Source organism: Phodopus roborovskii, unplaced genomic scaffold, assembly GCF_943737965.1.
Source record: "Phodopus roborovskii unplaced genomic scaffold, PHOROB, whole genome shotgun sequence".
Lineage (NCBI taxonomy): Eukaryota > Metazoa > Chordata > Mammalia > Rodentia > Cricetidae > Phodopus > Phodopus roborovskii.
Genome location: NW_026125052.1, coordinates 10724896 through 10864944, shown reverse-complemented (window position 1 = coordinate 10864944; position 140049 = coordinate 10724896). Strand labels below are relative to the sequence as shown.

General features: G+C 51.3%; 4 protein-coding genes across 6 annotated transcripts in view; 2 read left to right on the top strand and 2 right to left on the bottom strand.

The window, feature by feature from the left end:
• Dlx3 (distal-less homeobox 3) overlaps nucleotides 1-2380 on the bottom strand; it is a 4035-nt gene extending 1655 nt beyond the window's left edge. Inside the window, exons 1-2 of the mRNA XM_051204831.1 lie at nucleotides 1714-2380; nucleotides 496-686 (exon numbers count right to left, since the gene is read on the bottom strand). Coding sequence (XP_051060788.1) covers nucleotides 496-686; nucleotides 1714-2038 — 516 coding nt within the window. The 5' untranslated portion in view covers nucleotides 2039-2380. The remainder of the gene's footprint in view (nucleotides 1-495; nucleotides 687-1713) is intronic.
• Nucleotides 2381-41175: 38795 nt separating this feature from the next.
• On the top strand, nucleotides 41176-71911 carry Itga3 (integrin subunit alpha 3). 2 transcript variants are annotated; one of them, XM_051204701.1, is made up of 26 exons: nucleotides 41180-41920; nucleotides 48776-48903; nucleotides 49327-49406; nucleotides 51352-51601; nucleotides 53546-53632; nucleotides 54011-54218; nucleotides 54673-54869; nucleotides 56315-56403; nucleotides 56501-56637; nucleotides 56804-56890; nucleotides 57723-57790; nucleotides 57902-58038; nucleotides 58614-58763; nucleotides 58852-58949; nucleotides 59188-59335; nucleotides 59560-59628; nucleotides 60121-60200; nucleotides 60281-60358; nucleotides 61587-61689; nucleotides 61840-62022; nucleotides 62203-62325; nucleotides 63004-63117; nucleotides 63956-64054; nucleotides 69309-69434; nucleotides 69780-69921; nucleotides 70620-70767. In XM_051204701.1, the coding sequence occupies exons 1-25, from the start codon at nucleotides 41715-41717 to the stop codon at nucleotides 69888-69890; spliced, it is 3156 nt and encodes a 1051-aa protein (XP_051060658.1). In that variant the 5' UTR covers nucleotides 41180-41714; the 3' UTR covers nucleotides 69891-69921; nucleotides 70620-70767. The 2 variants fall into 2 exon arrangements, with proteins under 2 accessions (XP_051060579.1, XP_051060658.1); XM_051204622.1 differs by lacking the exon at nucleotides 69780-69921 and having other exon boundaries at nucleotides 41176-41920; nucleotides 70620-71911.
• A 3109-nt stretch (nucleotides 71912-75020) lies between these two features.
• Nucleotides 75021-88807, top strand: Pdk2 (pyruvate dehydrogenase kinase 2). Of its 2 annotated transcripts, none has more exons than XM_051204411.1 (11): nucleotides 75021-75290; nucleotides 76868-77009; nucleotides 83683-83754; nucleotides 84175-84359; nucleotides 84978-85067; nucleotides 85247-85324; nucleotides 86221-86297; nucleotides 86395-86493; nucleotides 86594-86701; nucleotides 87119-87232; nucleotides 87726-88807. In XM_051204411.1, exons 1-11 carry the CDS (start codon nucleotides 75173-75175, stop codon nucleotides 87864-87866), a joined length of 1224 nt encoding a protein of 407 aa, XP_051060368.1. In that variant the 5' UTR covers nucleotides 75021-75172; the 3' UTR covers nucleotides 87867-88807. The 2 variants fall into 2 exon arrangements, with proteins under 2 accessions (XP_051060368.1, XP_051060447.1); XM_051204490.1 differs by lacking the exon at nucleotides 75021-75290 and adding an exon at nucleotides 75543-75785.
• A 1332-nt stretch (nucleotides 88808-90139) lies between these two features.
• On the bottom strand, nucleotides 90140-123691 carry LOC127220873 (neurabin-2). Its single transcript, XM_051182741.1, has 22 exons — nucleotides 122146-123691; nucleotides 118475-118607; nucleotides 116957-117077; nucleotides 113642-113746; nucleotides 112556-112691; nucleotides 111920-112072; nucleotides 111783-111836; nucleotides 109161-109390; nucleotides 108808-108904; nucleotides 108555-108605; nucleotides 103553-104003; nucleotides 103150-103323; nucleotides 100394-100495; nucleotides 99758-99802; nucleotides 94763-94929; nucleotides 94099-94387; nucleotides 93187-93274; nucleotides 93017-93091; nucleotides 92779-92938; nucleotides 91443-91562; nucleotides 91207-91362; nucleotides 90140-90475 (listed from the first exon to the last, which is right to left on the bottom strand). The coding sequence occupies exons 1-22, from the start codon at nucleotides 123517-123519 to the stop codon at nucleotides 90320-90322; spliced, it is 4437 nt and encodes a 1478-aa protein (XP_051038698.1). The 5' UTR covers nucleotides 123520-123691; the 3' UTR covers nucleotides 90140-90319.
• Between the last annotated feature and the right edge of the window lie 16358 nt (nucleotides 123692-140049).

The window sequence follows — 140049 nt, the reverse complement described above, 5'->3', positions numbered from 1 at the left end:
AACAAACATTTTTATGTACATGCTAACTGGTGCTCCATCATAGACACTTGCCTTCTGTTTGCAAAATGACCCATAAAGGACTTTCCTTCCACCTTACATGAGTATCCCCTGGCATATCGCCTGAACTCCCTACATGCACATACATAGTCTGGGAGAGAGGCAACATGGACTCCTATATTCTGTAGCATTGGTGAGGGTCTTGGTAGCTGGGTGTTTTGGGGTGCAGGGGAGGGCATCTCTCTGTGACAGACATACACAGTTGCATAAAAAGATGCACACTGCCCCCTTCTACATTCGCTACTGTAAAGCTTTCTACGGAGGCTGAAACTTAAGAGTCACTCAACCCATAGGCAAGAGTTCCAGCAATCGGCGGCGGCTGAGGAGCAGGGGTTGGAGTGTGCTTAAATGTCCAGCCAGGCTCACAGGTACCTAGGGAATGCCCGGTCCCTCGTGCTCCCATCTGCCCGCGGTGACTCTGGAGCATTCAGTACTAACCTGTGTTTGTGTGAGGCCCAGCTGTGCAGCTAGCTCGGCGCGCTCCGGCAAGGCCAGATACTGGGCTTTCTGGAAACGGCGCTGCAGGGCAGCCAGCTGATAGCTGGAGTAGATGGTGCGCGGCTTTCGGACCTTCTTGGGTTTGCCGTTCACCATGCGTACCTCGGCTTCCGGCTCCTCTTTCACCGACACTGTAAGAGGGAATGCACCAGCTTAGCTTCGGCCTGCGATCCTCTCTCCCCGCGCTCTCCAAGATCCCCTCACTATCGAACGCCGCACCCTTCGGCCCACTGATCTCTCCGGGACTTCTTTGGAGGAGCGTTGTGCCGCCCGCGCCCAGGGAGGGAACCGCGGCGACCGAGCCGGACCGGCGGCCGCCCACGACGCGGCGCTCCCAGCTCCGCACCCCGGCCCTGGAGCGCCGTCCCCGGCGCCAGCAACCGCCTAGGCGAGGACCGCGCGGCTTCGCTCACAACGCCTTCCCGGCTCAGCCTCTCGCCTGCGGACTGTCCTCTAGTGACCCACCGAACCCGCGGCGGCGTCTCCCACTCCGTCTAGTCCTCCCATCTCCTTTTAATAAGCTTCCTAGTTCAGATAATGTGTTTCAGAAGAATTGCAAGGATAGTACAGGCATTCTGTCTCTCTTTTTCCTTTCCCTCTGTTTTCTTTTTCTTCCTCCCTCCCCCTCCTTTCTTCCTTTCTCTTGTTTTTCTCTTTCTTCCTTTCCTCTGTTGCTTTCTTCCGTGTTTTTCCTTACTGTCCTCCCCACATTTCTTTCTCGTATCCCCACCTCTGGCTTTCTACATCTCTACTTCTCGGTCTCTCCTTCCTTCATTTCTGTGACTTCTTTGGGTCTTTCTCCACGTGCCCTTCGCTACTTCAGGTCTCCCCCAGATGGCTTCCAGAGAAAGGGCCCCGGAGCCTCCAGTCCTCAGGCCCTCAAGCCATCGCGAGCTGACCCACAGGATCGCAGCACTGAAGGTTCCCCCTGATCACCCAGAACGCGCTCCCTGTGGCCCCGACTGCCCCGGTGTCTCCAGGAGACCGCGGCACACAGAGTCGTCCATCCTCTCTGGAGGTCATCTAACCCCATCTCCTTCAACTCTTCTATGTCTTACTCTAGAGATTTCCCTAGATTTCAGCTCCCATTCCTAGACTTCCTGTCGCTGGGGGACCTTCCAGTGCCTCGCACCCTCCCCATAACCGCGGCGTCCTCACCTGGGTCCTGGGCAGGCAGCGGTTGCTCCCGGTATGCTCCATACTGCCTGTAGGAGCCCCCGTACGTATATTCCGACTTGGGCGAGTAAGCGCCAGTGCCAGCGAGCCCATTGAGATTGAACTGGTGGTGGTAGGTGTAGGGGTTCACCGTCTGGCCGTAGGGCTGGCCCGAGTAGTAGTCATGCTGGGGAGCGCTGTAATAGCCCAGATCAGTGACCGAAGACTCGGGCAGGGTGGGTGAGTCCTTGGAGCCTGCATGGCAGCTAAGCGAGCTGGAGATGTCGGTGAGGATGCTGCTGAGCTTGCGATCGAAGGAGCCGCTCATACTGGCGGGCGCCGCAGCTCCCCAGGCCTCCTCCGAGGAGCGCCGAAGAGGGCGGACAGGAGCGCCGGGTAGGCGGAGGAGCCCAGGTGGGATGTGTGTCCAGAGGGCGAGGACAGGGTCTGGTGGCGTCTGGGGGAGGGGTGGCCGAGGGGCGCTTAGACCATCGCTGGTCGTCGGTCAGTCGCTGCGTGCCTCTCTCCGCGTCCCAAGCCACAGTCAAATGCTGCCAGCTCCGCCCGGCCAGCCGGTTATAGACTCAATGTTGGAGTCGCAGAGGGAGGCTCCTACACGCTGATTGGCTGCAAGTCTTGCCTTCGAGGCAAAACATGCTCGCGCTTTCTCACTGGCTCCCCCAACCCTCTTTGTTGTTACCCCAAATGCACACACACACACACACACACACACACACACACACACACACACACACACACACACACACCACCGCCACGTTCCTCCTATGCTCAAGTCCAGATAAATCCTCCAAAGCAGGGGATGTGTGGAGGGGGCGGCTGAGCGGAGACCCCAGCTTCGTGGGTAGGGGTGGGCTTAGGTGAGATGAGGAAGGAGGGGAATTTGTCCATTGGGTATTTGTGGAAGGAGGTGGTCCTTGGAGATGTACGTGTGTACTATGCAAATGACAGATAAAGTGGCAAAAACCCAGGGTCTGTGAAAAATATTTTGATCGTTTTTCAAATCCGGAAAAAAAATTGAAAAAGAGCTTCTATGTTGAAAAACAAAGTTTGAGTATAGCAATATATTGCCTTTATGACGCTGCAGTCATGAAATGTAATTTTTTTTAAATCATGAAGGAAGAGTCTCGACAGGCAAAAGCATTCTGGGCCTGCAAAAGTCCTAAGTTGAACTGAGAGCACCCTACTGGAACAAGGCTGCATGGATTTAGGGGCTGCTCTAGAGAGTGGAGGTACCCCAAACTGTGTGTGTGCGCGCAGTTTCAGAGATGGACCAGGTTGAACTGAAAGAGTAATGAGGCTTAATGAGGCTGTAGTCCCCATGAGGCTGGCTTTCTGTGGACGTAAGTCGGTCTTGGGGGCAGGTTCCGAACAATATGGGACAGCACTTGGGAGGTCACACTTCATTGGGGGTCAGGGATAGACGAGTTTACATGTTCCACGGAATCCAAAAGGTTTGCTGTGCGTGCAAGAGTGCCTGCGAGAGAGTGTGTGGTGTGTGAGCGTGTCCGTGTGTGAAGTAGTGGGCGTGCAAGATTGTGAACTACCACTGTCAGCTGTGCAATCACGAATGTGCATAGATCTCTTGGACCCATCCATCTTCAATAGTAAAGAGCATGGCACGCCACTCAGCTCCTTCCCTCCATGAAGACCCTCATCAAGAGGCTTCTCACGCTGGAGCAATCTCCAACCCCCTTTCTCCCAGTCCTCTGGCTGTCAAAGCCCTTTCCCAGGTAATAGTTGCTGATTAGGGTGCCCCCCCATTTCTCTATTGCATCCCCACTTCTGCTCCCCAACCTATCCCAGGGAGAAAGAGAGCTTCTCCCAATTTCAATTCCTCCCCCCCCCCCCCGCCCCGCCTTCCTTACTCTTCTGGCACTTTGTTTCTCCTTGCCTTGCTAGCCAGGACGCACCACGTCGAGGACACGCAGTGCCAGCGCGCCACCTCGTGGTTGCTCCTGGGTTTTGCAGTCTGTCTTAAGGCCGCAGTGGAACCAGCCCCTGAGAGAAGAGGGGTCTCGTTCTATGTAGAGTGTGTAGGAGGGCTCAGTGGGTCTCTCCAGTGCCAGACCCTGACACAGGATCCCAGCCTGGAAAAACATGGGCTTGGAGGGGGCAGAGGACCTAGGTCGGGGCGCAGGGACAGGAGTAGTTGACCGCCTGGCCTGGGCCGCCCTGGGAGGCCGCCGCGTGGGAAAGGTGGGGGCGGGGGCGGGGGCGGGCGAGGGGAGCGCTATCTGTCTGTCTATCTGAGCGTCCCCCCAGCTCCTATCGCCCGCCGCTGCGAGCTCGTGGCGGGGCGAGTTGCCACCCGCTCTGGCTGCCCTCTGTTCTTCTGCCAAGAGGGCGCCCAAGGAGCCCGGGGCGTTGGGGGCAGGAAGGGCACTGGGCTGACGGCTCCCCTCCCAGGATGCGAGCGAGGGCGGCGGGCAAGGCCCGCTTTGGAGCCCCCAGCTGCCCACAGGGAAGGGACAGCTTTGGGCGAACCCTGCCTCGTGGGTTCGCTCATTCATTTGGGGTGAGAGGTGATTCAAAGATGCCCCAATCTCTCCTCACCCCACCTAGGCCTGGCACAAGAGCCTTGGGGTTATAGTGAGTTGTTTTAGGGTAATTTCTAAGGTCTGTTGTACTCTAGAAATGGACACGGAAATCACAACATCAGCAGCGTCAAGAGGCATTTAAGGCCGGGCGTGGTGGCACACGCCTTTAATACTAGCAGAGGCAGATGGATCTTTGTGAGTTCGAGGCCAGCCTAGTGTACACAGTGTGTTCCATGACAGCCAGGGTTATGTAGAGAGATCCTGTCCCGGGAGGAGGAAAAGGAAGATGAGGAGGAAGCAGCAGCATTTGTTTGTTTGGCTCTTCGAGACAGGGTTTCTCTGTGTAACAGCTCTGGCTATTCTGGAACTCGTTCTGTAGAGCAGGCTGGCCTCAAATTCACAGAAATCCTCCTGTCTTTGCCTCCAGAGTGCACCACCTTGCCCGGTCAGCACCATTATTTTAAATATGTTTTTTATAATTTATTTTTAATTTTATGTGAATTAGTTTTTTGCCTGCATTTATGTCTGAGTGAGGGTGTGTAAGTGTTTGATCTTCTGGAACTGGAGTTATAGACAGTTGTGAGCTGTCATGTGAGTGCTGGGAATTGAACCCAGGTCCTCTGGAATGAGCAGCCAGTGCTCTTAGCCACTGAACCATCTCTCCAGCCCCGGGAGTAATATAATGCAAATACTTATTTGACGGTGTGTGGTTAGCACCTTGTTGTCTGTTGCACAGTATGCTGGGGTCTGCCTACCCCATTCACCATCATCCTTCAGATACCTAAGATAGTCTTTGGGAAATGTTTGTTGAGTGGCCAAATAAGAGGAGCTGAGTCCCCTGTGTACTGTTTTGTTAGAGGCCAGTGCTAAGCTTGAGGTTTGCTTGATGGAACGCTGAAGCAGGCACAGGACTTATTCTCGAAGGAAATGAGTCCTAAGTTGTCCCTGAGGGGTCCCTCAGGACAGCAGGAAAGGAGCTACCAACAGCTGAGTGATAACTGGGTGGAGAGGTAACCAGAGGATGCAGTAGGACTGGTCTCACCCATTGGACCTCATCTGGTCCAGCAAGATGAGCAAGTGTCAGCTAGCCACAGTCCTGCTTCTGAAGGAGGGGGTGAAGCAAGGCAGCTGGTGACAGGTGACAGACCTCTGGGAGGCTGGCAGGAGTGAGGAGGGGCATTGTTTGGTGTCAAGATCGATTACACACACTGTCTCTGGCGTGGAGAAGAGGTGCCTGCTGATGGCGCTGTTTCCTGGAGACCAGGTATCAGGCCCATTGGGTAGAACCCACACTTCACAGAAAGTCAGGTAGAGGGGTGTGTAGGCAGGCTGGCTTTCTTCCTTGCCTGGGGCCCTGGCGCCATCTAGTGGTCATAGTAAAAATGGTCTTGTCTTGCATTACTCTGTTTTCCAGTGTGTAGAAGGAAATAGTGGGACCAGCTGAAAAAGGCTGCGTAAATGCTCGTGAAGCAGCCTAGAGCATAGTATAGGGTATCAGTGGTGGGGAGGCCCTAAGAGGGGCGCAGGAGCGAAGCCAGGGACTCATAACTCAGTCCTGGAAGTGGATAAAGACCATGTACTTAATTCATAGGCTGCAGGGAACCATTAAGTTTTAGCCAGGACCAGGCATGGTGGTGCACACCTTTAGTCTCAGCACTTAGGGAGGCAGAAGCAGGCCTGGTCTACATAGAGTTCCAGGATAACCAATTGTCTCAGAAAACAAACAACAAGTTTTAACCAGGAGTGGGACAGGATGGGAGTTTCATTCTAGAAGCATCTGGGCTGTTCTGTGAACAGTTATCAAGACTAAAGGCTAGAGGCCACTGTACTCATTCAAGCAAGAAGAAAGGCAGTGGGGTAGAAAGGATTATTTGCAGGACTGTCGGATGCAGGATCTTGGAGATGGACTGGGAGTGAGTGTCAGGGAGAGAGGAATGGAGAGGTAGCCCCCGATCTTCGGTTTGGACAGTTGAGTGGAAGGTGGAGGCATTCTATGAACAAGAGAACTCCAGGAAGAGGGCTGCATGGTGGGGGAAGAGGGTGTGGTTTGCTGGAAGGAAGCAGACATGCATCCTGATCCAAGAAATAGCATAAGTCAGAGTTGTGAGCTCAGCACTCAGACTGAGCACAGGCCAGAAGGCCACACACCCAGCACCCAGTGGTCTTGAGGACAAACACCATCTTGATCAATGTCAACAGAAATCACAAATCAGATTTTTATATTTTTAATATTTATTTCATTTTATGTATGTGAGCATCCTGCTTGAATGTGTACCTGTGCGCTATGTGTGTGCCTAGTACCCAAGGAGGTGGAAAGAGGTCATTGGATCCCCTGGGACTGCGGTTACAGATGGTTATGAGCCGCCATGTGGATGCTGGGAACTGAGCCTAGGTCCTCTGCAAAAGCAACAAGTGTTGTGTTCTTAGCCACTGAGCCATTATCCCAGCTGCTTTTTAACCTTTATGTAAGTGGAAGTGGACAGTATGTACGCTGTCATCTCTGTCTCCTCCTCCTCTCCCTCCTCTCCCTCCTCTCCCTCCTCTCCCTCCTCTCCCTCCTCTCCTTCCTCGTCTTCTCCCTCTTTTCGTCCTTTGCAGCACTGGGGATCGCGTCATGATGCTGAACACATGCTGTATCGCTGAGCTACTGGCTTTTCGAGCTCCTGTTTTGTTTGTTTTGTTTTTGTTGTTGTTGTTTTGTTTTTAACTCAACATTGTATTGTAAGATGTATGCATGTTGTAGGGTATATTGGCACATTCTGTGTGAGCTTCCTGTCACGGACTACATCACCGTGCATTTATCTGCTCTACAGCTGACAGGTCTTTGGGTAGCTTCCAGTCTGGGGTGATCCTAAGTATCGCTGAGAGGACTGTTCTTGCACCTGTCTTTTGGTACACGTGTTTTGTGCCTGAGGGTGGAATTGAGGGCCATGTGGCATGCGTGTGGGTGACTTTAGAAGATGCTACCAAGCAGTTCTCTGGTGGAGTCTGAGCATCAACTGAGACACCCCAGAAAGTCTGTCCAGCAGTGGTTGGTTGGCAACAGGCCACATGGTTCTGAAAAATTGGTCAGCAGCCAGGCGTGGGAACACACACTTTTAGTTCCAGCACTCGGAAGGCAGAGTTCGAGACCAGCCTGGTCTATACTGAGTCCAGTACTACCAGGATTATATGGAGAGACCCTGTTTCAAGAAGAAGGAGGAGGAAGAGGAAAGGGAGAGAGAAAAGGAGGGAGGGAGGAAGGGAAGGAGGGAGGGAGGGAAGAGAAGTCTGGGAAGCAAGGAGACTGCACAGAGCCAAGGAAAGTGGCAGCTGGTAGTCAGAGGTGGGAGGCACTGCAATGGGCCCTGAGTGTGGTGGAGGCTCTGAAGGAGAACTTCCAAGAGGAGGATGTGGCCATCAAGCTCCAAAGGGGCCATGTGGCTTGGCTGGGGCAGCATAGGGATGCCATCTCATGAGGAAGGGTGCCATGTCTCATGGAGTCGGTTGGTGACGTGGGGAGGAGCAGGGGGCTGTTTCCAGCCGATGCTAAGGAGAGAGTGGGAGGGAAGGAAGCTAGGGCAAGTACAGGCAGCTCAGTCCTGTCACTGGAGAGGGGCAGAGAGGGCGGGAGCTGGAGGGTGCCGGCTTGTTGGGAGCAGGGGTGTGAGTGTTTGAAATGGGAACAAGCCTGTTTTGATGTCAGTTGGAGCCAGTGGGTGCCAGCACTGTCCCTGAGGAGGTAGGCGGGAGGGAAGAATCTGGAAGCCCATCAAAGCGGTGATCTCTTGTGTTGAGTCAGGAAGGAAGATGAAATGATAAGAGGCAGCTCTTACTCTGGGCCAGGCAGGCTCTGCTCAACGAACTCGAGTTCATGCACCTTTCCTAATGAACCTTGAGGCAGGCACTCTCATTTCTGCCTTTCGACAGAAGGAGAAACTGAGGCACAGAGAACATAAGTACAAGGTGGAGTCAAGATCTGAGCCCAGACAGTCCTTGTCCTCCCCTTCCGGTTCCTCCTGCTTTGAGACAGGGTCTGACTCTGCACCCCAAACTGCTATAGAACCCACCATCCTCCCGAACACTGGGACTTCTGGAGGCCAGGGAGTCTTGACTTCCTGGAGCTGGGCAGGTCAGCCTTCTGGTTTATTGGTCCAAGGTTATTTGACGAACATGGAAACTGATCATGTGGGTATTTGCTAAGGCAACCCTTGAACTTGCCTGTATGTTTAAAACTTCTTAGGGTAACAAGGGGTGTTCAAGCTGTTTGGGGCTTACCCACCAGTACTTATTTGATGTATGTGTGATGTGTAAGGTTAAGCTATCGGGAGAGCTGGTGGAGCCAAAGACACGCTGATAGCAAACAAAGTGCGTGGGACACAGCATTGATAGAATGACATTTACTGGGGAGAAATCACTGACACCTGAAGCAGATGACCACTGCAGGTTCCTGCTCCAAGGATGCCACCTGATGCTCTCTGCGAACTGACCAGGAAGCAAGAGCTCCAGCTGGGGTCCAGGACCCCTCCTGTGCCCACGCCCCCAGTGGGCGTGGTCAGTGCAACAGTTGCAGCCGGGTGGATATCTCACTACCAAAGTCCAAAGGGAATCTGCTGCCAAGGGGACTAGGAAAGGACTGACAGGGTGACAGGGTACACAGGACATTTCTGGATGTGCCAGTGCACTCTCCCTGGGGTGGAGACGCCATAAGATTGTAGGGGCTCACTCCAGGCAGCATGGTGGGGAGGCTAGGCTCCTAGATGCAGGTCAGTGGGGTTGCTTGAAAGGCAGGCAATGGGTAATGCACGCTTTTAATGCTAGCACTCTGGAAGCAGAGGTAGGCAGATCTCTTGGAGTTCGAGGCCAGCCTGATCTACAGAGCAAGTTCCAGGACAGCCCAGGCTACATAGAGAAGCCCCGTTTAAAACAAACCAAAACAAGAAAGAAAAAAGAAAAGGAAGAAAGGCAGGAGAGTCAGTAGCAGGGGTTGTTCAAGAGTCCATTTGAGTGTGGAGGAAAAGGAAGAGTGAGTGAGCAGCTGATAAAAGAAGGGAAGAGTTCTGGGCTGGAGGGCCTAAGCTCAGGGGATGTCAGAAGAGGGTGCTGGATGAAGGAGTTACTATACACCCAGCAGAACCATCAAACCCCAATACCAGCCCATACCAAACGCTGGAGGAGACCATGGGGCGATCGGAACTCTCATTCACCGATGGAGGGTAGGTAGAGGAATTCAAGATGTGATAGGTGGATTCTCACAAGGGCAAAAATAAGAGGCTAGGATGCAGCTCAGTCGGTGGGTGCTTGCCCAGCACACATGAAACCCTGGGCTCTAACCCCAGCTTAAAGTCAGGCATGGTGGCTCTCACCTCTAATCCCAGCACTCAGGAGGCAGAGGCAGGCAGATCTCTGTGAGTTTGAGGCCAGCCTGGTCTACAAAGTGAGTTCCAGGACAGCCAGGCTACACAGAGAAACCCTGTCTGGGGTAGGATGTGGGGGGTGGTAGGGGGTGGTGGAGTGTACCTGGTGGGTGTTTTTTTTTTTTTTTTATTTCCCAACCCTAGGGAGGTGGAGACAAGTGGATCCCTGGGGCTTACTGACCAGTCAGCCTAACTTACTTGGGGAGCTGCAGGGCTGTGAAAAATCTTGCATTAAAAAAAGAAAGAAAGAAAAAATAAGGGGAGGGGAGAAAAAAACATCAGTAGTGGAGCCCATTCTATGTGGAGAGATACCTTGCCCAGCCTACAGGTGTGTGGGGTGGAGAGGTGCCTTGTTCCTGCCTCAACAAGATGATGGACAGACCTAGTATACTGACTTCCTAAAGGATGCCTTGTCCTCTCTGAGGGGCAGATGGGAGGAAAGGGGAGGAGATAAGGGAGGGGGAACTGGGATTGGAATGTAAAAAATAAATTAATAAAAAATTGAAAAAAAAAAGTCAGACAGTGGCAGCTGAGGTCTTTAATCCCAGCACTCAGGAGGCAGAGGCAGATCTCTGAGTTTGAGGCCAAACTGGTCAACAGAGCTAGTTCCAGGATAGCCAGGGCTGCACATAGAAACTGTCCCCAAAAACCAATATCAAAACCAAACAAACAAACAAAAAGGGATCCGAGGAATGACACTGGAGGTTGTTTTCTGAACACACACACACACACACCAGACATAGCCATTCCATCACCCATACAATGGCACTCCAGGTTTTTACCAAATTAAATGGAAACTTATTTGTTTGTTTGTTTGTTTGTTTGTTTGTTTTCCAGACAGGGTTTCTCTGTATTGCTTTGGAGCCTGTCCTGGAACTCACTTTGTAGACCAGGCTAGCCTTGAACTCACAGAGATCTTCCTGCCTCTGCCTCTCGAGTTCTGGGATTAAAGGTGTGTGCTACCAATGCCCAGCTTTATTTTTGGCTTTTTGAGACAGGGTTTTTCTGTGTAGCCTGAACTATCCTGGAACTTGTTGTGTAGACCAGACTGGACTTGAACTCACAGAGCTCTGCCTGCCTCTGCCTCCTGAGTGCTGAGGTTAAACGTGTGACCTCCACCACCAGGCTGAAATGGAAACTTACATCCACACAGCAACTTGCACACGGATGTCATAGCAGCTTTGTTCACAGTGTCCATGAACTCAAAGCAACCAAAATGTCCCAGTGAGTAGGTGGAGAAAGGAACTATGGTGTGTGCAGATCAAAAAGTAAACTGAGGGAGCTGGAGAGATGGCTCAGCAGTTAAGAGCACCGGCTGCTCTTCCAGAGGACCCAGGTTCAATTCCCAGCACCCACATGGCAGCTCACAACTGTCTATAATTCCAGGTCCAGAAGTCCCAACACCCATGGGTAAACACCAATATAAATAAAACAAAATGAATCACCAAGGTATATAAGAATGGGGAGCTTAACCTTTCCTTCCCTCCTCCCTCCCTTCCTTTCTTTTTTAATTCCCCAGCTCACCTGCAGTCACCTGGTATGTGGTGTGTTGCCCTCCCTTCCCAGCCTCCACCCCCACTTCCCAAGCCTGTTCCAAGGCCCCTTCCACATTGGAGCTTAACCTTTCTGGAATTCATGATCCTCCTGCCTCAACCTCTAAAGGACTAGGACTATAAGGATGTGTCATCATGCCCAGCTTTTGTTTACAGTTAGTAAGAATCTCAAAGCTGCTAAGAGAACAGACCAAGTGTTTTTGCTACTTGTCTCTATTCCTGTAAATACAGTGGGGGAAATCAGTCCTAGAGATTCTGGGGCGGGGTGGTATAAGTAGGTGGGAGCTGGGGTGAAGTTATTCTGTACACACTGTAATGTTAGATTCTTGGGATTAGTCATTTGTCAAAACTCAAAGAATGGTACAACATGATGAGTGAACACCTTGTAAATAGCGTGGCTTTTAGTTCAATACAAAATACCAACACTGGGAAATACATGGCAGTAAAAGTGTCACAGTAATGCAGATGGAAGCCATAGAGAAACTCAAAGGGGGCGGGAGACAGCTGTGGGGGGTGCTCACTGTGTCACTGTGCAAGCCTGCTGACGCGTGTGAGCCCAGATCTAATGCTATGAAGACGGAAGGGGAAAACTAACTCCACAGACTTCTCCTGTGGTCTCCACACTCACTTCCTAGCGCCGATGGCCACACAGCCTCACGCTGTGCACACACACTCACAACAATAATAATACATTTAAAAGGGGGAAGATGGAAAAGTCTTTATAGCACCTGCTTGGCTTATCTGAAAAAATAATCTAACTTCAGGAAAATGAGACAGATTTTTTTTTTTTTAAAGCAAAAACCACAGAGCTCATTCATTCACTGACTGTGACTTAGCAGGAAGACCCACAGCTAGCATTTGGTCCCCAGCCTGCCTACATCCATCAGTAACCCGTGGAACACCTGTCCTGGGATGGCCTTCCAGTAAGTTCCTTCTATCCTTCCTTCCCTTTTGGTTTTTTGAGTTCAGGTTTCTCTCTGTAGACCAGGCTGCCCTCAAACTCTCAGAAATCTGCTTGCCTTTGCCTCCCAGAGTGCTGGGATTAAAGACATGCGCTACCACCACTGATTTAGCCTTTATTTTCAAAGAGCAAAATGCTTATGTGCTGACACTTTGCAATCCTCCTGTCTCATCCCTCTGGGTGCTGGCATTACTGGTGTGCCTCACGATGCCTGACTTTGAAAAAAGTCTTTTGTTTGTCTGGTTTTACTTAGGCTAGCACTGTCTACTGAGTTCCCCCTGCCTGCCTGCCTGCCTTCTTCCCTTCCTTCTTGTAACTTTCATTTTTAAGCATTTATTCATTTATCGGGAGGTGGGGACATATAGATGTCATGGTACGCTCACTTGTGAAGGTCAGAGGACAACTTTCAGGACTTGGTTCCCTCCTTCCAAGTGTCCCAGGGATAAGACTCAGGCCATCAGGCTTGGTGGCAGTCACCTTTACACACCGAGCCATTTGCCTGCTGCTGTTTTGGGTAGGGGGGTGTGCAAGTGTTCCCTGTGCAGCCCTGTAGCTCTGTGACTAGCCTCATAGCTCAGGCTGGTTTTAAATGCTGGGATTAAAGGCATGTGTGCTGTCACGCCCAGCTTCGTAATTTTTGTCTGGGATGATTATGTCACAACTGGGTCTCTAAAATTCTGGTCATACACATAAAATAAATAACCTTAAAAGAAGAGTTGGTTGCCTGAGGTTGAGGCAACTGGTTACGTTCTGCAAGCCAGGGCCAGTGGCTACCTTGAAGAGTCCGGTGTCTCCAGGACTAAGGTGCTGTTTGCTGCCCATGGGTTCCTTCTCTTAATTGGACTGCATTTCCATCTCCTAGGAAAAATACTCCCCCTGACATGGACCTGTGATTGAGTCTCCTTGGATACTACTGGGTCACCAGACAGCACTCAGGAGGCACACGCAGGCAGATCTCTGAGTTCGAGGCCAGCTTGGTCTACAGAGTGAGTTCCAGGACAGCCAAGGCTGCACAAAGAAACCCTGTTTCCAAAAACCAAAAACCAAAAAAACACCAAAAGCAAAAGCAAAAACCACTGGGTCACACAACTATCCCCAAACCAGTTAATGTCTCCTAGGGAAGGACTAGTCTGGGTTCTTGGCTTATTCTCTTGGTGTGAAAACACAGCCCTCCCCATCCAGGGGGTGTGAGGGCCCTTCCCAGAAGAGGGGCTGGATGCATCAAGGCAGAAGCATCAAGGCTGGCCATTACCCCCTTGGCAGGGAGCCAAAGTGCTTTCCGCTAAATCATTTTGGGCTAGCTCCCTAGAGCCAAACAAACACATATCCATTTTATCACTTACCGTATTACGTTGAAATGACCTATTGATGTTTCTCTCACTGGGCAGCAAGCTCTCAAGGGCAGGGATCACATTTGCTTCCTACCCTGTCTTCTTCCCTCTTCGCCTTGCACTCAGCCAGGCATATACCACAGTCACAAGTTTGACTCTGGGACCCTGTGCTTTGCTCTGAGCTGTAGTGTCAAGTTCAGATCACCCTGGGCTATAGGAAACCCTGTTTCCAAAAAAAAAAGGTTTTTTTTTGCTTCCTTCTCTTCCTGGATTCCTTTAGCCCAGTCACCTGAACATGATGATGAGCCCTGTGACAGCCAGGCACTTCCCAGTTTGGAAGCTACTCTGACTCATGTGTTCCTCCTCTCCTTTCAGCCTGCCTCACTAGCCACTTGCTGGATCCCCTGAGCTTATTCCCCTTAAGGCTCAACCCTGATGGTCCCCACCCTGGCTGATGCACAGGTACTGGCAACCTCCGTTCTTAAGGAGATGGCTGTGTGGAAGGGGTTAGGCTCTGTGAATTACTAATTTAATGTGCAGCTTGTCTGTGCTGTGGAGTCCCCAGACAGATCCTGGGACGGGTCAGTCTCTGCAGTTGGGTAAGGGTCACACAAACTCTGTCTCCTTAAAGATGGGTACAGGTGACTCCCCAGAATGCCTGGGTGGAGCAAATAGAAAACAAAACAAAACAAAAACCAGGATTTTATCTTAAGACTGGAATGGATACAAAATGGATACAAAGAAACTGACAGCCATTATATCTGCCTAGCCCTTCTAGCTTGGTAGGGACTCCCAGTACTTAGACAAGTGTGTGAGACAGTCCAGTGTCCCCCATCCTGCTTGAGCTGAACACTGCTCTACGGCACAAAGAAGTAGGTTTGAAACATTGAGAGAGAAGTCCCCCAGGGTGGGCGCTGGCCTCTTTGGGGCACCATGGGCAGAGCACCCCACGCAGGACTAGGGCAAGGAGAAGGAGTCGCTGGGATACTCCCACCTGCTGCTGTCAAACAGGCAGTGTTCTTCCAAGGCTTCCTCCTCTGAGGGCCTATGAGACTTTATTTGCCCCAGTTAAATTGGGATCCAATGCCTAACAAGGGTATCAGAATAAATATCAGTGATTTCATCACATCTGGGCACATCCTCAGAAGGAACAGAGGGTAAATATACAGTTGAGTGAGTGTGTTCTGCTGCTGAGGCTGAGAAGCAGGATGAAGGGTGAGAGAGAGGGTGGAGGATGCTGAAGAGGTTATCTAATACAGGCAGATGAAGCCACGACATATTAAAGACACAGTTTCACCAATGGAGAAAAGGAAGCTCAGAGAGGGAGGGAGACCTGGCCAAAGTCACACAGCGACTCCTTCCATCTCCAGGGCGGAGGCATTTCCTTCCTTTGCAGCCTCTGAGCTTGCATCTGACCCCGGTGGTTCTCATCACCGCCATGGCGACCAGGAAGTGTGGCTCTGTGCTGGCTGAACCTGCCCTCTGTCTGGTGAGAGGAGTCAGACAGTTTCTTCACTTGAGTTCTGAGGCATCAACTGACTTCACAGATTCAGAAGTAGGGAAAGAGACAGATGGCAACAGCCATAGTTCCTTAGACCTTTCCGTTGTGGTGTGGGGAGGGTAGGGAGCCCTACTCACCTGTCTCTGCCTGGGGAACAAGAGAGAGGACAAAAAGAGATCAAATTGCAGGTGGATCTTTCCCAAGCATCAGGAATCTCTTTCCTCAGAAGGAAATTAAGAGACTCGTGGCACACACCCCTGCAAGCCTACTGTTTCGGTGATTAGGAGGACAAGATGGGAAGCTAGCCTGAGGAAGAGTCAAATTCCAGCATCCTACCCTGTGTGGAAAATGCTTATCGTGGCTGCAGTTACCCTATTCACCACCAGGTGGCAGGCCCGCCCACTTCCTAGGAACTAGCAGTTGGGAACTAGGATAACTTGGTTGGGTGATAGATTTGCTTATTCATCCTTCGTTCATTTATTCAATTATCACTCATTCTTGGTCTTTTATTTGATTCCTCGCATGTTTTGGGTGTGGCCAGGACAGGGTGAATGCTCTAGGTACTTCACCATCCTCTTTGCTCAGCAGCGGGTGTAGGCTGCCCCTCGCCAGGCCTACAATAGCAGCAGGTGTCTGTGAGCCAGGTCTGAAGCCGCATGGCCTACTGCCTGGGTTGCTTCCCGCTGCAGCCACTTGGGATGGTGCCCCTATTCCTTCATTCTGTAGCAGAGCCAGCGGGCAGAGGGCCCTGAACAAAATTTGGATCGCTTCCCCATATCAGGTCACCCGCAGTGGGTCTCAGGTGTGGCCACATAGTAGTCCCTGGGGCTGAGGTTTTCTCCATCTCTCTTCTTCCTCTAAACAGGCTCAACCTCAAACCACCAATCCCAGCTCCCTCTCCGGCTGCTTCCTTCTGCTGTCTCCAGCAATTTGTCCTAGAAATATTTGTCCAGGGAGCTGAGGGTTGATAATTGAGAGGCTTGGGCCTGGGGTGCCTGGGAACCCATCTGCTTTCTTCAGCGATAACCCCCCACCCCTGCCCTCTCCTCCCAGTATTCATTTCTAAGTCACTAGTTTCCTGTGGGTTGGAAGCATCCATTCTGTGGCTATTGACAGATCCCTCCTAAGTACATCCTGTAGAGACCAGAGGCTTGGGGGTGTACACTGTCCAGGCCTCAGTTCCTTGCACGCACCCTGCCTGTGCGTCCAGGTGTAGGTGGTCTGCATTACTCAATGAGGTCATTGCACACAGCTGTTAAGGAAGGCCACGGGGGTACCAGGGCAGGGTGATGTGAGGGAGGGAGGTGACACTGAGGAGCTCACCCAGTGCACGGCACCCTTTACCATTTACCCAAGGGGCGACCCTGATTTGAAGTAGAGGTTACTGCTTGCCACCCTTATGGACCACAGGGCCTCAGTTTACTGTCTAAGGGCCCCGAGCCCAGATGGGTGGGAAACATCTCGGAAACCATTCTTTGAACAGGTCCCTGCCTCCAGAAGAGATCTGCCACTTCTGCTCCAGCTTCCTCCTTCCTCATTCAGGGTCCTGGGCCTGGTGACTCACAGAATAGCTCAGCTGGGAGGCATCTGGCTGTGCCCATAGCTCTGGCTGCTGGCCTCACATTCAAGGCACTCACTCTACTGAGCTGGTCCTAGCAGCAGCTCCCCTCCTCTTTAGAGAAGTGTTCACCAATAGCCCACCCCCACCCCCAAGTACATCCCATCTAAGAGGCTCGGGAAGCGAGCTCCTGTGCCAGGTGGAGTGGGAGTTCCGCTCTTATCAGCTCATCACATTCCACGAATTCCCACCCTGCTGAGTGGGGGAGATCAGCCTGCCGGAAGAATGCTGGGGGCCTTAAAGTCCAGGGTCTGGGTCCGCCCTCTGTGCCCCCTGCTCGCTCCCCTCCATTTTCCCCACCCCCTTCCTCAGCCTTCTTCCCTCTGCCATCCCAGAATGCTGCTGCAATGAGAACCAGGTGAGTCGGGTTCTGCTCAGGCCCTCTCCGCTCTGGGCCACCTTCTCTGTGCTTTGGGTCTTTCCCTCTCTGGGCATGGGTTCCTTCCACCCTTGGGAACACTATTCTGGGTTTCCAGTCTCATTCTCTAGCCCCTACCTCCACACCACCCCCAATACTCTCTCTCTCTCTCTCTCTCTCTCTCTCTCTCTCTCTCTCACTCACTGAAATCCGGCTCTCTCTATATCCTGGAGACATTTCTTTCCAAGGCTTCCTTCCAGTTTTTACAGGGCTCAAGTAAAGGCCAGCCTTCCTGCCTCCCACCTACACCCAGGCCCCTTCCTCTCCAGCTGCAGGAGCTATGCCTGTCAATCTTCCCACAGCATCTGGGTATTGATTGGGTCAGGACTCCAATAAAGTCCTAAACCTAAAATTGGATATGCTAGCCAAATGTTCTACCAATGCACTACACCCCCAGTTATCCCGAGCATGTTTTGCTAGAAACATACATGTTTATGTCTTTCCTCAGTGTCAGAATTTACAGAATAACCAACACAACCACAATCTGCGTTGGTTTGGTTGGCTGCAGTTTGCCAGGAGGTCCTGACTTTCCCTGTGGTTGTCAACACAGTTACTTTTATGCTAGCCTTAACTATTAATATTAACTCTCAGATCACACATTAATACTTCATGCAATTGGGAGAGAGGGTAGTGAGTGGCTTATGCGTTTAATCCCAGCACTCAGGAGGCAGAGGCAGGCAGATCTCTGTAAGTTCTAAACTAGCCTGGTTCCAGGACAGCCAGAGCTACACAAAAGAAATCATGTCTCAAAACAAACAAACAAAACCCCACAACACTTCATACAATAATACACAGATGCACAGGTTACCGGATGGCTAAGCATGAGGCTGTGGAGCTCACAGAGGTTGTCAAGCAGTGGGAAGCAGGGCTGACTTGAGGTTTGAGGAAGTCTGTGGAGGACCAGATAAGGAGTCTTACTACAGGAAGGAAATCAGATAAGAAATTTTATGAACTGCAGGCCCAGAGCTACTAAGACACACAGCTGTCAAACGCAAGTCCAGGTGACAGGCAGTTTGAGGGTCAGTTTGAAACGTGCTCAATGTTATGGGCAGGAGCTGAAGTCGGAGCATGGAGACAGAAGCAGGAGTCCTATGATGGGATGATTTTCCTGGCCAGAGTTTGTGACAAGTGACCAGATGGCTAGTCAGTGTGCCCACCATCTCTTGGTCTTGGGTGCCAGGTAGAGAGGGTCCCCGTGGGGGAGGTGATTGATAAACTCTGATGTTCATTGAGAAGAAAAAAAGCCACCATTAAGTAAATGGTGGGACTGGAGATGCAGCGGCTAATGTAGCATGAGGCCCAGTGTCTGTCTTAAGTACTTAGAGAAAGAGATAGAGTGATGATAGAAGAAGGAGAAGAAGAAGAGGAAGAAGAAAAAGAGGAAGAAGAAGAAGGAGAAGAAGAAGAAGGACAAAGCAGGTACCTTTCAGTGGGCTGTACCATGGTATGCCACTAAGCAAACACACTACACAACAGAGTCAGTGCAAGAGGCTTGAGGGGGGGTAGGGACACAAAAAGCCCTGTCAGAGTGGGGACATGAGAGAGGCAGGTAGACAGACAGACAGACAAGGGGAGCAAGAGACAAGAGGCAAGAGAGGGAGCTCGGCCTGGCGGGCACTTTTAAGAGGTGCATAGCTGACCGTGGGAAGGCACCTGGCCACAGGTAACAGTGGCCACTGTTTGGCGGCAGAGGCAGGCTGCTGTCGCCATGGAAACTAACAGATGGGGTGGGAGGTGAGGGAAGTGTAGCTCTACAGTGAGCAAAACTGTAAAGGCCCCACAGGGAAGTGAACCAAATTCTTGTGGCTACTGGTGGAGTCTGTACACCACTTTGGCATCAACTAGAACTGAACATTTTGCAGCCCCCTGTGGCCCAGACACTCCCTTTCTGGGCACATCCAACAGAGAAGCACCCACAGTATCCTGAAAGACACATGTAAGAATCCATCAGAGTACCATTGTTAACAGTGTCGTATTTCTATGATGGCATGCTGCACAGAAGGGCAAAAGAAGAAACATCCATAAGAAGCAACCTGGGCCGATCTCATACGTATAATGTTGAAAAAATAAATAAATAAAAAACAACCTACAAACATCACCCCAGTGGCAAAGGATTAAGAACACAGGCTGATCTCTGAGAGGAGAGGACCCCTGTTTAATTCTTTACACCCACACAGTGGTTCAAAACCCGTCTGAAACTCTAGTTCTGGATTTAAGGCCCTCTTTTAGCCTCTGTGGGCAGTAGGCATGTATATGGTTCTTAGACATACATTGAGGCAAAATATCCGTACACATAAGACAAAATAAAATAAAAGTACAGACACAAAGGGCACTTTTGGTTATGCTGATAGAAAGTTCAAAACAGGCATAACTAATCTATGATACAGAATAAAGAGGCCAGTGACATGCAAGGACGGAGAGGGAGAGGTGGGCAGGTAGCATAGGAAAGTTCCAGAAATGCTGGGACTATCCTATTTCAAGACCTGAGTTCTGCTACTCACCTGTGATCTCTTTGGGAAAATGCATGCAATTTTCTGTCTTGATTTACATCTCAATAAAGCATTTCTGTTGAGGGACAGGGGAGGAGCTGGCTGAGGGTACAGTGTTTGTCCTATAAGCATGAGGACTTGAGTTCGGATCCACAGGACCCTTGTAAACGTGGACACAGTAGCATATACCTATAATCCTGACTCTCCTAGACAGGAGAATGAACCCTGGTACCTCTTAGGTCAGCAAGCCCAGCCCACCGGAAGCTAACAACATAAAAGAAACTATGTCTCAACATGGAATGTGAAGACTGACACCTGAAGTTGCCCTCTGACCTCCATGAATCTGAGGTATGCACTACCTACATTCACTCACCTCCCCACCCCCACTAAGTAGGAAACATTTCCATTAAAAAAAAAAAAAAGTGACCCAAAGAGATTTATTCATCTGTCCGGAGCCATACAGCTCTGAGATGGGAAGTTCATTTTTATTTTGTCCCCACTCTGGATGACTTTGGACATGTTGCTTCCCCTTTATATAAAGCAAAAAGGAAAAAAAAAAAAAAAAAAAAAAAAAAAAGACAAAAAGCACAGGCACTGGCTATAGTAAAGGATTCCTGAGAGGAAGACGGCTCTGTTGGGCCTTCCAGAAGAGAGGCTGTCGAGCCAGCCTGTAAGCCAGGAGAAATGGAGCTTCTGTACAACACGTGCTGTGGTGAGAAAAAGCTGAGGAAAGGGACAGACAGAAGAATGAAAATCTAAGGTAACAAGCAGGGACATCCAGAACACCCAGAAACATGACTGCCAGCATCCACGCTGGGTAAAAGCTCAGAGCACATGGCTGCCAGGATCTCTACTGCCTCCAGCCCTGTCCGGGAATGTGGCAGGCCCCAGGCCTGGGGTGAGATAGCCCAGGGATTTGGGAAGGATGAAAAGGGCAAGGGCCTGATTGCGTTCCACACCTGGCCTGGCCGTTCAAAGCCACTGAGAGGTGGAGGGAGTGGAGGATGCTGAAGGGCAGGCCAGCCAGAAAGGAGGTTCACTTCCAGTTTTCCAGCCCTAGGAAGGCAGGAAAGCCTAGAAGTTTGAAGATTCCAGGGCCCTGGTCACAGGCCCTTGGGTTAAACAAAGAAACAGCAGGTAAATTAGACGTGGTTCTGTACCCACACAGGTCAGGGAATTTCTCCATGTTCCTTCCTGCACTACTGAGGGCTGTGGGTGAGCCCTTCTGGATAGTTAGGAGCACATGCACGCATACACACACACACACACACACACACACACACACACACACACAGACAGACACACACACACTGGAGACCCATCTGCCTGGCATAGCATCCAGAGGCTCAAGGACCCCAAACAGACCCAAGTGTCCTCAAAGCAAGGGATCAATGTGGGTTGCAGAGCACCAGGAGAGTCAGCTGGCCCTGAGCTGTAAGGAAAAAGGTTCTAGCTGCTTGCAGCAACTCAAGGTGGCTCATAGAAGGTGAAGCTAAAACCGGGAGGAGAGGGAAGGAGCTGCACCCACCATGCAAGTCTGTCCCCATGGGGGAGCGCACTGGCCCGTTTTTTTGTGTCAACTTGACATACACTAGACTAATCAGAGAGGAAATGCTTCCAGGAGATACAGCTGTAAGGCATTTTCTCAATTAGTGATCAGTGAGCCGGCTCAGCCCATGTGGGTGGTACCACATTAGGGCTGGTGGTCCTGGGTTCGTAAGAAAGCCGGCTGGGCAACCATGAGAAGCAAGCCAGTAAACAGCACTCCTCTATGGCTTCAGCATGCAGGATCATGCCCTGTTTAAGTTTCTGTCCTGTACGCTGAATTAACCCTTACCTCCCCAACTTGTTTTTATGGTCACTGTGTTTTCTGGCAGCAATAGAAATCCTGGCTAAGATGGGGAGGGAGGGGGAGTTGCCAGGATTTTGATACCTTTGAATACGATGCTTTCCAGGGTTCTCAGTTCTCACAGAATGATCACCGGCATGGCCCAGGCTATCAGTACAAAAAGCATAAGGGACCATGTCTTACAGTCTCTGTTGCATGGTATATCCTGGTGCAACTGTGGAGTAGCTGAGGCCCAGGCAGGAGGACCACACTGTTGGGATGGAGGCAGACACTACACAGGCGAGTAACAACCGGGAGAGGGCTCTGTTTGCTGTGGTCAAAGAGGCTCCCAGTTGGTATGAGCTGAGGAACTACAGCTCATGTATGGGGGATGGGCATGTATGGGGAACAGAGGAAGCCCTAAGTGCATGTGCCTTGTGGACATGGGCACAGCCATGTCAAAGACTCAATGCCCTGGATTCATGGGAATGGCGAAGCCTCCCCACCTCTCCCTCTGAGGTGTGGCAAGCTCTCTTCTTGTCTGAGTGTGAGTGTTGACAAGGCATCCAAATACTCTACCAGTGTGTACAAAAACTAGCAATTGCAGCTCGGACCTCCTGGATGACTGAAGCCTAAGGCTGTTCCTCTACACAGACATAGCTAGCCCCTCCCCTGTGCTGGGTGTAATGAACACCCTGAGGTCCGGGCTGTGGCATAGTGGGTGTGCTCCCTCAGAGCTAGCCCACCTCTTCCCTGCCACCTCATCCCTGCTTTCCGTATGTGTGTCTGCCCTCACTACCCCAGTCAGGTTTCCCAGGGTGTAGCAGGCATGGCCTCTAGAGTGACGGGGGTCTGGGGTGATCTGATCCTTCTCTTCAAGACTCATGTCCAAATGTCCTCATCAGAGAGGCTGTCTAACCCTCATCTCATAGCCCAGGCACTCGGGACACTGACATGCCTCATTTTGTGCTGCCTCTTCATGGATGACTCTCGTGAACGGGGAAAAGGGCTTTGAATCATCACGCCAGCCGGGCATTGTTGGCACACGCCTTTAATCCCAGCATTCAGCAGAGGACAGGTGGATCTCTGTGAGCTTGAGGCCAGTCTGGTCTACAGAGCTAGTTCCAGGACAGGTTCTGAAACAATGCAGAGAAACCCTGTCTCGAAAAACAAAAAGAAAAACAAACAAACAAAAAGCTTTCATTGCAAAAGGGCTGCAGTGAACCTGGGGTGTCCTGCATCCTAGACAGTCACATACCCCCCCAGGGGAGCTCCAGCCCCTCCAGGACTCCTCCCTTCCCCCCCCCCCACCCTCTTCATCTATTCCCTTTCTTTCTCTGGCAGGGTCTTATGTAGCCCAGGCTAGCCCCAAATTGGATCTATCGCTGAACATGACCTTGGACTTCTGGTGTTCCTGCCGCCTGCCTTGAGGAAACATGCATGGTTTCTGCAATGCAGGGGGTAGAATACAGGGCTTCCTGCTTGCTGGTCAAGCAAGCTACTTCTGAGCTATGCCTCCAACTCTTCCAGGACTTTCTAAGTCATCCAGAGGGGAGTTGGCTCTGAAGGAGTGGGGTTGGCAGAGAGGATAGTCATAAAGCAGGAATGTTCCAGAAGCCGGGGAAGCAGAAGGAACGTGTATGGCTATAGCAGGGGACTCAAGATCTCCTGTGACTGCCCCATTTACCACTCTGATCTCCTGTGACTGCCCCCATTTACCACTCTGATCTCAGGGTGGGCCTGCCCTTGCTGCACTGTCTCAGGACCCCCAAAAGGTATAGAAAATGTAACCACTGCCCCTAGCCCAGCTGAGTTCAGCACTTCTCCAGATCCACCCTTGCCTGTAGCCAGTCCTAGCCAGTCTGAGGGAACAGAGGCCGGAAAGGAGCCCAGGTCCTATCCTATACGGAGCCCTGGACCCAAGGGGCTGGTTCTCCTGGACTGTGCTGGAAGGGAGCCCAGCCTTCTTTGAGTTTTTGCTCCAAACCCGGAACTGGATGCTGAGGGAGAAGGAAAGGACATTGAGGTATTGATCCTATGCTCTCAGGACTCTGAGTCAGAAAGGATAGAGTCGAGCCAAGGATGACACTCTTAGGGAACCACGAAGTACTCAGTAAAAGGTGTCAGTGCAGGCACCCTCGAAGAACACAGCAGCATTTTAAAGGCTTCTTCAGGCCAGTGGGATAATCCAGTGGGTAAAGACCCCTGATGTCATTGTAGTGGAAGGGGAAAAACCAACTCTGGCAAATGATCCTCTGACTGCCACATGCACACTGTGTGGCATTGTGTGTGTGTGTGTGTGTGTGTGTGTGTGTGTGTGTGTGTGTGTGGTGCTGATATTTGACAAATGAGGGAGACTTACTAGGCAGCAGATGGGGCTGGTCCCCCATGGTTCTCTGTGGGGGGATATGATCATCTGTCTTGTCTAGAGAGGCTTTCTTGAATCCAAGTCTAGCTGCATGAAACCACACCTAAGAGGAAAAGTGTTCCTGTCTCTGTTCAAAGCCCCCACCCCCACCCCAGAAAGCAGTGCAGGGAGCTGAAAGGGACTGTGGTACCTAAGGACATGGCCCTTCACACTCCCAACAAAACCCATGGCCACTTCTGCCCCACCTTCCCCTCTTCCTACCAAGCCTCTTTTGGGTGGGTGGCACCCAGCCTGTCTGCAGGCATGAGAGTTTGGGAGAGACAGGGACTAAGGGGGAGGGAGACAGGAAAAGGGGGCATGGAAGCATATCATAGGGGCAGAGAACTGGTGGGAGAGAAGAATCCAGAGGGGACCAGAGTGAGAGGCACTCACTAGAAGGTAGTCCTGGGTGCCAAAGGGCTGTCACCTATGGTGCCCCGAGGAGTAACTCCCACTTTTAGGGTTGGTTGGCTGCTGTGCATAGAACAGCTAGACCAGCACCTCGGCTCCTGTCAAGATTCTTGATTATTTGTTCCTGTTGCTTTACCTCCAGGGCCTGCCGCCTGCCCAGGATGTGAGGCAGGCAGAGGCTTGTCTGACCCCACCTGGCCCTGGGGGAGTCCCTTCTTGGGAGCTGGGTAAGGCAAGGTTGGCAGTTTAGCGAGACCGCTTGCTGCTCCCACCCCTAGCATAGGAGGCCCCTCCCTGCCCCAACTCCCCCACCTCTCCAGAGAGCAGGCCTGAGCCTTGGGATGAAGCCAGAATGCAGCCAGATTCCTTCAAGGCGGGTGGGCCACAGAAGCTACAATTCCTTAAATCCTCCCACCCCCCCAGGGCAACTCCCTTAGTCCCCTCCCCGTGCCTAGGGCTGCTTAAGTGAGACAAGAGTAATGGACAAAATGCAGGGCCTGACCCCAGGTCCTTGGCTGCAGGCCCAGCACTAGGAACGCTGTCAGTAAATATTTGGGGAGTGAATAATGCCCACCCCTCCCCCCCACAGCCAACTCCTTCCCACAACCAGAAACTCTTTGAGAGAAGGTCTTGCTGGCCATTCCTTTACCTTTTCTCTGAAAGACCACCAAGGATCTGGGTGCTGGGATCGTCAGGGTGACGGGTTTGGCCATAGAAAAAGAGCCCTAGGGGTAGGCAGCTCCATCTCAGTCATCCCCTTGCCTCTTTGCTGGTGTAGAAAAATGGCTCAGCAGTTAAGAGCACTGGCTATTCTTCCAGAGGACCTGGGTTCAATTCCCAGCACCCACATGGCAGCTCACAACCATCTGTAACTCCAGTTCCAGGGGATCTGACACCCTCACACAGACATGAATTCAGGAAAAACACCAATGCACACTAAAAATATTAAATTAAAAAATATGTTAATCCAGGTGGTGGTGGTGCATGCCTTTGATCCCACCACTTGGGAGGCAGAGGAAGGTGGATCTCTAAAGGCCAACCTGCTTTACAGAGTGAGTTCCAGGATTACAGAGAAACCCTATCTCAAGACCCCCAAAAAAGTATGTGTATGAATATATACATATATGTGTGTGTGTGTGTGTGTGTGTGTGTGTATATATATATGGAAAAGTGACTAAGACTAAGACAGCTGATCTGCATTTCCCCCAGCCTGGAGGCCCCAGACCATCGCAGACTTCCTTGGAATGGGTGTTCTTTCTGAATTCTAACTTTTGCCCTCTTGGAGAGAAATGAACTCCAACTGCTCTTTGTTTCCTCCCTTCTGGAGTACCGTGTCCATTACCACCCTACTAGAAGGCCTTGAGCCTGAGTACTTGCCGGTAAGTTGTGTGTGTGTGTGTGTGTGTGTGTGTGTGTGTGTGTGTGTGTGTGTGCTGCTGCTGCTGCTGCTGCTGCTGCTGCTGCTGGTCTATCAGGAGCTGGGAGCAATACAGTTCCCATCTTTGGCCTCTTTTTTTTCTGCCTGAGATCAAGGCGACAAGGACAAGGACATCTTCAAAGGAAGTCGTTAACACTTTGCCCAGCAGGTAGCTGCCAGTATAAGGGACCTCTAGCTACCAGCTGTCCTGAAGAGTCTTAGTGTGTTTCCTGGCAGGACCATTAGGGGATTTAAAGGAGCTATGTATGAGGGCATTGCCTGGGGCAAATAGGGCACATGGATGCTAAAGACTACAACAGTGTATGTCTCTTCAGGTTTGCTCCCTTATGTGCAAAGCCACCCCTAACCCAAATGGCAGGGGACATTCTTATTATGTAATATTGGGCAAATCTGACTCAGGCACAGTGGCAAAATGCCTGAAGTCCATAACCCAGAGGCAGAAGCAAGAGGTTAGTAAGTTTGAGGCTAGCCTGGGGCTACATAGTGAAATCCTATCTCATTATGTAGATATGGTAAACTAAGGCTCAGTTTCCTAATGTGTAAAATGGAAATCATAGCCCCAGGTGTGCCTGAAACCCTAGCACTTGGAAGGCAGAGGCAGGTGGCTTGAGTTTGAGACCAGTGAAGGCAACATAGTGAGATTCCCCACCTAAAATACAAAATAAAACCCTGGACCTTTCGAAGCCACCACCCTCTTCTGCTGTCACGTTTCCACTGTCAACCCTAGAGGGCTACTAGTCTAGTTTCTGCTTTGTATTACCTTGTCCATACGATCCCTATAAAGGGATCATAGTGTAAGTAGCCTCTGGTGTCCGGCTGCTTGCATTCAGTGTATGTGGCGGTCTGAGTGAGAACGGCTCTCATAGGCTCATGTATTTGGATGCTTAGTCATCAGGGAATGGAGCTGTTTGAAAGGCCTTGTTGGAGGAAGTGTGTAACTAGGGGTGGCTTTGAGGTTTCAAATGCTCATGCCACGCCCACTCTCTGTCTCTCTGTCTCCCCCTCCCTGCAGATCAGGATGTAGGTCTCAACTACTTCTCCAGCACCGTGCCCATCATGCTTGCCGCCATGATGAAAATGAACCTGTAGGTCCCCCCAATTAAATTCTTTCTTTGGTTAGAGTTCCCATGGTCATGATGTCTTTTCACAGTCCTAGAACTGTGACTAAGACATGGTGTTTTCAAGGTTTCCCCTTATATTTCCTTGTATCAAATTTCATGTCCTATTGCCAAAGAAAATTTCATGTGGGTGTACCATATTTTGTTTATCCATTCATCAATGGATACTTCAATTGTTTCTATATTTTGGCTATTATGAATATTCATGTCTGCCTAACCCTTTGAAGAAATGCTAGGCTTTTTATTTATTTTATTTTTAAAAATATTCTTAGTATTAGAGTTTGAGGTCCTGATTTCTTTCCCTTTTGCTTTCTTTTGTTTTTTGTTTGTTTGTTTGTTTTGTTTTGTTTTTTGTTTTTTGTTTTTTTTAAGACAGGGTCCCCTGTATCTCAGGCTAGCCTCACACTCACAAGCATTTCTGATCTTCTTGTCTTATTTTCCAAGTGCTGGGACTGCAGGCACCCACTGCCACACACATTTTATATGGTGCTGAGGATCATGCTAGGCTTCCAACTGAGCTACACTCTAGCTCTCTCCATATAGGTCAACTCTAGCTACCTCTTCAGTATACCTATGTTCAAGAGTAGGGAGCGGTGTCTAATTGTTGCTGTTGATGGTGGTGTGTGTGTGAGGGGGGGGGAGAGAGGTGGGTACAGGCTCATGAGTTCTGCAGAGCATGAGTGGAGTTAAGAAAACAGTTCTGTGGAGCTGGAGCTGGTTCTCCACTTCCACATTGACATGGGATTCTGGGGCCAAACTCAGGTCACCAGGCTCACTCACACCACAGCGTTTGCCTTGGAGCATCTCACCAGCTGCCATTTTAAAGAGGATTTATCTGTCTTATTTAATGTACATGAGTGTTTTTCCTGCTTGTATGTATGTGTACCATGTGCATGCCTGGTGCCTGAATATCTGGTGCCCCTGGAGGTCAGAAGAGGACATCAGATCCCTGGAACTATGGATGGTTGTGAGCCACTGTGTGGGTGCTGGGAACTAAACCCAGGTCCTCCTTAAGAACAATTACTCTTAACCACTCCAGCTCCCAGTCTTCTTGATTTTAAGCTAGGCTGTTAGTATTTATTTATTTATTTTGGATTGGGCTTTTTTTTTTTTTTTTACATATTTTAAATACAAATCCCTATACTATCCTTAACTATTCATATTCCTCTTATTTCTCTTTCTTTTTTGAAGATTTATTTATTGCATACAGTGTTCTGGCTGCACATGTGACTGCAGGCCAGAAGAGGGCCCCAGATCTCATTACAGATGGTTGTGAGCCACTATGTGGTTGCTGGGAATTGAACTCAGGACCTCAAAGCAGGCACTGCTCTTAACTGTTGAGCCATCTCTCCAGACCCCTTTCTTTTTTCAAGATAGATTTCTCTGAGTAGCCCTGGATGTCCTGTCTGAGTAGACCAGCCTGGCCTTGAACTTACAAAGATTTACCTGCCTCTGTCTCCCCAGTGCTGGGATTAAAGGTGTGTGCTACCACCACCTGGCTCACAAAAAACTAAATTTTAACTTTTTCTTTTTAACAGTCACAGTCTTTCTATATACCCATGCTGGCCTTGAGATGGAGACCTTCCTGCCTTAGCATCCTGAATGCTGACATTAGTTGTATATGCCACCAAGCCTGGAAAAATGTTCTGTGTGGATCTTATTTTTAATTTATATTTATTCTTTTTTGTTTGTTTTTGTTTGTCAAGACAGGATTTCTCAGGGTAGCCTTGACTGTCCTAGAACTTTCTCTGTAGACCAGGTTGGCCTCAAACTCTCAGAGATGCACCTGCCTCTGCCTCCTGAGTGCTGGGATTAAAGGCATATGCCACCACTGCCCAGCCAATTTATTCATTTTGAGACCAGGTCTCACTAGGTAGCTCTGGCTGCCCAAAGCTCACAGAAATCTGCTTGCCTCTGCCTCCCCAGTGCCAGAAGCAAAATTATGGGCCATCACACCTGTTTTAAAAAATTGTGTCTGTGGGTGTATGTATGTGTGTGTGTGTGTGTCTGTGTGTGTATAAGCCTTCATGAGTTTCTGTGGACATGCAGGAGCCTGTAGAGGCCAGAAGAAGGTGTCAAATCCTTTGGGACCAGAATTACAGGAAGCTTTGAGCTACCATGTGGGTGCTGGGGACTGCACCTTGATCCTCTACAAGAACAGTAAGTGCTCTTAACTGCTGAGTGGCTCTCCAGCCCCAGAGCCTAGTTTTATCCTCTACCACAGCACTACACGTCCATCTTAAAATTTAATGATGTTCAGTTGAGTTTTTTTGTTATTGTTGCTTATACTTTTGGTGTTATAGCTAAGAACTATTACCAAATCCAAGATCATGACGATTCATTCACTCCCGTGTTTTTAAGTTTTATGGATTTAGACCTCCTATTTATGTCTCTGATCAATGTTGTTGAGTTGACTTTTATGCAAGGGTTGAGGTAGGGGTTAGCTGCATTCTTTCACATGTGGTCATTCAACTCTCCCTTGGTATGTTTACAAAACTCAGGGACTCTAATGCCCCAGGAAATACCAGCTGGGAAGTGCCACCCTACAAGATCTCAGGCCATGTGACCTGAGAGGGTTGCTGTTAGAACACAATGCTGCTCTCCCATCCATTCTGCTTATCTGCCATGACTCTGCCTCACCTCGTTTGTACCAAAATATATTTACTGAGCGACGCCGTGTATGTCGCTGAAATAACAAGTTAGGGAGTGTGTAAAAGAATGGGACAATTTTGTCAGAGCTGGAAGGGGCCCAAGTGGTGGGGTGTGTTCCAAGACAGCAGCCTGCTTTGAAGGACAGAAGCCTCCAAGACTCACCCTGGGTCACCAGGTGGCTCAGGGCCATGTGGTCTAATTATCCCCTACCCAACACTTTTGACCCCATGCTGGCTTCACCCTTAGGCAATACCTATTCATTGAGTAACCCCCCCCCCCCATGTCCGGCCCAGTACAGGCCCTTCTGAAGCCAAAGGGACAAGATCCCTGGAACCTTGCCCGATGTCTCTCCTCTAGGGACCTAGGGCGGGAGCTAAGCCTGGCAGAGCTATCTTGGGTTTCTAGAACCTCCCTTTCCCGAGCGCCCCTTCCATGTAGGGTCATCCCTTGGCCCCAGCTCAGCCTTCTCTACTCCCTTAGCTGGAGCACTGGGAATGTGAGGCAGGCGGCAGGCGGCCAGGGGCACAGGGCGGGCCCAGAGGAAAGGCCAGGGTCCGGGTCATTTCCTGGCACCCTTGTTTGCCGCGTGCCCCTGACTTCTGGTGGCTGTTTCCGCCCCGCCCACAGCCTCCCTGTCTGAGTGGCAGCTGGCCTGGAACTGGAATCCTTCCATCCTCAGATCTCTTCAACGCCCTGTAGCCCCTAGACCAGGTGAGAATGGTCCTCCTCATCTTGGGCATGCCATTGACCCAGTCGGGAAAGGGGCCAACACTGATTATCTCCCAAGCTTTTTGTAAAGAATAAAGGATACATCAACGGCGAAAGGGCTGACACAATGAGCCATCCACCAAAAACTGCCATCCCTCTTTCTCAGTCAGCGTCTTTCTCTGGTCTTCCTTCACAGAGTCTCTCAGAATGCCCCCTTTCCGGACTCCGTGTCACCACGGTCTTAATCTGAGCCTGGGCTTAGCTTCGTGGGCTCCTCTGTGACAGGGGCACTGCTGGCTGCAGCCTTGAGTGTATACTTCTTTGAGCCATGTCCCACAGAGATGGGATCTGTGGTGGCCTGCAGGGAGTGTAGTTTTTACTGGAGTGGAGAAGATTCAGTCATGCTCCAGTCCAGGCCGAGCACTGTGGCCAAAGCTCTAGGCAGGCACACGGGGAGAGGGTCTGAGTTTGCTTCATGGAGATCCTGCCTCTTAGAAGCCATTCTACCATAGCCTCCTCACTCTCAATGTTGCCATTGTCATCTCAAATAAAAACACTGTTTGTCCAGTGATGTCTTAGTGCCAGGCACCGGACAATTTTAACTCACCGCAGTCAATCTACAACTAGGGTGCAATTATTTATTTACATTAAATCCACTTTACAGGTAGGAAAAGCAAGGCGCAGAGAACATAAAATATGCCCAAAGCTAATAGGTGACCAAATAAGGCAAATGTTTCTTGGGGGAGAATCCAAGGGGTGCGGAAGAAGCCTGGGAGATGGTGGCTTCCTTCCTTCCTTCCTTCCTTTCTTTCTTTCTTTCTTTCTTTCTTTCTTTCTTTCTTTCTTTCTTTCTGAGATAGGGTTTCTCTGTTTAACAACCCAGGCTGTTCTGGAACTTACTCTGTAGATCAGGCTGGCCTCAAATTCACAGAGATCTGCCTGCCTCTGCCTCTGCCTCTGCCTCTGCCTCTGCCTCTGCCTCTGCCTCTGCCTCCCCAGTGCTGGGATTAAAGGTGTATGCCACCACCACCCAGCAGGGTTGGTGGGTTGGTAGGTTTCTACTGGCAGTGAAAGGCAGGAGAGGGCTGGGGCCTCACAGGCAGAGAGTAGCCAAGCTAGGGGTCTTGAGAAAGCAAGGAGCAGGTATGAGCATCAAGAGCCACCTGACTGTCTGGGCTGTGTGGGGGACAATGGTGAAGGCAGGTGGGGTGGCCCATGGAGGAATGCGTGCTATCAGGGAAGGGCTTGCTCTGTGTGTCATCCAGGTTGGGGTTGGGGGAAACAGACTGATCTCCCAGAGTTCAGGTGAAAAGAAGTCTTGAAGAGAAGAGAAATGGAGGCCTTGGGCCAGATGCCAGGGGCTTCCCTAGTCCAACCCGTTTGTCCTCTGGAGTCCTAAAGTCTAATGTGCACTGGGCTAGTGTGTGTGTGTGTGTGTGTGTGTGTGTGTGTGTGTGTCTGGCCCTCCCCCCACCCCTGCTCCCTAGGGATGGGTCAGGGCCTTGGCCCTCTTTACACACTGGTAGGTCAGGTGGATACCATTTGCAGACAGGAAAACAAGATTATCATAAACGAATAAAGAGAGACATTGGAGCTGCAGCCAGGCCACCCAGAGAGCTACCCAGGACTGACAGGGATTCAGGCAGCACTGAAAGGCCTACAGGAATTGGCATCCAGGGGCACTATGTTGGCTGAGCTTCCTGTGGAAGCCAGGCCAGTACAGCCTGCTCAGCATCACGGGGAAAAGGCTTTTTTGTTGGTGTGTTGGTCTAAACTGGCATAGGTCCCCTATGGGCTCTGGACTTCTGTCTCCATTCCCATCCTGGACCTTAGACTTCTGTCTAGGAGACCCTCGTGGTCCCACAGACTCACTACCCAGTCTTTTTTCTGTTTTAGTCACGCTTTGTCTCCTCCTCCCACTAGGTACCAGCTCCAGTCACACATCCTCACCCAATCATCTACATCTCTACAAACCCTACACTTTATTACCTTCATCCACCCACACACGGTCTCCTCGATGCCCTGAGTAATCTCCAGGTTGTCAGCTTGTTGCCTGGAGTAAAACCTGCTAAAGTTCCTTTTGAAACCCTGCTCTTGAGTAGGGCCTAGGTCTTCCTGAACACGGTCCCCAGGATATCTGTGCTTGGCATTTCCACTGTACACCCCTGCTCTTATTGTCCCTCACCTTTTCTGCCACATGTCCCTTTCCCTGCAATGGTGGTGAGCTGTGCTTGGCATCTACACTGTACCCCAAGGATGTAACCTAGAGCAGTTCTGCCATTGACAGAGTAGCCTCGATGACCTCCGAACCTCATCTCTCCCCTCCATTCAGGAGAGTGGGCAGGGTGGGGGATGGGCAAGAGGGAAAGGACTAGAAAGTAAAACCTTCCTCTGCTCCCCACGGAGCTCCGGCCCTGCCCCCCACTGGCCCCACTAAATCTTTCCTCGCCCCGCCCTTTCCCAGGCTCTGGCCCTTCCTCTCGCCCCCTCCTCGGTGGTCTGACTCATCTGTGCCCTGAGCCCTCTCATCTCTGGCAATGCTGTCACATCCTGCCCCCTCCCTGCCTGGGAGGAGGAGGGCTACCCTTGCCAGGTGGGGTGCCTAGCACCCTAAAGCCCTCCAAAGGCCAGGCCTTCACCTATCCCAGAGGCTCCTAATGGTGAGCTTTTCTGTGATTCTAATGGGAGAGCCAGAATGAGAGGGGTAAACTGTGCCTGGTGGCTCTAAACCTGCGTGGGGGTCACGCTGCCTTGCCCACCAGTTTCAGGATTCCAGGAACACAGTTTGTTTCTTATTCACTCTGCCCTAGGAGGGTTGCTTCTTCAGTTCTGTACCAGCTTGAACTAGTCTTCAAGTCAGTGACCGATATGTCCACTGCCTTCCTGCAGGTGACCCCAGGAAGGGATGGGGGGTGTGTGTCCACCTGAGTTACTTAGGCCCTAGGTTATGCAGAGGAGGCCCAGAGGAGGAAGTGACTCAACGGGCATAGCAATCCATGCCTCAAAATTCTGACTTTCCTTTTCAACTCACTGAGCCAAAACGTTTGTCCCAACAGGATCTTGGCGTGGGGGAGGGGCCGGCAACCATGGATGTTAAAGAGACAGAGCCTCTGGATCCATTCTACTGAATTCCTTTTTGTTTGTGGGTGGAGAGCCATAGGCGCTTGTGGCTCACTGAGGCCAGGCAGACATGCAGGAAGTTGAAGACCTACTGAGTGTCAAAGACTGTCACAGGGCTGAGGATTGTGGGTATGGAAGATGACAGCTGCCACTAGGGTGTTAATGACTGGGCTCCAGTTTCCCTGCTTCAAGAAACCTGTGAGTTTGGTATCTTTGTGCCCAACATATAGATAAGGAAATCGAGGCTCAGGATAAAGAGACTTGTTTAAGGTTAGAATTCCACCATCAAAAACTACATTGTCATCTCTGGCTCAAAGTCAGTGCAAGGCCTGGAAGTTTCCAGTGACTGTGTGTCTGTGTTGGTCCGTGCACATGTTGGACCTGAGGGATAGAGTCACTGGGAGTGGAAACTCACAAAAGAATTCAAAGAACAAACAAGTGGATATTTTCCAAGTGGCGCAGTAGGCAGAGGGCACTCCACTCCCTCGGGAGTGGAGTGAGACCCAAAGACAGGTTGGGACAGTAAGGGGACAGGAGGAGCAGGCTGTAAGAAGCTGGGGCCTGGGGGAACTCTGCAGGTGTAGGGGTCATGTGGAGGATGGGGAGGGTGACCTGCACTGGAGGGGTGATGGGAGGAGACAGTGAGAGCCCGGGAAGGGGGAGGGGACTTGAATGAAACACAGAGGACCAGATCCCTAGGTTATGGCTACCATCCTAAAGAGGCCAGGGCCAAGGAGTAACGCTTACACTGCCACAGCCTCTGTCTCTCCGAGAAAGAGGACAAGAGGATCCTTCCAAGAGATGGAGGGACTGAATGCAGGCTGGGGTGGTGGGAGATGGCCATGATTACCCCAGGGCAGGTCCCAGAGCCAGAACAGAGTAGCCGGGTGACTCAAAGGCTGTGACTTAAAAGCTTGAAAAAGCATAAGGTAGCAGAGAGGACTGGGGACTGAGAGCAGAGGGGGACAGCGGGAAGCTGGAGGTTCCCTGGAGACCTGGGAGGGAGGGGACTCCTGGGAGTAGAAGTGAAAGTGTAAGGAACACACAGTGGCCATCACAGGCCAAGGAGCAGGGTCCAGGCTTCCAGCTCCAAGACCTGTGAAGCCAGAGAACCAGGAGATGCCTGGGGCCGTTGAGATCTCCAGCTTTACACGAAGCAACTACAACTACAGGGCTGGAGCTTGGGGGTGAGGTGCCGGTTCAGGACTCAGTTAATAAGAGCCAATGAGATCCAGGTATGGTGGCACATGACTACAATTGCATTGCTTGGGGCCCCCCCAAGGTAAAGAGGATTGTGTGTTCAAGGACAGCATGGGTAACCTAGGGAGACTCTGCCTCAAAAGTGAGCCAGAGAAGGGGTCAGCAAGAGGCCAGCAGGTTAAGAACTTGCTTCTAAGCCTGATGACTGTGTTTGGTCACCAGGACTTACATGGAATATGTATGCTCACATGCATAACACATACATACATACATACATGGAAAATGAAGAGCCAGTGGGACAACTTTGACCTGGTTGCCAAGGAGACAAAATGGTTGGGTGTAGTGGCCCACACCTCTAATCCCAGCACTCAAGAGGCAGAGGCAGGTAGATTTCTGTGAGTATGAGGCCAGCCTGGCCTACATAATGAGTTCCAGGATAGCTAGGGCTATGTAGAGAGACCCTGTCTCAAAAACTAAACAAAATATAAAAGGAGACACAATGGAGATAGCTTTTCCCACACTGATGGCATTTGTTGATTTTTGTCATGCTAGGGACAAACGTCTAGGCCATAAGCATACTAGGCATACTACAATCTACCTAGAGTGCATGAGTGAGCACACACACACACACACACACACACACCGCCTTTTTGTTGTTGTTGAGACTAGGTCTTGCTGAGTAGAACAGGCTGGCTTCAAACTCAATTTTCCTTCCTTCACCTCCCAAGTACAGAGGGTACAGATGAACCTTATTGTGTCCAGTGGTGTTATAATCTTTATCTCTGCCTGAGCACATAATTATATTTCTTTATTGCATGCATGTGGTCATTTTTTGTTCTGTGACAAATGTCTGAGAGGAACAGTTTAAAGAAGGGTTTGTCTGTTCACACTCCGAAGGGTCTGACCCATGGTGACTTGACTCCTTTGCTGTTGGGCTATGGGGAGGCAGAACATCATAGTGGTCATGTATGACAGAGCTAGGTAGCTTACCTCATCACAGACAGGAAGCAGAGAGGCAGGAAAGGGCTAGGGCTGGATATAGCCCCAAGATGACAAGATGACGCACTCAGTGACCTACTTCCTTGAGCTAGGTCCACCTCCTAAAGTTTGCATCACTTTCCAGAAAGTCATCCCAAGCTGGGGACTAGCTCTTAAAACAGCCAGAGGAGACACTTTTTAGTCAGGCTGTAGCAGTAAAACACAGAGATTTTCACAAAGATAACAAATCAAGTCTTTGGTAAGACACAAGGACTTTTGCCTCTAGTAGGGCCCCCTACCTGTGGGCCCACCCCCTCTCCTTCTCAAGGGTCCAACTTGCTTTTCATAAACAATGTTGCAGAGCCCATTAGAGTCAGGAGGCAGACAAGAAAGGAGGGGACATTGGGGTCAAGCCAGTGTGGACACTGACTATGCCTTAGGCAGTAGGAGGGAACCCCACTGGAAGAGGCTGGAAGAATGAGAGGCAGTCAGCTATCAGAGAAGCTTCCATTGTTTGGGGTAACTCACTATGGCCCCATAAGGGGCTTAATGCTCAGAGCCCCCTTGCTCTTTAGCTCTCCTACATCAGGACCCTCGCCACCTCTGCCTGAAATCCAATCGGTCACTCATGCTCTTCTCCCCCTCCCCTCCCCTCCCCCCCTCTCCTCCCCTCCTCTCCTTCCCTGCCCTTGCTCCTGTTCAGCCAGTTTTACACCTTTCCCTCATTATTTTCTTCTTCTCAAGACAGGGTCTCCTCTATGTACCTCAGGCTGGTCTGAATCTTACCAGTGCCAGCTTCAAGCTCTCAGCCTTCCCAGAGCTGGGAGTACAGGTGTGCACCATTGTACCTGTCTTTCATTGTCTCCGCTCTTACAAGCTGACCCCTCAGAGAGTGCTGGTAGCAGCTTTCCAGCTTCCTCCCTCCCTGCCTCCCTCCCTTCCTTCCTTCCTTCCTCCCTCCCTTCCTTCCTCCCTCCCTCCCTCCCTTCCTCCCTCCCTTCCTTCCTCCCTCCCTTCCTTCCTTCCTCCCTCTCTCCCTTCCTTCCTTCCTCCCTCTCTTTCCTTTTCTCTTCTTTCTTTCTTTCTTTCTTTTTCTTTTTCGGTTTTTCCAGACAAGGTTTCTTTGTAGCTCAGGAGCCTGTCCTGGAACTCACTCTGTAGACCAGGCTGGCTTCGAAGACATAGAGATCCTCCTGCCTCTGCCTCCTGAATGCTGGGACTAAAGGCGTGCGCCACCACTACCTGGCATCTTTTCTTTTTCTTTGTTCTTTCATACAATAAGCAAGCTGTTTCTAATAGCACCTCATGCCTCACACACATCAACTGTATAGCACAAGACACTGGCAGTTTAGGCTGTTTAATAATGAGTTTCCAGAATGCTTTCTGCAGGCTGAGGAGAAGGCTCAGCTGTTAAACTCTAGGCTCAAAACCAAAAGGGCAGAGGAGGGGGCCAGATGAAGCCCTGGCTTTCTAGCCGAAATCTCCACCTTTGTTTGTCTTAGTGGGGGACTCAGGTCTGAGCTGAGGCACTGGAGGGATTTTTTTGCCTTGAGGCTTGAGGTAAGGAAGGCCAAATCTGGGTCAGTGGAAAAGGAAGTCTGATAAGCATATTCATGCTTAGCCATCCCCCTCCAAGTAATTTGTATCTTCTATCACCAGAGAGTGACCTGAGTTTAGGTTCAGCAGCAGAGTCAGTCCATTTATTGCTATGGATCTGAGGAACCTTGAGCTACACTGGACACTGAATGCTGATGGGGAATAATAACAAGACATTTTCTCCAGCCTTCTTGCTTACTAGATGGGGCTCCAAGGCTTGGGGTAGGAAGTCACCTTTTGCTAGGGTGAGAAGACAGGCTAGCCAGTGCTCAATCCTAGCAGCAGGACTGTCCTTGTTATTTCTGTAGCAGCTGACTGGAGCTGCAGTCACACTGGTGCGAACAAAGAAGAACGGAAGCCGCCTTCTGAGAATATTGACGTTGTCACTGTTCCAGCTGGGAGAACTTTACCCCAAGTTAGGCCAACTTTTGTATTTCTTCTCTCGAGGTCTCCGGCTCTAAGACTAGCTCTCGTTTGACCTCCTCTTCTTTCTCCCAGAAGCCTCCCTGTCTCCTACATAGACCACGCAGCTTGCCTGTTGCAGTCACCTGCAAAGACCAACGGACCTCATCAAAGGCGTTTGTTTCATTCGAATGTCAAGATGGATAGCACTGTTCATGAACGAAGAGAGCATGAAAAGGTTTGTGGTTTACGTAGTGGCAGTTTCTCAGGACAGCAGGTCCCGAATGGCTTGAGAGCCAGGGAGGAGGATAACCTGGATTTTCCCTGTGGTTGGGGGGGGGGGTGAGTGTTCACCCAGGGAGGGGCTCTGGGACTCTCCTTCCCTCAGACAATGAAGGGAGGCCCCATCCATTTCTGAGGGCTTGTCCAGGTGTGAGCCATTAGGGATGAGAACTGGGAGAGGCCTAAAGGCTGTCACATCGAAAGCTGAGCTGGAGCCCATCATTTCACAGGCAGCCTGTGTTTCTAGGCGGGTCCATTCTGCGGAGGAAGAGCTAACCGTGTAAAGTCAACTGGAGGGATGAGATGAGGCCGTCAAGATAAAGTCCTTCGGAACAAAGAGTTTCAGCCCTGAGGCATGGAACTGGAAGTTCCCTCTCCAGATCTCCAGCTCAGGCTCAGACAGTCCACGGATCCCTCCATTCCAGTCCACCCCCCATAGGTCTGTCTGACACTTCCTACATTCCTCAGTTGGGTCTGTCTCTCTTCTACCAGTCTTCCCAGCTCCTGCTCCCACGTTCTCTCTGGACACTCCTTTAGACTGGAAATGCCATCCCTCATCCCTTTCCTGCTACTGGTCCCCAGATCGGACATGCTGGTCCTTCCTGTTTGGGATAGTTTACGAGATAAGGTCTGACATGGAGTCCATCTGTCATCATCACATGACTCAAAGCTATTTTGGGCAGGACCCCTGTCTATACCAAGTGTCCACCCTGGCCCTCCTGGCCCTGGCTATTGACACTCCCCCCAGGAATAAGGCCAAGAACCAAAGGAGTTATCCAGAAGGGCAAATGCAATGGCTCAACTTTCATCTAGCTTCCTGTTGCTTGACCCCAGATGTCTCTTAAACCTTTGGTAGCTTTAGCCCTCAAGTCAAACCATGAGAGGCTGAGTAGCTCTGGAAGTCACAGCTCAAATTAATATCATTCTAAGGGCAGCCAGGGACAAGTGTCCCCTTTCAAATATCATAGAGAAAACTGTTATCACAGCTGCTCTTGTTTAGGTATGTCTGACTGTCTGAACAACATCTGCCTGAAGTTTCTCTTAAAGACACAGCTGTGGCCAGTGGCTTCCAGTCCCAAGCTCTGCCTTACTCCCTTGCCATAATCTGTAAAGCTTTGGACATCCAAGTACACACCTGAAGCTTTGTTCACTCACGAGACAAACAAAGACAATCCCAACTTTCACAGGGAGCCTGGAAAGATGAAGTGAGCCTGCCCTTGAGATGACTGGTAAGCTGTGAAGTCAGGCTGGATTACCTCCCAGGCTCTGAGTCTAAAGTTGCACTCCTAACTGTGCCTGGCTAAGGATGCTTGCTGCTCAAAAACCAATCTTCAGGGTGTTAGCCTGAGCTACAAGGTAGACATCATACCAGGCTGGCAAGATGCCTCAGCATGTAAAGCACTTGCCATGAAAGCGATGACCTGAGTTTGACCTCAGAACTCATCTGAAAAATAGAAGGAAAGAAACAGCAATCCCATGAGGTTGTCCTGACCTCCATCTGCCTGCTGCTTTGTTTTGTTTTTGTTTTTCGAGACAGAGTTTCCCAGTCTCTGGAGCTCTGTCCTGGAGGCTGTCCTGGAACTAGCTCTTGTAGACCAGGCTGGTCTTGAACTCACAGAGATTCTCCCAAGTGCTGGGATCAAAGGCATGCACCACAGCCCCATCCCACCCCCATCTCACAGCAAGTTCTATATGCTGTATGGGTCTTTGCTGCTGGTGGCTTACATCTCTGGGGTTTTTGGTGTGTTTGCTTCATTTTTTCCCCTTTGGCCAGAACACCGCAATCAACTTTATCTCCTGGGACTAGTTTCTATATGTTCCTAAAACAGACTACAGGCTACTTATCAGGAGCTAAACAGCAAAGAAGTGAATATGCATTCATTTGTAGGGAAAAGACAGGGAGCAATGTTACAAAGGTCATCGGACCTTCTGCTATCTGCAAAGCCGAAGGAAGATTGATTAGCAGTTACCATTTTAACCATTTAGGCGGGGCTTCTAGTTAGAATTTACTGTGCCAGGCAAAAGGGAGGGAAGTAGCAAGTAATGGCCGAGGACACTCCCAAAGGAGAGACCCTGTCACTCCAAATCTCACCAAAATCTGATTTGTCCCTAATGTGTTAATCATTAGTATAATTGTTCAGAAGGGTTCTGGGGTTAGATATGTGCTATTAGAATCCCAGCTGTGTGGCTTCAGTCGAATCTCTCAAGTTCTCTGAGCATTGGGTGTCCCCCATCTTAAAGCAGAGAATACCTTGATGGCAGGTGTGAAGATTTAAGCGTTGTAGGGCATGTCTGCCAGCAGCTCACCTCTACTCTCGCTTAACTCCAGAGTCATCTGGGCTGCTCCTGCACCAATGCAGGCGCTTGGGACTGCAAGGAATTCAAACTTAGTTTCTGCAAGAAGACCTGCTCCCCCCACCTGACCTCCAGGGCTGTGTCTACAAAGGAGCACCCCACAAACACAGCTTCTGTGCTGTGCCTGATGTAGGGACAGCCCTGCTCCCACATTTAAGTAGAGCGACAGGTACAGACCAGGGTTTACTATTTGTCATTAGTGAAAGGCAGCATTGTCTGTAAGGACTGAGCCTTTGGGTTCGAGAGATAAGATCATCTATGTGGAAATGAGCCTCTTCTATGGTCACACTACGGAGACAGCGAACTGGACCCAGAATGCACTGGCTTTTCACATACCCAAGCAGAATTCCAATCGATTTCCTGCATTCCTGCATGTGACAGGTGATAAAATTGACTTGAAAAATTAGTATTTATAAAACAGCATAGTTCCTCTACATATGGTGTTTTCTTCTTATTATAAGAACATATAGAAAATGATGCTCAGGGGAAATGAGTCTTTGTTCTGCAATAGGGGAAATCTGAGTTAGACTTAAAAAAAAGTCCATAATAACCTCTTGGAGTTCTCTTTCGGTTTGATTCTTTCCCGGATAAATGAGATCTTTGAGCCTAACCCACCTGTCTTCACCAGCCACCAAGTAGTACATAACTATGGGACATCAGGTTCCATTCACTGCCCTTAGAGACAAATGCTGCCATTTGCTAATTACAATTACTGATAGGTTATCATCACCACCGCTAAATATCTGTCTGGCTTATTAGGAGGAGTCGGTTCGGCTGCTATCAGGACGAGAAGAGGTGGGTGGGCAGGACATAACATCCAAGGCGCTGTGTATGAAGAAGAAGGTCCGGAGACCCGCAGTCACCTCTTACGGACTCGACTCGCAGAGAAGCTGAGGTCCGCATTCTGGGCAGCCGGGTACCGACCACAGAGCCAACTCCTGGCCTGTGCAGTCCGGACCGTGGTGGTGGCTTTGCCAGTCGTGGCCGCAGCGAAGCGCTAAACAAATCCCACCTCCGGCCCCGCCCGTCCAATCCGTCTTTCCCCGCCGGCGTTGCTTCTAGGGAAAAGCAAGCTGCTGGGAGGGGAAATCCGGGCTTTAAGAGCTCCCGACAGGTGTCTGAGAGAGAGGGCGGAGTCAGGATAGGAATGATGGAGAGGGAGGGGCGGCGCTGCCCCTTTAAGAGGCGGCGGCCGAGCGGGGACCTTTTCTCTTTCCCCGGAAGGAAAGCGGAGCCCGGGCTGGGCGCAAGGTGGGGAGGTGCAGGGCTGGGCAGTGGGGAGGCGGGGCACACGCTGGAGAGAATCCCCCTCCTTCCTGCCCTCCTGGCGGTCGAGGGTTTGCCTTTTCGGATCCTTCACCTAGCTGGGATCCAAAGAGCTAACACCGCCAAGGGGGCGCGGCTAGAACCATCTAGGGTACGGGGTGCCGGGAGTCGGCACGGTGACCTGTCCACCCGACCAGCGGGAGAATAGGTCCACGGACCTGGAAAGAGGATTGGAGAAGCGTCACCCCAGAGCAGACGTGAAGCTGACCCGGACTAGGGCAAGAAATTGCCTAGGACTCCGGGCGCAGCGGCGCTGCGGGCTCGGGTGTCCTCTGGCGGCGCCTGGAGCAGGTGAACCATTCACCACCCCCAGTGCTGAGCCCTCTTGTGTTTTCGCCCAGCCCGGGTGCTCGCAGCCATGGGTCCCGGCCTCCGCTGGGCGCCCCGCGATCCTGGCTGGATGCTCGGAGTCCTGGTTTTGATGGTAGCGGCTGGCAGCCGGGTCGCCTTCGCCTTCAACCTGGACACCCGATTCCTGGTGGTGAAGGAGGCGGTGAACCGGGGTAGCCTTTTCGGCTACTCGGTCGCCCTCCATCGGCAAACCGAGCGACAGCAGCGATACCTGTAAGTCAGCCTGGGGGCGGTAGGTGGGATGCGAGAGGGGGTATGCGCGCTGATGCCTGATCTAAGGGAGTTGGAGCCCTGGGCCCACTGACTTCCAGGCCTGCTGCTGCTGGCCTTTCCTTGTGAGCCAGGATTAAGGAGGTGGGTACGCTCGCAGCCCTCCGGTTGTGGGGCTTGGCGGGAAGTGGAGGATGGGGGCAGTAATCATAGCAAGTGCTGACCTGGCCAGAACCTGTCTAGACGCAGCCGCTCCAAGCTTCAGACCTCTTCAGAGAGCAGAAATAGGGTCTCTGTTGCCCAGCACCCTGAGAATCCAGTACCTAACATTAGTTTCTTCCCTGGGCTGGGAGAACACTGTAAAATAAACACATACCACATCCTTCTTTCCCTCCGCCTGGGAAGAACCCGAAACATATGCGTTTAAGCCCCCATTACACCTCTCATTTCGTCAGTGGCCACAGCAGCCACGCCCTCTGCAGAGCCAGGCTGGACGGCTTCTCAAGGGCTTGGCATTGCAGAGTGATGTGATGAAGAGGCTGGGCATTTGGAGCTGTCCAGAGGCTCCGTCTGACCCCTGGAGGAACGGACAGTAGAAGACAGAGGAGGCGCTGTCTTAAGCCTCACAGGCCAGAGCCCACCCGGAAGCAGTGGGGTACTCCCACCAGACATCTCCCTGCATTCCACAGATTCATGTTGAATCAGCAGCCCTGAGTATGTTTGTTTTGGTTTGAAGAGGGAAATGGTGTTTTCTCTTTCTTCTGCTCTCCTTTGCAACAGCTGCAAGGAGCGGGAAGAGTTGAGCAGAGTGGAGGAGGGGAGGCTATTGCATCCAGCCACCTGCCGCTCCCCATGTACACTCATGCCACACAGGTCACAGGTCCAGGTGTCTGAGGTTTCTCTGCATGGGCTCTGTGTGCTGAAGTGACTAGTTGTGGGACAGGGGTGTCTGGAGGAGGTGAGGCTGCCCAGGGAAAGACAGTGATGATCACACAGACCTCTTTGAGCCGGGTGGCCTGCCAGGCATTTACTCCTACCCAGCCTCTGACAGTTACTAAATTAAAAGACACAGTCAAGGTTAGAGTGTTGAAACCACTCTCTGCTCTGGCTGGGGCCTGTAGAAACTTGAGGAAGTTTGGAATGTTCAAAGTCCAACTCACTAAAGTCTTTGCCTCTGCCCTGCTGGCCCAGCCCCTGTCTGTACTGCCCACCTGGACTTAGCCTCTACCCTACCTGGCCCCTGCAGAAGGTAGGGCCACCACACCCTTCTCGCCCTGGCCAGGCAGATTTAACCTTCTACCTTTCTAGGCTCTTTGACAATAGATTGTGGCTACAGCAGTGCCTTTTCCTCCCCTGTCCTAGCCCAGAACATTGTTTTCCTATATTCCGATGCTGAATCTTCATGGCCTGAGCCAAGACAGTGGAAGAGATGTGCAAAGAGAAAAACACAATTCTGCAGTGTCCCATCCCGTCCCCCTTAGTTCTGTGACCTAAGAAAGATATTTTCCTCCCAGGGACCATTTCCCCCAGGATGAGGTTGTACCTGGATCTCTGCTGGCCTGTGAGAGGGACATTGTAAAGGGAGCCTAGTGTCCCTGCTCCTGTTGTCTTGGCTCTGTCTCAACACCTGAGCCTTCATTTCCTCGGCTGGCAGAGAGTGCACCTTCTCAGTGTTAGCAATGCTTTAATGAGACCGTGTCTAGAATGGTCCTGGTGTGTCCAGCGGACACCAGAAGGCTCTGGGGCTGAGACTAGGGTGGAGGTGAGCCTCTCCCACCTATGGGTCCTACCCAGGCCGATGGCGAGAATGCTGAAACTGATGGGCCCCTGAGGGCAGATGATTCTGGCCAGATGGGTCTTCTCCATCTTGCCCACAGCTGCTTCTGTACCTTAGCACGGTCCTCATCTAACTGAGTTCAGCTCTCCAGCCCTTTGGGAGAAGCAGCTGGGATTCACTGCAGCCAGCTGTGTATCCAGATGTGAGCAGCTGCCCCAGTGTTTTAGGGATAAGACAAACTGCAGCCTCAGGTTCTGTCAGCATCAAAATCCCTTTGGAAGAGCAGGGTGGTTCATGGTCCTTCCTTTGGGCTCTGCCAGCTGTTCGGGGGCTCCTGGGAGTATATGCACAATCATGGGTTTTCACATTGTCCCTGAGGGATTGGGAAGGGGAAAGCGTAGCTTCTGTGTAAAAATCCAACATAGACTCTGTTTGCTGCTACGACCGACCTTTATCTCTATTCTGGGTTCCCTACCCACAACCCATGCTTGCAGCACTCGCCATCTGAGAGGGCAGACTGCTTACTTTGGGCTTACTTATTTATTTGAGACACCACCTCTCTTAGGTGGCTCTGGCTGTCCTAGAACTCGCTTTGTAGACCAGGCTGGCCCTGAACTCACAGAGATCCACCCTCCTCTGGCTCCCAATATGTTATTAAAGGCTTGTGCCACCACGTCCGGCTCACTTTGAGCTTTTTGACGCCACATAAGGCCCCGTGGAGGGAGAAGAGCAGCTCATTTGGGAGGTGTTCGCTGCCCCTCCCTGCCCCTGCTCTGTTGTTCCCTCTTATTCTGGCCTGACTTCACTGACAGATTCCTCTGGGTCCCCTCTCCCTTTAGCTGTGGAGAATGAGGGTGTCCGGGAAACCTGGGAGGGAGTGGCTCCTGGAAATGAGGTCATGCCTGAGGTAGGCAGGGGCTTGGCTTACCTGCTGTACTCTCTTGAAACATACTCCCCAGGCAGGGCAGGTTCCAGGCAGCCTTCGTGGCTCGTGCCAGCAGAATGGCACAGCGTCTGTGGCTGTGGGAACGAGGCCTGGTGTGGTTTCTCCTTCTCCACTGGATTTCTCCAGTGGCCATTCTAGACCAGAAGGCTATGAAACAGGCAGGAGGTGCCGGAGGGCTGATCTTGCAGAGAAGGAAGGGGGGGGGGGTGGCATCCACCTGTCATGACAGGACTCAGAGAGGAAGGTAGGAGGATGAGGATGTTGGCAGTTTGCTGGATGTCCAGGGTACATAGTAAGACCCTGTCTCAAAAGAAGGGAAGAAAGGAACTGTCCATTGCTATAAGGGGGACTAAGGTTAGACAACTCACACAATGCCTCAAAGGGTCAAACATGGGAAACCCACTGAAAAGCCAGGGAAAGGAGAAAACCAGCCTTGTTCTTTTTTACTGAGGGCCCTGCCAAGGTCTCTTTCTTCCATCTTTCTCAGTCTATCTTCCCTTCAGCTTGCTGCTCTGGTTCTAGGGCTGAGTCACCAGGGGAGAGGGGGCTGGGTAGGCAGCAGCGTGAGGAGGGGTAGGGGAGGGTAGCGAGGGCTGCAGTTTCAGCCGCCATGGGAGAACCTCTGGGGAGGTGGCTAAATCAGGCAGCAGGGCATAGAGCTGGCATCCAAGAACTGGCCTCCCCCTTACTCAGGCTAAAGCAGTTCTCGCCTTCCTCCTGCCTCCATGCCTGGCATAGGGGAGCAGCGATGAAGACCCCAAGGAAGGCCCTGGGGGTTCCCCAAAATCTTCCCATAGGAGCCACCACACACATCCCTAAATGAAGTTGATAGATTTTCTTTGAGCATCACTCCACCCCCAGAGTCCTAAGGGCCTCTTCTTCTTTGGGGTGAGCCAGCCTGGTGCCCTGAACTCTCTTGGGTCCCATTCCCCAGCCTTCTCAGATCCTGCCATTTTCCCGTTCAGTTATTCTATTAGCTTTGAACTGCTTGGGAAAGATGGAGGTGTGGAGGGTTGGTCAGGGTGAAGAGTCTCATTCCCTGCACTTGGAGCTGAGGGGCTCGCCAGAGGCCAGGAGGGGCTTTCTAGCTGGAGCCAAATGAAAGGATGAGGATGCAGGCTGTTGAGAGCCCTTGCCTTCCGTTTCATCCATATGTCTGCTCCCCCCCCCCCCAATCAGCTTGACTCCAGGAGAGGAGGTCCTATCTCTTGAGAGCTTTATTTTGCCTTTGCCCCTTCTGTCTGTGACTGGGGGGGAGGGGTGTGTGTGGATTCAGTGATGGTCTGGGAGAGGTCAGCTTTTTTAGATTTAAAAAAAAAAAAAAAAAACAAAAAAAAACCTGGACCTGCTATTCTATTCATTTCAGTTTGCATACTAGTAAGGTCTATTCCAGTTTTGGGATTTACTAACCCGCCTTTACATATATCTGGCTGTGGTAGGAGGAAGGTGAACCCTACCTACCCTCTGAACCTTCTTCTTCCATCCATGTGCAGGCCTCTGGCTGTAGACCACTGCATCCTGGGCTGGGAGCCAGAGGGCCTTAAAGGGCCTCTGAACAGGCCAAGTAAGAGCTAAAAATACTCCAAGGGATGTGGGGGAGCTCCCTGTGGAATCTCTCAGGAGGGAGGAGCCTAGGGATTAGGGATTTGGCCCCTTCCCAGTCCCCCATCAGTGGGCACAAGGCTGGTACCAGACAAGGACAGGAATTCGAAGACTTCGCGGAGTCTTATTCTAATCCAGCCACAATTTGTGTTTGGCTCTGCCTGTTCCATACTTCAGGCAGCTAAGAAGAGGGGTCCCTTGATCCCTCCTAGTGGAGACAGACTTGGGAAGCTCTTCAGATGTCTCCTGCTAGATGAGTTAGGCAGGATTGTAGCAGCCATAGAGTATTGCATCCATTACATCGTATGCTCCCCAGATCCCCGTTCACCCACTAAAGCCTTCAGCTCTCCAAGCTTGTTGTAGCACACCCCACAGCCAACTCTGAGCTTCTTTTCTAGATGAGCAGACACCAGCCTCTTCCTCCCTTCCCCCAGTGGCTGCCTGCTATCCCCGGGATGTGAAAGTCCTACTTTTGTTCACCCCTTCTAAACAATGAAGTAGTCTGTCCTTTCTCTCTGTTTCAGGTTCCCTAACCTGCAGTATTGGAATTCCTGAGTCCCCAGAGAGAGTCTGGAGTCAAGTTAGGGCCAGTCCTGGTACCATAGAACATCAGAGCAACAGTGCTCACACCAACCACGCCTCCTCAGTCAGAGAGCCCGTTTTCCCCAAGCCCTGGAGTAGGGGGTTGCAGCTGGATTCCCGGTTTACAGATAAGACACTCAAGACTCACAGGGAAAAGAAATCCTTAGCTCCCAGGTTGTGATGTCTCCACAGGCCTTAGCTTCCTTCTCTCATTTGTCAAGCATGCCAGGGGATGGGTGTGTACCTGTGTTGAGCCAGGGTGGTCAGGCAGGTACCCTCCCTAGCCTGAACAGAAGTTGGCTAACGGCCTGACTGTTATATCTGTTGTCTTACCCCTCCCTAGGGTGTTCACAACACTACTATGGGGAAGTTTTGTCTCTGCCCTGAGGAACAGCCACAGAGTCTGAGCTGCAGATGTGAGGTGCAGGCAAAGGTCCACCCCTTTCCTAGTACCTCCAGGCAATGCATTCCTGACTCCCAATAGGCGGAGGCACCCCAGGCCCCAGCATGCCCAGACCCTGCCCTACCTACTCCCTGCCGCCCTTGCTCCTAGGTCCTTAGCAAGGCTGTAAGCACAGCCATTGCTCAGCACTTCCAGACTGGCAAGAGGCCTGAAACCTGGGAGCCTCAGGGCCACGGTGCTAAACAGAGGGGCACCTGGGAAGTTCTGCCGCCCAGGAGGCTGAGTTGGCAGGAAGGCGGCAGAGGGCATGTGCTAATCAGAATATTGAAAGGCTAAAGGACAAGATATAAGGACTCAGTTCTGAAGCTAGACTGCATAGCCTGTGGTCGATGGAGATCTTCTACAAATACACAAGGGTAGTCTGAGATGGGATGGATGTCAGGGCCCATCCTGTCTGCTCTGCTTGAGTGACCCCTTCTGTGTGGGATAGGGTTCCAGGGTCCTAGCTCCCTTGTGGGAATTTCTTGTTGTTCCTAAAGATGGGTTCTGGGGACAAGGTGATAGCTCTTTTCCACTCCCAGCCACTGGAACTCTGCTCTTGGACCACACCAGTATCCAGCCCCATCCCAAGGTGGGGGCGGGGGTGGGGGTGGGGGCAGATGGAGGTATCATTCTGCTCACATAGAAGCCTGTGCCTCCTAGAGCTGTGTGCTCGGTATTCCAAGAGAGATCTGGGCTTCCAACAGCTCACCCATCCTTACGCAGACTCTCTCTTCTACCTCCCTGCTGCCCCCAGGACTCGAACCCAGAACCACCATCCCTTCACATCATCTACCTTTACCCATTCGGAGACCAAAGGGTCCCTTCAAAAACCCAGATCTGGGTCTGGGAGTGTCCTTCGGCTGATAGAGCGCTTACCCAGTATTCTGGAAGCCTTGGCACTTCCTAGCACTATATCAAACTGAGCGTGGTGGTACACACCTGAAAATCCCAGCATTTGGAAGGTGGAAATAGGGGACTCAGTAGTTCAAGGTCATCTAGCCTTGGCTCCGCGAGACCCTGTCTCAAAAAGAGAATGAAATAAAGAACAAAACCAGAGCTGATCTTGTCACTGCTTTGCTGGGGTTCCTCTGTGATTCCTCTAAAGCCTTTCTCATGGCTCATATGCCTCCCGCCATGTTCTTCCTGGGTTCTGGTTGTACAGAGGGCTGGTGTCTGAATCACCAGCTTGCTCATGCTTCCTGGCCTTTGAACATATTGTACCCTTGCCTTGGCTGCCCTTCTTCCCTTCTTCTTGGGTGACCCTGGGCCATTGTCCTCACACTCAGGCCATGGGACCTCATGTACAGACCTCTATGCTTTCCTTGTAAGATACTTACCTAGTGTGTGTTTCCTGACCTGCCTTCCCCTGTGATGGGGCTGAGGTTTATTAATGTCACATCCCCAGGACATGGTATGGGTATTTAAGTCCATGCTTAGTGAGTGTTGATTTGCAAGCTGGCTGGAAGGAGGCTTGGAAAATCTGGCTCACCTGCCTCCCTTCCTTAGGCTTCTGGCTGGTGCTCCCCGGGACCTCGCTGTGGCTGATGGCTACACCAACCGGACTGGTGCTGTGTACCTGTGCCCCCTCACTGCCCTCAAGAATGATTGTGAACGGATGGACATCTCCGAGAAAAGTGAGAAGAGCTTGGGAGCTGAGCTAAGTCAGGAGCCTGGCAGAGGGAGCCTAAAGAGGAGATAGAAGGCTAGCCTGTTAGCAAGGCAGGGTGGCTCATGCCTATTATTCTAACACTTGTCCTAACAAGGCAGGACAGCAAGAACAAAGCTAGCCTGGACTACATGGTGAGTTTCAGAATAGCCTAAGATATATAGGGACTCTGACTCAAAAAACAAACAAAAACAAAACAAAGCAAAAACAAAGCATAACTGGCATACTTCTTGTCTGCCTGGGAAGAGGGGCAGAAAAAAGGGACAGTCATAAGATCGTGTGAGCTCAGAGCAATGACAGGCAGGACACAGGAGGAGGGAGGCTGTCTTTGGGAGGCATTGGGCATTGAAATATGAGGGACCCTAGTTCATGAGTCTTCCTATTCCTGCAGGTGACCCCGACCATCACATTATTGAGGACATGTGGCTTGGGGTGACTGTGGCCAGCCAGGGCCCTGCAGGTAGAGTCCTGGTAAGTGAGCACTTAGCATCATCTTTCCAGAACCAAAGAGGACAGCAGAGGGTGGTAGGCGACCCTCTGTTCATGGCTGTGGCCTTGCAAAGTCTATTTTTGTATTCTTGTGTCTTCATAGGCCTGTGTGTGCCCTGATCCCTGTGCTCTGGGAGAGGGCTGTCTGGCACTCTCCCAAGGCTGGGCATGGTGTGGGTCCTGTGTGACCTGCATGGGTGCTCACCGTTTGTGGGAAAGAGCAGAGAGAACTTAGAGGGGGAAAGGGCAGAGAGTGCCCGGGGCAGCTGGGCGCTGGCAGGCACTCCTTCCTGGGAGGCTGGCTGCCGGAAGAAACACAGCCCTGGTAACCCTGGCTCATCCTGGCACTCCCTGCTGTCAGTTGTCACCGTCTACTGCCGACAATTCTTCAATGTCAGCCCTTGGAGAATCTCAACTTCTGTATCCCACACTGACATTATTTTGATTTATATAAACTTTACATATAGTGTACGGGGCAGATATTAACTTTTTACGAGCTTTGACCAACGATAAGCCTATCTCAGCATGAAACAGAGAGGATTTGCATCACTCCAGAAGGTTCTCTGGGCTGCCTGTGAGCAGTCACCACCCCTGTGGCCATCACTGCTATGATTTGTGCCCTTTGAACACCATCATAAGCTACAGGTTGGCAGACAGTTCCCCAGACCACCTTTTTTTTTTTTTTTAATCCCCTGTTGTTTGTGGGTGTGAGTCTAGAAGTTTGTTTAAGTGATTGTAGACTCTAGGATTAGCTACTTACCCACCTTCACTCAGTCAACAAATATTTGGTCAGCACCTACTGTGAGGACCAGAAATTTAGCAGCGCCTAAGGAGAAGTTCCTGTGAAATGCTAGTGGCGCTCACAGCTGTGATGGGACAGAAAAAGCAAATAAGCTAGAGTGTCACCTGTTTCTAGATAGTGTATAGCCCAAAGGCTAATTCAGAACACTTTTCACCCCCTGGAAGCTGGCTTTCACTATTAGATGTGGCTGCCCAGAACTCACTCTGTAGACCAGGCTGGTTTCAAACTCAGAGATCCACCTGTGTTTGCCCCTCTAGTGTTGGGTTTTCAGTGGGTGCCACCATGACTGGCCAGAGTCCTTTTAAAATTTATAGTTTGCTTTTTTTTTTTTTTTTTTTTAATGTCCCTTTTGGCTTTGTTGGGGATCAAACCCAGGGCCTTGAAAACACTAAGCCATGGTCAGCCCTAAAGTAACTGTACCGTTCCAGCGATTTTCCCAGTATGTATATATGATGTGGGACTGGAGAGATGGCTCAGCAGTCTCCAGTGCTGGCTGCTCTTCTAGAGGACTAGGGTTCAATTCCCAGCAACCCACGTGGCAGCTCACAACAGTGTGTTAACTCCAGGTCTGGGGGATCTGATGTCCTCTTCTGGCTTCTGCAGGCACCAAACATGTACTTGGTGCCCAGACATACATGCAGACAAAACACCTATACACACAAAAATAAGACAAAAATAAATTTAAAAGTTACTATATGAGAAGAGCTTGGACTTCTGCTTGGCCTATAGTAAGTGTTCAATAAGTGTTCACTGCTATTACTGATGCTATTATTGCTATTATTTTAAATGATCCTTTCATTAAACAACAGGGCCATTTGGGGATGAGAGAAGCAAGTCCATAATCTCTGAGTAAACAGCTCCTTGTAGACCCAGGAGCCTAAGCCCCACATTCCCTCATTCTCCAATTCCTTTCACCAAGGTCTGTAAGCTGCTCCTGGCCTCCCCAGATCTGTCTTGACCCTAGATTTCTAAATAATGGAAAGGGGCTATGAGTTCCAGTATCCCCACAGGAAGAAAAAGAAGCCAGAGTTCCTCTTTGGCCAGCAGTGTCCAGGCTGAGAGGTAGAGCTTGCCATGAGCTCCCTGATCCTGACTAAGGCTGTGTGTGTGTTTGTGGGTTCCTAGGTCTGTGCCCATCGTTATACCCAAGTGCTATGGTCTGGGCTAGAGGACCAGCGTCGTATGGTGGGCAAGTGCTATGTGCGAGGCAATGACTTACAGCTGGACCCTGGCGATGAGTGGCAGACCTACCACAATGAGATGTGCAACAGCAACACTGACTACTTGCAGACGGGCATGTGCCAGCTGGGCACCAGCGGTGGCTTCACCCAGAACACGGTGTACTTCGGTGCCCCTGGTGCCTACAACTGGAAAGGTGGGGAACTGGGAGAAGGAGGGGCAACAGCAACCACCTATCCCCAGTAAGCCACTGGGACAAGTCTTTAATCCTAGCTCTCAGGAGACAGAGACAGTGCTTCCAGGGTGAAAACCGTGAGTTCGAGACCAGCCTGGTCTTCAGGAGTTCCAAGACAGGCAGAGCTATATAGTGAGACCCTGTCTTGGAAACAAACAAACAAATAAAAACAAAGTATAGCCAGTCTGTGGTGGTGCATGCCTTTAATCCCAGCACTCAGAAGGTAGAGGCAGGAGATCTCTGTGAGTTCGAGGCCAGCCTGGTCTAGAGGGTGAGTTCCAGGACAGGCTCCAAAGCTGCTCCAAAACTACACAGAGAAACCCTGTCTTAAAAAAACAAAACAATAACAGCAACAACCCCAAACAAACAAATTTAAAAAAAAACCTTCACCAAAATATAAATAAATAGTTAAATAAATAATAAGGAAACAGATTGGCCTGTCTGACATCAGGTCAACCTTTGGAAACTTTTATAAACATGCTTCTGATACAAACACTAAAATCTCAGCTTAGGACTTGTTAGAATTAAGAGCAAAAATTGTCAGCAAAAAAAGTGGCCAACATTATCCTATGATCCCAGCTACTCAAAGACTGAGGCAGGAGGATACCATAATCCTGCCTGGGATATTGAGTTCAGGCCCAGCATGGGTAACTCAGCAAGACCCTGCTTCAAGATAAAATAAAAAAGCGAGGACAGCACAGAGTTCAATGGCAGAGAACTTAGCTTGTGTGAGTTTCTAAGTTCAATCTTCAGTACCACAAATTAAGAAAGGGAAAAAATAACAAATGCCCCTCCTCTCCCCCAACCTTCCTCCTCCCATTTCCCAGGGTTCACAGTGTCTTAGGACTCCTTCCACACTTAGTTTAGTATTTTTTAAAAGGTTTATTTATTCATGTATTTTACGTATATGAGTGATCTGCCAGTGTGATCCCATTATAGATGGTTGTGAGCCACAGTGTGGTTGCTGGGAATTGAACTTGGGACCTCTGGAAGAGCAGCCATGTTCTTAACCACTGAGCCATCTCTTCAGCCCTCTATAGATATCTCCTTAAAGACAAACAGGATCAAACTCAATGTTCTGGTCTTCCACTTTTCTCTTCTCATTCATCAAAAGTTAAAAGCTGTGTCTCAGGTCAATTCTCACAGGACTATCCTTTTGAACTTATAGAAGATTTCACTGTCTCAAGATTCTTGCTTAAAGGGCTGCAGAGATGGCTCAGCACCCACAAGGTGGCTAACAACAGTCTGTAATTCCGGTTCCAAGAGACCCAATACCCTCTTCCGGCCTCTGCAGTCACTGTATGCCAGTGGTATACAGATAGACATGCATGTAGGCAAAATACCCATACCTATAATCACGTAAACCAGGTGTAATGTACATGCCAACAATTAGGACCCTCAGGCCTGAGGATCATGAGCTCAAGGCCTGCCTGATCCCCTGTACCTGGAGTTACAGACCATTATGGGCCACCATCTGGGTAGTGGGAATTGAACCTAGGTCTTCTAGAAGAGCAACCCAGTGTCCTTGTTCACTGAGTCATCTCTCAGTCAGCCCCCGCCCCGCCGCCTCAACCCCCCCCCCCCCCGCCTCCATCACACAATTCTTAAAGAGGAAGTGATTTATCAGCGGGGCAATAGTGGCACATGCCTTTAACCCCAGCAGAGACAGGTGGATCTCTTGAGTTTGAGGCTAGCATGGTCTACAGAATGAGTTCCAGGACAGCCAGAGCTATATATAGAAAAACTCCGTCTCAAAAAACAAACAACAACAACAACAAAAAGGCAGTGACTTAAAAGTGGCAGTGCTCATACATAAGTGGTTATTGTTGTTTTGGGAGGTGGCTACGGCAGAGGAAAAAGATAGTGACCCATACTTCCTGCTCCCCTTCCCCAATGCTTCTGCAGGAAACAGCTACATGATTCAGCGGAAGGACTGGGATTTATCTGAATATAGCTACAAGGGTTCAGAGGACCAAGGAAACCTCTATATTGGTAAGCCCCCATGCTGGTGGCGCATGGGAGGATGGGGGAGGCCAGCTTCATTCCTAAGGCACTGGCCCTTTTACCTCTGGTGCTGTGGGGTGAGATTGCAGAGCAGTGGCATTTAGTTCAGTTAGTACACTCTGACAGAGCACCACCACCAGCGTGTGATGAGGCTCTGGTCCAAAGCTTCCAGATGCAAAGTTGTGTCGTCAAGCTCCAAACCCAGGGTGCAAGAGAGGCTACGAGTGTATCTGTAGTCCACTTTTTTGCTCAACTGGCATAGAGGAATAGGAGATTATAGGAGGATGGACAACTAGGGGGATAGGTCCAGTACGGAAGGGGACAAATTTCCTAGGTCCTTAATTGAACACTTTCCCCTCCTCCCAGGGTACACGGTACAGGTAGGCAGTGACATCCTCCATCCCACGGACATCACTGTTGTGGCGGGTGCCCCACGGCACCAACATATAGGCGCTGTCTTCTTACTGAGCCAAGAGTCAGGTGGAGACCTGCAGAGGAGGCAGGTGCTGGAGGGCACGCAGGTGGGCGCTTATTTTGGCAGCGCCATTGCTCTGGCAGACCTGAACAATGATGGGTGAGAATCTACGGACATGGGATATCCTCTGGAGTCAGGGAGAAAGGTGGGGTGGGGTGGGGTGGCAGGCTGGCTCAAGCTAGGTCAGGGAAGTAGTAGCTTGGCATTCACACATGCACTGTCTTTAGGGTCTTGCAATCACACTTTCTGGGAGTCTGGACATTTGCATGTCATTCGCATGACACCCGTGCTTGCTTGTCTGTACCTGTCATTCATGCCTATCATTCATAAGGTGCCAGTAGGGTAGGAGGAGCTTTTTCCGGGTGTGATCTCTGCCTGCATGATTTCTCCATGACATGCGTTTTCTATTTGGTGGGTCCTGTTGGCTTCTCGTGGCCTGTGGTCAGGTGTGTCATTTGCTCAGTTGCATGCATGGCTCTGGCAAAGTCATGCTCATTAAGTGACAGTTATGTAGTGTATCAGGGGCCAACCTCACACTCCCACTCCTGTGCAGGTGGCAGGACCTCCTGGTGGGTGCGCCCTACTACTTTGATCGGAAGGAGGAGGTAGGGGGTGCTGTCTATGTCTTCATGAACCAGGCGGGCACGTCCTTCCCAGATCAACCTTCCCTCCTGCTTCATGGCCCCAGTCGCTCTGGCTTTGGCGTCTCTATAGCCAGCATTGGTGACATCAACCAGGATGGATTCCAGGGTATGAGCCTGTGCCCCTCCTTCAGCACCCTCACTGACTGAGCGCCAGTTGCATCCCAGGTTTAACAGGACTCACAGCTCAAAGGGATGCTAGGACAGGATGTGCAGAGGATGCTACAGAGGCTGCCCTAGAGTGGGTGATAAGTGGTTGGGCTGAGAGTGCACAGAAGAGGGGCACAAATGGCATGCAGCACGAGTATAGGAACTTGCAATGTAATATACACTACTGAAGTGTACACTGGGGACAAGCTGGTAAATGCTCTGAAAGCTGGGCAGGGTAAGTGGGGCTTTTCTATCTGGGTCATAGAGAGAGTAGGGTGGGGAGGTATCCACAGAAATTGTTGGAGCACGGATGATATATATATATATATATGTATATATATATATATATATGAATGACTTGGTACTTTGGAGGGTGATTCTGGAGGGGGGTGGGATGGAAACCTGGGGAGATAGAATCAGGGATGTACCATATCAGGTGATGAGAAAGGATGGAACAAGGAGGGACCCTCAGTGGCATTGCCTTGCAGGTTCTCTGCAGGCCCTGGGGAGAAGTCACAGGGAGGGCACATTAGGGCGTGAGCTGGTTTACTGAGGGAGCACTTAGCCTACCAAACATCAGTTCTCTGACAACCTCAGTCTCCCAGAACACAGCTGAGAACCAAAGGGAAGGCAAAGGCTCCTAAGAGGCAGAAATGGATGCCAGAAAGGTCAGCCAATGGGCCAAAGCACTTCCCACAGAAGCTCAGTGTTTTCCGGTTAGGGTCCACTAACTCTCCCTGACTTCCTTTAGTTACCCAGGCCTTCTCAGATCAATTGTAGCAGATGAGTCCAGCAAAGATTGAGATCACCAAATGTGTTGAGCTTGAGGAAACATCGCTTAGACTATTAAAAATCTTGACACTTGAAGGTCCACTATACTGAGCAAAGTGCAATGTAGTATTGTAGTTATAATCCAGTTTCCTGGCTGTGTGACCTTAGGATTTGAGCCTGCTCATCTATAAAGGGGATAAATAAGAGTAGATATCCCCACAACATCCTTTAAAGCTTAAGTGAAATGGATGCTGTGACTACTAGCAGTGATCAAGGGAGAGTTGCTTCTATTCTGGTCTTGATAGAAAATGTCATTAGAAGAACTAAAGTGTCTGGAAAAGTATTGACGGGGGGTGGGTGGGATGGGGAAAGTGGGAAACTGAGTTATGCTGGGGGAATATGGGACATAGTTCTGTCTGAGGCACTGATCTGCTTTCTGACTTTGAGGAAGTTTCTTCTCCTTTCCCCAACCTCCATCCCCACCACAGCTCTGAAGCTATGAAGTTCCTTGTTGTTCTGCATACTTCTGCCAGGGTGAGGTCAGTGCCACGCTGGGCTCAGTGGCCTAAGGCAGAGAGTGAAAGAACTCCGGGGCCCGGAATGCCTGGTGACCGCTCTATCTTTCCTCCCCAGACATCGCTGTGGGAGCTCCATTTGAGGGCTTGGGCAAAGTGTACATCTACCACAGCAGCTCCGGGGGACTCCTCAGGCAACCCCAGCAGGTATGAATGCATGGTGATGAGCCTGATACCCATGCCCCCCAGGGCCTCCTCCAAGCATGTCTCAGAGCCTGTCCCCACCACTTCCTCTTGGCTTCAGATAGTCCATGGAGACAAACTAGGACTGCCTGGCTTGTCCACCTTTGGCTACTCTCTGAGTGGGAAGATGGATGTAGATGACAACTTCTATCCAGACCTGCTAGTAGGGAGCCTGTCGGACCACATTGTGCTGCTGCGGTGAGCTAGGAGACTGTGTGCAGGGGCATGTCCTTCCTTCTGTCCTCATCTTCACAGAGCCTCTGCCCTGCCCACCTTCTGCAGTGATCCACAAAAACCTGGATCCCAGCCCTGGCCTGGGGTAGGCCGGAAATACTAACATCTGCCTGTTTTCTTGTTGCTACAGGGCCCGACCTGTCATCAATATTCTCCAAAGAACCTTGGTGGCCAGGCCAGCTGTGTTAGACCCCTTGCTTTGTACACCTACCTCCTGGTGAGACTGTCAGCCCAGTTCTTCCCACCCACTCTTTATGTCTAGGCAGGCCAGCAAGGCCTCAGGCCCTAAGCCCTTCCCCTGGACACTCCTGATGTCCCACCATCAGCAGTTGGAGTCTAGGGCCAGCAATAACTTCCCTCTCCGATGTCTTTTAAAGTCAAAGTTCCTTGCAGGAGCTAATGTGTGAGCAGGTTAGGAACAGGAGCTCCAGACCATCTGGCTCAAAGCCGAACTGACCATTGCTGGGGAAGAGCAGGGAAGACTCTGAGGAGTGAGGGATGGAAGGAAGGGGGAAAGAATGCTCTTAGATGGATGGGTGCTGGGAAGGAGACTCACCCTGGGCAAATAATTAGCCTGAGTCTCAGATAACATATAAAAGGTAATAACCAATTCACAGAGTCCTTGAGATAATTAAATGAGATAATATACAAAGAAAGCCCTGAGCACAATACTCTGTACCTAAGTGTTCAAAAACAGTGGCGAAGAAAGTGATAAAGATTGTAGTGACCCTGAGGGCTGATAGCAAAGGGGTCTATTGAGCTGAAAAGCAGGGACAGGTGACAAAAGATCTGAAGATCCCAAGACCCTGGGCTGGGCCTTCAGTTGCCAGATAACATCAGACGAGTCCTGCTCCCTGGGCCTCGGCTTCCCCACTAGTGACTTCTAGAAACCAGACTTCCAGAGCGAGAAGTCACCACAGCTTTGCAGACTCCCCAGTTTTGCTCCCAACTTAGCCCCCCAAGGCTCCTGAGTTCCCTTTGCCTAGCACAAGAGTGAGAAGTCCCTCCCACTGTGACCACGCCCTGCTATGCATCCCCCCCCCCAACAGTGTTCAGGTGGAGCTGTGCTTCGCCTACAACCAGAGTGCTGGGGACCCCAACTACAGGCGGAACATCAGTGAGTGCTGAGTGGGGGTGGGGAGGGTGGGGGCGAGGGGGGTGCTCAGGTGGGAGGGATGGTGGGGAGGAGGCTCACCTGGATCGTGCTGACTGCCGGGTCTATCTGCAGCCCTGGCTTACACACTGGAGGCTGACAGGGACCGCCGCCCACCCAGGCTCCGATTTGCCCGCAGCCAGTCAGCTGTCTTCCATGGTTTCTTCTCCATGCCAGAGACGCATTGCCAGACACTGGAATTACTGCTGATGGTAAGAGAGGAGCTGTGGGGACAAGATGGGGGCTCTGAGATTTCTGGGAGAGGTGGCCAGTGTCCCTCAAAGTCAAAGCTGAGGGACAGGGGTATCCCCAAAGTCAGAGGTTGGAGAAGTCTGGGGGACAGGGATTGGTAGCGTAGCACACAGCATGTGGCACTCACGGTAGGAGGGGGATAAGCCAGGGGATGGGGGTGGAGATGGGGCCAAGGGCTTATTTCCTTGGAAAAGAGGTGTTGGCTCTGACCCAGTCTGGAAAGAATGGGTCCCTGCCTCAGAACAAATTCAGTGCCTCTTTGGAGCATCGTGGTATAGGAGGAAGTGAACCGGGAGATCCATGAAGTAAAGAGAAGCACCCATCTCTGGGTACAAAAAGCGCTCTATCCCGGGGAGGCCAGGCAGTACAAGATGGTAGGACTCAACTTCACGATTGGATTAGTGGGGATTTAGCTTAATTTGGGGGTTCAGGGCAAAGAGAACCCTAGTATCCCCTTAGGGCTTAGTCGGACTAGGGTTTAGAGAGCTAGGAGGATTCAACTTGGGGGCTGGGTTCACCTCATTGTCTTCCTCAGGACAATGTCCGTGACAAACTCCGTCCCATCGTTATTGCCATGAACTACTCCTTACCTTCGCGCATGCCCGATCGCCTCAAGCTGGGAATGCGGTCTCTGGATGCCTACCCAGTTCTCAACCAGGCACAGGCTATGGAGAACCACACTGAAGTGAGAGGGGCCTACCCTGGGCCAGGAGGAATGTGGTATCAGAGGGAGATATGGGGTGCAGTCCTCTCAAGCCTCCCACTGTCCCCAGGTCCACTTCCAGAAGGAGTGCGGACCAGACAACAAGTGTGATAGCAACCTGCAGATGCGAGCAGCCTTCGTGTCTGAGCAGCTGCAGCCTCTGAGCAGGTGGTATCTGGGTGATGCTGATTGGTCAAAGGCTAGGCGTGGCCTCATTGGCTGACAGAATTGGGGCGAGGCCACACTGGCCAGGGCGGATGTGGGCAGAGGGGCTTTAATGAGCCCTGTTAAGACCGTTTAGTAAGACCTGTTTGGCCCAGCAGTGGCTTTCCTAGCCCTGGAGGCCCGAGGGGCGGAGCCTAGTGGAGGTGGGGCTTGTGGCTTAGTCCAGGGCTCCTCTCTTCAGGCTCCAGTACAGCAGAGACACTAAGAAACTGTTCTTGAGCATCAATGTGACTAACACGCCGAGCCGCGAGCGTGCTGGGGAAGATGCCCATGAGGCGCTGCTCACCTTGGAGGTGCCACCTGCTCTGCTTCTGTCCTCAGTGCGCCCAGTGAGTGCCCGCCGCCCAGGCTCAGCCCAAACCGGGCTTCCTGTCTATTTGCACCCCAAAGTATATGACATCTACTTGAATTATCCTTTGCTGTGGTATGCTCACCTCCTCCGGGACTGGGCTCCCTCTGCTACTTGGGAGACAAGCCTTTAGGCGTTCTAACCGTGCTCCACAGTAGTCGGAAGACAAGCATAACCCTGACCTTATTTGCTTTCTTTTCTCAGTCCGGGACCTGCCAAGCTAATGAGACCATCCTGTGTGAGCTAGGAAACCCCTTCAAACGGAACCAGAGGGTGAGACCTGGCAACAGCCTCCACTCCTGGAGGGTCCTGGGGCGAGCCCCTAGCCCTCTTGAAGCAAAGAACTAAAGTGGAGGTGGGAAGGCCCAGCAGGGGGTAAGAAGAGGCCAAGAGACTAAGAAATGGTGCCACTAGGGAGCTATCTATGCATGATAGGGTAGGTGCAAGCAAGGATACCACTTTGGCTGAGCCCTGATGGGGTGCTCACCGCTACACCTGATATCACCTTTTCGATGTAATATTTCAATTTTCCCTAACAGAAAGCTATTTCACGGTATGGGAAACAGGCTTAGAAAATTTCAGTAGCCTGCTTAAGCTTGTGCAAAAGTAGCTGAGATCCCCAAAGTGGCAATGAGGTCACCTAAAGAGACAGGGAACCAGGGATGGATAAGGAGGAGGGATGGCAGTCCCTTGCCTAGATCTCCCCCATTCCATCATCCCCTGCTGTGTTTCAATGTCTCTCTGTTACCCTGACCCTTGTGCTAGATGGAGCTGCTCATTGCCTTTGAGGTCATTGGAGTGACTCTGCACACAAGGGACCTTAAGGCACAGCTGCAGCTATCCACGTGAGTGACCCTGTAAAGCTTGTCTGGTCAGGGCTGAGCTCATGTCCTAGCTCTCCTTACCACCTGCATTTTCTCCTCAGGTCAAGTCACCAGGACAACTTGCAGCCCATGACCCTGACTCTGCAGGTGGACTACACACTCCAGGCCTCACTCAGCTTGTGGGTACCGTTCTGTCCCCCAGTTCTGTGCCTGAGCCAGGTCCTCCCTACCCTCAAGGTGCTCCTAAGCTCCTCTGACACTTCTTGGTCTGCTGTCCTCCTAGGTCATCTTTTCCTAATAAAAATGGCCACCATGACAGTTGCATTATTATTTCCCTGTAACACAGTAGGAGGCACAGAATTAACACTTGAGGCTAAGGTGGTGGTCTCTACCCTTCATTTAAATTTTTCCACTTTATTTTCTTGATCTGTATCTCTGGGTATGTACATATATGTATGATGTGTATTTGCATGTCCACATGTGAGAATGCAGATATGTGCATGCTGTGGAACACATGTAGAAGTCAGAGGATCATACGAGGTGTTAGTATGACCTGTTTGGCCCAGCAGTGGCTTTCCTAGCCCTGGAGGCCCGAGGGGCGGAGCCTAGTGCAGGTGGGGCTTGTGGCTTAGTCCAGGGCTCCTCTCTTCAGGCTCCTGCTCGCATCTGCAGGTCTCACTTACACCTTGTTTGAGGCAGGGGTCTCTTTGCTGTTGGCCATTGCATACACCAGAGGAAATGGCCTGTGCATTTCCCACCTCACATTAGGAGCACTTGGATTACAGATATGAGCTACCATACTCAGCTTTTGAGTGGGCTCTAGGGGGATTTGAACTCAGGGCCACACACTAGCATAGCAAGTGCTTTACCCCACTGAGCCACCTCCCCAACCTTCCCTTTCTTCTAAGATTTATTTCATTGTATGTGTATGAGTGTTTTGTCTGTGTGTATGTATGTATCATGTGCATACCTGGAGCCCTTGCAGGTCAGAAGAGGGAGTCAGATCCCCTGAAACTGGAGTTAAAGATGGTTGCTAGCTGCCGTGTAGGTGCTGGGAACTGGGCCCCAGTGCTCTGGAAGAGCAATAGGTGCCCTGAGCCATCTCTTCAGCCTTTCCACCGCCTTTGTGAGAGCCCACTGTGCAAAGATGTCAAAGACCTCTTATTGACTTTGCACCATTGCCTTGCATTGTGCCAGCCATTACTAACTCTGCCTTGTAGGCAAGGAAGCTGATGCTCAGATAGGATCGTTAGTTTGTGTGAGGACACACAGCTGGTGTATGGTAGAATGGGGGCTTATACTTATGCATTATGGGGGACTGTAGTCAACCAGCCTTGGCACTGCAGTCCCCTCTGGCAGGGCTCTGGCCTCCTGTCCCCTTTGACTCCAGTGTCTTTCTTACCCTAGGATGACACATCGGCTACAGAGCTTCTTTGGTGGGACAGTGATGGGCGAGGCTGGCATGAAAACTGTAGAGGATGTGGGAAGTCCCCTGAAATATGAATTCCAGGTAAGAGCACCTCTGGGGTCCTGGCTAGAGACTCTTAGGAAAAGCAATGGGTCTGGGGTTCAAAAGTGGGAGGGTTGAGGGCTGTTGAGTTGGAGGGAGTTTCCCAAAAGATGATAACCATAACAACATGCAGGTCATGTGTGCCCACAGGTGAGCCCAGTGGGAGATGGGCTGGCAGCCTTGGGCACACTGGTCCTAGGTCTGGAGTGGCCCTATGAAGTTACCAATGGCAAGTGGCTGCTGTACCCCACGGAGATCACCATCCACAGCAATGGGTCCTGGCCCTGCCAACCACCCGGAAACCTTGTCAACACTCTCAACCTTACTCTCTCTGTGAGTTCATCAGCAGGGATGTGCCGTGTACACCTCATTTGCGTGCTGGAGGGCAGGAAGCCAGTGTCTCCCCTTGACACTTCAGTTCTCTTTGGGAGCCTGAGTCCCCTCTGTACCTTCCCCGTCTCCCATCAGCTGGTCTATCTCTCTGTCTTCCCAACAAATCTCTGCCCTCTTCAGGACCCCGGAGACAAGCCACATTCTCCACAGCGCAAGCGGAGACAACTGGATACCCGGGGAGACCAGGGTTCCCCACCTGTCACACTAGCTGCTGCCAAAAAAGCCAAATCCCAGACTGTGTTGGTGAGTGGCCAGGGCAGAGGTGGGGAGACTACACAGCCTGTCACAAGGCACATGGGCATCAGAGACCCATGAAGCGAGGGAGACAGAGAGCACTCACACAGAGACATCAGTCTTAAGAGGTGCTGTGGACCTGGGCCTCAAGACAGACTTACCTCCTACCCTAAGGGAGAATCCAACATAATGGACCCAAAGAGAAGCTTCTGGCTGGGCTCCAAGGCCTTATACTCTGTTGGGAGCCATTTTGTTTAGGCATTTGGGCTGGGGCAGGGCAGGAGGAAGTGTAGAACAGAGTGCTCCATGTAGGAAGAGGTTGAGAAGCAAATATGGGGATCCAGGGGAGGCCCAACTGGCTAGAGAAGTTGAAGGGACATCCTGAGCCAAGAGACAACACCCAGAGTACTTGGCTTGGGAAGGATTTCTGAGGCTGGGACTTAGCGGTCTGAGCAGGAGCTATGCTTCATGTTTGTGTTCACTGAATCAGGTGAGTTGGGCTCAAGAATGCGTCTTGAACATACGTTTGAGAAGTAGAGGGAAGTGCATGAGCAAAATGATGAACAGGCCGCTTTGTCACTCAGGGGTAGGATGAAGTCCAGAAGGGTAGAAGGTGAGCAGAGCCAGCACCACGTCTGGAGAGCCAGGCTGTCTCATGTCTGTCTGTCTATCTCCTATCCACCTCAGACCTGTGCCAATGGCCATGCCCGCTGTGTGTGGCTGGAGTGTCCCATTCCCGATACCTCCAACATCACCAATGTGACCGTGAAGGCACGGGTGTGGAACAGCACCTTCATTGAGGTTAGTGCTGGGTTCGGAGGCCTCCACTGTCGTCCCCCTGGGTGAGGAGAGTGGCAGGGAGAGATCGAAGCCAGCGTGTGTGTGTGTGTGTGTGTGTGTGTGTGTGTGTGTGTGTGGTGTGAAACAGTGTCATGTTCTGTACAGTTGTGTGTCTAATCATTGTGGACCACGTTGGTGTAATGGTTGTGTGTCTGTGTGTGAGTGTATAATGCTTCCAAAATGGCCTCGCATGTGTCCATTCTGTCTCTGTGCCTTTGCCGCTGGTCCTCCCCGCTGGAATGCCAGCTTGTTTTTCCGTCTCTCTGTGTGAATTCCCTGTTCAGCCATAAGGTCTCCATCAGCCTGCACTTTCATCACTGAGATCCTACCTGACTTCAGCTCTGGAGTCCATGCTTCGGAACTGCACACAACTTTCTCAGAAGTTGTATGGGTCCTCTGTCCTGCCTGGATAGGTTATGGTTACTCTCACACTAGCCTTCTCTTGCTACCTAGTCTCACCCCTTTTTTAGGCCTAGACTCACTTGCTGTTGTTTCTACTCAGTTTCCAACACAGGATCACAAAAGTCACTTTGGGCAAATGAAGGGGTGTGGCCATGTGCCAGAACAGGTACTAGGGTAGAATTAGTCCCTGAGCCTGACCTAGACAGTGACCTTCCCTGTCTCTGCTGTCCCAGCATCAGCACAGGACCCAGTGCACAGATGAGTGGATGGCATGCATCTGTGTATATGGAGAGGCTGGATGCCAGGTCCTTTGAGGATGCTGAAGCAGGTAGATTATAGAGTCAGGAGGGATGCTGGGAGAGATTTCAGCTGCTAGACCCCTCTTTCTTCCTTGTAGGACTACAGAGACTTTGACAGAGTCAGGGTAGATGGTTGGGCCACTTTGTTCCTGCGAACCAGCATCCCTTCCATCAACATGGAGAACAAGACCACGTGGGTGAGTAGATGTGCTAACAAGGGCAGCAGTCTCAGCAGGCCACACAAGGCAGGGCATCTCTAAGAGGATGCTGATGCTGGGCCTGATGGTACAGGCCTGCCATTCTGGTTTCTTGGAGACAGAACAGAAGAGTCTCAAGTCTACCTGGGCTACAGAGTGAATTCAAGGCCAACCTGGACAACTTACTGATATTCTGTCTCAAAACTAAAAGTAGTGAGGGGTTGGAACATGGCCCAGTGGGCAAACACTCTGGTCTATAAGCGTGAAAACTTCAATTTGGATCCTCAGCACCCAAGCACCTAGTTAAAAGCTGGGCAAGTTGGCACATGCCTGTAACTTCAGGCTGAAGACCAGTTAAGGCAGGTCGATGCTGGGGGCTTGCTGGCCAGCCAATTTAGACAAAACAGCTACTGGTTCAGTGAGAGACCCTACCTAAAACAAACAAACAAACAAACAAGAAAAACATAGAGAATGATAGAGGAAGATATACAACATTGATCTCACAGGGGGACCCACACATGTATATGTACACACACACACACACACACACACACACACACACACACACACACACGATCTTAAAAGAGAGAAAGGCTGGAGTAGTGATGCATGCCTTTAATCCCAGCACTTGAGAGGTTGACACAAGCAGATCTCTGTGAGTTCAGGCAAGCCTGGTCTACAGAGTGAGTCCCAGGGCAGCCAGGATTACATAGAGAGACCCTGTCTCAACACCCACCTCATAAGAATAATGAAATATAACAAATAAGTAAATTTTAAAGGGCTAGCTGTGGTGTAATATGCTAGAGGCTGATACGGTAGATTGACCCAAGTTTGAGGCTAGCCTGGGCAACTTAGTGAGCTCAAGGGCAGCTTGGGCTACTTTGTCTCACAAAAATCAAACCAATCAAACAAATCCTGAGCAATAACATTTGTATGTATGGCTGAAAAGGCATAGAGCCTTGTGGAATGACACATATCACTAAGCATACAACAACAACAACAACAAATTAAATTATGGATAGCAGAAAAAAGTCAATATTCTCTCCTGGTCACATCTTTTCAAATTATTCCTGTCCAAGTAAGATTCAGGAAATTCCAAAGGGGGAAAAAAAGTGTTTTAAGTTACAGCTGGAAGAAGTATGACGGGTTATTAATTATTTGTTGTGAAAAAAAGGATGTAAGTGGAAACAGGAGACATACAGGGCGGGGTAAATGGGAGTTTGGTGAAATACTCTATGATACATTTCCTAAAGTAAACCAACGGAATGAAGAAGAGTGGAGAGAGAGGACAATAGCCGGGAAATATCGTCTAGGTTACAAACTGTCTCCTCCTCCTCGAGACAGGGTCTCATGATGCATCCCTGGCTGGCCTAGAACTTTGTAGACCAGGCTGACCTTGAACTCACAGAGATCCACCCGCCTCTGCCTCCTGAGTGCTGGGATTAAAGGTGTGCACCACCACGCCTGGTCTTTTTTCTTAAAAATGAAATTAAGTTTTATGGCGATGTGTGGGTGTGAGTTCAGGCACACATGCTGGGGTCCGTGTGGAGGTCATCCATCTGGCCTTCCAGGAAACACTTTTCCACTCTTACGGACTCTGAACTGCATTCTCAATGAGTGTAGAAGAAAGCTCATGGCAGCACATGTCTGTAATCCCAGGACTCAATATGAGGCAGGAGGAGCGACAGTTCAAGACATTAGAAGAGTAAGAAGAGCATGTTTGAGAAAGACAAGCTACCTCATACTGCCAACAGCATGCCTTAAGGTTAAATGAGATACTTAAATTTAGGAATTAAATGTGTGCCAAAATAAAAGACAGGATAATTTTAGAGTAACCCTTAATCATGGGGAGAGTGAATTATGTATTTTGTTTTTAATTAAAAATTTATTTTTATGTGTATGAGTATTTTGCTTGCATTTGAGTGTATCACGGGTATGCAGTGCCTTCAGAGACCAGGAGAAGGCATGATCCCTGGAGCTAATAGTTGTGAGTCACCACGTGGGTGAAGGAAATCAATCCTAGATCATCCATAAGAGCAGCAAGTGTTCTTAGCCGCTGAACTGTCTCTCCAACCCCCATTTTTGTTTTGTCTTGTTTTTGTTTTTGTTTTTCTAGACCCAGTTTTTCTGTGTATCCCTAGCTGTCCTGGAATTCGCTCTGAAGACCAGGCTGGCTTTGGACTCACAGAGATCCACCTGCCTCTGCCTCCCTTGTGCTGGGATTAAAGGCATGCACCACTGACACCAGCTCCATCTTTTTTTTAACTTAAAATTGTATTATCTCTTTTCTGGAGATGGAGTGTGTGTACCACAGTGTACATACAGAAGCAGAAGCTAAAGAACAACTTGTAGGAGCTGGTTCCCATCTTCCACCATGGGTGCCCGAGCACTCAGACTCAGGCTTAGCTATGAGAGTTTCTGACGTGCTGAGCCATCTCACTGGCACTACCATTTGTTTGGGGGACATAAGATGTCACCATGTAGCCCAGGCTAGCCATAAACTTTGAGAGAGGTCCTCTCATCTCTGTCTTCCAAGTGCTAGTATCAGAGGTGTGAGCCACCAGGAGTGTTTTTACTTCATTCAATCCCAAAGTTGCAAAGGATGGACCTGAAAAATCAGCCTATATGAAATTGTAAATCCATATACAACAAAAGATGATAAGCCAAAAGGTCAAGTTCCAAAGGAAGGTGGTGAAGTGTGGATATATCTTAACATTTCAATATAAAAGCTAATGTAAAAAGGCAGTGTATGTGAGATGAAATCCAAGTATGTAACTTACTCATAAAGAAATTAAAAAAAGCAGTGCAGAGATGGCTCTTTAGTTAAGAGTGAGCAATGTTCTGCTGAGTGATAGTGGTACACTCCTTTAATCCCAGCACTCTGAAGGCTGAGGCAGAAGGATCTCTGGTCTACAGAGTGAGTTCTAGAACAGGCTCCAAAGCTACACAGAGAAACTCAGCCCCCCCCCAAAAAAAAACAAAACAAAACAAAAGAGTGCCCACTGTTCTAGAGAAACTTTGAGTTCGGTTCCCAGCACACATGTCAGGCAGCTCACAACCGCCTGTAACTCTGCCTCCAACTGATCAGACAACCTCTTCTGAGTTCCATGGGAGCCTGCACTCACATGCACATACCCACACACAATACACATGATTCAATGTAAAACACATGCATCTGCATAATTTAATATAAAAATAACCTTTTTTAGCTGGGCATGCTTATGCACACCTTTAATCCCAGCACTCTGAAGGCTGAGGCAGGAGGATCTCTGTGAGTTCAAGGCACTGTAGTCTACATGGCAAGTTCCAGGACAGCTATGGCTACAATAATGACACCCTGTCTCAAAAAACAAAGAAACCAATAAAACTCTAAAAGTAAATAAATAACAAACAAGAGTTGTTTGCCTATCTGATTGGAAAATACTGAAAAGAGATACGCTGCCTGGTAATGGTAGGTGGTGGGAAATGCCACTGACTGGAGTATAAATTGGTGGCTTCTTTGTGGAGATGCATTTGTCAATATTCATTAAAATTTAAAGCACCCTTTCCCTTTCATCATGCTCATATATTTCAAGGAGCTCACCAGACAAGCATGCCAAGATGAATATATAGGGATATTTTAGAGTATTGTTAATAGGAGCAGGGAATTGGAAATGATCTGAATGTCAGTAGGAGATTGGCTCAATACGATGTGGTCCATTTCTACGATGACTGTGCGGCCCTCAGAAGAGATCATGTTGGCCTTTATCAATTGAGAGGGAAAGATGATGGTATTAATAAAAAAAAAATGGGGAAGACGAATCTTGCAGAAATGTGTATGTAGTGTGATCCCATCAACGTGGGGCAAATGTATTAAATATGTGGAGATAGCTGGAGAGGGCATATGGGTGCATGCCTATAATCTCAGCACTTAGGAGTTGAGACAGGATTAAAAGTCTGAGGCCAGCCAGGGCTAATAGAACAAGATCCTCTCTCAAAAAAAGAAAAGTTCCGTACAGAGATTTACTATGCATTTTTGTTATTCATTCGTTCATTCGTTTGCGTGTTCATGCATTCCTGTATGAGACAGTGTCACTCTATGTAGTTCTGGCTGTTTTGGACCTCACTGAGTAAACCAGGCCGGCTTCAAACTCTGTCTCTGAGTGCTGGGTTCAAAGGTGTGGGCCTCCATGCTTTTGTTTGTTTTTTGGAGATTAGGCCCCCTGTAGCCCAGGCTGGTCTTGATCCTCTTACCTCCTGCTGGGATCACAGCATGCACTAACCACTATTCACTATGGAAACAGTCCCTGCCCCCTCACCACCACCCCCCAGCATCAAGTTACTGGAAAACTTTAAATTTTAATTTTCTCTGTTATCTGTTTCTTTTTAATCAAAGTCAATTTTTTTTATTTTACGTATTGATCCCAGTTCCCTCTCCCTCCCTCCCTCAAAATATTTTTTAAAAGAAATGGAAATCATAGTCATCTAGAGAAGTTCTACTCCAAAAACTGGAAATGCAAACACTCCAAAATCTGAACCATGTCTGGTTGCAAGCATCTCTGGTAAGGGCTGTTTAACCCATATAGACACATGCACCCATGGACACACCCATGCCATTGTTGAGGGAAAAGTCATGCTGCTTGCTACACAGTGTTTGTACTTTGTATTTTATAAGTTTGCCATGCAACAGGTGTCGCTCTGTGCAGTCGATTCATACTAACCATGTTTAAACTTGCCCAACAGCCTATGAGGTAGGGGATTATAATTCCAGTTTACAGATGAATAACAGAGAGGTTGAGTAATTTGTTCAAGGCCATACAGTCAGTGGATAGCAAAGCTGGACTTGAGCTCAGCTAGCCTGGCTTCCGAATGCATGCTTTTGGCTATGCTACTATTGTAAAGTAGCCATTAATGATCTCTTCACCAGAGCAATTCAAAGATCAGATGAAATTACTAGTACAAGGTCACACGGTTTATCAGGATATGATATGTAAGTCCAGATGTGTGGGTAGGAATCTCAGATTCATTCTGCCTACCAGATCTGAGGCTGCCCCTCTGGCCAAACCTGTGCCTGAGAAACTGGACCTACTCTCATCAATGAGTCTTGTTTTTGTTTTTTGGTTTTTTTTTTTTTTTTTTTTTCTCTTCCTAGTCCGTGACCGCCCCCTACTGGCTATAGATCAAATAACAGGAGGTTGGGCTCCGCCGGGACAGAAAAAGGAACAAGGGTCTCAGCAGGATGGCCCGGGCTGAGTCTCATCTCTCTCCTCTGCAGTTCTCAGTGGACATCGACTCGGAGCTGGTGGAGGAGCTGCCTGCTGAGATTGAGCTGTGGTTGGTGCTTGTGGCTGTGAGTGCTGGGCTGCTGCTGTTGGGGCTCATCATCATCCTGCTGTGGAAGGTAGAGACTCCCAGTTTCCAGTCGCACTTCAGAACCCCTGCCAGCGCCAGCATGGCTCACCCACCCTCCCTCCATCCCATGGCTCTGCGTCCCATTCCTCATTTCCATCTCAGCTGCCCTTTCCCAATCCTCCCCCACACGTCCCCTCAGCTCCCGGTGCCGCCCGCCCATGTCTGGGGAACTGCAGGCCGCAAAGGGGAACACAGGAGCTCTGGGCCCCCCACGCTGGGCCCAGGACTTAGCCTTCCTGGTTCCTCAACTCTAAGCCCCGGCTCCCTGAGTGCTGATGGCCAGGTCTACCAGCACCCCTGACCCTGACTGGCCATCCCCACCTCCTCCCTCCAGTGCGGCTTCTTCAAGCGAGCCCGCACTCGTGCCCTGTATGAAGCTAAGAGGCAGAAGGCTGAGATGAAGAGCCAGCCGTCAGAGACAGAAAGGCTGACCGACGACTACTGAGGGGGGCACCCCCCTGCCCCGGCCCACCCGGGTAACATGGCCTATGGGCCTCCTCTCCACAATCCCAGCTGGCTGGGGCCTCCGATTCTGTCTGCTCTTCTTGCCTTAGGGCCTGCTTGGATCTCACTTGTCTACCGCCTCAAAGCACAGGCCACCCTGATTTCCCCCTGTACCTCGCCTCTACCTGGCTCTCAGGAGCCTAAAATCCCAAGAGCATGCCGGGAAATCTTTCCAATGAGCATGTTGCTTTCTGGGGACTGGAAAAGAGAAACAGGGCTAGGCCCGCCTCTGTCTGAGCACCAGGCATGTCCACAGTGACTCGAAGCCCTATCTCCTCCCACAAGGGAGGAGCAAACCAAGAAAGACCAACTCTTTTTGTCTCCGAGTCCTACCGTCTCCCTAGGACAACCATCTTACCAACCCCTAGCACTGGCCTTTGAGACCACCCTGTCTTCCTGGCCCACAATCTCTGCATCTGCTTGGTCTCCTCCTGCCTCTGTCCTCCTCAGTTGCCTTCCTCAGCTCCTCCTTCCTCTGGGACTGGGGTGGGGTTGTTCATTCTCATACTGAGGTTGGGATGTTTGGGTTGAGGTCCACTGTAAGGACCATAGGAGTGTGTGTGCTTGGGGGGGATGGGGGGGGCTGGTGGTGAGGGGGTGGGGACCGTGGGCATCTTCTGCCATTTGAATGCTGGATACTGATACAACTTCTCTTCTGCCTAAACTCCAGTGTGACTTCTTTAAGCCGACCCGCTACTACCGGATCATGCCCAAGTACCATGCAGTGCGTATCCCGGAGGAGGAACGCTACCCGCCTCCAGGAAGCACGCTACCCACCAAGAAGCACTGGGTAACCAGCTGGCAGATTCGGGACCGATACTACTGATGCCCTCCTGACATCCCTCTCAGTGCTCCCTTCCTTCCTATTTATCATAAATTATGACTCTGATAGTCCAGAAGGGACCACACATTTGGCTGGCACCAGCAGGCTCAGGCATATATCCCTCTTCAGTGCAGGCATGTTTTCCGGAGCCCTAGACTCTCCTTCAAGACCTTACAATGTGGAGCACAGCACAGCCCTGCACACTGGACACACACACACACACACACACACACACACACACACACACACACACAGGGCCTGTGCAGATGCCATGGAGGGTGACATGTCCAAGCCTCTATCTGTGCCAAAACCAAGCCAAAGCGCTTCTACTGGGAGCCAGGAGGAAAAGGTCCCTGATGTGGTGACATCTCTCTTCCACACTGGATCCCCCATGAGCCATTGTCCCTGGACTGACTTTATTGTCCAGAACAAAACTACTGATGACACGGAGACAATCGGGCCCAGCTGTAAGTCCTGGCTCCCACTGGAGAGTAGGGCCACACCAAAGGGGATGTTCTTGTGACCTGTATGCTCAGACCCAAGAGCAAGAACTAAAAAGCAAGTCCCCAGAATGGGCTTTATGAATGGATCTCCAAAACCTTGGCTACAGATGGAGTTGGCAAGAAACTCAACCCAAAGGAACAAAGCAAAACCATGGACAGCCTGGACAGCCTGTGCTGGGGCTGACCTGGAGCATGGTGGCATCCTTCAGAGAGCAGGGTATCAATACTGGCCCGGAAGATATTGGTAGGATGCAGAGGAGATCCTTCCGACCCGTCCTGTCCACCTCAGCCTGGGCAAGGCCTGGAGACCCCACAAGAACATGTGGGGTGTGATACTTGAATGTAGGGCAGGGGAGAGCCCAACCCCTGCCCCAGCTGGCCAGACTTAACTCTGCTCTTTGACCCCAGAGATGGTATTCTGAGCTGCCTGTGGATTTCCGAGAAACCATGACTCCCCTGCTCCCCTAGGAACTGCATCCCCATTCTAGCAGTGGAGGCTGATTCCCAGGTCCTCTCCCCGATCCCTGCCCACTGGTGGCCCCGCTCCCCAGCTCTGCCCCTTCACGGTACTATAGCAGCTTTCCTACCCTGTGCCTTCTTTGTATATGGGCTCCTCAGTAAAATAAATAAACCGTTTGTACTGCTGTGTCTGCACCCATCCCAACCCCAGTCCTGACTGAGCTCATTCAGTCTAGCGGGGTGGTGACACCCCCCCCCCCCCGCCAGCTGATCTCTTGATAATGGACTTAGCAACCTGCAACAAGCCCTGCATGGAGAAATGTGATTCAAGCAGAGTTCACTTCTTGGAAGTCCAGTTCTAGGGGTAGTGCGTGGGGGGGGGGTGCTTTCTTTATGGGCCAAGAGTTGTGGCCTGTTTGGGTTGTGTTCATGTGGACACCCATTGCTTCCATTGATTGCTAGGCTCTGGCTTGGATTTGGTCATGGGGAGGGAGAGGAGTTGAAATTGGTCCTCCTGGTCATATGTAGCCCAGGCTGATCTCAAACTATGTAGCTGAGGATGGCTTTGAACTCATCCTATCACACATGCTGGGATATCAGGTTTGTACACAAACTGGCTTTGGAGAGGAGAGAGACAGAGAGTTAGAGTCATCGCATACATTCTGCATGGCCCTCGAAAATGCACTCACCTGTGTTGCCCACCATTTCCTAATTGTTAGGCTGGTAGATGTCTAGGGATCCCAGCTCACAGCCCTGGGGCCTCTCTGCCTATCTCATGTTCCTTTTCACTCTGTCTCCTCTACTACATGCCAGGCACTGTGCCCAGTGCTGTAGATAAAGCAATGACTAGGTCAGACAACCTGTGCCCTCCCTAAGCTAAAGTCCAGTGGAAAGACCTATGAATCAGCAGTTAACCCTCAGTGTGTGAGCAGCTCTCATGTTGTCCAAGATCAGGAGTCCTAAGGAGGCATGTAGGGAGCCCAGCACTCAGCCCAGGAGCTCAGCAAAGTCTTCCTGGAGGAGGAGATGACCAAGCAGCTGAGACCTGAAGAATAGGTACAGGAAGCTAAGAAGAATGAATCAGAAACACCTACCTCCCAAAAGATATGCCTGACAATCGATTGGAGATTAGAGGCTGGGTCAAGGCAGCAGGTAGATTATGTTGGGAGTTGAGCAGGGGAATGTGGGCCAAAGCAGCCACTGGAACAACTTGGAAGGCTCCAGAAAGAAGTGGAAAGGCAGAACTGGAGAGATGGCTCAGCAGTTAGGAGTGTTTACCACTCTTGCCAAGGACCTGAGCTGAGTTCCCAGCATCCACATCAGGTGACTCATAACCACCTGTAACTCCAATTCCTGGTAGTTGGCTGGCTTCCACAGGCACCTGTATGCTCGTGATATACTCAGGCACACATGCATATAGATTATCGATTCTTTTTTAAATTTGGTTTTTCAAGACAGGGGTTCTCTGGGTAATCCTGGCTGTCCTGGAACTCTCTTTGTAGACCAGGCTGGCCTTGAACTCAGAGATCCACCTGCCTCTGCCTCCCAAGTGATGGGATAAAAGACATGTGTCACCATGACCACTGCTTTTGTTGTGTGTGAGTGTGTGTGTGTGTGTGAAAAGACTGTAAGTAGAGATTTGTAGTTGAGAATGCTTGCCAACTCTGTTTTCCTAGCTATAGAATGGGTGTAATAATAATATAATAGAGCTTTTTGAGAATAAAATCAGAAGCCAGATGGTGGTGTCGGAAGCAGGTATATCTCTGTGAGTTTGAGGCCAGTGTGGTTTACAGAGTTCCAGGATAGCTAAGGCTACACAGAGAAACTCTGTCTCAAAAAATAAAAAAATAAAAAAATAAAGGAGCTCATCCAGGCAAACAGTGCCTGGCACATAACATTACACTTTCCATAATGAAGACTTGTTTTGTCTCGGCTACAGTTATTTATATAATGCAATAGTTTACAGTGTGTATGTGTGTGTGGGGGGGGTCGGGTCAAATCAGCCTTGCACATTCTGGAAAACACTCCACCAATGAATTACAACTGCCTCAGGTCCTCTCACTTTTGAGATCTCATTAAATTATCCAGGCTGTCCTTGAACTCACTCTACCTCATGTGGGCCTTGAACTGAAATTCTCCTGCCTCAAGCCTCCAAGAGTAACACTAGGCACTACTAAAAGCCAAGCCTTGATCCTGCCTGTGTGGAACAAAGCTCATCCCTTAGCAGGGGTGTGGTAAAGGTGGGTCAATGAGCAAAAGAACCTAGAACCCTTGTAGGCCTAGAGAGTAGGAAACATACCACCGGTTACCAAAAGGGGGCGCATGGCGTTTTGCAGGGAAGCGGCCCTGGCTGCTAGGAGTATTGGGCCAAACTCCCTAGCTTCTAAGACACTTGTAATGAGGAAGACAGCGGCACAGATGGTTGCCTTCTCAGGATAGGTGCACAGAAGGTTGCCTTCTTAGATGGTTGTGCAAGACGTTCAAGGTTTTATGTTCAGTCAAACGAGCTAGGTAATAATAAAACGAAGCTTCCTAAAATTAGCACTGACAGTAGATCCTGCTTCTGGCTCTGCTAGTCCTGAGGGGTTTGGCTCAGGCTGTTTTTGTTGTTGCTTTCCAAGTGCCAGAGATCAATATAGGGCTTCATGCATGCTCAGCAAGTGCCATACTCTCTGTGAGCTACACTCCCACCCCAATTTTGGATGCTTTTCACGTGAAAAAAGGAAAAACGCCACCTTTTCCTGGGCCACTTGGATATTTATGGAAGTCAGCGGGTTTCATGCATATAGGATAGAATAGTATAGGCTTGCATCCTGGTTCCAAATTTCGCAAGTGTTCATTCTGGGTCCATCGTGGGCATGGGAAACTACCAAGAGCTCCTATTCCTATGGTAGAACAGGTGAACATCAAGATGGGTGAAACAAGTGCCTTTAGGAAAGGGGCAAGGCGGGGAAGAAAGGGTTAAAGGAGAGGGAGAGTGAAAGGAGGCTGGGGGAAGGAGTCTAGGAAAGGCAAGAAAGAGTAGGCGGCCAACCGAAGGGTTAGCGGGACTCTGGCACACAAGGGGTTAACGCAGGTCTCGCCCCTTAGAAGTCTAGGGGAGTTAGCGGCTGGAGGCGGGACTTGAGCACAGCAGCGGAAAACAACAGGCCACCTCCAGCACCTACACGGTTAAGAGGGTGGGCACCAAGAAGAGCCACGTGTCGAAGCGCAAGGCTATTGGTTCTCCCGGAGTTGTTTGTGCGCGGCCATTGGCGACGTCAGGGCGCAGGGACAAACCGATTGGCTAGGCGTTGGAGGTACAGCCAGGGCAGGGATAGGGAGGAGGTGGCCGAAGCACGTCTCCGGTCTGAGCTGGGCTAAACTGAGGGCCGGTGCCAGCACCTCCAGCCCCGGGACGGCAGTGGGAGCCGAGCCGAAGCCGCGGGCGCCGTCGCGATGCGCTGGATCCGGGCACTGCTGAAGAATGCGTCCCTAGCAGGGGCGCCCAAGTACATCGAGCACTTCAGCAAGTTCTCCCCGTCCCCGCTGTCCATGAAGCAGTTTCTAGACTTTGGTACGGAGTCAACGTAGGTGGGCACCAGGGGCGGTAGGCGCGGAGGAGGAGACCCTGGCTATGGCAGGTTAACGTTCGAGGAAGAGGTTCTGAGTGGCAGGAGGGTTGGCTTGAAAGAGTATGGACAGGAATGGGTAAACAGCGAGGCAAGCCTGGCTGCCCAGAAAGAGTTAAAGGGTGCCCCCTTCACACTTACTAAGAATGGGAGCTGGGAAAGCGTTGGGAGGGGTCTTGGAGAGTTAGAGGTAGCGATGGTATTAGGGCCCCATCCAGACATGATAAAGCTAATGGGGGATCCTGGCTACAGACAGTGGGGGACCAGGAGTAAATAGAGGACATGCTGTTTGGCGTGCCAGGGAGATCCAGTCATCTACAGGACCTGTGCTGTGCCCGAAGGGTGGGGTACTTCTGGGCTGGGTGAGAGAGAAATCCGGGGGCAGCTGGGAAGGGGGCCCTCTGAGGAGGAGGTGCTGACTGGAGGAGCTCCCCTAACTGGTAAGCCTCCACCCACTGCAGCTGCCCACTGGGCAAGGACACTTGAAGATCAAATCCATTCTGGCCCGACAGCCCAGCCGTTCCTAGCTGGGCAGAGCCCAAGTTACCATGAGGTAGTCAGGTGGCGTACACTCTCCCGTGGCTATCCCCGGTTTCTGAAGATCACCCACTACCAGTGTTCTGGGGGGGTAGAAGTGGCTTTGGGACAGGAGAAAGCTGTGCCAATTGTATCCCTGTCTACACGGCATTCCCATGTGCCAGCTGGTGATCAGGAGTGGGTCCAGGTCTTCCAAGAGTTGGCTTAGGTTACAGCTGCGTCACAGACAGGAAGACAGGGAGGTGACAGACAAGATTGGGGCACCTGTTTTCCAGGCTGTGCCTTTCGTTTCTCCTTGTTCTGTTGGAGTGTTGAGCTTTGTGTGCGTGGGAAATCCTTCAGGGCCCGTTCTAAAGCCCCAGCAAAGTGTCACAGCAGGAAGGACTTGCAGCCCACGTGTATGGGGAAAACAGCCCTCAGAAGGATGGTCACATACCCTTGGTGACAGAAGTAAGGCATAGTCTTGATCTTAGGTCTCCTGTCTTTAGATGAACACCATCATTCCTGCAGTGCCTGTTCCTCTGGACCCTGGACCAAGGTCCCCATTTGCTTCACAGATGGTCATTAAGCGTGGCCGATTCTACATTGGCCTCCATCTGTCTCATCATCCTGGCTGAGATGGGCTGCCTGGGGGTTAATGCTGAGTTCCTGTAGTCCTGGGAATCTAGGCACAGCACCCCGGGGAGGAATGCATGCCTACCTAGAGGCATGGAAAGAAAAGTGAGGTGACTTAGGCCAAAACAGTTCAGAATGAGCCCCAGGCACATCTTGTCTCCCTGGTTAAAGACAGGGTCAGTCGCAGATGATACTGCTCCTGAAGTGTCAAACTGGGTGGCAGGGGTCCTGGAGAAGGTTCAAGCACTGCAGTGTTAGGAGGATTGCCTTACTGGGTGCCATGGATAGGTCATTTGGTCATTTCAACCTACCCAGTGTGTGGCAGTTTCCATGGTTTGCAGCTGTTGATTGGCCCCTCTCTTACCCTCAGGATCCAGCAATGCCTGCGAGAAAACTTCCTTCACCTTCCTCCGGCAGGAGCTGCCCGTGCGCTTGGCCAACATCATGAAGGAGATTAATCTGCTCCCCGACAGAGTGCTGGGCACCCCCTCGGTGCAGCTGGTGCAGAGCTGGTGAGGCCCCTCACGTTCCATCACCCTGTTCCTTGCTTCTTGGGTCAGAGGCTAAGACAGGCAAGGCACAGGGGCTCCAAGAGACTGGGCAGTTGTCCAGGATCATGTGGAAATCCTCAGCTTGAGGAGGGACAAAGTTCAAGCTTAGCCTGTGTCTCACCATCCTGTTCTCTCTGGGAAACTAGGGTCCATCTAAGAAAGTGCAGCTTTCACACTCAAGAACAAAAGTCATGCTAATGTCAGCAATAACCCTTGGCCTGCTCCTGGAGCCCAAGCTCCTGTTTGCCCAGGTAGCTTGGGAAAACAGGAACCAAGATGATGATACAGCTATCCAAGTGGCAAGACAGTTATCTAACTGTCTTGAATATTGGGGAAGCACTCAAGTTAAACACGGACAATATAGTGCCTTTTCCAAAGAGTTCCAAGGGCAAGGGCCAAAAGTTTATTACAGGTAGCCATAGGTAACTGGAGGCCACTAGCCAATAACCTCACATGAAGCACAAACAAAGGCGTATCTGTCCCTGGCTGACCATCATAGACTTTTCTTGCAACTGGACAGAAGTCTAGTCTTCCGGAGTTACAACGTGGGATGACAGAGGTTTCGCTGGGGCTTGGGTGCTTGTGTCATACCTATGGACCCAACACTGTCCTGTGTCTATGCAAATGGCAGCAGCTGACTGTGTAGCTCAGTGATAAAACATGACTGCCTAGCATGCCACACTTGTTCCCTGGCAGCTGAGAAATAGTTTAGGCAGCAGTAGTGGTGCAGGGCCCATAATCCCAGCCGGGGGGCTGAAGTAGGGCAGTCATGGTTTTGAGGTCAGCCTGAGGAATTTAGTGAGAACTCATCTCAAAGTAGACAAAGGGCTGGGGCTACAGGTCAGTGGTAAACCAGTTGGCTGCTGTAGATGAGGCCCTATGTTCAGTGTCAGTGTCACACACACAAACACGAAACACAGCAGCAGTTTCCCATAAGGAGCCCACGGTGTTCCTGGGAAATGAAATCCTGCCAAGACAGGGCAAACAAAGTGCAGTGCAAACATTTGGAGTAGTCATGGGCAGGGAAGGTTAGGGCTTGTTTGTTGGTTGGTTTGTTTCTGTGATTACACTGATTATGACCTCTCCGGTTGCAGAAGTGTAACGTGTCCATTTTGACACTTGTAAAACACAAACGTGTCAATAGTACATGTCCACCATTCCCCTCTTTCCCACCAGTCCCTGCACCCTGGCACCCACAGTTCTCTGGTGCCCTTCCAGCATTGAGCCTGTGCATGGGTATGCATCTCCCTGACTTATTCTAGAGAGGCTGGCCCCAGTAACGGACAGGGTTGTTTGTACACACAAGGCCAGGTGTACAGTGCATGCTGACTGAAGTCATGGGGAAAACAGAGCAGGGTGGAGGCAGTACCTGTTTTCCTAGTGGTTGGGAGGTTGAAGATAATGAGTTCAGGAGTTCAAGACCAGCCTAGGCAACATAGTGAAACATGTTCTTAAAAACAAAGTAAATGGAAAAATTGAAATGGATACATGGAAGGACTTGGATACTCCAGAGCTAGTAAGAAAGGCGGGGCTGTGAAGGTAACTGAGAAGGTGAGTGGGTGGGTGCAGGGCAGGGTTTGATTTTTCAGGTGGCTCAACTAGGTCACCCATCTGAGCCCTGTACCAGGAGGTCCAGGACCCCTGAGCCAATCTGCATGCCTTACCACAGGGTGGCAGAGCTGTGGAGAGGAAACAAAAGGTACCATCTGTTCTCCCAGCCCTCCTCCAGCCTGTCCGGCTGACTGGCTTGGCTGACTCACCAGCTGGCCCCTGACTTCATGGCAGGCCTTCTCAGACCCTTCCCAAGACACCGTTCTGAGGCAGTCAGGGAGGGTGACATGTGGAGGGCAGGAGGAGGGTGGGGGTTGCTGGACTGCCTGTGACTCCCCTTCCTAAGAGTCTGTGAGACATTTTGGGGCTTAGCCTGACTTACTCTTCTCTCAGCGCTTGGAAGGAATGCCAGGACACAGCAGGGAGAGGCAAAGTCAGAGAAAACACTTCCCCCGTGGATGGTTCAGCATTCAGGAGCATGGCAAGGGGTGGCCAGTCATCTTGATACACCACAGAGAGATGCTGAGGGCATTTGCAGAGCCAGTGGGCCTCAGCCACAGCAAGAGGAGCTTACGTGAGAGAGTAGGAAGGATTTGTTCATGGAGCTGGGTTTTGGTTTTTTGTTTTAAAATAAAACAGTGTCATCTTCTGCCTCTAGAATAAACTTTAGGTGGCTGGTGGCGGGGTGGCTTGACTTCACAGGTAGCTGGGAAAGAGGGCCACTAGCCTGAGTCTGATGAGTATAGAGCAGAACCTCCCATGGGGACAGGAGGAAGGGGGCTGTTGGCAGCATAACTATGATACATGGTCATAGTTAATGGAGCACAGACTTGAAATGATGAATCCCCAGTTCAAAACAAACCTCGTCAACTCTTTTAGCTGCTCAGACGTGGAGTAATGAGGCCATATTTTGGTGGTTACTGGAAGGTGGGGCTACTCCCTAGGCTTGGCAACAGCATTATGACACTTGTGACTTAGAGTCTTCATAGATACATGGCAGTGTGGTCTTTCTTGGCTCAGCTTCCTGGCCTGTATAGTGGAGTCTCAGGGTCCCATATTACTGAGAATGACTTTGTTAGGATTACCACTGCTATGATGAAACACCATGACCAAAAGCAACTTGGGAAAGAAGGGGTTCATTTGGTAAACACTTCCACATCATAGTCCACCACTGAAGGAAGTCAGGGCTAGCTTGCACCTTCATGGCTTACTAAGCCTGCTTTCTTATAGAACCCAGGGCCGCCAGCCTGAGGGTGGCTCCACCCATACTGGGCATCAACCACTAATTTAAAAAAGTCCCTTCAGTCTAATGTTATGGAAGCATTTTCTCAGTTGATGCTTCCTCCCCTCCAATGACCCTAGTTTGTGTCAAGTTGACATAAAACTAGCCAGCACACACATCTAGAATTTGGATAGTACCAGCCATGGCCCCGTGATTTTGAGCAGCCACATCTGTAGGTCAAAAGTGATATAATTATGTCAGAAGTTCCAGAGGCGACGCAACAATGAGGGCAAGGGGTATGCCAAAGGAACAATGTACCTGACGGCTTTGTAGCATCAGGGGCCATTCTATATGCTGGCCCAGATGGCCTGTAATCTTCATGACTTCCCCTAGCGAGTGAGTCTCCTCACCATCTCCAGATGAGAGATGGAAGCTCAGGAAGTGGGGGGCCTTGGCTAAGGTCAGTTAGGGAGTAGTGGTGGACCTGGGATTCGAACCCAGGTCATGGGTTCTGGAGGCTGCATTTGGGAAAGACCAAGAGAAAGGCTTTGTGTGGGTTATGTCACAGATTTCCACATTCCCATGTAAGCCTGTGGGAAAGTAGAGTTCACCTAAAGGAATTATAGGTCTCCTGGTGCTACCAGGGTCCCTGAGAAAGACTGCCTGAAGAGGCTTGGATAGGTGAAGAGGTGCCTCTAGGAAACACAGCCAGTGAGTCACCCCGTCACTGAGTTTTGTGGAGTTGGAAGAAGTGTGTGGAGGGGGTGATTTGGTGGGAGGGGATGTGTGTGTGTGTGGATGGACATCACCCTCTCACCCACCTCCCTGGCTTGAACTCCCAGGCCTTGCCTACGAAGATCCCCATCCCACCCTATAGAAGCCAGCTAGCCCTTGTCCTGAGCAGAATAAGGGGCAGAAGGCCCACCAGCAGGAGCCTGTAGGAAGCCAGTCTGTCCCTCCTGGCCCATGCTTGGCAGCTGTAGTCAGTCCCACGGGGAGTGATCCCCAAAGCATTTTTTAAAAAAAAAGGCTAAGTCCTACCCCACCCGAGCCTCCTGCTGCGACCCCCATTCTGTAGTTGGGCTAGTGCATCCCAGTGGCCTTCAGGAACAGCCACTTCAAACCCCGCTGCCCATTCACAGAGCTACTCCAGGTTGAGATATGTCTACTCTCTCCCTTCATGCCAATAGCCATCCTCCTGATGTGGCCGTGGCCTGATTCACACACATCCCTATCCCCAGCAGCTATGGGTGCTGGTCCACACCCACAGATACTCACTCTTCACATTTACACACTTACTCTCTTGGCTCAGCCATCCCTCCACTCCCACACACTGCTTGCAGGTGGCTGCATGCCTTCCTCCCTCTATTGCCAGCCTCTCCCCTCAGGCCTGCATTCCACTCCCTGGGGGATATTGTCTAGGGGGTGGGGGTGTCTCTGTGTATATCTCTGTATGAGAAATACTAGATTTTACCAAGGAGGGCATGGGCCTTCTCCTCCAGACTGGGATGCACACTCTGTCTTTAGCCTGCCTCTGTCTTTCCCTGACTGGAGAGGGGCTACCCAAGGGCCAACATAACACTACCTCAGTGTCTCTCTCTGAAGGATACAGCTCTATCCCAGGTAATGTGGAAGGCTGGGCCCATGGTACCTCAGAGTTAAGCCAAGGGCCCCGAACAGGAGCCTCCTGTGCTCTCCCATGGGTCATAGGACCACACCTAGCATTATTTCCCTGTGGAAATGGCTCTTTGAGGGCAGACAGGGATGTGAGTCTCCAGGGTCCCCACAGCAACTCCAGCAGTACCACCTTTGTCAATATGCCCAGGTGCCCTTTGTCCCATGTCAATGGGCATGTAACCAGCTCTACCTCTTCCTTTGGAAGTTCACTGACGGCCCTGCCTGGGCTTGGAAAGTGGGGCCCTGCCCATTTCTACTTCGGGGAGTGCACAGAGCCTCCTGCCTCTGGCCCTTCTGTCCCCACCTTGAGTAGAGGTCACGAAGTCCCACTTTCTAACTGTTCCCTCCCCTTCCCTCTTACACACACACACACACACACACACACACACACACACACACACTTGTAGCTTCTCTCCCAAGTTCCCTCTCCCTCAAAGCGCCTTCTTCTTTTAGTGATTAGAGCATGGTCTCTGAGCCCAGGTAGGCAGCAGTGGCCAGGTCATAGCAGGACCTCAGTGAATGGCAGCTGTCATGACTCTCTAAGGAGACCAAGGTCCTCCCGATGTAGACATCTGCTGTGCGGAGGGGTGAAGGGGCAATCTGCCAGAAAGCTGGCCTCTTCATCCATCCTATTCTTACTAGTGAGCAAGAGGAATAGCTCCCACTGGCCTCATGCTAGGTTCTCGTTGGGAAGGACAGGAAGGAGCCCCAGACAGAGCCTGTCTCTGCTAGCAGTGCAGGGTAGCCTAAAGTGTGGCATGACTCATAGCCTGAGGCATAAGCAGTAGAGGAGCTGAGTGGCTGTGCTTAGCTGGTGACAGGTTTGAAGCTGCCAGCATTCAGAGTGCTCACTGTGCAGTGGGAAGTAAGAATAAGAACTTCCAAGCAGGCACACTCATGGCTCATGCCTTTGATCCCAGCACTTTGGGAGGCCGATCTCTGTGAGTTCGAGGCCAGCCTGGTCTAGAACAGGCTCCAAAGCTACATAGAGAAACCTTGTCTCGAGAAACCAAAACCAAACCAACCAAACAAGAAGAACTTCCACCTTCCTGGGCCACCCTAGAGCACAGCAGACCCAGCTCTTCTTTGACATCAGTTGTGGGAAACAGAGCAGAGGGCTTTCTCCACAGAGGAGAGAAGGAATAGAGCAACCCTGTATGTGACAGGAGTCCTGGGGACCCAGGAGGCTTTGCTGTATTCCTACCCAGCTGGGATGGTATGCCAGGACTCGTTCCTGCCTCTCTTCTTAGAGTTCTGAGTGCTTTGGAATAGGTCCCAACCTACCATCTCACCTAGAGACACTGCTGGACCTCAGGAGCTTTCCCTGATGGGACTCCCAAGCAGGCCTGCCTGTCCCCAGGCCAGAAGTGTTTTTGCCATAGTGAGCAGAGGGAGGCTGGTACTTCCACCTTTCCAGAACAGGATACAGGCTGGGCATATGCTCAGTGGGGCAAGGGGTCAGTGGTACCACATTGCCACCACCTACTGCCATGGGCAGACCCACTTTACATGTAGAAGCTCAATACACTGTGTCTGCTTCCTTTACTAACCTTCCCTAGTTGGAGAGGAGACCTGCCCCTTCGGCCAATCCTATAGGTAGAACAGACAGCAGGGCCCACCCACACCCACCCTGCTCATTGCAGGCCAGAGTGAGCCTTCCTGATCCTGCCTAAGGACAGAGCTAGCCACACCCACTGACCTTTATAAACTGGGCTTCCCTAGGCAGGTTCCAGATCACTGTGGGAGAAGCCCCGTGCCAGCTAGCCTGCTGGCTGCACTTATAGTCCACCAGATGCTTTAGCCCCCCCCCCTCCCCCATGGGAGGTGTCTGTGACCAGTGCTCAGCAAGGCAGGTAGATGTCTGAGCCCTCTGTTACTGAGGGCTTTGGTATACTTGGGCCTCAATCCCCCGTTCTATGCAGCCTGTAGGAGGGGGTGATTTCTGGTCCTTCCTAAGGTTGCTCTTATAGGATCCTAAAGCAAAGAAATGTGCTGTAAAGGAGCTAGCAGATTCGGGGTTTCCTTGTACAACTTACTAGGTTGTCAGGGAGACCTAGAGCTGGTAAAATGGGGTGTTGATTGTCAATGGGTTCAGCTCTCTGCTACTTACCATGGCGTCTGAGGGGATGGGAGGGAGCATTATGTAGTCTCAGCTGAGCTCGTGGCCCTTCTACTATCACACAGGTATGTCCAGAGTCTGCTGGACATCATGGAATTTCTGGACAAGGACCCAGAGGACCACCGGACACTAAGCCAGTGAGTGAGCGCCCTCTTCAGGGAAAAGAAGGAAGGTGCATGCAAGGACATTTCAGTCAGGGCCCAAAGGATGGAATGCCAGCTGGGTGCAGCGGAAGGCCCCTGCCTTCAGGGATAAAGGGGGAGACAGACTACTTCTGGGGAACCCTGATTGGCTGGGAGAGACACAGAGTTCAATTATCAGTATTCCAAGAGGATGTGGGGAAACCCTGCCCTCAGCAACAGACCTTCAGAGGACTGGGAGCTTTAGCTGAAGCAGGAAGATGGATGGGCAGCTGGAGAATAAAGGTAGGCTTACGGTGGGCTGAGAAGAATAGAGAAAATGAGGGCACTGAAAGGAAGTTGGGACTGAAGAGAGCCAGGGGAGGGGTAACCCCAAGTCTGAGACTGGGTAGGGGCAAATGAGTGTGTTCTCTGAAGGTTCACCGATGCCCTGGTCACCATCCGGAACCGGCACAATGACGTAGTGCCCACCATGGCACAGGGAGTGCTGGAGTACAAGGACACCTACGGCGATGACCCAGTCTCCAACCAGAACATCCAGTACTTCTTGGACCGTTTCTACCTCAGCCGTATCTCCATCCGCATGCTCATCAACCAGCACAGTGAGCTTTGGCTGCCTTGGAGACAGAGGGCAAGGAATCGTGGCAGGGCATGCCAGGAAGGGCACCGCCCCCGACAGGGAAGCCACTGTGTTCAGAGGCCTAAGTGCCATTCAGGAACTGAAGAGTTAGTTACTGGCTTAAGTCAGGTGTGAAATCACCTGGGTCGCTGAGACAGGAGGATCATATGTTTGAGGCCAAGCTTAGCTATATTAGTGAGACTTTGTCAGAAATATTTTATAATAAAATAAAAATAAACCAGATAGTGGTGGCCCATGTCTTCAATCCCCAGCACCGGGGAGGCAGAGGCAGGCAGATCTCTGAGTTTGAAGCCAGCCTGCTCTATACAGTGAGTTCCATGACAGCCAAGGCTACACAATGAAAGCCTGTCTCAAAAAAAAAAAAAAAAAAAAAAAAAAGGTGCATTTAGCAGGGTGTGATGCAGGAGATGCTATGGAGGATTGCTGTGGGGTGCAGAGGCTTGTGGAGGACTGAACTGGGGGAAGACAGGACTTGAGGGGCATGATTAGGTTTACAGATGAGGTAAAGGGCAGGACGTTTAGGAAGACAGAGGGCTAGGTCCTGTGAACTCGTCATCAGTGCCCTTCCCTCTGCCCACAGCCCTCATCTTTGATGGGAGTACCAACCCAGCTCACCCCAAACACATTGGCAGCATTGACCCTAACTGCAGCGTGTCTGATGTGGTGAAAGGTGAGGCCCATAACGGAGCTCCAGGGACCCCTTCCTCCCAGATGACCTGGCCAGAGGATGACCCATTCCCAGTGGGTGGGGTAGGGGGAATGTCCCCACGAGTTTCATGTTGGTGATGCCCAATGTCAGTACATGCTGGGTTAGCCACCCATAACCTAAGTAGTTCCCTCTCCTCTCAGATGCCTATGACATGGCCAAGCTTCTGTGTGACAAATATTACATGGCTTCACCTGACCTAGAGATCCAGGAAGTTAATGGTAAGCAGATGAGGCTGTGTTTGTGTGTGTGTGTGTGTGCGCGCGCATGCGCGCACACGCGCATGTGTGTGAGAGAGTGTGTGTGTATGGGTGTGTGTGTGTGTGTGTGCGCGCGCATGTGTGTGAGAGAGTGTGTGTGTATGGGGGTGTGTGTGTGTGCGCGCATGTGTGTGTGAGAGTGTGTATGGGTGTGTGTGTGCGTGCGCATGTGTAAGTGTGCCTCTGTGTGTGTTTCAGAGCACTGGGGACGGACCAGAGTAGGGGAGCTGGAGGACCAGGCTCCCCTCTAGGGGAGCTGTTCTGTATTAATTTGTTGAATTACTGCTTATTATTTAGCACATGTATCATGTGAAGAAGATAGGCATGCTCTTGCCCTCACAGAGCTAACGTTCTTGGTGCTGGGGAGGTTTGGGACCTGTGACAGTTAACCACTGAACATGTCATCTCAGCAAATTTCAGAGCCTTGTAGGCAACAGGCTGATGTCATTGTCCTTGTAAGCGAAGGACATGATGTGAGGTCAGAGGACAAAGGCCTGGGAGAGTGATGTGTGATGGGACACCTCCCCAGAGAGCAGTGGCTCAGTTAAGAAATGCTTCTGGGTGGCCAGCCCCAGGTGGAGTGGTCAGAACCAGTACTTGCTCCCAGGAAGCTAAGAAAAGCAGACTGAACTAGTGGTTTGCCGTTCAAGGGTTACTATGGCAGCTTGGAAGGCGCACAGCCTCATGCTGGGGGAAGAGGGAGGGGAAGGGGGAAGAGGGAGGAGGGGGAGGGGAGGGGGAAGGAAGGGAGGGAGGGAGGTCGGCCCTGAAGGAACAAGGGCTGCAGGGCCCCACTGTAGATAAGATTGTGGAAGGTTACCTTGCTGCGCTCTTGCCCTTGGTCTTCACTCCCACAGCCACCAAAGCCAACCAGCCCATTCACATGGTCTATGTCCCCTCCCACCTCTACCACATGCTCTTCGAACTCTTCAAGGTAAGAAGGCCGCCCTTGTCAGGAGGCTGGGAGGGCCAGCCCTCAGCCCTCAGCTTTAGCTGCCCTTCCCTTACTGCGTCCGTCATTCCCTCCCCAGAATGCCATGCGGGCCACTGTGGAAAGCCACGAGTCCAGCCTCACTCTCCCCCCTATCAAGATTATGGTAGCCTTGGGTGAAGAAGATCTGTCCATCAAAGTATGTGGCCCTTGACTTGACCGCGGGAGGTCACGGGGATTAGAGTGAGGAGCAAAGAATATAACCCTGGAAGGCATCTCTTATGTCCCTTGTCTCTCAGATGAGTGACCGAGGAGGGGGTGTCCCCTTGAGGAAGATTGAGAGACTCTTCAGCTACATGTACTCCACGGCCCCCACACCCCAGCCTGGCACTGGGGGTACCCCACTGGTGAGATGGCTTTTTCCAGTTCTCCCGCCCCCCACCCCCACCCTCCTGATTTCTTAGCTCCCAAGCATATGCCACCTCCCACCCCCACCCCCGTGTGGTGAAAGTCTCCTGCTCTCTCTCTCTCTTTCCTTAGTGCTCTCTCTCTCTGCTGCGTTGTTCATTTGCTAGCTAGCACCTTTGTGCCACCTCCTGCGGACTAGGCAGCCCTGTGCTCTCCTGCCCAGCTTTCCTCCCAGCTTCCTCTGCAGTCCCCTTGCCTACCACCTACTCCCATCGCTCCAGAAATGTCCCTTCCCTACCCCTGTTCCTGCACTCCTGTCTGTCCCTCGGCGGACATTCCTGGCTCACTTCATGACGTGTGTGTGTGTGTGTGTGTGTGTGTGTGTGTGTGTGTGTGTGTGTGTGGCTTATCTGCAGGCTGGCTTTGGGTATGGACTTCCCATTTCCCGTCTCTACGCCAAGTACTTCCAAGGGGACTTGCAGCTCTTCTCTATGGAGGGCTTTGGGACAGATGCTGTCATCTATCTCAAGGTGAGACCCACCGGGGGTAAGTTTGCTGCTAGCAGGCTTCTACCCATCCCTCGTCCTGGCTCCAGATTCATTGCTGAGCCTTTAACTGCTGTAACTTTAAACTTATGTGGTAGGGAACTTTGGGAGGTCTAGGGCCTGTGCATAGGGCCCCTTTTCTAAGGACTCAGATTGGAAGGAAGGGGGCCTTACAGATCTTGGCCTTCCATTGAGAGGGAATGCTTTGATTATGGATAGAGGCTACCCTGCCCAACCTCCTCCCTCTCTCCTTCTCACCTCCCTGACCTTTGAGGGAACAGCTTTCTAGAATGGACCAGAGCAAGATACAGAAGCTTCAAACCCTTTCAGGGATTTTTTTCTGGGTCTTGGGTAGCATCTCAGCTAGCGTCTGGTTATGGGGCTGACTTGGACATGGGTTGTAATGCCAGGGGTGGAGATCATCAGGGCCGGGGTGGGGGAAGGTAGTGCGCTGAGGACTGATAGCAGTGCTCCCTAGGCACTGTCCACGGACTCAGTGGAGCGCCTGCCTGTCTACAACAAGTCTGCCTGGCGCCACTACCAGACCATCCAGGAGGCCGGTGACTGGTGTGTGCCCAGCACGGAGCCCAAGAACACATCCACGTATCGGGTCAGCTAGGGGCCTTCTTTCCCTGGCACCTGGGAGGATGCTGCCACCTCTGAATCCACAGCCACCACAGGGACCTTCCCTATCCCCTGGGGTACAGAGGGTGAAGCTGGGTCTCCCTAATGGCCAGGTCCGTCTTTGTAGAAATCTCAGTGACCCATCTGTGGTGGTCCCTAAGTGCCAATCTGTCTCTATGGAGAAACCTAGGGGGTTTCCCTGGAGCCTGGTCTCCATGGTGATGCTCGAGGGTTGGGGATGGCTGTACCTGATGGGGTGCCCCAGAGACACTTCTCCATGGCAGTTCTCCCAAGAACAGAGCTGCCAGTTTTCTATCAGAGACCCTGGGTCCCCGTCACTGCCTGCATAATCCTGGCCTTCCAAGTGGCTGCCCCGCTTGCCTTATTCCCTCACCCTGTACAGGTATACCGGGCTTAAGAAGGGTGGCATGCCCTCGGGTCTGGGGAGAAGATGGAGAGAAGGGTGCACCCTTTCCTGCAGCCTCTCTCTCTGTCGATACCCTGGACATTCAGGTTGCACCTGGGAACTTGAGAGTAGGTAGTCATTCTTACCCAAGGGCCACTTCTAAAGTAGAGGCACCTGGGAAGACCCAGAGGTTACCCGCGCTACCGGGACTCCAAGACGATCGATCGATCGATCTTGGCAGTGTTTGTGCCATTTCCTAAACCCTGGCTCAGCATGTCCTCACATGCACACCTCCCCTGCCCAGTGTACGCCCACCTTATCCCGCCTGAGCTTTAGACCCTAACCCCAAGCCCCCACCCCTGTGCTCACCACCTGTGCACAGGTGGCTCATCCCTAGGACATCCTATGTACATAGCCAGTTTTGTAATCTCAATGCCTCACCCTTCCCCTCAGCACACAGGGGTTAAAGCCGTGTGCCCCTCCCAGTGGCTGGGATGGTGACAGTGACATCCACAATAAATAGATGAAATGAGACCGGTGAGTGGCTGCCTTGCTGGCGGAGGGTGAGTCCACACACGAGCACTTGTGAAGACTGGTCCTCTAGGACTAACTGTACCCAGGACCTGGCCTAGCTAGCACCCTGAGTACATCACAAGGCAGGGCCATCTACTCAGAGTGCCCGGCAGTCCATTGCCCAGTGATGTGCAAGGCATAGCGCAGTCCCTCGTCCCAGGCAGAAAGAGCATTGGTGTATGGTAAATATTTATTGAAAGAAGTTGAGAACCATCTTCCCCCTTCACATGCAGGTGGGGCACACTTGGCTCCTGACAGCTTTAGGGACAGTAGGGGCTCCACCCTCCCCACCCGGTCTAAATAGTGCCAATGCCCCTATACCTTAGTTTCCCTCTGAGGCCCCTCTCCCAGTACAGATGGCTGAGCTCAAGCACAGGGTCCTGGCCTTCAGCCACTTCCTCGGGCAGGAAAGAAGGAGTTAGCATGCAGGTCCTGTCCACCCCTCCGGGAAGCTGGGAGAGGTGGGGGTTTCTTCTTAGAAACCTCCCAGGGCCCAGTAGTCACTGACCAGCATCTGAGAAGCTGGGTCAGCATGGCATCTGGACCCTCTTATCTCTGAAAGTATCCTACAAAGGACATATGCCAGACCAACCCAGGGCTGGCCCAGTCCTCCCTGTGGCCTCGCAAACCTGAGCTTCAGGCTCACTGAGGCCTTGACACCCCCAGGGGACCTGGGGAGCTGATGGACCCTTCCGATCCAGCAGCTTCCAGGCCACCCTCAGATTGAGTCACCAGTTCAGTGCCAGGCACGGGTGAGGGGTGTCCTATGTCCCCAACAGCTCCCATTCATCCTGACCCCAAAGGCGGCTCAAGCACTCTCTGTGAAAGGGCCAGAGGCCCACCCAGTCCTGACTCTGAGGGAGAGGAGGAGCAGTGTAGTATCATCCTGCCCGCTGGGACAAGGGGAGAAAAGTCCCCTTCTCCCCCCTCTGCAATCCTTACAGAGGCCAGCTCATCCCCCACAGCTCGCTCTTCTCCTTTGAGGAGGTGTCTGGGAATCTACCCTGAGTGCTGTGACTGCAGTGCCCACCGGCCTCTCTGGGGAGAACCCGCTCTCCCACCACACAGCTCTGTCTCCTGTCGGGATGCCCAGGCCGGCTCTCTAAGCCTAGGAATCCTGGTCATGGAGGGCCTCCCTTGCTGGCTCACTTTCTCTTCAGTAACACTCTAGCCAGAGGGGAGAGGTTCAGCCTGGACCAGGCTCCTCTGGGCTCCAGATTTGCTGCATTCCTGGCCTCTGCCCTCTTCGTCTGCCACCTGCTTCCCCCTGGAAATCTGTGCCAAACAAGTCCTCAAAATCGGGTTTATTACTGGGCCCTCTCCGAGGGATATCCCTCCAGAGGATTCGGTCCAGACAGGGTGAGAGGGAGTCATGTGCCCCAACAAGCTGGTGCCTAGACCCTACTTCTCTGGTGAGGCCCGCGAAGGTGGCTGCAAGTGCTCCGGGGTGCCCGCCCCGCCAGCCATCCCTAGCTCTTCTTAGCCTCATGCTCTCGGCGCCGGAGCTTCTCCTGCTGCCTTGCAGTCTTCTCCTGTGCCTTCCGTTCCTTCTCAGCAGCAGCTGCCAGCTCCTTCAACTTCCGCTTCACCAGTGCCCGGTCATGCGAGTTGCTAAGCCCCAGGCTCTGGGAATAAACCCAGAGTGAAGGAAAGAGGCCCAGAACACTCCTCCTATGTACTCCCTGCACACCCCTAGAGCCTGCTCTGAAGTATGTGCCTAGGGATTGGGCCTCAAGGGAAGAGGAACGGATTGCAAGTGGTCATAGAGATGGCAATTGGCACTAAGCCATTTGTGCCCCATCCTTGGCTACAGATCCTCAGCCTAGGTGCCACGACCCTGCCCAACCTCCTCAGGTCCTCAAGATGGAGAGGGATTTGTTCAAGGTCACACGGCTAGGTGGCAAGATCTCTCCCCACTTCAAGATTTCCTATGGGATTGTCCTTCAAACCTGGGAACCTACAGATGTTGGAAGCCATCTCTCTACACTGTCCCCTTAGCACACCCCGATCATCAGGCTCCGAGACTAAATATGGCATGGAGTTGGCCAGAAAAGAGACCTGGCTTCCCAACATCGGATGGTAGTCCCAAGGGGAAGTTCAACCTGAACATCCAGGCTGGAGCTAGAAGGTCAAATGGAGATGATGGGCTTAAATTTCAAGTCATACTAGGGAGTCAAACTACATTGCAAAGATTAGACCAGACCCTTGCATAGAGGTCAGAAGTCAGGTCAGCAGCTAGATAGGGAAAGGAAACCCCAGGTCAGTCCAGGAAACAAGTCAGAGCCAAAAGTTGGGACAAAGGGGATCCTTGTCCTTGCACGCTACTCGGTCTGGCTCATCTTGCTCTCTGACCTACCTTCAGTTTGCTTCCATCCAGCTGCAGGAGCTGCGGCCCATCCACCTGTCGGGCAGCAAACTCGGCAGCATATTGTTCCAGGTTGAGGCTGCACAGCCACTGGCCCACCTGCTGGCTGGTCCAGTGTTGTATGGTAGGAAGAGACTCATCCAGGAACTGTGGTAGAGATGGGGAGAGTAAAGGAAGCCCAGCCTGTGGCCAGGTCCCCAGCAGGCACAAAGACTAGCTTGGCTCACCTCATCCGAAGACTGGGACAATGTGTGGTAGGGATAGGAGCACTTGGTCTCCTGTCGAGGACCACTGGGGATCTTGGGGCTGCTGCTGGGAGGGGTGGAGTCATCACTCAGGGTGGATTCCTGGACAGAAAGGGATGTGTGCTGAGGAGCAAGTTTATCCCCCAGCCCTGAGCTCATCCCCTTGGCCAGATGGAGCTGAAATACTGGACTAGACACCAGCAGTTGTCCCACACTCCTGATCCTGAACCCAGAACTTAAGTAACACATCAGAATCTGAGCCCTCTAGGAGGGAGTTGGCTACCTAGAGGCTTAGCATTAAGGGGGAGAAAATTAACAGGAGTGGAGGGTACCAGGCAGCCCACATGGATTCCCCCAAGACTGTGTCCCTGTTTCATGGAATCCCTCTCCTAGGCCTCGTATATACTGGCTGGAGGATACCCTCATTGGCCTTGGATCTCTGTGAGGACTTGGGCTGTTGTCTCACAGAGTGGTGTCCCCCTCGGGAACAGCACAAAGGGAAGAAGGGAGGAGCTGAGGGAGAATGTAGGATGGTTAAGACCAAAGGTGTACATCAGAAGGGGTTCTCCCCTGAACCCCAGGATTTCTGATTCTCCTAAGCCCAGGGACCATACACATCTGTGCACATCTGTGAGCAAGTCCCTTTTCTCTGGACCTCATTTGCTCTTCCATTCAGTGCAGATGATAATACCTGCCTTGCCTACATCACAGCTAAAGCCATACATGAATCCTGGGCTTTGTAAAATACAGCAGTCTGTAAGGAGACTTTAGTATTGGTGTGTTGATGTAAAGCTTCCAGAGCACCAGGTAGCAGTTCTGCTTATCTCTCTATCTCTAGAACTTCCCACCATGCAGGTGGTCAGCTCTTGATGGGGAGGTCCAGACCTGACTCAGGCAGAAAAGTAAGAAACAAGTGGTGGGGGGCTCAATGTCCCCACATGATGCTGTGTGGGAGAAGCAATATAAACGCACAAAAGCAATGTGAATGGGTATGAATGCATGAGCCAATGAATGGATGAAAAACAGAGAGTAGATGGAAGTCATGAGTCACTAGGCGGCTCTGTGGAGGAACATGATGGGTCCCAGAAAAACCTGGGTCCCTGTTCAAGCCCAGATGAAGTATATTCTTGTCATGAGCCTGGAAGCCAGGGTGGGGCAAGAAAGTTTTGGGGTTACACTGGCAGGAAGGTACAACCTTGCAATCCCAGGCCAGCCTGGGGTACAGAGTAAAACTGCCTGGGGGGGCACAAAGAAATATGAAAAGGAAGGCTGGATGATAAGAGGGGAAGAGAAGAAGGAATAAAAGACCCAGGCTTACCTGGGAAGCTGACTTCTTGGGGCTGAAGCTCTCGTGTTTGGGTGAACAGGTCGGGGAGGTGGTGCTCCCTGAGGAAGCAGAGCCTTTGCCGCTGTCTGTGAACCAGGAAAAGGGCAGGAACGGGGAGCTCCCAGTCCTTCCAGAACCTTCTACGGACTCCCTGTGGAGAAAACATCCAGCATGGTGCGGGTGTCCAGGAGAGGATGGGAGTCATGGGTGGGTGCCATGGGTAACTCACCTGCTGCCCATGGACAGGCGGTTGCTACCCTTCTCCTTCCGGCTCTTGCCAGTGGACGCTCGGCGGAGAGTGACCCTGTAAGGAGGCAGGGTGAATGGAGCATACCTGCCCACTGTGATGCTCTGACCCCAACAGCTCCCAGGACCCATGTAAAACCGTCCCCCACTCACCCTAGGTCCAGGAATTTTCTGCGGGTCTTCTTATCCAAGCCGATGGTGGGGCTGGCAGGCTCAGGGGGGCTGGCATCCCGGCTGTCATCTTTAGAAGAGAGGGAGGAAAAGCTAAAGCCGTGGTTTGTGTGCCTCCTGCTGCTGCCCATGTGGGGTGGTAGACATTTCTTGACTTAGAATTAGACCATCTGGCTCTGGGTTCTTCATTAGCTATGTGACCCAGGAGATGACATTCTCTCGTTTTTGAGTTCTTCATTTCAAACATAGAGCCATGACCATTTTACAGTATCTAATGGGAGCCTAGGCCTTTACTTTTTGCAAACTGTAAAAGCACTTTACAAATGAGAAGGTAGGACGACTAATGTTTGTTAGTTCCCTGGTTCAATTATTTTTGAGACAGGTCTCAGTGAAACCCACACTGGCCTGGAACTCCTTATATGGCCTTGGTCACCTGATTTCCTGCCTTTGCCTCCCGACTACTAGAATTACCAGGGTGCACCACCCTATCTGGTATGCCATGACCAAGTTCTCCTACATGCTGGGCATACTACTGACTTTATCTTGGCATCTTTGAAGCAGCCTTTTAATCGTGGCTGAAATATCATCTCAGGGAAGCCTTTCAGGTCAGGCAAAACTCTTCAACTATGCATGTTTCTTTCTATTACAGTTTGTAACTATACGTTAATTACGAGGTGCTTTGGTTGTTTCTTTCCTAAGTCACACTTTCTCAGAGGCCAAGGACTGTATCAATGCTCTGTTTGGTCCCAGCGATATCTATCGCGCAGTAAGAGTCTGTAAATGAAGAATGGAACCTGTTGGCCATCCTTCCACCTCACCTGTAGTCACCTTATTGCCTAGCCAAGCTGCGGTTCCCGTGATCGCCGGCAGGGGCGTGGCGCCGGCCGGACTCACCTTCGCTGTGAAGCTCTACTCCGGGGTAGCGGCGCACGAAGCTGGGCGAGCTGTCCGAGGAGGGTGCGGAGCGCGTAGGCGAGCCAGAGGTGGCGGCCAGGCCCTCGTGCGAGGCGGCGTTGTGCAGGGGCCGGTAGCGGGCAAGGGGCGAGGGCGGGGGCTCGTCCTCATCCAGACTGCGCCGCAAGCCGGGGGGCTCCAGGCAGAAAGAGCCACCGGCGGGGGAACCTGGGCCCGAGTGCAGAGGCGAGCGTAGCCGGTGCAGCGGGCTACCGCAGCCATCGGTCACCTGGAAGAAGGGCGGCTGCTCATCCAGCCACTCCTCCTCACGCCCTGGAGTGAGCACCAGGGGAGCTCCGCTTCCTCTGGCCAGGGGATGAGGAGTATCTGAGCAGTCACTGGTGAAATGGGTGGTCACATGAAGTGAGGACATCCTGCTTCATTTGCCAACTGTGGGACTTCCAGAACCCTCTGCTCTCCGCTTCTTCATCTGTAAAACGGGCTAACACCTTTTCTACAGAGGTACAGGAACCAGAAGTGAACAGCTAACTGACATCCCTTTGGGTGGATGAATCAGATCTTTGGGGGCACATTTCCCTGGAGGGGCGGGAGTGGGATGGGAGCTGTAATCCAGGGGAAAGATGTGAGTGTGTGTTACCCCAACCTTGCCTCCGGGCCCATCAGAGCCTTCACCATCCTCAGCAGAGCTGGCACTGTCACGTAGCCTGGAGCGCGAAGGCCGGTGTCTCCGGCCCTTGGCCAGTAGCTGGGCCCGGGCTTTATGTAAGCTACTGTCCAGTCTGGTGGTCTCTGGTACAGCCAAGTCCAGGTCTGCAAACAGAGGCCAGAGCCACCTCAGGTGGCCACCCTGACTCATACAGTATTCACTGGGCTGGTGCTTGAGAGTGCAGCCCACCATAACGCTAGGTGAAGTTCGAGCCTCCCACAGGTTAGTCTCCCAACCCCATCTACTAGCACCTGCACACGGCCACATGGCACAACATGCCTGACCCTCCTGTGGGCATGGTTGGCCTATGTGCAGACACTCACACAAGGGGGGGTTGTGTGAGAGGAGGCACACCCACTGGGATCCTAAAGTCTGAGTGAGAGTTGGCAAGCACTGAAATGGGTGGGAAGTAGGGAGTAGAGATGGCACTTGTCTCTGTGGGGACAAGAACTGGGAGAAAAGCCACGGAGACCAGGGGAATGAGTCTGCATGCACCCAGTGTGATGTACATATCACTAGCCTCCTCAGGGACACATTTAGAGCTGAGCCAACTTGTACCAAAGAAAGCAAGTCAAGATTGGAGCCACTGGCGAGTAACAGTCTGGGGTTTGGGGTGTGGATCCAGAAACACACCCTCCTGGGGACACTATCTTACTGTGCCACACTCGGGGCTGTATTTAAGGAAAACAGGGTTATGCATGCGAAAAGCCCTCGGTTGAAATGTTGAAAGGAGGAAGCAGGACACCTGGACACAAGTGTGTCTCAGGAGCAAAGTTCACACAGGCTCTTGAAGTTTGTCCCTTGGGTCCTGGGCCCTATAGCCCAGTGCTAGGTCCTGCTAGAAGCTGGAGGACAAGTAGACACACTTGTTGGGAGTGTGCAGAGAAAGCACTCCATGGCCACAGTTTCACTTTCTGGTCAGCTGCGTTAAGAAGCATCACTCTGGCTCGGGCCCTGGCCTTGGTCCTGGGGTCTTCCTGGGCCTCAGGAAGAGTCAGCATATCCCTGTGCACCCCTCTCTTAGTATCTCCGGGGCCCCTGCTCCATCCTTCACACTCACTCTTCTTGCCTGCCTCTCTCTCATCTGTAGGCATCCCCTACTACTTCATGATCACTTTGTCTATTCCTAACCCTGACATTCCCACTAAATACCAAACCTAAGCACAGAATCACCTGCAGGGAACCCCCTGACCCCCAGTGCCTCATCTAAACACAACCCACAAAAGAACATCCATCAGAGCCCTTCTGCCTCTAATCCCAGCACTCACGAGGTAGAGGCAGATGGATCTCTGAGTTCAAGTCCAGCCTGGTCTACAAAGGGAGTTCCAGGACAGCCAAGGCTACACAGAGAAACCCTGTCTAACACACACACACACACACACACACACATTCATTGGCTTGTCTTGATCGGACTTGTTGCCTCCTAGACCAATCAATGGTCTACCCAAGTCACCCAAGTTGGATAGCTTTGAGCTCCCCTTCTCCCCTCAGCCCTCCTAGACCTTATTCCCACATTGTGCTTGTCTCCTTGTTTCCCCTGCTGGATATTCAGCAGTGTGTTCTATTCACAGCCCCCACCCCCCAATCCCCATGGCTCTCCTCCGCGTTGGTCTCCTTGTCTTGGTAAACAGTGGTTCCATCCTTCCTGCTACTCAAGCGTGCTCCCAGCTGGCTCCCTTTCCTACAAATTAGTTTAGCTGTGTTCCCGCTGGCCCTGCTCTCAAAGTAATTCATCCCGTTGAAATACAGAGGTGAGGCCTGAGGCTGTGTTCCATGAGATTCAAAACGACCCGGGGCACTGGATGTGAAGAATGGGAAGACTGGGGCAAGTCTGGCCAGGAGGTGACCATGGTGGCCATGGAGTGACCAGAAGTTGAGCACATGGCAGGGTGCATTGTGTTCTTTACTTTGGAGGATGTCTGAGGTTTTACTTTTTTTTTTTTTTTTTTTTAACTATTATTTATCTGTGTGTGGGGGGGTATGCATTTGATGCACTTGAATGCATATACCCTCAGAGTTCAGAAGAAGGTGTTGGCTCCCCTGGACCTGGAGTTACAGGCTGTTGTGAGCTGCCTGACTCTGGGTGCCAAGAACTGAACTCAGGTCCTCTACAAGAGCAGTACTTACTCTAAACTGCCCACTCTACAGCCCAGCCTCTTAGGTTTTGTCAACAACATACTGTTTATGGTTTAGAGGAGTGGGAGAGAAGAAGAGGGAGGGGCGGAGAGAGGAGCACCAGCTCTAGGTCCCTATCATCTCCGCCTCTGGTATTACAAATGGCCTCCTGTTCCCTTTTCCCACTTAGTGTTTTCCAGCACAGCAGCCAGAGTGATCCTAATGCGATGTGTCAGCCCTGTCTGCCCCCTGCTCAACCATCTCATGCAGTCAGAGCCAGAGTTCTCCCAGCAGCGCTCTAGATTCAGTCTGGGATCCACTTACCTTTCAGCTTCTGCCTCCATCCCCTCCCCCCACCCTTCCTCTTATAGACCCACCTGCACTCCAAAGCTTTGAATGTGTAAACACTCTCTTTTATATACTTCAAAGCACCATTCCTGTCTTTTCCTATATCACACACCATGCTCTGGCATCCCGAATACCTTTCCTATTTAAGCTTATTGCCTCTTTCCACCTATTAGACTGTCAGCTCCAAAAGGACAGAGTTTTCGGACTATGACTGTGCCACGGACACCAAACAGCTACCATCAGTCCTGACAAAAAACATCCTGGTGCTGCTGGAACCAGCCAGGAGCCAGTAATATCTCACACTGCTCTAAATGCTTCACAATTACTGGTCACTGAAACCTCCGACATTCTTGGAGGAAGGGACTCAGGGTCCCCAGGGCAGACTTAATTTGCCCAAGAGCATAGAGCTGGCAAGAGCTAGCTAGGGTCAAAGGCAGGCCCACTTGTTTGGAAGTACCAGACACATCAGCTGTACACTCTCTGAAAAGAGAAGGAGGCAACATTGTGTCTAAGCCCTCATTTTATGGGTGGAGAAACTGAACTCTGTAAAGGGAGGTTTGATCAGTGCATGGAGGGAGTAAAAGTGGAATCTAGGTCTCCTGGCCCCTGGTCAGCTCTCTAACCTCCTCCCCACTGGCAGCACCTAGCTGGTACCCAGCCACCTGCATCAGGGTGATAGGTCCTTGCTTCACAGGCAACATGGGTATCACCCACTGTCTGGAGAGCAAAGGGTCTCCTGAGGGCTTGGGGGTACAAAGCAAGGTGGTGCCAGTCTCACCAGAGTCCCCCAGAACCTCCTTTTATCTGCTTCCTTCCCTGCCTCCCCTTCTGTGCGCTGGGCAGTGGGATGATGAATATTTAATTGTCTTCATGTGAAGAAGCACTCCAGGCAGTGCCCTGCCCAGCTACCTCAGCAGGAAGAAAATAAAGGATTGGCAAGAAGCATGGGGTAGGAGGTGGGGAGAAAGGAGACAGAAAAGTCTCTTCCCACTAAGGGAAGCTCAGCTTTATGGACCTGCCAAGATTAGGATGGACATGTGCAGAGCCAGCCTCAGAGATAGGGAAGTTCTGGGGGGGTGTTTTAAGGGGGTTGTGTACCCAGAAGCATTGAGGCAACAATATCAGCATGACCAGGGCCAGTGGCGATGGCAAGAAAAGAAGAGGGAAAGGCAGAGATGGGTGGAAACAGGGGAAGCGAGAGCCCTGTGACATCCCCACATTTAGGAGCCCCTTAAGAGTTACACACAGGAAGTCACCCACTTAAATTCAGCTAGGGGACAGCTTTCCCACATCACAGCCACAGAGCCTGCTGACAGCTCTGCCTCTAGAAATGGTAGTGTGTACATGGACACCAGTGGATGCTGGAGGCACAGGCAGACGGAGGCATGGAGGCTCTGTGTGTGTGTGTGTGTGTATGTGTGTGTGTGTAGGGTAAGATCTCAGGCACATATATGTGACTTGGAGAAAATGTATGGTGTCTGAGCTGGAGCTAGAGTAGACAGAGGTTTTTAGCCCAGTGACTAAGGGCAGGGAGCCAGACACTCTAGGGTTCTTAGTCCAATTCTGCCACTAACTTGTAATGTGATGTGTTCATTCGTTCATTCATTCATTCATTCATTCTCTGTGTGCATATGTGGGTGAGTGCATATGTACATACACATAGAAGCCAGAGGTTGATGGCCTCAATTCCTCTCCCCCTGAGTTTTTGAGGCAGGGTCTCTCACTGAACCTAGAGCCAACTCCTTTGGCTAGACTGGCTGGTCAGCAAGCCCCGAGGGTCCTGCTTTTGTATCCCCAGCACTGCTGTGTCTGTTGTTGATGGGTCTTTGGTTAGTTTGTTTTGAGATAAGATCTCTTCTATATAGGCCTGGCTGTCCTCGAACTCTCTATGTAGACCAGGCTGGCCTCAAACTCAGAGATCCACCTGCCTCTGTTTCCCAAGTACAGGGATTAAAGGCGAGTGTCGCCATGCCCAGCTTGTTCCCAGTTTTTATGTGGGTGTTTGGGACTGAACTCAAGTCTTCATGCTTTCGTGCTATTTTTGAAATTTGTAATTATTGTGTGTGTGTGTGTGTGTGTTGCATGATGTGTGAATGTGGGTATATATACATGTCATAGTGCACACATGGAGGTCAGAGGATAACTTGTGGAGCTGATTCTCTCCTTCATCCTTTATGTGGGCTATGGGAATCAAACTCAGGTTGCACATCTAGACTTTCTATCTGTTGAGCTAGCTCACTGGCCTCCATGTGATCTTTAAAGAATGTCATACTGGCACTCCGCATCCTACACCTCTTGTCTGTACAACTAACAGTATTGAGGATCAAATGATACACTGTATGTGAGATCAGGTGCCCACCAAGTCCTGAAGTGTCCTATCTGGCCTTACCCCATGCCATGCCCGGAAGACTTGAAGGAAGGGCTCCATGACTAGGCCTGTTGCTAGACATAAAGTCACACAGAACTTACCAAAAACTTCATCCACAGGTTCTCGGAGCTTCGAGGAAGCCATGACTGGAGAGGACAAAAAGGAGAGAGCAAGAGAAACCCTGCATAAGAGGTTCAAGTTGGTTGTGGCTGTAAAGAAGTACATAGCTTCTTGCTTCTCACCAACCCACTGCTTTTCTTTCCTTAGAACTCTTCCTTTGCTCCTTGGAAGAGAAGCCTGTGGGTGCTGAGGCAGGAGACATAAGCAGGAAATCCACAGCAAAGCCAACCCAGGGCACAGATTAAGTCAGCTTCTCTGAGCTGGGCCTGACTACTGGTCGTTGACTTCACATAGGTCTCTGCGTTGCCTTAGGCCCTCTGATCACTAGCATCCCCCAGAGCCTCCATTATCATCAACATAAAATCTGGAAGCCATGGAGATTATTAAATCCAGATCTCTCATTTTACACAGAAACAGAAGAGGAAACATGTGGCCCAAGATCTTGCAGCTGTTATTGGCAAGTACCAATTTAAAATCCAGGTTCTATCTGTACATCTATCTGCTTGCCCTGCCTTCCTCCTCCCATCTCTCCCATCCAGTATGTACTCTATCTATCCAACATCTATTATATCCATGCATCTACCTATCTTTGCATCCATCAGCTCTCCATCTCCCACCCATCATCCCATCCAGCTCTTCTTCCTCCATCACTGGGGCCCTCATCACTTGCTTTTCTGAATTGTGCAGCAGGAAGCTGGCATCACCAGCAAGACCACTCACTGTTTCAGACAGAATCCCAGTTCTCACAATTCCTGACAGACTCACAGATGCAGCAGGGCAATAAGTTTTCACAGCTGAACAAATCTGAAGCATTCAGAATGTTCTGGGGAGGGGTGTGGATGGACAGGGTTGTACTGTTGTTTTGGTTTCAATGTTTGTTTCTTTGTGGGAAGCAAGAAGAGAAGGCAAGTAAGGAAGGGAAGCAGGAGAGATGCATCAGAAACACCTTGGGCAGGCTTCCTGATAGGTGTAGGGGACACAGATAAGAAGAGATGGGGACTAGAGATATGGCTCAGCAGTTAAGATCACTGGTGTCTCTTCCAGAGTTCCTGAGTTCAATTCCCAGCAACTGCATGGTGGCTCACAACCATCTAGAGTGGGGTCTGATGCCCTCTTCTGGCACAATAACATACATGTAGATAGAGCACTCAAATGCAATATAAATAAATCTTAGAAGAGAAGTGGGAAGGACAGAGCTCAGGGCAGGGAGACACTGAATGGCTGAGACACGATCTCCAGTTACTTCTAATGCTCTGGTCTCTGGGAGAAAGGCAGGACACTAGACTGGACCACATGTCCTCTAGCTCTCCTGTTATTTCACAGACATCATGTCTCCATGAGCTACTGGGTTTGGCTTGACATCTTAGTATCTCTACTTTGCAGGTGTGAACCTTAATATGCAATAGCTAAGAAGCAGCCATCAACCCAGTCTCTGGCTTCTCAACCCTATCCTAGAGGCATGATCTGAAGTTGTGGTGATGCTCAGGGGAGGGCTGGGGTAGAGGGAGGGGAGCTGGTCCGCACTGGCTGGGATTAAGGCAAGCACTAAAGCCACATCCACTAGGCATCAGGGATGCCTGGAGCTGAGCCAAAACATGCCATATGGGAGAGGTCAGCAATGGCTCAGCAAGGACCCCTTTGCCGTTCTTGAACTTTGAGGACTAGTAGCCAAGATCTATGATATTCCTTCCTGGCCTGAGAGGCCAGATGGGAAGATAGATTGACCCTCAACACAAACTATATCTCTTCATCGGCTCACACAGCCTTCTCTGACTAGGATCCAGCTCTCCCTTCTCCACATTGCTGTCCTGGGTTGCCCCACCCCCACCCCCTATTTGTCTGTACTGTTTTGAAAGCCAGTTCTCCAATTCCTGAGGAATGGAGACCTTTTCATACTTTACTGGCTTCCTACTTGGGTCTTATCTCTCCTTGTCAGATAGGTCACGTGCTGTCCCTTCAGATGGTCACTCGGGGTAGTAGCTGCTTATCCCGCCAGAATGGCTGCTGTCTACACACAGTAGTGACATCTCTCTTAAACACAGAGAAGGCCACAGTCCAAGGGGGAGGTCCCAGTGTGCACTGAGGTCTGTTTTAGCCGCTTTGGGTGGGCTGGGGTTTCCAGCTCAGACCCTCAGCCCATCCTGATTCAGCACAAACTACTTCTTTATGTCTGTCTATGCAGCCAGCTCCCATAACTGTGGGGGAGCCTCTCTGCACTATTTCATGGAAACCCCATGGAAATGTAATATCCCGGAGGTCACCTGCCCCTACCATCCAGCTACCTTCTCCCAGAACCCAGCCTCACCCATCCTGCCACTCCCACACTCACTCTCACTCACAGGTGTTCAGCTACACCAGGGTGGAAAGGAACCTGTTCCCTAGGGCGACCTTTGGGTTCCCTTGTTAGCAGACCGCTCCCTTCCCCAACAGCTACCAATTCCTAGAGGACCATTAGTGACCTCTGACCTTTCTCTGGGAAAAAGGAAAGGCAGATGATTTCCAAGCTACCCAGAGCCCAAGGGAGGGGGAAAGCAAAACAAAAGGTATACAACCTGGGAATGGAAGAGAAGGAGCAACTAGCAGACCCAGAGGTAGACACCGACAGTGTCCACAGGGAGCCGAGGAGAAGAAAGATCAAGAAAGAGCAGACCCAGGAGGTTCCGGAAAAGCAGCTGGGCAGCCCTGAGGCCCCACCATGGCATGAGAGAAAAGAACACCTGCCCCACAAGCCAGAGGGGAGAAGGGGACCTGAGTAGAAGAGAGAGGAGAGAGGAAGGGAGACAGAGGGAGAGACGCAGCTGACAAGTCGCAGAAGGGGTCCGAGGGAAGGCTGGCATGGGGGAAGCGGTTGGTTGTAGAAGCCAAGGAGGCCATGCCCCTCCCATGTCACCAGTCTTCAGCCAGCCCCAGGCTTGGAGCAGTCCACTGGAGTTTGACAGCCCATCAAAGCGCCGCAGAAGATGGGGTTGGTGGACCGGGCACCTACTCCTATAATTGAGTCCCCTCTCCCTAATCACAGAGCGGTTTCTCCTACCCACCGGCCCAACTGCCTGGATAGGAAGGAGTTAAGGTCTCTCCCCCTGCCCCCACACCAGTTTTTCTTTCTTCTTCTCTTCTTCCTTTCTTTTCTTTTTAAAAATTAATTTCCCCAGGCAGGAGGAAAGGGATTAGGAACGTAAATCCTATTTCTGTTCCCTCCCGACAGCCCAGCTCCCCGGTCCAGTGAGGTCTCCCTAGGGATAGAGGAAGAAAGGCCCTTGTGGCTTAGATTCATCTAGCCCCACTTGTGTGTTTGTGAGGGGGGTGTCTCACCTTGAGCCCAATAGTTTCTGGCCCCGCTTCCCCTTCCACCCTGGAGGTCCGGGCCCCTCACCTCCAGCATCCGTCATTTCCAGCGTCCAGCGCCCCAGGAACCCCTCAGGCCCATGTTGCTCGGAGTATGGGGCGGGAGAGGGGCGGAGGACTTTCACCCTGGCCGCGGGGGGCTCCGGGCTGGCTCCAGTCGCTCCATCCCAGAGTGTTGTTGGGGGATTGGAGGGGAGGGTCCCTGAGCCGGAAAGAATGGAGAGGCGAGGTGTGTAAGGATGCAGGGAGACTGTCTGCGGGAAGCAGGAGACGCGGGCGGGGCTGGACCGGGAAACCTGACGGGAGGATGTTCCGTGTGTGCGTGCGTGTACGTGTGTGTGTGTGTGTGTGTGTGTGTGTGTGTGTGAGAGAGAGAGAGAGAGAGAGAGAGAGAGAGAGAGAGAGAGAGAGAGAGAGCGCCAGCGAGCCACCTCCTGCCCCGCCCCCGCCGATATCTTGGACCCTCGCGCCACCGGCCGATTTGTGCAGCGTCGCGGAGGCTAGGTCCGTGGGGTCGTCCGGGATAAGGCAATATGGGGGGCGCTTGTGGGGATGCCGGTCGCCCGGGAGACAAAGAGCGGGAGGGGAGGAGGAGGCGGGCGAGTGGGGCGGAGGCCACAAGGACCGAGGGGAGGAGGCGGCGGGTGCCCGCGCCGGGGCCGGGGATCCCAATTGCGCCGCTACTTCTCGGACCGCCAGAGACGCGGCGCTAGGGAGTCTGCGCGCTGGGAGCCGGCGAGTGTCAGGGAACCGACCAGGGGGGCGGTCCCGCTTGGGGACGCACGGGGCTTTCCGCCCCCTTTGCAGGGTCTGTAGGGCTCCTAATTCTCTCGATCTTTTATTCAACAAGCATCCGCGGAGCAGCCAACCTGGGTGCTGAAGCTGGAGGAGACCACTGTTGAACAGAACAGATATGATCCAGTATTTTCAGGGTTCAGCTAAGGATTTCCTAAGACTGAGAGCTGTGGGTCCCAGAACAAAAAAAGACTTCAAGTTCTGGAGGGGGCGTGCGCCCGAGACACTTGAGTAGGGCCCAGGGAGGATTCCTAGCGGTGTGTAGCTGTTGCAGGCCAGACTACGGGAGACTTGCTCATGGGCATTGCCGGGTGGATGGACCAGCGGGGGGAAAAATGAGCTGAGATTGGAGGGTTGATTTATTCCGCTACGCTTCCTGCCCCCCACCCCAAAAAGAGGTTAACCGAGGAGGGAGGAGCTTCAACAAGCATTTTTAGGAGAATTCGTTGGGCACACCAGTGAAGAATGGACTGTAGGGGGCAGCCGGAAGTCTGGTGCCGGCCTCAAGGGATTGCTGAAAGATGACAGAAGTGGGCATGAAGATTAAAGATCGAGCTGAGAGCAATTCTGGCTATAGAACTGAAGATGCAAACAGGATTTGGAGCCGGCTGGACAAAGAATTGAGAGAAGGAGGAGTCTAGGATGTCAGTGGAGTCTTGGCTGGGGGCCTGGCAGTTCTGGAGCTAGGGGGGTGGGGTGGATGAGCTCAGACTTGGACCTGGTGAACGAGAGAGATGGTGGCAGGTCAGTGGTAGTGGTGGCGGTGGGTGTGATCACCAGCTAGCTACCATGCAGCAAGACTTAGAGCGTGCCAAGTACTTTTCAGATTCTTTAACATCACCTTCCCAATAAACCTGTAAAGTCGGGGGTTTCTCCTGTCCTCTAAGATACACATGCCAGATACTCAAAAACAAGTTTGTTCAGGAGTAAGTGATGACCTTGGAGAAAGCACTTAGTGAGAGTTGTAGGGTCTGGAGAGTTAAAAGAAGTCCTGGCGGCTCATGGAAATGGGAGACTGCCAAGGGCCTGTGGGTAGCAGCAGGATGTTGAGCCAAGAATTCCCTAGAACTGTGTGGGTATGGCATCAATGGGGACTCAGAGCATCTCAGAGCTGGAGATCCTCTGGGTATCTTCAAAATCTGCTGAAAGTCTGTAGGTTTATGTGGAGGAAATGATGTCTCTGATGACTACCTGTGCAGACTCTAGAACAGTGGTTCTCAACCTTCCTATTGTTTCAACCCTTTCATACAGTCGCTCAAGTTTTGGTGACCCACAACCATAAAATTGTTCTCATTACTCTACTTCATAATTGTAATTTTGCTATTTTGTGAATTGTAATGTAAATGTTTTCTGATGGTCTTAGGTGACACTGTGAAAGGGTTGTTTGAACCCCCAAAGGGGTTTTGACCCACAGGTTGACAATGGCTGCTCTAGGGTCTTTGTAGGTGTATGCTTTATTGCTGGAATGGACTTTCTCCTATTCAGGCCTAAGGTGCTGGGATCTGGGGGGAATCCATTTGATACATCTCCTCTGCAGCAAATGTTGAGGTTGCAGCATATCTGCTCAAGTCCCCACGACTCAGTAGATGATGATAATGGATGAGTTGGGGGAGTTAGGATGACAAACATCACAGTTTGCCACACTATTTGACAGCCCCTAAAATGGACACATTGCATGGGTAAGTCACAGTTCAGGTCTGAGAAACTCCCAGAAAAGCCATACATACATAAGGTCCCAAGACATACAACTCACTCATACTTAAACATGAAGTACTACTTAACCATTCCTTTGGACATTTGAGAGAGGTCCCCTCCTCACATAGTACCCAGGGTAGCTATGGGACACAGGTCTTCCGCTTTAGACACTTGCTTGTCAGACTCAAAACTCCTACCACAAACCCAGGTGTCTCACCACCCAAGAAGTGCCAGCTGCTTCGTTTCCTGGTAAAAATTTCCTAAGCAGGGGCTTAGTAGGTTTGTGGTTCAGGGATTTATAACCTAGGCACCACAACCTGAAACTTTTTTTAGGGAATCTGTTACGGAATTCAGCCCCACATGGATCTACCTGCAGCATCCCCAGAGCTCCCAATGTTCCAAGGTTGACCTGATGAGAGGAAATGCCCCAAGAGGCCACTACCATTGCTAGTTTCCTAATGACTGTTAAGGTAGGTGTCAGAGCTGGTCAGGACTTTTGTGGCCCTGAGGTACAGAGCCAGTTTTGAAGGTAGTTAACATGACTGTGGCAGAATTACCTGCTAAGGAATGGCTGCCTCAGGGGTCATTAATAGAGTTTTTTGAGACAGGGTTTCTCTGTGGCTTTGGAAGCTGTCCTGGAACTAACTCTTGTAGATCAGGCTGGTCTTGAACTTACGGAGATCCACCTGCTTCTGCCTCCCCAGTGCTGGGACTAAAGGTGTGCACCACCACCGCCCAGCGTTAATGGTGCTCTTGCAGAGACCACTCATCTCTGGTGTTGTCAGGAGCTAACCAAAATGGCCTAAGAGCCTGGAAATTGGGATTTTTGTTTCTTACTGGGAGAATCCCCCTCCCCCATCCAAGCTACTACCGCACAAGACTTGCCTCCTAGCACCTGTACAGGAAAAGGCCATGCTGTATACTGTAAGTCTCAATGCATTCACTTCTGGGACTCACCAAAACGTGCACCTGGAACTGGGAGCTAGCTAATGGGGCAGCTAGGACTATACGAGGCCTATCAAGCCAGCACAAGGGGGCCAAAAAACATTTTCTGTGACCTTGGAGACAACAATGCTCCTATAATTTTTATCTCCTAGGTCATTCCAAGAAATCCTTGGTCCTCCTGGCACTTCACAGGAGACTTTTGGGGGTCTTGCAGCATGCTCAGTTCTCGGGGACGGGAGTTGCTTTTCAGCCCATCCTCTGGCTTGCTCTAAAGACCTTGTGGGAGACCCGAAGACTGTCTAGAGACTCCACGAAAAATAGGTAATGGTAGCAATAGTTTGCTGAGACTGGGTTTGAAGATCTGAGCTAGCATTAAGATATTCTCTAGGTCCTAGGCAAAACTAGGAAAGGAAAGGGACCTTCTGGTATCCCTCCTCTTTCCCCATCCAACGCATCAAGAAACTAGGCAGCAAGGCTCTGGGGGCTGCTTTTATGGGGAAGACCTGACAGAGGGTATGGTCCGTACAAAACCAGGAACAATACATACATATATATATTATATACAGAGACGGGGTCCTCCAAGGGCGGGACAAGAGCACTGCCGGTCAACACCGGAAGTACATCGAGGAACCACCCACCCGGCTCCGCCCCCTCCATCTGCCTAGGTGAAGTGCAGAGGCCGGGCACTGTGATAGCCAGCTTTTTCTGGGGAGAAGGGGAACCTCTAGGGCAGAAAGAGAGGGGCAAGAAATACTGATTGATGGTATGGTCTATTTACAGGGGCCTAGGAGAAGCCAAAAAGGATAGAACAGGGTTGTTTAAAAAAAAAAAAAAAAAAAAAACGAACAGAAACCTAGGCTTGGGACAGGGGTGTGAACGTGGCAAAATGAGATGGATTTGAAAGGGGAGGGTACCTGAGGGGATCTCACCTCCCTTGGTCCAAGCCCCAATTTGGGGTTAAAGTGGGGAAACTGAGTCAATTTCACTTAGAAAGCAGGCTGACAGCAAGCAGCCCTGGTCTCCAAAAAGATTAGTAAAATTCTTCCCTCCAGTGAAAACATTGGAAAACAGTGGGGGAGGGGAGGCTGAATCTGATGGTAATACAAGGCTTCCAGGTGTGGCCCTGGGCAGGGCCCAGCTCCCCAGGGAGACCTCTACAGGCACCACCTAAGCTGACCTCCCTCCCTCCTGGCAATCCTAGGCTAGACCAAGGAAACCTGAACCCCAAAGTGGCCTCAGGGCAGTTCCAGGAGGAGGCTGTTTGGCACCTGGGAGAAGGGAGGCCGCTGCCCTTCCTAGGAAAGAGGTGGGGGGACTGGATTCCAGGTGCTCTGAACTCATCCTTTTCCCTACTCGCTCCCCCCCCCCACAGCCCCGCCCCAAGGATACATGAGAAATCAGTGCAGGACCAGGCCCAGCCTCTGGCTCGAGGGTGGGCTCTATCCCTCCTGGGATGGGGAGCAGGAGTGGGAGATGTTGAGGCAATCCCTCCAAGCAGGAGGCCAGAATGCAACAGACAGCACAATGATAGGGAAGAGAAAAAAGCCAAGAAAGTAGAATCTCAAGTCAAGAGGCCCAGGGGCCACATGGACCCTGTGGGCAGGGAGCAGCCTCCAAGTGGTGAGACGCCAGGAGAGCCCCGGCTCCACTCCGGTCCAAGAGACGCAGGCTGGAGGTTGTAAAGTCTGGCAGTTTGGTCTGCAGGCCCTTGTGTCCATCCACCACCCAGGTCAGCTCTCTGCTTCTCTTAGCCTCTGTACCTCAGCCCCATATAGAACAAGGAGGCCACTCTTCCAGCCACCATTGTCTGCCCTGGCCACCCTAAAGGGGCCTGTAATATGGGCCCACTGGTCCCTGAAGCTGGGGGAGGTGGGGTGGAGGAGTGGGGGAAGTCGGGGCACCTGTCCCCAGGCTGGTAGGGGCGGGGTGGGGATTGAGGACAGGGGTGAGGATAATGGAAGGGAATTATTATTGTCCAGTCAAGCGGCGATCCTGTTAAGTAGAATTGGAATTCCTCAGGGTCTGCAGGTTTCCTTCCAGTTCTGAGATCTAGAGAACAGAGAGGGGGTGTCAGGCTTGGCCACTGAGCAAAGATCCTGTGTCTCCCCCCCCCCAAACCCCCAACTCTGATCCCAAGTTCTTGGCCAGCAATACAATCCTTCCCAAACATCAACAGAGTGGTGTTCTTTGATTCTGGCTTCTATACTGCTCCCCCTGGAGGCTGCCCAGGGCTCCAGGACTCAGGCTCTACCTTGTCCAGAAGCTTGTCCATTTCCTCCTTCCTAGCTAGCTCTGACTCTTCCAGTACCCGACGCTGTGCAGTCTCTTTTTTCAGGAACTCGATCTCCCTGGAGACAGGCAAGAAACAGATGGTGGGTTAGGGTTTATGGTGTAGCTTTGGTCCAGGGAGATGCAAAATTTCCCCAAGGTCTCTAGGGCCTGGGTCTGGTATTGAGCCATTCCAGGTCAGGTACCCCACCATGGTGCCCTCTAACTTCTGTTCTCCCTGTCTCCCTACTCAGCTGGAGGAAGGCTGGGGTGGGGACTACCACTGAAGGCCTCTCCATCCTGCTGGGGCCCAGATGCAAAGCTCCTCACACATACTTTTGCTGGTAGTCCTTGATGAGACGTTTGGCCTTGCTGTACTTGCGTTCCAGGGCCTGATACTGGGCCTGGGTCTCCCGCAGGTGTTCATCCACAGCCTGGCACAGGCTCTGGGCTTCACCCCAGTAGCCCTCCAGCTTCTCCATTCGTTCCTTATTCTCCTCCACACTCTGCTCCAGCTGGGCCTTCTCCGCCCGCCAGCGCCCTTTCTCCTGCTCCAGACTCTGCAACTACAAGGAAAGAGCGGCCCTGGGTTAGAGAGGACCAGAGTGAACCATAGAGCCAACAGTCTCTAGGAATTCCTGCACCTGTGGAGCCTGCTGGCCCCCAACTACTAATTCTCTGAGGCTGACCTTAGAGTTCTCCCAGAGGGTAGTAGGCACCTATGAATCACTGATTAGCAGCAACTTCTGCCTTATCCAGAAGATGGGAGTGACTTACCTAAGGACTAGTGAGATGGTAGATATGAAACAGTCTCCACCTGCTCGTACCCTGTGCAGCCCTGGTTTGCAGACCAGCGCCTATCCCTGGAGATTCTTAAACAATCTAGCTCCTCTCCAGCTCTCCTGTATTCCCAAGAGCTCAGTCTGCACTCTTCTCTCCTTACCATTGCTCAGGCAAGTCCCCACCTCCCACACCACTGCTATGCATAGCACAGAGCCCCAAGTCCCTAGTGCCTGGCAGATCTTGCACCTAACTTCCAGCCCCACCTCCCAGCTTTTCACAGGTATCATGCCCCAAATGGGACCTACCCACCTGAAACCAGCTTTCCTGGCTTGCTTGCCTGGTAGAAGGTCCCACTGTCTTACAGCAGTCCCGGTACTCAGTTCCCAGTTCTTGGTAGTCCTTCTATCTTATCAGCTGTAAACACCTCGTGCTTTCTAAGCTTAGATAACGCAAGCCTTCCTGCAGATCCCCAGACTTGCCACAGGGCCTTTGCAGGTACTGTTCCTGTTCCTTCTGCTAGGAATAACCCATCTACCCTTCCTCAATACATTTGCTGTGTATCATTTTCCCAGAATAGCCTGCTGGGACTTCAGTGGGACAGCATGATCCCCCCCGCCCCATGGCATTCTTCCTGATCTAGGGGCTCAGTAACCCTTCTCCTACAGGACCTATCAGGAAGTAACAATAGGCAATGGTGTGCAGACTCTAAGACACACAGGGATAAGAATCAACTCTGCTTTTGCTCCTAACTGTGCCTGAAGTGGCATTAGCTGTCTACAAGTTACCCTAGCTGTCAGTCAATTGAACGCCTCTTTGCTTTCTGAGTGAGAAGCCACCTGTGACCCACCCTCTGCTTCATGCCCTGAAAACACCCTCAAAAATGCAGTCTTACTTGCTCTTTCTTCCCACCCTTGACCTATACTCTGACTCACCCTAGGCTCTGCCTAGGCCTCAAGCAGTTCCATATCTAAGCCCTTCTTACTCTTGAGCCCAACCCCCATTTCCATTTCCTAGATGGTGAGAACATTCTAGGGGACACAGTTCCATGCCTGTAGAACCAAGGCTACAGTTCTGGGGGGGGGGGGGGAGTCCTATACCCTGCCATTTCCAAGCACCCAGCTACCTCTCACTTCTCCCCACAGGAACAGCTACCGTATCCCAGCAGGTCTCCTCTCAAAGTCAGCTACAATCTCTCTCCTAGAAACCATCTGCCCCATACACCCATTCCCTGCCCTCCTCCATCCAAGTGGGAGAGAACACACACATCCTTGTTGCACTGCATCTTCATGGCCCCTGGGAATCGGTTTCTCCTACTACTCCGGAAACCTCGTGGGAGTTGGGACTCCTTCAACATAGAGTCTGTGTGTCTACGACGCCTGGGAGTGTGTAGGTACCCAATGTGCTTGCAAGCATCTGGTGTGCATGTACAGTAGCCATGTGTGTCACCAGCTGGCGCTGTTAGCACTAGCATGTGTGCTGCTGGCCCAGGTGACAATGTGCTTGTCCTCTGATACTCTTCCTAGGCCAGGCAGCCCGAATGGTAATTGTGTTCATGTGTTTCTGTGACCTCAAGGGCAGAGTGAATCTACCTATTCAAGCCAATGCTCCTGGCAGAATCAATCACAGGTATCTAAAAATAATGTCTGTGCACATAGAAGTGTGTAGGTATCTGGATGAATGGGTCTGTGGATACAAGTTGGCATGGGTCACTATGTGCACCTCTGTGTACTTTAGGTAGGCAAAAAATCTCTCTCATCCCTGGGCCTGTGCAAAGAGTGGATGTGTGTTGAGCAGTAAAAATGGATACCAAGAGTGAATGTTGGTTTATCTTCATGGAATCATTCACACTCTGACTTCTGACTGAGCACTGACCCTGTACCAGGCTGCAGACTTCCTGTATCTGTTGCAGATGTCCATGTAACATCTCATTGGTTTCTCACCTATATAGATCTATGATGTTGGCAGTGCTTGTATACCTCAGCTTACGTATGAGGGGATGGAGACCCAATGAATGACTAGGGGAGTAGATAGGCCAGAGCTTGGGATCTTAATCCTGATACCCCTGGCCTCACAGTGGCCCACGATGGAATGTTGGGTGTTGGGGGTGGGGGTGTGAAGGCAGGGCTCCTTCCCCAGCCCTCCGCCTCTAACATGCACACACATGCACACCCTCACCTTCCGTTTCAGCTGCTGGATTTCCGCTTCAGTGACAGCATGCTTGATCTGGAGCTGCAAACATAGGGTGGCACACTCAGCTCCTAGGGCCAGCTACCCACCTGCCTTCACCCACCACCTGGGACCCCTCCTCCAACCTCCTTGAACTTGTGCACCAGCTTCTCTGGCTCCATCTCCACGGGGGACAGTGCATCTTCATTCTCTGCTAGTTCGAACACTTCGATGGCCATCTCGCCCCCTGGGAACGTGGGGCTCAGTTCTTCATCCTCATCGGTGGCATACTCTCCTGTCTGTGGAGAGATGCACGTGATATAGACCTAACGATTCCACCACCCTCAGCAACCCTGCTGCTGGGCCCGACACCAGCAGCAGCATGCTCAAGTCAGACTGGGGGTCAGCCAGGGAGCTAGGAAAGGCAAACTGCAAGACTCTGAAGAAACTTCCTGTACTGACTGTTTCCCCCACACATAGCTTCCTTGAGGAACCATCCCTCTCCCGCTATCAGGTTCCCTCGATCAGGGGCTTTACCCTGCTCCCAGAATAAGGATTCAGAGGGGACTGTGCTTCCCTTCTAGTTACAGGGAGACCTTCTGAAGATAGAGAGTGGGACTCCTCCATTTTACCAGAGGTCCTCTGAGGGGAGAGTCTACTTCTCTTTCATACCATAAGCTCCCTTGGGGTTTGAGTTTCAACAGGACTGGAAAAAAGTAGTTGAGGCAAGTGACTGCACTGCTTCATCTTGCCACCAGAGGGCAATCATGCAGAGTTCCTACCTCCTCATCATCCTCTCCATACTGGGCGTATCTCTGCTCCATCATCTCCCGCTGCCATCTCTCCTGCTCCAAGGTCTGCTGAATTAGCTGGGCCACTTCACTCTGTTCTCCAGGCCGCTCCCGACCAATCATGAACCTGCAGGGACACCAGAGTCATCTGTCATCCTGGTGACATCCCAGCCTATCTGCAGCTGGGAATGCCACTGCCCTCCTTGTATTGTTCCCTCCCTCCAAACCAAGGCCCTCCCAGGGGAGGTGAAGTGAGAGCCTGAGTCCAGAAGCTGTGGAATTAATAATGAATGGGGAAGCTGGGGCGCTCACAGGGTTGTCTACCAGGAGAGGCAGGAGGACCTGCTAGCCTTCCTGGGCAGCTTTGGGAAGGGCCTGTCAGTCAAACTTTGAGCTAGAGAACATGAGCTCAGGAGCTCTCAACTAAGGAGCTTTTTCCACTGAAGAGAGAAACAAAACAAAACAAAGCAAGGGACTGGCCAAAATGAGCCATCCTAGGGGATGGGGAATAGACCATAGAGGTGTGTCTTGGGTGTGCTCCAAGCCCCTGGTCAGGAAGGGGCAGGGTGATGGCCGTTGCAGATTAACATGGAGAGGAAACAGCGGACTTCCAGGCACCAGCTCCTCCCCCAGCCACCCACATCCTGTTACTCTCTAGTACCCTTTCCTGGAGGGGCAGCACCGCTCTCGAAGGGGGATAGGGAGCTATCCCCAGGTGTCCCGCCAGAGGTGCGCACAAACATCTATGCAACCCAGTGCAGCAGCCTTACCAACGGGACATGGGGTGGACCGGGAGAAAAAGATGAAGCTCTAGGTGGGGGAACCTAGTTTGGTTGGCAGTCATTCTGCTTATTTTGGCTTTTCAATAGGTGAGCCAGAGACAGCAGAAGGGAAGAATAAGCCAAGAGGAGAGCATGAAGGAACATGAGCCTGGAAGCCCGAGTCCTAGTGCTGAGCCAGGGATCCAGCGATGGGAAGGCTGGTCTGGGGCAGGGGCTGTGAGTATAAGTCCCTCTGGCAGAGAACTGGTGCCCCAAGGGGACAAGCTTCCTGCCTGTTCCCTTTCTTGGCTCTCACCGCACTCGGCCCTTGGTATTCCTGAGGACAGATGCTGCGAAGCTCTGCGTCACTCCTACCAGGCTTGTTCCATCCACCTCCACCAGTAGATCATTTACTTGAATCCTAGGGGAAGTGACATTTGTTAGGGTGTCATGAGAGGAATAGAAGGTGGGTTAAAGGTGGACTCTTCCCATCAGAAACTCAAGGTTCAGTTCCCACAAGGTTCCATCATAAAATATGTGGACAGAGAGAGCCAGGTGTCAAGAGCCATGAGAGGGGATCAACAGTGCACTGGAACTCTTGGAACACGGCTAGGCAGCTGGCAAAGCCACACCTGAGTGGACCTTGGAGAGGCAAAGCCCCAAGGACTATGTGTCCTGAGGACCTCATGATGTTACTGAGCATAGCCCTGGCTGTTGCCTTTGTGGTCACCACATCCCTTATAATTTATGAGTTGTATGAAAACTCTCAGGAGGTTTCTAGCCCCTCATTGGGCAGAGTTACTGATACAATAATAGTGACTGACTTTCCAAGCATTGCTGCTAAAGGAGATTAATGATTCAACTACCGCCCTTAGAAAGAATTCACGCATGCAGAATTGTTAATAAGGTTAGGTTAAGGTGTTTTTGTTAATAGCTTTGAAGTGGACAATCTTGGGGAACAATTTAAAGTTTAAAAAAGGCATATTAACTGAGTGAGGGACTTGTTGAGGTCAATAAACAAGAAAACAGCCTGATTATCGTTGGCTGATGAGCCTTTCTCACTAAGATGGGCTGGTGATCAAAGGTGATGATTAATTCTTTGCCCTCAGCTTCGTGATATAAAAGACAGTTGGTAAATGGGTATACACCCCGAGGATTGAAAGTAGGGCTGATTGTTTTCATATATAAAAGTTTAGATTTAAGATTCTTTTAAGATTTTTTATAAGATTACCTTTTAAGATAAATAATAAAATGATTGATCCTTTCTTTGTAGTCATAATATGCAGCCTGCCAGTAAAAGAACTGGCTGAGAAAAACACCTCACTTGCTTGCACCCTGTTAATCTATAATAAGTTGCTTGGACATGAGTGTATGTGGATTCCTGAAAATAATTTGTTTTTCACCTGTAATACGTAAAATGTTTATTCACATAAGGGAAATAGGAAACATGTTTTTTACTTGTATTCATTGTAATCATTCACTTAAAAGATAGAATGTAACCACACTGAAATGTTTACACTGCATAAAAATTTTTGCTTGGGTATATAAGCTGTAAGAGAAAAAATAAAGTTAGTTAAAAGGAAGACATCAAGAGAGACAGAAGGGATACATCTGGGTAGAGGTAAGAAACAGAGAGATGATAGAGAGACCCTACAGGCAGGTAGGTGTGTGTGTGTGTGTGGGGGGGGTTTACCGTTTTTTGGTGGGCCCATCCAGATAATTAAGTTTTATTCCCTCAGAGAGAAAAGTCAATTGAATGATTAGTAAGCCAACTTCATGGCTCCCCGTCAGTCCCTGAGCTGCTGAAGCCTGTCCTCACATCGTCAGCCAGGCAACACAGATGCACTTATCCAGGACCAGAAAGGCGGCAGGCACACTTCCTGTAACAATCACTCTTGCTTCTTTAGTCACACTCAGCTCTTGCCTCGTTAGTGACATGCTCAGAGCTCATTTCCACACATGCACACATGCCACTGTCCCAATGTCCTCCCAAATGCCTGAGACCCAAGCATGCCCCCCCCACCCCTGCTCACACACCAATCCACATCCTCAAAGTTGCACACCTCCAACATAATCCAGCTGTGGGGGTGTCCTGGCTCCCCACATGGGGTAGTTGCCTAGCCTGTGAGGGGATGCAGGAGATGGGGAAAGACTCGGGCACCTCCTTCTTCCACTTCCATCTCCTGGGAGGTCATGGGCTTCAAGCAGAAATGGAGAGAACGCCTGATGGAAATAGTTTTCTCCCTTACAGCCCACATTCTCATGTGGGCACTAACCCACGATGCTCACACTCCTGCTTTACTAACCAACAGGTGACTGTGGCCAGCCTCTGGAAAGGGAGGAGAGAGGTAAATACCAGGAAGGATGCCATCCTTTCAGCATCCTGTGTTACCTAGGCCTCAGCAGGCAAATGCCCTCTGAATTGGGCACCCATGCCTCTAACAACATGACCCTACAGTAACTCAACCCTCGGCACTCATCTCTGTCACATGGAGGGAGCGTGGGTGTCAACCCTTCACGGCTTTCCTGAGGGAAAGCCTTGTAGCATTTCCCACTTCCTCCGCCCTGCAACACACACAACAGAAAACTTGGCAGAGAGGGGCATGGATGCCATAGCTCTTGTGCCCTCCGTGATCCTTCGGAATGACAGAATGCCAGTCCTCTGGCCATAGTGTTCCACACAGACGCACACAATGAGCAACTTCAGCTCCAGAACAGGGCCATAATCAGCTTAATCCCAGCTATACCTGGATCCCTGCTGCCCACATTCCTGCCATTAGAACCCCTTCCACTTAGGCTGGGGACATAGCTCCACTGGTATTGTGCTGGCCTTGCATGCACGAGGCCCTAGGTTCACAAGGAACCTTTTATATTTGTTTTTGTTTTTTCAATACAGGGTCTCACTATGTGGCCCTGGTTGTCCTGAAACTCATTATGTCGTGCAGGCTGGCCTCAAACTCACAGAGATGCACCTGCCTCTGCCTCCTGAGTGCTGGGATTTAAGGCATGCATGCACAATTATACTTGGCTACAAGGAACCTTTTATATACTCACTTGGCCTTGCTAGTTCCTGCTTGGCCTTCGGCTCTCATTTTCAATATTACTTCCTTAGAGAAGCTGGCCCTGTCATAGTGGCTAGGCCCTCCTACTTTGCTCCTTCATATACTCTTCTCCATTCAGTCAGTTTGTTTGTTCTGTCTGGTATCTGTCTATTTTATTACACTGCTTGTGTTTGAGGGCAAGGCCCTCTACACTGACTGCCAGAGCCTGGCACCAACCCAGCAAGAGTCAGGCCCTTAGTATTTGTTAAGGGAAAGAAATGCCAAGCCTTATTCCAGACACACAGCCCGTGTTCTTCCTACTAGAGCCAACACACATCCTAGGCTAGTACACACCGTACTAGGTACAGCGTAGCTTCACACCCCTCCCCCACAGAACACGCAGGCCCCGGGGAGGGCTGCCATCTGCTCATGGTTGTCACCCCAAAGCGTGGCACAGCACCTGCACAGAGGTGCTCCTTGAACATCTAAAAACATGCATAACACACACAGGCCTCCTAGAGGCTGCCCGGGGCCCCCTGGTGATTACTGCTAAAAGAGACTTGAGGAAGAGAGTAGAACGAGGGTGGTACCTGCCATCCCGATGGGCTGCGCCACCCTCGGTCACAGTCTTGACGAAGATGCCCAGCTTCTCCAGGCCCATGTCAGCTCCGGCCCCCATGCCAATGATGCTGATGCCCAGGCCCTCAGAGTCTGTGAGGCAGAAGAGAAGCCATGGCTGGAAGGGATCCTCTATCCTATACCCGCTCCAAGGTACGCTTCCTTTCACAAGAACTCCCCCAAATTTAGGAGTCATCCCATGATGGGGGGGAAAAACTATGCTTCTACCCACCTCTTTTTTTGCCAGGCCAACTCAGTGGGACTACTTCCTGCCCTTTGTCCTATCCAATGAGCTGACAAGCAGCAGGGTGTGTGAGGGTGGCTGGGGTGTGGCAGACTATTGTGTACACAGATAAGGGTGTGTGGCTGGGATGGGGGCTGAACTGCGATTTAGTTCTAAGCCTTTTGGTCTCTCTTCAATTAGTCTCTTCTATGCCCAGAGCTTCAGTGACCACACATGGAGATCCACTGCCTAGTTGCACCTGCCTGTCTGTGCCATGGACCTCTAGCAGCCAAACATATGACCTTCCCTGTGAACACTCCCTGAGGACTGGAACCCCTATCCACTCACTAGATGCCAGGCCTGGGAAGCATCCAGATTCGTCTCTCCCAGTTCCAGGATCCATTAAGTCGAGTAAGCACAAGGCAGTGTTGATTGTTACTGCCCACTGCATCCACTTACACTGTACTGTTGCTGATGCTACTACCAAGTCCATCACCTATTACTACCTGTATACACGCCACTAAGATCTTTATTTTCTTTTTTTTTTCTCTTCTCTTCCCTTTATTTTTTAATTTGTTATTTATTTGTTTGCTTTTTGAGACAGTGTTTCTCTTTGTAGCCCTGAATGTCCTGGAACTCTTCCAGTAGTAGACCAGTCTGGCCTCAAACTCAGAGATCTACCTGCATCTGCCTTTCAAAAGTATGTGCCACCACCACCTGGCCACTGTGATCTTTCTAAGGGGACTTGCCCAAGTCCCCACACTCCCTCTCAGAAACCGTCACGCTCTTGCCACAGTCCATGCCACCCTGGTTACACACTCTCCTGTGCTGGATGTACCTCTCTGTTCTACCCCAGGCTTTCCAAACGGCTCCTCTTCAGAGCTCAGACATTGGTGGCCTGAGACTGTTAGCGTGGTGAGGCTCTGTCAAAAGCATGGCCAGTGGCCTTTCATTCCTTCCAGCGCACGGGGTAGCACGTAAGGCTGAAGTCAGAGGCGCCATCTCTCTTGGGAACCTGCTTTTACCTGTACCCATGCCTCCGATAGAGCCCAGGACCACATATACAGTGCTTAGGAGAGATGTTCATCGAGTATCATTCCTGGCAATACACTACAGACACCAGTGGCTCTGGTTGCTGACAAGGAATGCCAAGAAAGGTCAGTTAGGGCTGGAATCAGAAGTCCAGCATGTGAATACCCACAAGGGTGGCAGGACAGAGGCTAGCACCACATCCCAGTATGTTCTTTAGATTGGCCTGGCCTCTCACCCTTCTCCAGCTCCACAGGAAACAGCTCCAATCTCTCCACACGCTTCTCTAACTCATACTCTGCAGAGGCTGCCATGGGATCCACATCTTCATTGCGTCGGTCATAGTCCTCATTGGAGTAGGTGCTGAATACCTGGGGGGGGGGAGCAGCTGTCAAGGGGTGCATGGGAGGTCAAGAGCACAGCTGGCAGGAGGAGGGCCATGGGCCAGCTAGCGAGGGCCTGAGGCCCCACGTCTCCCCCACCGGAGGCCCTTCCCAGCTCTCGGCAAAAGGGCTTCCTACTTCTAGAGATCCATTCCATATGGTACAGTCTGCATAGTACTGATGGCCACACCTGGGGAGATTGTGAGGAAGGTCTGCAAATCTCTGATACCAGGGAAGAGAGGGGACAAGACCCAAGAGCTAGACAGCTGAGAGTGGACAGGCAGAGCAGAAGACAGGAAGAGGAGGAGGGGAGGAAGGATGGAGAAGACACTGGAGGATGCCAGATGGGGATGGGGGGGGAGGGAAGGGGGGAAGAGGCAGAAGCACCAGGACCCTTCACTGCCCAGCAGCTGAAGTGGATGGCCATAGGGGGTGGAGAGGAAACAGTGAGGGTCCTTCTGTCCCCATGGAGAAGGGAAGGCCATTAACTCCCAGGCAGGCCTCAGGCAGCAGGAATGGAAGAGAAAGCCGGGCCCTTATGGTCCTCCCATATGCCAGAACTGTGTCCCTGAAGAAAGATATTCCTGTCAACCAGAAAAAAAAAAAAAAAAATAGGCACGGGCCCTAAAGGGACTAGGGATCATGGGGCAGTGGCGGTCTCTCTGCCCTTGCTCAGTATCCCGTGACCCTCTACTGTCTGTTTCCTTCTATGTGTCTAACTCTGACCTCTTCATAGGACCAGTGAGGAGGAGGTGGGGCTTTGTGGTTAACCTGATGCTGAACCCAGGTGGGTATCTGCACAGCATTTAATGGACATCATTTGGGGAACCATGGCTTGTTTGACTTTCCTGCTAGCTGTGACAGATTGGCATCACTTGAAGTCAACTGGATGGGCTAGAAGGAAGTAGGGGGAGATACTGTCTTCAGAAAGCTCCATGCCAGGACCTCCTCTGCTCCAGGAGCATGCCCATGGGCATCCTGGTAGGCAGGGTTACTCCTGTGCTCCAGCTTTTGTTGGGGCTTGCTGAATGTCATCCCAAACCTCTAGCCCCACCACAGATGTACACGGTCTTGGTGGTAGGTAGAAAGGATGCTTATTGAATCAACCAGAAGCACAGCTGAGGGGTGTGTGCTCACCTAGCTCAGTGCCCTAACTACACAATATCAGACATTCAGGGCCAGGCCCTTTATAATCATCTAGCTGCTGTGCAATGGCCAATGGACTAATCTCCAACATCTGACCAGTTTGTCAGCAGTCCCAGCCCCTTGAAGCAACAGGCTCCCTATTCCACAAATAATCCATTGCCCAAGGTCACAAGGGGTTGGTTAGCCAGTAGCTCGGCAGGATGGCACCAAATTCAAGATGGGCTGTAGTAGGTGGGTCACAAGTGCCTTTGTCCCTAACTCAAAAGTGTTCCAAGCTTTAGGACAAAGAACGCCATAACCCTGGATCAGCAAATTGGCTTTGGCCCACTTTTTCATCTGAGGCCTCTGGCCTTTACCCTACACCCAGGAGACAGTGTCCCCCAGCCCTTTCCCAAGTCAACCAACCCCTCCCCACTTCCCGTCACACACACTCCACTATGACTTCCAAAACACTGACCCTACCTCCTCTTCTGTCTACAACCTGTTCACCTCTGGCAGCCTGCCCTTTGCAGGGGTCCCAGGCAGGCCTCAGGTTCAGAGGCCTCAGACCACCAGTCACTCCCTCTCCCAGAAGGCCCTGGGCTCAGCTATCTTAGCTGATAGTCTGGAATTGTGTTCTCTGTTCTGAGCAGATACCCCCACTGCCATAACGGTGACAATTGGGTCAGGGAGGGGCAGAGAACCCTGGCTTCAGAGTCAGTGTAGCAGTGGCAGTGGAGAGCAGCCTGGGGCCCTGGGCCAGGGTGGGGAGAAGGAATGCCCCAGCAAGGCCAAAAGTCACACACTCAGCCTCTGCACTGCCTTGGCTCTCACACTAGTGGCCGGCTTGCTTCAGAGTCACCAGGGAGTCCACAGCACTGCTCTAAATCATGTGCTATTTTTTACCAAAAAACCAGGGTAAGGCGTCAGATATAGACAGAGGCCCAGACCACACTCCTCTCTATGAGGGCATGGGGCTACTCAAAGAACCCATGGGGATGAAGCAACAGCCCGACACCCTCCCAAGAGCATCACAGCCTCTGCTCCTTCCTGGATCTCCCTCCCTTCAGAGGGAATATGGCATGGAGAAGCCTTCCAAATTCTCAGGCAGGGAGAGGAGGACACTGGCCACCCTCCTTAACCTTTTAGACCTCTGCTGGCCTGGGATGGGGGAAATTTGGTCCAGTAGTAGCTATGGAAACTGCAAGCAAACACATTGGGTTTGTCTGGGGAGGGCAAGGAGGGGCAGGGTCCAGGCCAAGGAAAGTCCTTGGTGCTGCATACAGCCATCCACCCCACACTGGGCAGGGCAGGTGCTAGGCACAGTAGCGGGAGGGCTAGGAAGAAAAGAACATCAAAGCAGAATGTGCCAGCTAAGCTCACAGGGTAGTGGGAAATAGGAGTGGTCTCCTGTTTTTAATTCTCCCCAGGGGACATCTTTTCTCTACCAGACTACTAAGATCTCAAAGCACTGACTGGCACAGCTCTCAAACCAATCACCAATAGTGGTGTTAGAGATGGGGGCTGAACCCTCCCCTGCCAGGCGAGCCCCCATCCTCTTTTAAAGTACCCAGAGAATACGGAAAGGGGTTGGAGTCCTAAGGCTGTAGGCATGTATGTCTGCCAGGCACCTTAGGGGAACTCCCAGACCCACCCAGCACCCTCTTCCTGTGGAGCCTGCAGAAGGCCTATTCCTCCTCCATATAAGACGCCCCTTTCTGGTGCAACTCTGGACATAGGAAGCTGGCCCAGCACAGACCATGAGGTATAGGGTCTTTCCCCCAGCCCGGGTCACAAGGCCATGGCCCAGTTCACCCTCACAGTGTGCTTCCGTCTTTCACTTCTGCAAAGCTGGGGTGGGGGTACTGACAGGACAGAACTGCAGTCTCCAGTATCTTTGTTTTGGGAAGTTCCTAGCTCCCCTCTCTCACCCCAGGCAGAGCCAGCCTCACACATGGAGAAGCAGGAAGTATCCCTAAGCTTCCCATCCTTCTCTCCTGACAGTAGGGCATAGGAACAGTACCCTGAGGACACAACCCACACCCCTTCAGGCCAGCCAAGTCCCAGCCTCTGGCAGCCTCTGGAAGAAAGAATGTCTGGGGGAGGGAGAGAGAGCAGGTGTTCCAGAGTAGGCGTGGGACAGGGCGGGATGCTGGGCGGGGCAGCAGGCTAGGAACCTGAGGGCAGGTCGCAGCAGGCCACCTTCGCAATCACAGGCCTGAAAACCTTCCCACTCTGACAAACAGCTGGATGTCCCCCACGCCCCCCTCATTGTGGAAACTTCTGGGAACCCAGCTGGGTGGCAGGGTCTGACTCAACCTGCCAAACACGGATGTCTGGGCGGGGGCGACCACTCGCACAAGGCAGGGGCAGTGCGGGGGACCGAGGGGGGATCACTCACTTGGATCGGTGCGGTGCTGAAATGGATCTTCCGACTCGGGGCCGGATCCTCTTCCTCTGAGAGACCGGGAATCTCTACACACCCTGACTCCGGCTCGTAGGGGGGCTCCCCATCCTCCTCATCATCTTCTTCATCGTCCTCCTCCAGGGCACTGCCCCCAGAGTCCTCCCCGAGTCCACTGTAGGCGCTCACATCCACCAAGTCCGCTTCCGAGAAGTCCTCCTTCTTGGACTCATCCACCTCCTCAGGGGCCATGTCCGGAGCCCGGCCATTGTCCACCCCCCTCTCCGGCGTCACCACAGACGCTGCTTCCTCTTCGGGGACCGCTTCGGCCTTGGGCTCCTCGGGTGCGGGGCTGGCTGTGGTGGCCGAGGTGCTGCCATTCTCCAAGGCTGCATGGACGGTCACCTCAGCCTGGATCACTTCCCCGGGAGCCGACTCGGCCTCAGACTCCCCACTTTCCTCAACCTCCACCGGCTTGATCTTGCGCACCTCCCGAGGCTTTGGCGGCGGTCGCGCAGGGGCCACTCGGTGCTGTGGGGGCTGCTGCCCTCCAGGGCCACGCTCCTTCTCGGTCGCGGCATCCCCCGACGGGGCGGGAGGCGGCGGCGGCGGCTGAAACACCCGGGACCGCTTACTGACCAGCTTCGAGTTGACCTGGGGCGCCCCCGCGGCCCGGGGGGGCCCGGGCGCACGGTGAAGGCCGGTCCTCGAGTCGGCTTTCTCAAAGACCGCACTGAGCTGGCTGACCGTCGGCGACACGGCGTCAGCATCCAGCTTGTCCAGCGCCTCGGTGCTGCCGTTGAAGCGCACCACGACGTCCAGCTTCCGGTCCTGCAGGCCGGCGCGCTCCTGCCGCAGCAGCCGCCGGGCCGCGGCCTCCTTGTCGCCACCCGAGGCCGCGGGGACGCTCCGTTCGAACAGCTTCCGCGTCTCCTGCAGCCGGGACGGCGGGTGCGGTGGCGGAGCCGGCTGCGCCGAGGGCGCGGGCTTGGAGTCGAAGCGGCTCACGCGCTCAGACACGCTGGTGCCCAGTTTGAGCAAGGCGCTGTGGTCCACGTTCTCGTTCAGGCTGCTGGCCCGCGGCAGGGACAGGCGCACGCCGCCGCGCTCGGACGCCCGCGGGGCCTCGGCCATGCCCGCGCCGCCTCCCGCCTCCCCTGGCGGCCCCGCGGTGGTGCCCATCTGCAGGAACATACTTTTGATGCGGTGGACGTTGGAGCCATATTTCTTATGGTGGGCCGCCTTGGGTGTCTCATCGGGCCCGGGCGCATCGGGAGGTTTCAATGCCTGGATGCCCGCTTCGTAAGCGCTGCGGTGCGGGGAGGCGCTCCGGAGGGGACCCCCGGGCCCCCGAGGCTCCGTCTTCATCATGGTGGGGGGAGCCGGGTTCGCATCCCCTCGCTCCCCGCTGCCCCCCTCCAGCAGGCGGCTGGCCAAGTCGGGACCACCGCCCCCCCTCAAAGAAAGAAATCCCGCAAGGCCTTCTATAGAGTCCCCCAGAAACCAATCTGCCAAAAAACAGTTAACCCTGCTCTAAAAAAAAAAAAAAAAAAAAAATCTCGGAGCGCCCTGTGTGGGTCGCCTCCCCCAACCAAGCTGCCAAAGACAGCCAGCCCCCTTCGAAAGCTCGAGCGGCCTGGTGCGGTCGCCCCCACCCAAATTGGAGAAGCGGAGGCTGGCTGGAGCCGCTGGGACCGCGCTCCCAGCCCGCGAAGCAGCGGCCACGGCGCCGGCTCACATCCTCCGAGGCGGTGTCAGCGAGGCTGGCGGCGCGGGCGCCCCCTACTCCGGCAGGGAGCCTTGACTCTTGGGGTGCCCGGCATCCCAGCGCCCGTGGCTGCTCCGCTGACCCGGGCCGCTCCGCCGCGCCTCCCTCCCTCCCTCCCTCCCCCCCGCGCCCCGAGCCTCGGTCTTTCTCTAGCTCAGCCCGAACCGCGGCTGCCGGAGATGGAGCGGCTGCCCTTCTCGCCGCCGCCGCTGGGGGACTGGCACCACTGGGTCCTAAAGGGATCGGATTTCCGGGGCCGGAGCCTGTGAGCCCTCCCCTTCCCTTCCACCCTGTCGCCTCGTCTCTCCTACTCATAGTTGGCCGACAGCCTAACGCAGCTCCTCGGACCTTGGCTATTCTTCGTCAACCCTCCCATCCCAAACGCGGCGGCTTTTCACAACCCACATAGGCGTACCCTCATTTAACCCTGGGGGCGGGGAACCATCCAGACACAGCCGCCTGGATCCTGGCCTGATCCTCCCCCAGTATGAACGGGTTCTGTGAGAAGGGGCCCTGAATCATTCACTTAAATGTCCTTAGAGTGTTCAGGGCTATCAGCATCAAAACTGTTGGGTGCTAGGTCAAAGCACATATTTCTAGCTCCTTCCAAACTTGGTGCAGGGAATCTCAGAGGCAGGACCTGGGAGTCTTCATTTTAACAACTCCCCATGGGGCACTTTTTGCACCTTAAAGGATGTAAAAGTTTGGCCCAGCAATACTTGCGGTGCCAAGAACAAATGAAGAAACGGAGGTGGGTAGGAGGGCACATCACCCAAATGGCAGGAGATTTCCAAAGCTCCCTTTGGCCATCGGAAGTCTTAAGACGGTGCTCTTCACCTGCCCACTCTTTTTCAGGCTTCGGGAGGAGTGTTGAATCCTGGCCTTCATAATCTGCCAGAGAACTCTCTCTCTAAATAGGAAGAGTTGGAACGGTGTTGGGAGGGAGTTAGAAGAAATGATTCTAGAGGCCTAGGGCCAAAGTTTCCCTGCTGAGAGTTCTAGATTGGGTCTCAGATTTAAAGGATTCTGGTCACTGTGTGTGTGTGTGTGTGTGTGTGTGTGTGTGTGAGAGAGAGAGAGAGAGAGAGAGAGGGGGGGGGGTCCTTAATCCCATCACTTGGGAGACAGAGGCAGGAGGATCTCTGTGAGTTGGAGGGGTCAGTTTGGTCTACAGAGCAAATGCCAGGACATAGAAACCGTGTCTCTCAAAAAAGCAACAACAAAGTGTGTGTGTCCTTCTGTGTGTGTCTTACAAATCCCTTCTTGAATTCTTTAGAGTTCCTTCATTCCTCCAAGGGGCCTGGTGTTGCCCTTTATCCCTCCCCAGTTGCCGGGAACCTGCTAGTGAGGATACATCCAATAGTTGGGTCTAGTTGCTCTTGTCTATAGATCACAGGAACTGAGGAAAAGAGAGGACACTAGGACCCAGAGAACAACTCAGGCACAAAGCCTCTCCCCCCCCCCCTCCAGCTGCTTCCTGCATCTCGGGCCTTCCTGCAGCCTCGGCCTACTCCCCCCAACCCCCTTCCACTCCATCCTCTTCCTCCTCTTCCCGTTCTCCCACTCTCCGGTTGGCCTGGCCGAGCCGGTGGAGGAAGCCCTCCTACCCTTGCATTCTCCGTGTGTGGGTTTTGTGGGACACTAACCCATAGCACGTGCAAAAGAGCTCAGTGCGTGGGGGATGGGACATGGGGAAACCGCCTGGGAACCCTGAAGATTGGGGTGGGGAGGAGCCAAGAACCACTGGACTGGCTCCCTCGAGTAGTGTGCCAGGAGAGGGAAGATTTTGGCTCTCATCTGGAGCCGGACAGGCTTTCAGATGCCCCTACATTTTTGCACAGCAGGCAGGAGACTTACCCCTCCCCAGTTCCGCACTTGGGGGATCTGTGTGCCTCCTCACCTTCTGACCCTTCTTAGAAGCCCACTTTCCTAAACAAGCTTTAGGACTTGTTCCCAAGTTTAAGTCTAGAATTTGAACCCTCCACCCTATCCCCGACTATGGCAGTTGGTTGGTGGCTTTGTGTGTGTGTGTGTGTGTGTGTGTGTGTGTGTGTGTGTGTGTTTGGTTTGGTTTTTTCTTTTTCTTTCTTTTTTTTTTTTTTCTCTTTTGAGACAGAATCTGGAGTATCCCATGCTGGCTTTGAACTAGCCATTGTAGCCAAGCATGACCTTGAACTTCTATCCCACTCCCTCCACCTTTTGAGTGCTGGAATCACAGGCTCGAGGTTCTACCAGGGCTCTCTGCATGAGGCAAGCACTCTAGCAACCCAGCTCCATCTTCACCTCCCACTGTGATAGTTGGGCGATGCCCTGCTGCTCACCCTATTGCTAGCTGGGAATTTTGTCCTTACAGCTCCTGTGTGGATTGGGGGAGGGCCCAGGCCCCTGGGTGTTCTGCCCAGAATCTCCCACACCCTTTGTGGTGAGTCATCTTTCCTGGTCCAAGCCCAAGGGGTCCTGTGCCCACACTCAGGGCCAGGTGGGAGGAGGGGTTGAGAACCAGCTGTTGGCCCCTTCCCCCATCATCCTTGGCAGAAATTTAAGATGAACTAGACTTAATAGATACCCTCATGCCTCCCTTACCCGGTAATTTCTCAGAGTGAGACCCCCTTTAAGAGCTTCGGGATGCGAGAAAGTAGAGTGAGCACGAAAGTAGAGTGAGCACGAAAGAGTGAGCACGGAGCTTGGGTGACTGAAGCTAATAAGGAGAGAGTATTCTTTCCTGGGCTTCTATACGGCAGAGCAACACCCGAGCTGGAATTTTACCATCACTCTTTCCTTGGAGTCAGGCACCAAACAATCTGCCTATAAGATGGGTGGGGCACGAAGTGTCACCTCCTCCATCCTGTCCCTGCCCAGCTGAGGTAAACTTCCATTCCTCAGGCCATAATGTTCACCTATTCCCACGTGTTTAGCATCCTTGGATAATTTAAAACTTTTGGTTTCCCCAGGACCCATGTGGTGGGAACTTTGATGTCATGGCCGCTGTACCTGATGGTCTTGGGAAGGAAGTTCCTTCTATTCCTTTGCCTTGTGTGGAGTTAGGGGTGGAGTGGTTCCCAAAGTTGAGCCAGGATTCAGGTCCTGCCTGTACCACTTAACTGTCTGTGACCTTGCAGAAGTCATGCATCTCTTTTGTGCTCTGAGGGGATAAACTGAGGCCTGGGAGAACTGCCAGCAGCTTCAATGCTTGTGACCAGGTGTAGGGGAAGGAAACACCTTCCCAGCATTGGCTAAATGATGGGAACTGCTGCACTAGGCTGCAATAATCCTCCCTCTCTCCGGCCAAGCCCTTCCTTGTTTCCTCATACCCCATCTGACGAGGGCCCTCTGGGAAGGTGCTCTGGATGGTTATGCCTGGGGGCTTGTTGGCTTTAAATGCCAGGTGTAACAGCAAAGATGGTGAGAGAGAACCCGATGTGTGGTGAGTTCCCAGCCTTCAGCACCCTGGGCTCAGGCATGGGCTGGGAGCCAAGGCTGGCTGCTCTTCCCAGCCTTGGGCCTTTGAGACAACTTCTGAAAGTCGTTTTGTTTTGTTTTCCTGGCCACTGTCATCAGAGAAGAAGCCGTCCGGGTCTATGGTAAGTTCCTAACATTCACTCCAATTCCTCTATGTTGTTGGCCTTGAGCTCGTTCTGGGATCCAAGGAGAGGATATGCTTGTGTTTCCACACCTAAACATGCTGTCCAACTCCAGCATGGCATGCCCGAGAGGGCTAAAGGCCCTTAGATAACCTAGTCACAAGGGACAGCCACAGTTTTAGCAACCTGGCTAGGGTCCCGCTGGTCTGACTTGAGTCCTGAGCCCTCCCATTTGCTCCATTTGCCTTGGAATAGTCATTTTGGATCCCATACTTGCTAACATGTTCAACTTGAATGTCTGAAATCTTCTGACCATGGATGAACCTGGGTGTCTCTTACTTCCTGTGTAGCACAGGATACCGCAGGACTTTGAAGTCAGGCCATTTCTGTTAGAACCCCCAGCTGCCACTTCCAAACTCAAGGACTTTGCCACATTTCTTCCTCTGTGAGCCGGAGACAATACAACAAACTCAAGGAGTTGCTGAGGGCACTAAATAGATCCTGAATTTGGAAAGCACAGAGGTGCTCAGAGTGTGGGCTGTTCCCGACTGCGACTGCACGTGGACTGGAGCATGTATGGGGGCTGCACATGCAAGAGTGTGGGCAGGTGTGTGGCTGCAAATGAGCACCGGCGCCTGCAGCTCAAGTCTATTTTCATGAGACACTGGGCCTCTGCTCTCTTCTCAAAGTCCGCTATGTGAAATTCTGGTATGTAAGCATTTCTGCCCATGGCTCTTCCAAATCTTCGTGAATCTTTTCTTCTTGACCCGGAGCCTCAAGCGTGCCAGGTAAGTATTCTGTCACTTAACTACACCCTTTGCCCTGAGATTTTTTTTTTTTTTTTTTAATGACCTTCTTTCTTAACTTTCCAAGGGATTTTTTATTCCTGCCTCTTGGTGTGCCTCAAGTCTCTTATTGTATCTGTAGGGAGAGGACCTGTGGGGTCCTTCCTTCTTCCCACGGCTAGGAGATTGCTATTGCTTTTTTTTTTTTTTTCTTTTTTGGCTGCTGGCTTTCTTCCCACCAGTCTCACACTGTACTCTAGCAGCCCTTGTAAAGTTCACATGCTTCTTGGAGACTAGGAAGGCATCAGTGTGTGTGTGTGTGTGTGTGTGTGTGTGTGTGTTGGGGGTTGGGGAAGGGATGAGGCACAGCAAAGATTTCTCCAAATCCTCAGTCGCTTTAAAGGAAAGCCTATATTTAGCTGGGCTTAGAGGAGCCTGTAAATATGTATTTTGCAACTTCGTAGTTGTAGCCATGGAGCTCTAGAGACATGCAGAGAGGTCAAGGGAAAAAAAAGAAAAAGAAAGAAAGAAGAGCAAAGATTAGGCAATATAGTTATCAGCAAATCCAAGGAGTTTCTATTGCCTGCTCCAACTGCTAAGAACTCACATTTCTGTGTTTTTGACGGCTACTATTTTCCATCTGCTTTCTGGATCATGTGCAAGGAAGAGACAACTTTCAGAGTCACCTTCTCGCTTAGGCCTTTGCCTATCGTCTCCCATCTGACTGGCCCCACCAGGCTCCACTAGGCTCCCATGCGACCTGGCACAGGTTCAGTCTCCAGAATGCCAGCTTTTACTCTCTCTCCCTAACCCCCTTGCTCTTCAAGTAGCCTGGGAAGTTGGGGGCAGAGAGTGGAAACATGAGCAGTCTTGTTAGTTTGGGGTAATTCTCCTTCACGGAACTCTATTTTCTAATAATTTTTTTCTTTTTAGTTTGCAGATTTTCTTAGAAAATAAGGGAAGTTCAGAAAATGGCATTAACAGCAGAATTCACAGTTGTCCGTATTGGGTCATGTTTGTTTCAGGTTTGTCCGCAGAAATGATATTAATTTGGGAGGCTGGGGAGATGACTCAGTTGGTGAAGTACTTGCTGTGTAAGCATGAGAGCTTGAAGTCCATTCTGAGAACCCAAGCGAAAATCGAGCCAGGTGTGGTGACCCAGGCTCATGACCCCAGAACTGGGGAGGCAGAGAGAGAACCCTTGGGGCTTAGAGGCTAGCCGGTCTAGCCTATTTGGAGCTAGTGAGAGACCCTGCCCAACCCATCCCCCCCAAAAAAAAACCCAAACTGCAAAGGTGTTTTCCATCTTCTCCAATAGAAACTCTGTCTCCAAGCACAGTAACTCCCTGTTCCCTCCCTTTGCTGTCCCTGGCAACCACTTGTATCTGTGTGAACTTGACTCCTCTAGGTACCTTATGTAAACATCATACAGAATCTGCCCTTTTGTGCCTGGCTTGATTTTGCCTGGTTTACATAAATTGTAGCAAGTGCCAACCCATAATCTCACCTCTTTCCCATGCATTTCCATATTCATAAAAGAGCAGTGCTTTCTGGGTCTTTGCAACCTGTGTAACAATAGCAAATGCTATTATATACACCATTTGTACCTTCACCACCCAAGGTTTTTGACAGCAGGTCCCTATGTGTAGTTACGTCTGTGGTTTGTCCATTTTAATTTCTGCTCATCATTTTATCATGTGAATAAGCCACAACGTAGTTGGTGCCAATTCACCTACCAACAGTGTTTGGGTGGCATCTGTTTTCTGATGTTCTAAGAAGAGTTGCAGTGACACATCCTGGGATTTTATCTGAACCCATTCAGGATGTTACCTAGGAGCAGAAAGTCAGGTCTTATGCTTGGGTGCTTGAACTTTGAGCTTGGCTGTCACTGCCAAGATGTTCTCTATAGCCGATGAATCACCATCCTGCCTTCTACCACCAGCAACTGTACAAGATCACATCTTGCCAACATTTGCTGCCTTCCCCCTTTTGAGACAAGGTCTTACTATGTAGCCCTGGCTCACCCAGAACTCACTATCTAGACTAGGCTACCCCAAAACTCAGAGTGCTCTGCCTGCACTTGCCTCCTGGGATGGGATTACAGGGGTGTGTTACTGTGCTCAGCTTCTACACTTTCTTCCATTTTGTGTATGTGTGTTCAGTGATGGATGTATGTGCTCACATGGTGACTAGAGGACAAGCTCAGCTTCATCCCCACCAAGGCTGTCCACTTCTTTTGAGAAAGGGTCTCTCATTGGCCTGTAGCTCATCAGTTAGGCTAGACTAAGTGGTCAGTGTACCCCAGGAACCTCCTGTCTCCACCCCCAACCCCAGTTTAGACCACTAGCATGTACCACCATGCTCTTCCTTTGCTTTTTGAAAAAAATTAAGTTCTGGGGATTGAACTCAGGTCCTACATGCTTGCAAGGGCAGCACTTTATTGACTGAGCCAGACTCTCTTGTTGGGCTTTTCCCCTGTGGTTATGTTTTGTTTTTGGCTCTTTGTTTGTTTGTTTGTTTGTTTTTCAGTGTAAGGCATCAAAACCAGGGTCTCATGCATGCTAGGTAGGTGCTTTACCACAGGACTACATTCCCATCTGAGACTTCTTATTTTTGCTAGTCTGCTGCATGTGACATAGCTCACCCTGTGCATACCCTGACTGAGGCAAAGCATGTTTACTGGGCTCATTGTTCATCTGGGTTTCCTCTGAGTAAATCACTTCAGCTATAATTTGCTTTTGATGAGTGCTGTAAAAAGCCTCCATGTAAGGACACCTCTGTCAAAAGCTGGAGTGGTGGCACACACTGTTAACCCTAGTGCTGCAGAGGTGGAGATAGGCAGACCCCACTCACCCACCAGGGGCTCACCAGCCAGCCAGCCTAATCAGTAAATCCCAAGTACCAGTGAGAGAGACTCTATCTCAAAAAAATGAGATGGGTGCTGGCTGGAGAGGTGGCTCAGTGGTTAACAGCACTTCTTACTCTTCAAGAGGACCTGGGTTCAGTTCCCAGCATCTACATAGTGAGTGGCTCACAGTCATCCATAACTCCACAGTTTCAAAGACCTCTCTTCTGACCTCTGTGGACAGGAGGCACATGTGTGATGCATAGACATACATGCGAGGAAAACATTTATCCAATAATTTTGAGAGAGAGAGAGAGAGAGAGAGAGAGAGAGAGAGAGAGAGAGAGAGAGTCCCTGGAGTTGGTTAATTCAAGGATTAACCATCAGGATGTGGCAGAGTCTTCCATCTTTCTTTTCCGTGCCCTTCAGGAGGGTAAATGCCACTCACTTGCTAAGGCTTACGATGTTAGCTTGCCTATTGAACTACCCCCCACCCTCAAAAGGTTCCAAGATTGCTGCCTGGACTCCAGGTATTTCACACAAGCAACAATGCGGAGATGGCAGAGGCTGAAGACGAGAAGAGATGGATTCCATCTTAGAGTCTCTCCCAGGACCACTGCTTCCCTCCCAGCAAACAACCTCCCTCTCTACATGTCCATGCCTAAAGCAATTGGTGGCCAGAGAAACGAAATCATTACTATATTTTGACCAATCATAGTTCATGGATAAGGCTGGGGAAAGGCCATCTGTCCCCAAAGCCTGACAGCCTGACGAAGTTCAGTGTTCTATGATGGAAAAAGAGAAATGAAGCCATTTAGAATGCACAAGATGCTTTTTTTAAAAAATAAAATAAAGACAGGATTTTGCTGTGTGTGTATCTCTGGCTTGCCTCAAACTCACTATGTAGCCTCAAATTCAAGAGATCGGCTCTCTCTGCTTCCCAAGCACTGAGTTTAAAGGTGCATACCACCATGCCTAGTCTGGTCTGTGTTTTAAAAAATTATTTCTAAGTCTGGCAGTGGTGGTGGTAGCGGTGGCAGTGTACACCTTTAATCCCAGCACTTGGGAGGCAGAGGCAGGTGCATCTCTTGAGTTCCCCAGGCTACAGAGTGAGTTCCAAGAAAAGCCAGGGCTATACAAAGAAATCCTGACTTGAAAAACCAAAAGGAAAAATATTTTTAGTGCCAGGAATTGACTCGGCACATGCTAGGCAAACACTGTTCCACTGAGCTACCTCCCTAACCCCTGTGTTCTGAAACTGGACATCACCACATAGCCAAGGCTGGCTTAGAATTCCCAATCATTCTGCTTCGGCATCTAGAGGGCTGATTTCTGGGAGGTCTTTCTATATTCTGAATACTAACCCTTTATCTGTTTTGTGTGTCCCCAACATTGCCACCCAGGCTGCTCTGTCTTTTTACTTTGTTCATAATGTCATTTTTATAATAGGCAGTAATATAATAAAAATCAATCTTTTCCAAATTGTGTCTCTTATGTAAGAACTGTTTTCCTACTCTCAGACTGCCTGCATTTCCTCCTAATTATTTTAAAGTTTTGTTTTTCACTTTTAGATCTTTAATCCATCTGGAATTAATATTTATGCCTAGTGTAAAGAGGTTTCATATGAAAAGCCAATTGTCCCAACACTCTTTATTGAATAGACTGTTCTCTCTCACTGAGTTGCTGTGCCACCCCAATCATAAATCAAATCCCCACATACACTTGGCTCCATTTCTGGGCACTTTGTTCTATTGATCTCTTTGTCCGGCCTGGCACCAATACCACATTGTTTTAATTACTATCACTTTCAAAGAAAGTCTTGGTGTCTCTAGGGCAGGTCCACTTTCTTCTTCAGAAGGCACCACTTTCTTGGCCCTTTGCTACTCTGTATGAGGTTGAGGACCGTTTCAGGCTTCTGTTGAGAAGCTTCATGGGCATGCACGGAATCAACTGGTAAATGTGGAGAGAACCATCTTCGAGGCTGTCATCAAGAATTCTCAAGCTTAAACTGATCCCTCCACGACATCTCTCCATTTATTCCTTTTAGACTATAGTATAGTGCCTTGTTCATAAATATCTTGTAAGTGTAGTGGCCCATGCCTTTAGTCCCAGCACTTAAGAGGTAGAGGTAGACAGAGCTCTGTGAGTTTGAGGCCAGCCTGGTCTACAAAGCAAGTTCCAGGACAGCCAGGGGTTATATGGAGAAACCCTGCCTCGAAAAACAACACCAACAAAAAAGAGATAAAGCTGACCTCTTGCAGTTCTCAAATCCTCCTGATGGCTGCCCTGGCCAGCTATTGCTATGCATTGTGGGTTATAAAAAGCTCCCTCCTGAGCTTTACAATTTACAAAGCACTTTGCCCTCTATTATCTCACTGGTCTTTCTTCTGCTTTAAAGAGGGAGTATCTCAGTAGCAATGTCTGAGGTACCTGGGACAGCCCCCACCCCAACCCCTTCTCTGCTTTGCTTTTAATAGAAGAAATTTGTCCAACAACAGTCTGGCACTCCAGTTTTAATGCTCTTGGATGGTAACCCCTTGGGGGGACCTGAAGTCCACTTAGGGAAAGCGGAAGCAACTCTGCTGGGAGAGTACTTGCCTGCCATGCACAAAGCCCTGAGCACTCTGCAGCACCGCCATAGGCAAGAGGATGGGGAATTCAAGGTCATTCTTCACTACACAGCCAGCCTGGGCCCTGCAAAACCCCTTTTCAAGAATAAGACAGAAAAAACACATTAAACAAGGGGGTCAGGAAGATGTAAGAGGTCTTCAGACTGGTGTCCCCAGGATGGCTGTGAGGTTGTTAGGGAAATAGGAAATGCCCTTGGAAACCAGAGTGTTGACAGATGACGGGTGGGTGAGGAAGGGTGGGGAGGTGAGCATTATTTCCAACCACCTACCCCTACACGAGTCCTTCTCCCTGTAAGAAAGTACATTTTCTGGACAGGGAACTGGGCGACACACGCGATAGGCTTGTGGTCTTGGGAGTCCTCCTGTATCGCTCAGATAACAGCCGGGTTCAGCACGCATGCCCCTTAAAGGTGGTACTTTCCCAGCCTGGAAGTGGGCGCTGCGCAGGCCTCGCTCCTCCCAGCTAGCCACTCACAGATCAGTGCTTCCGTTGCGCAAGCGCAGGGAGACCTGGACCTGCGAACGCGCCCTCTCGTGGTGGACTGACTCAGTCGCATTCTTTGTTGTTGCTCTGGGGTCCGGGAAGAGGAGGGAGAAAGATGTGGGTGGAGTCTGGGAGGCAGAAGCGAGAATAAGATCGCAATGATGAGGGTGCCTTTTCTTTGTCCCTCACAAAGACGTATAATATGTGTTTCGGATGAAAGAAATATGTTCCTACGAGATCAAAAGGGAGACTAGAACAGAATGAGACTGTTGGGGAGATGATGCTTCCACCCATTCATTCATTCATTCAACAAACATTCTCTAGGTTGGACAGATGGCATAGGAAGCTGGGAAAGTGGTCGCCGATGTGGGGGGTGGGGGCGAGGAAAGAGGCCCTGCTAGTAAAGAGCAGGACTCGGTGGCGGGGTGGGGTGGGGGGAGGGAAGCAGGGGAAGCTCCAACTGAGCTCATAGTTATAAAGCTGAGAGAGGCGGAGACCTGACCCATCCCGGAACACATGCTCTATCTGATGAGGACTAAATATATAAATTAAAGATGGAACACCCTGAACACCAGGAGGGATGCTGTTTGTGATTTTTAAACCATAAAGTAATGATTATACTACTAGCAGAAACAAAGATGGTAATTGGCCACAGTTTGGAGGATGCTGGGGAATCAACCCATTATTTTGAAACCACTAAATTTAGATACGAAAAGAACTGAACACTTACACCCTTTACTATATGAACTGTACCACCTGGGAAGCAAATCATTAGGGCAATTTCTCTATCTCGCTGTATTCCAACTGATGAAAGAGAGTGGCCGGATTTGAGTATCGCCATTTTGCAGGGCAGAACAAAAGCTGTAAAGCTGGCAGCACATACTACGCCTCCAGATGAAGAGCCTGACCCCATCTATAAAGTGGGTTTGTAGAGGAAAGATCCTCAATATGACCCAGTCTTTAGACTCAACTACAGAAGATTACAGTGTCCAGAGAATTCCATTTACGGATAGTGTGGAGGTGGAAGGGACGTGGTACAACACCAGGGAGATGCTATCAGCAAATCTAGAGTGTGAGCGATTGCAGAACTGATCTGGCCTTTTCATAGTTGAGAAGGCAAGAGAAAGGGAAGGAGGGGAGAATGGAGGGATGCAAGGGAGGAAAAGAGGAAGAGATGATAAAAAGCCTATAAAAATGTACAACTATTTAAGTCTACCAACCAGTTAAAGTGTATCCACCTCTGGAAAGGCACAAGTGCTTTTAACCTCTGAGTGATCTCTCCAGCCTTCCTTTTTCCTTTGAGATGGGGGGGGGGGGGTCTCACTATGTAGCCCTGATTGGCCTTGAACTGACAGAGATCTACATGTCTTTGCCTCCTTCATACTGGAGCTAAAGAAGTGAGCCACCACACTCAGCTCCAGTTTCCTAAAAAGAAATAAAATAAAACACTCTCAAACAAAAGGTGTAAGGACTCTGCAACACCTTTTCAGTCCCTAATCCCAACAGACTGAAGGTGTTTTTACGAAGCAGCCCGGACTTGGGAGCTTCGGGAGCCTCCAGTGGATTCCTGGGACAATCCTAGCTCTCCTGAATGGGGTCATTCTTGGGGAAGACCAGAAGAGAAATGGCTGTAGCTTTTCCATCGAGGGAGGCTGGCCTCTGTGGGCCTTGTGTCTTTGTGACTTGGTAACACTAGGGCACATTCTGCCTTAACACAGCTAAGGGTGTGAGCAAGTGGCACCAAAAATAGCAGTAAGGCATCTGGGGAGGGTGTCACACAGGAGGCAGGGGCAGGGCGGGGGCCATCTGCCAGCCCCTACCCCGCCCACTCTCAGATGCCTTCCACTCTTGTTCTGCCTCCAAACCCCTTTCCTCTTTCCTCCATCTCCGAGAGGGCAGGAGACAGCAAGGTGAGCCGGGGACAAACACCTGCCTGTGAGCCTGAGTGAATGCTGACTCTGGAAACTTTGTGAGTCTCCAGGGGCGAGCAAGGTGGTCATGTGGGAAGAAAGACGGAACAAGGACAAAACCTACCCACTAGTTACCCGAATACAAGCCTGAGCCAAGCCAGACATCCTTGCTTGAACATTCAGGGTGAGGTGAGGTAAGCAACACAGGAGGCTTGAAGCCAAGCCTGCAAAGACTGTGGAATGCTGGCGATGGTGGGCACTGTTTCTTCCTTGGTGGTGTCCACTATCAAGTACATCAAGGAGGGAGCTGGACACAGGTCTATGCACTTTCCGAGCATTTGATCAGCCTGGCTTTGGAGGAAGTTAGAAAGTGCCATGACTCGGTGTTATCAACTGTAAAATGGGGCTACAGTAATGTCTGCCTCGTGGCATTTCCATGAGTATAGAAGGGTCAGTGCACACAGATGCATGGGAGCCTTTTGGCACAAAAGCTAACAGGGCGTCTGTGCTTCCCACGATCACACCGGGCAGGATTTTCTTATCTTTGCCTGATATAGGTGGCTGAATGCGTGCTGCCATTGGTGGTTTTGTTTGTTTGTTTTTTGTTTTGTTTTGTTTTGATTTGATTTTCCACAGTGGTGTCCAGAGGCGAGCACTAATCATGCAGTTTATAGCTGTGGAAACAGGCCTAGAGGTGGAGTGACTTAAGACCATGTCTGCAGGAACTGTCGAGCTGGAACTCCGAGGCCTATGCAGTTATTCAGTCAGCTACCTGAGCCAGAGAGCCTCTTCTCTGTTTACCTGCCCCCACCTGGCTGGTACCATCTGGATTCTTTCCATTCAGGCCTTCTCATGGGAGATGCTTGGTCTGGGGGAAACTGTTCAGGAAGTTATCAACCAGTCAACCTACACTTACTAATTGCTAAACTCGTGTCAGGTGCAGGGGTAAGAAGGCGGTAAGATGAGGGGACCAGCACACTTGTCCCACACCAGAGGTGTGTGTGTGTGTGTGTGTGTGTGTGTGTGTGTGTGTGTACACTCATCCATAAGTAACCAGGCTAGAAAGAGGAGGGACAGGGTAAGGCTTCAGAGAAGAAGGGACATGTGTGTGCAGTCTGGTCAAAATCTGCCCAAAAGATACGGCAGGAAGGGAATACCAGGCAGAGGGAAGGCTTGGATGGATGCCAGGAGATTAAGAAGACATATTAAGCTATGCAAGAGCAAAGAGAGGGCCAGAGTCTGGGGGTGGGGGTGGGATTCTAGAGGAAGGGCCAGAAAGCATCAACTGGGGAAGAGCTGGGAACTCAAGGGCAATGGAGGTCATTGAGATTTTAAAAGGGAGGTGGCTCTAGAGAGATGGCTCAGTGGTTAAGAGCACTTGCTGTCCTTGCAAAGGACCTGGGTTCAGTTCCCAGCACCCATCTGCTGTCATGAATCCAGTTCCAGGGCATCTGGCTCCCTCTGATCTCCACGGCACCAGGCATGCATGCCATCCATAAACACACATTCAGGCAATCACTCATTACATACAAAATAAAAGTAAATCTTCAAAATTTAAGGGAGGGCCCAGGGAGCCAAAATGGTGGCTCAGTAATTAAAAGCACTGGCTGCTTTTCCTGAAATCCTGAGTTCAATTCTCACCCACATGGCTGCTCAAATAGACTACAACTGTAGACTCGCGAGTCCCGATGCTTTTTTCTTGCGTGCAGGCAAAACACCCATATGTATTAAAAAAAAAAAAATACATTTTGGGTTGGTATGATGACACACCCCTTTAATCCTAGTACCTGGGAGGCTGAAGCAGGCAGTTCTACAGAGAGAGTTCCAGATCAGCCAGACCTACACAGAAAAAACCAAAAAGAAAAAGAAAACGTACAGAGTGGAGGGATGCTGGTGGTACTGGGAGCTCTGGGGGGCAAAAGTGTCCTTGGGCCCTGGGCGGGCATGATGAGCCAAGCCAAGAGGGTTATGGGCCCTTTAATGAGCTGGCTGGGGTGATACTTTGTATCTACATGACTACCTAGTAAGACCCTGCTTCAGAAAACAGCCAGAGTGGTGGGGGTGCATGCCTGTAATTCGAGCCCTTGGGAGGCAGAAGCAGGAGGATTTCTGTGAGTTTGAGGCCAGCAAGGTCTGCAAGTCAAGTTCCAGGACAACACAGAGAAACCCTGTCTCAAAAAACAAAAACAAAAAGCAAACAAAAACAACAAGCCTGTGAATGTAGTCTAGTTGATGGAGTACTTGACTAACGTCTACGAAGTCCTGGGTTCAGCTCCCAGCATGGCATAAAGCCAAGCATGGTGGCATATACCTGACATCAAAGCACTCAGGAGATAGAGGCAGGAGGTTAAGTACAAGTAGCTCAAGGTCATCTTCACTACATAGCAAGTTTGAGCCAGCCTGAGCTACATGAGACTGCCTCATAAAACAAAACAGGGGCAGCTCAGTGAGTAAGAGCACTGGCTACTATTCCTGAAGACCAGAGTTCAATTTCTGGCACCCACATGGCTCACCACTGTTTGTAACTTGAGTTCCAGCTGTATCAGATGTCCAATTCCCTCTTCTGACTGCTGGGAGGCACTGCATTCAGGTGGCTCACAGACATACGTGCAGGAAAAACACATAAAGTAATAAAAAAGCAACAAGTTAAGTGCAGAATACTACATCAAATATGTAATATTAAAAAAGAAACACACCAAGGCCAGCCTGGTCTACAGAGTGGGCTCCAGGACAGGCTCCAAAGCTACAGAGAAACCCTGTCTTAAAAACAAAGCAAAGCACACACACTCACACACACACCCTCATACACACACGCCCTCATACACACACACTCATACACTCACACACCTCACAATACACTCTTCTCACACACTCACAAACACACACACTCATACACATACACTCATACACACACACTCACACAACTCATACACACTCACACACTTAAACTCACACACACTCATATACACGCTCATACTCACACACCTCACACACACTCTTCTCACACACATTCACACACACAAACACACTTATACACACTCACACAATTCATACACACACTCACAAACACTCATACTCACACACACTCACACACATATATACACACACTCATACACACATTTACATTCACACATTCACACACACTCTTACACATTCATTCACACACTCACATGCACATTCACACACACATACACACTCACACTCATACACATACACTCATACACATACTCACACACACTCTTCTCACACTCACATGCACATTCACACACACTTATACTCACACTCACACACCTCACACTGATGGGAGATGCCATTCTGTATATATGTTTCTCATACTGGTTAATGAATAAAGCACTGTTGGCCAATAGGAAAGGAAGATAGGAGGGACTAGGAGACCAAGAGGAAAGAGAAAGTAGGGAGGAGGAGTCAAGATGGAAAGTCTGGAGAAGGTAGAATCGCCAGCTGCCTCTGGCTGGTAAGACCACGTGGAAATACATAGAAATGTGTTAATAATTAAGACAGAGCTAGACAACAAAAAACAAGTAACTGGCCAACAGCATTATATCAAATACAGAGTCTCAGTGTGTTCATTGGGGCAGGTGCGGCGGCTGGACAAGACCAGCGGCAGGAGGAAAAACCCTAGTCCTTACATCACACACACACACACTTCTCACACTTTCACACTCATTCACACACTCACACACACTCATACTCACACACACATGCTCATACTCACACACTCATACACACACTCATTCACATACTCACACTCACTCATTCACACACACAGTTCTCACACACCTCACAACACAGTTCTCACACACTCACACACACTCATTCACACACACTCACACACTCATACACACATACACACATTCACGCACACTCACACACCTTA

Excerpts from the sequence above, each read along its gene's own strand:
- Itga3 (XM_051204622.1), top strand. The coding sequence starts at position 41,715 with ATGGGTCCCGGCCTCCGCTGGGCGCCCCGCGATCCTGGCTGGATGCTC. Across the intron at positions 54,219-54,672 it reads GCAGACCTGAACAATGATGG|GTGGCAGGACCTCCTGGTGG; the intron begins GTGAGAATCTAC and ends ACTCCTGTGCAG. Across the intron at positions 61,690-61,839 it reads CCCTGAAATATGAATTCCAG|GTGAGCCCAGTGGGAGATGG; the intron begins GTAAGAGCACCT and ends GTGTGCCCACAG.
- Pdk2 (XM_051204411.1), top strand. The coding sequence starts at position 75,173 with ATGCGCTGGATCCGGGCACTGCTGAAGAATGCGTCCCTAGCAGGGGCG. Across the intron at positions 86,494-86,593 it reads AAGAAGATCTGTCCATCAAA|ATGAGTGACCGAGGAGGGGG; the intron begins GTATGTGGCCCT and ends CTTGTCTCTCAG. Across the intron at positions 87,233-87,725 it reads ATGCTGTCATCTATCTCAAG|GCACTGTCCACGGACTCAGT; the intron begins GTGAGACCCACC and ends AGTGCTCCCTAG.
- LOC127220873 (XM_051182741.1), bottom strand. The coding sequence starts at position 123,519 with ATGATGAAGACGGAGCCTCGGGGGCCCGGGGGTCCCCTCCGGAGCGCC. Across the intron at positions 108,905-109,160 it reads ATCAAGGACTACCAGCAAAA|GGAGATCGAGTTCCTGAAAA; the intron begins GTATGTGTGAGG and ends GCCTGTCTCCAG. Across the intron at positions 93,275-94,098 it reads AGTAGAGCTTCACAGCGAAG|ATGACAGCCGGGATGCCAGC; the intron begins GTGAGTCCGGCC and ends TCTCTTCTAAAG.